The sequence below is a fragment of the Lithobates pipiens genome, unplaced genomic scaffold (assembly GCF_037356315.1).
Source record: "Lithobates pipiens isolate NorthernLeopardFrog02 unplaced genomic scaffold, aLitPip1_a1.2 Scaffold_30, whole genome shotgun sequence".
Lineage (NCBI taxonomy): Eukaryota > Metazoa > Chordata > Amphibia > Anura > Ranidae > Lithobates > Lithobates pipiens.
Genome location: NW_027507791.1, coordinates 40987288 through 41131466, shown reverse-complemented (window position 1 = coordinate 41131466; position 144179 = coordinate 40987288). Strand labels below are relative to the sequence as shown.

The window sequence follows — 144179 nt, the reverse complement described above, 5'->3', positions numbered from 1 at the left end:
ACCAGTGACATTTATACAGTGATTATAGCTAAAAAATAGCCACTGATTACTGTATAAATGTCACTGATGGGGAAAGGGTTAACACTAGGGGGCGATCAAGGGGTTAAAGCATTTGTTAACTCCCCCCCCCCCGAAAAAATACTGATCCTGTTCCCTTAAAAGCCTGTTATACAGCACAGTGCTTGTGCTGTGTCATTTGGACCCCCCGTATCACCTGAAATACCTGGCTGATCCTGCTTAGCTATGCCCTCCTCTCTGCAAACAGACCAAGATATTCATGGCTGCTGAGCCCTGACATCATGGTCAGTTTGCGTGCCTCAACTATGAGAGACAAAATGTGGAAACAAATCCAGACAATCACATTGTCTGATTTTTGAAAGAATTTATTTGCAAATTATGGTGGAAAATAAGTATTTGGTTACCTACAAACAAGCAAGATTTCTGGCTCTCACAGACCTGTGAGAGCCAGAAACATGCTGTGCCGCGGCCGACAAACACTTATGGAGATTCACGCAGCCCTGCCAACCTGCCACAGTATAATGATGGTGGCTGGATTAATTTATTGATAAGATATTTATTTATGTTTCATTTTTTTTGGCACTGATCTTTCAAAATTGAAGATACCCTATTTAAATATCATGTTTTTTTTTACCTTGTATTCTATTGTCAATATTTGTTGGGATTTTTCACAGGAATGATTGTTTTTGATTGTAATTGCTGATTACTCTGAAATGTATCAAAATTGGTCTTGGTGGTTCTCCAGTACATGATTTTTTGTATATCAAACTAAATCCTGCTCCGAATGGATGGAGACACTGATATCAAATACACAGTATTATCACACAGTGTCTGGAATGTAAAAGTGAATATTACTGTCTCAGTCAGTCCTGTTATACTCACTGTAATTCCTCTATCCGGCTTGTTGTCAGAGCTTCCATCAGATCCCTGAAATGAGGACCCTCCAGATTGTTCACAGACAGGTCCAGTGTCCTCAATGTCTGATTATTTCTTATTCCAAATGCCAGGTGGGGGCAGGAACTGTCTGTCAGGTGAGTATTCTTCAACCTATAGAAGAGAAGAATGTTACCAGAAGAAAATTAATTTCTCCTCCGAGGATGAATGTAACTATTCTCTACATGAATGGAACTCTTTTCTCTTTATTGGAATCATTTATATTAGAAACTGACAAGAAATTATTTAATATTGTGGTTGTAAACCTCAGATATGAAACATTAACAAAGCATATGACCCTCTTTACTGTGTACTTGTCTTAAATAAGAGCACTGTCATTTCTGTCTTCTGCTTTGTTCCTTTTCTAGCAGCAAGAAACAATCTCTGACAATTTTTCACCAAGAGAAAAATGGTGATGGGGAGGGAGCTCCAGCTGACTGACAGCATCAGGGGATGTGCCCCTTCCCTCCAATCAGCTCTCAGACTACTCTTTACTGAGCTGTGCAGAGTGTAACTTCAGTTCTCTGTCTCCACTTCTCGAAATGTTCAGACAAGCTTTATAATGGAGCATGGACGCAGAGAAGAGAGGGCTGCAGATAATCAGATACAACTTATGTAGGAGAATTTGTTTAATCCTTGAGTATCAGCTGATGCCCGTTACTTCACTGGGTATATGTGATAATTTACAACCACTATAAACACTAATAGGAGAGCAACACATGGTAAAAAGATGTTCGGGGCAGCCAGCTAGGAGACAGCCTAAATCCTCCAAAAGCAGCAAAAGTCAATCACTATAAATTACTGCTGGAGCACTCCCACACAAATCCTTAGTGCAAAGATAAACATAAGAGGAATAAATTACATTTGTGAAAATAATACAAGACACTAACTCTATAACAGGGGTTCGCAACACGGGGCACACGTGCCAGATATGGCACGCAGCCATATTTACAATGGCATGCCTGTGACATCCCTCTCCCATGCATCAGCAAAGCCAGCTAGTAGTTGTGGCAGGCTAGCTGTGGCTGACTGTTCCTGACCTCGTTTACCTGCCCACCTCCATTCCTGCCCACCTCTCTCTGCTTGCCTGTACTTAGCCGACACTGAAGCGGTGTTGATCAGGGCTGGATCCCCACCCCATCCACAATGATTAGAAATGCTGCTGTGCCCGGATCGGTAAGCTCCTCCTCCCATTCTCGGACTGCACTTAGCCTATTTACAGGACATGTATAAAAGCTACTCATACTATGAGGACTCATTCACGCTAGTGTGGTGACTGGCATTTTTCCACACAAGAAGACTTCCAGTCACTGCTAGGGCAGGTAGATTACAATTGTTTTCTATGTGCCCTGTTTACACTGCAAAGCAAAGGTGCAGTGCAGTAAGCTGCTATAAAATGCAGCCATGCTACATTTTATCAGTGCACTGGATGGCACTGCATATCACTGCACAGCAGCCACGAATAGTGCCATTTTGTTAACTTAAAATAAAGTTGAGAAAAGAGAACCGTGTAATGTGCTGAAATGTGCATCACAACACTTCCTCACTGCCAGCTTACTGCCAGCTAAAATGGACATCTGCCCGCACACTAACCTGCTCTGGTTTTGTGTGTGGGCATTGTGAACAAGCCCTTACTACTCCATCCCACCACCCAAGCTTTTCACTCTCTTATCCCTACCTGATTTCACATTTTTTTTCTCTAATTTACATTTTATCACCCACATCACACAGACCAGCTGCACTTACATGGGTCACATTTATCAGGCGGTACTGACTACTGATCACAAGTGGGATCATTTTTTGTGGATGCAAAGCATAGTGGCAGCAGCATACTCCCATATGGCTGCCTTTGCAGCTTCAGGGGTAGTAAAACCTGGGTCCAATCACCTTCTTTTTTATCACCCCTTCACCCCAACTGAAAGTTTAAATGGGGTCTCAGGGCTCATTCACACAATGAGGTGGGGGCAGTAAAAGCAGGCAGTTGTGTTGCAGTTTACTGTCCCCAGTCACCCACCTGAACAAGGAGATGGGGCTTCTCAGGGCTGTACACATGGTAAAAATAAAATGGCATTTCACCACAAATGTGGCTGCGCCCCAATTTGTGCAATTTGTGACTTGCAACCACATGCAATTCACATGGTTGCAGTGCAGTGGGCCAGCATTTTCAAAGTTAAAACAGGCAACGAGGAGGTGAAATATCATCCCTCACCACCTGTCAAACACCAGCAATGATAGCCATACATCTGAACTAGTCTTCCAGCCCCCTTCCTCACTCAGAGCCTCCCTAGAGCCTTTTAGGTTCATGTACCTTCAGGGCACAGCTCCTCCTCCTCATCCCACAGGCACAGTTGCCAATCAGTCCTCCTCAAACTGACAGGGCTCCAGCAGCATTTATTTTCCTTCCAGTGACACCACAGCCCATGTCACAAACATTATTCCACTGTTGTTTGCCATTGCCCTGGGCACAAATGACCTTGGCCAGGCACTGGGTGTAGGAATTGGGGTGATGTGAGGTGCAATGATGCAGGAATTGGGGTGATCTGAGGTGTGATGGTGCAGGAATTGGGGCAGATCTAAGATGTGAAGGTGCAAGATTGGGGTTATCTGAGTTCTGATGATGTAGGAATTGGGATGATCTCAGGTGTGAAGGTGCAGGAATTGGGGTGATCTGAGGTTTGAAGGTGGAAGATTCAGGTGATCTGAGGTGTGAAGGTGCAGGAAATTGAGTTTATTTGAGATCTGAGGTTGCTGAAATTGGGTTTGATCTGAGGTTCAATGGTGCAAGAATTGGGGCTGATTTGAGATGTGAAGGTGCAGGAATTGGAACTGATCTGAGGTTTGATGGTGCAGGATTGGGGTGATCTGAGGTGGTAAGGTGTAGGAATTGGGGTGCTCTGAGGTATGAAGGTGCAGGAATTATGGTGATCTGAGGTGTGAAGGTGCAAGAATTGGGGTGTTCTGAGGTATGAAGGTGCAGGAATTGGGGTGATCTGAGGTGTGAAGGTGCAGGAATTAGGCTGATCTGAAGTTACAAAGCTCAATATTAATTTCTTACTATTATTGTAACTTGTTTACAGCATTTCCTTTATTCAAAGAGTGTGAAGTTTTTTATGTAGCTGGCACGCTAAATTTTATTGAAAACAATTTACGGTACACTGTGCTCAAAAGGTTGCCTACCCCAGGGGCGGATCCATGGGGAGCAAGGGGCCAATTGCCCCCCCTGAGAAATTAGTTGCGGGTGAGTGTCTGGGCGGCTCGGTGGGTGGGCAGCTCGGCAGACGGGTGATGCTGATTCTGCATTATGGTATATATATATATATATATAACAATGTAATAATAGAAATAATGCGCTTAAATCATCCTGACACTATAACAACCATGGTGCCAGGATGATTGAAGCGCCAACACCAGCCATTTCCCTGATAAATTGCTTGCAAAAAAACATTTTCTGGCAGTGCCCCTCCCGAGACTAGACTCTGGATCTGCCCCTGGCCTACCCCTGCTCTATATTGTCAGCTATATGTTGCTTGTCAGCTGTGTTGCTTCAATGTTGCTAATGTAGTGCAAGCACGTGTGTGCCTGATTTTAAGTTCAATAAGAGCAGAGCAAGGAAGGGAAGCATTAATCAACTTTACACAAAAAGACTGGGTCCTGGCCGCTGACACCCAACCTGCAAAATACTCTAATAGCACCTACTTCCCTGCTTTTTTTTCCCTCAACCCCTTCGCAGCCCACTTTCTTCTAATGTACAAACCCTCCCTCCTCCCCAGAGAGACAGAGCAGCAGTTGTGTTTGAATATAGTGCATGGGGGTCCCCTTTAGTCTGCCTGTAAATTGTGGCATCTCTACCGTGTATAGAACCTGCAGCAAAATTGACACTTATAAAGCCAAAAGAATGACATTTTCCAATCAAGCTTGCTTTATTTAAAAAATCGATGGCTTGGGAAACCAGTCTGTATGAGGCCACAATTTAGTGCACTTGGAACAAGATTAGAGATTTTTTTGATAAGTTCTGGTGTCTCTTTCACAGACTTTGGTTATAAGTAACAGGTGCAGAAAAATTGGGCTTTGGGTGTTGGTGGTTCATTCATAAGATAACTCTACAGAGATACTCTTGGTGAAAGCAAGAATTGGTCTTGCTTTCAAAAATTGCAATGATATGCTCTTGTCAAACAGGTGTGGAAAGCTTGGTCCTTGGGTGTTAATAGTGCCCATGAACCCTTCACTAGGCATGTGCATTTCATTTCGTTCCAAATCGAAAGTCTGACAAATTTTTCATTATTCGGAAATTTGTATACATCCAAATTACAAAGGTAACAAATTTAAACGAATCCGAAATAACGATTCAAATCGTAAAAAAAATTGAATTTGAATTTCGGAAAGTGGGTTTATATATATATATATATGTGTATATATATATATATATATATATATATATATATATATATATATATATATATATATATATATATTTTACGAAATTATAATTTCATATAGAATGAAATCACATTAGAATAGAATAGAAAATAATAGAACAAAAAGGCAGGTATCATGGAGTAGAGAGCATTCACCCTATTCCATTGTATTGTGGAGCTGCTATCTTCTGGCCCACTTTCCACAAGTCAGCTATTTGGGTCTTTTTTTAGTACATGTGCAGCAAAGCGCACTATTGCAATTTGCAAACTTTGCCTCAAGCACATCAAGCGTGGCAAAAACACCAGCCATTAGGGAACCACATGCTTGACAAGACATTTAACCTCCCACCACTCAGTCCTTTGGCAAGAGCACCTGAAAGCCACACAAAAGGGGGGCAATTATGCTCCTCCTCATTCATCGCCTTTCCGGTGCACACCCGCTATACCTCATGACTGCTCAATGCCCTTTTTGGGGCTGTGCCTCACCCTCACTTTCCTCCTCTGCTCTATCCAGCACCCAAGTTGAGTCAGTGACCTCATCATTATTATCCCCTCCATTCTCATTATCACTGGAGACAACTTGGCAATACGCTGTGGCTGGGGGAACATGACTGTCAATGTGTCGTTTACCAGTGTTCTCCCCTCTCTGTAGGGTCATGTTCCTACCTTCCCCAACCTCAGAACTAACATCTGAATCAAGTAATGGCTGTGCTACGTCAAGGAGCAAGTGCCTGACATTGTGTTTAAATAACTTAGCTGACTCCACAATGCCTGATGCTGCTCACTGCCCTTTTTGGGGCTGTGCCTCACCCTCACTTTCCTCCTCTGCTCTATCCAGCACCCAAGTTGAGTCAGTGACCTCATCATTATTATCCCCTCCATTCTCATTATCACTGGAGACAACTTGGCAATAAGCTGTGGCTGGGGGAACATGACTGTCAATTTGTTGTTTACCAGTGTTCTCCCCTCTCTGTAGGCTCATGTTCCTACCTTCCTCAACCTCAGAACTAACATCTGAATCAAGTAATGGCTGTGCAACGTCAAGGAGCAAGTGCCTGACACTGTGTTTAAATAACTCAGCTGACTCCACGATGCCTCATGCTGGGGCTATGGCAGGAGTAGCTGTAGACTAGGAGGCAAAATAAACTGCTCTGACAGCTGCGGTGGACTGCATACTAGTCTCTGCTTGGGTGACGGAGGATGAGGATGGTTTAGTAAGCCAGTCCACCACCTCCTCTGCATACTGTGGCTGGATAGCACGGGCAACATCACTAAACAGAGGAAATTATTCCCTGCCTGAAGACAGACCACGTTCACCTTTGCCTGTGAACACATATGCTGCTGGCCCCCTCACAGTGCCATGGAAATGTTTGCCTCTCCTTGTCTCATAGACATGTTGAGGGGGGGCGCTTATTAACAAACTGTAATAAAAATGTGGCAATGTGTAGGTGGATGCACTTTAATCAATGAAAAGTGGTGTTTGGTGCACTTTAACTTGAGTATTTACCACACACTCCATTGACACACTACAAAATACTGTAGTGAAACTGTACTGACGCACTGAAATATACTGCATTAAACAAGCCATAAAGCACAGAAATGTACTGCATTAAACGTGCAGTAATTCACTAATATACACTGCGTTAAATGTGCAGTAACGCACTGAAATATACTGCAGGAAATCTGCCCTGACAAATTAAACTGTCAAAATAAAAATGAGTAGCCAAACTATACTCACAATGAACTATCATTAGAGTCACACTAAACTGATGCTAAAGTAAAAATGAATGGTCAAAATACACTCACGCTGCACTATTACTAGATTCACACTAAACTGATATTCTACATGGACAATATAATCACAATAGCACACTAATGGCGCTTACACACGATTGGAAATTCGGCCAGCAAAAACCGATGAGAGCTTTTGATCAGAAAATGCGAACGTGTGTATGAATGCTCAGAAACAATTCGACGTATGCTAAACTTAATTTTCTTGGCTCATCAAAGTGTTTTATGTCATTGCGTTCTTGACGGTTGAAAGTTCAGCGAACTTTTGTGTGACCGTGTGTATGCAAGCCAACTTGAGCAGAATTCCGTCAGAAAAACCTTCCAAGATTTTTCAAAATCCGCTCGTATGTACGCGGCATAACTTGCTAGTAGCACTGAACAGAGCCCTGTTCTATCTCTCTCAATGCCAATATCACACTGCAAATGGCCACTATGGGAAGAATATTTTTATAGTGTGGGTTGGGACTAAGAGCAATGAGCCATGATTGGATAGGATGGGAGTCATCATTACTTCTCAGGTCATGGCTCTGACAGAGCTCTGTGCTCTGACTGGGCAATGCTTTCATTGCTTCAGCCAATCAGGGCTTCCAATACACTGTGCAGTGGCACAGTGCATTGTGGTCATTCGGCGGGCCAAACAAGCAGTTGAATGCTCCAATAATTCACGCATTTGAACGGGTGAACAGTCAATGTTCAGCCCAAACTCATGCTCGGCCCGAACCAGTCGCCCAACTCTAGTCATGATGTATGTGTCTCTGTACCCTTGGAACTAATATCTTGTCTGTATTGTTCATTAACCATCAGATGTCAAAATACTGAAATATGTGGATCCTGAAGAAGCCCTGATCTTGGCAAAATGCTTCAATCCATAAACTATTTGCTGTTTATTGATGTTCAGTTGTTTGTATCCCATGTCTATGTTATGAAATTTGATTTTTTTTAATCAGTTTTTTACTCCTTGTTTTTAACTTTATTGAATAAAATAATTGTGAAACTTTATATGTTTTGTTATATTGGGTAATTATTTTTGGCACTTCAAAATCCCCATTCCCCAGGGTTCCTCCACGTGGATAGACTCTAGGGATTTTATTTTTACATATTTTGCTCTTTTGTAGGGGATTGTGTCAGATTTGTTCTATACAAGCTCTCTCACCTACATACCCATATAGGGAAAAAAATAACAATTTCCAGGCGGAGTGTGATCAGATCCAAGAATTGGACAAGTCTAGAATTAACTATTTACAAAGAAAAGGGAGATCAGATATCACATTATTAGCATTTGATTTATGGATTTTAGATGTCCTACTTTTGCAGAATATTATTGTCAGTCCTGTTACACTCACTGTAATTCCTCTATCCGGCTTGTTGTCAGAGCTTCCATCAGATCCCTGAAATGAGGACCCTCCAGATTGTTCACAGACAGGTCCAGTCTCCTCAGTGTCTGGTTATTTCTTATTTCAGATGCCAGGTGGGGGCAGGAACTGTCTGTCAGGTGATTATTCCATATTCTATAGAAGAAGAGAAGAATGTTTCCAGAAAAAAAATCAATTTCTCCCTAAGAACAAATGCAAATCATTTTATAAAACTTCAGTAAATCCTATATCCTACTCTATCCTCTTCTGTTCTAGTATTATCCTTAGGATCCTATTCATTTTATCATATCCTGTATAGCCTGTCCTGCCCTATTCTTCCTATGCTATCCTATGCTTTCTATACATAATCAAAATAACAATAAAGAAGTTTAGGGGGCGGTGTTATATTTCAAATGAAAAACTTTCCTTGAAAGTAAAATAAAATAAATTTGGATGTTGGACATCCAGAATATGTCTGCCACATTGGAAGGGCTGCATAGTAATGGAGGTGATGGGCAGGTTCAGTGTTTGGCTTCCCTCTGTCCCTTAGCCCTGGAGTGTGCACTTTCTTTCCCCAGGAACCTAGAAACACAAAAAAGACTGACCCTACAGGCTGCACTGGGAAAGAGGTGATGGGATCAGATGGATAAAGTGGATGGAGTCAAAAAGTGTGGGAAGGGAGCCCTAACACCCAAGGCTCAGCTTCTCCTTCTTTCTGCATATTCTTGCAGAGGTGACAAGAAGAAGCAGAGATAAGAGGAACCGTGGTGAAGTATGAATCGGCAGAGTTGCTAGCTGGCAGAAAGGTGCAGTATCTGGAGTGTTGGGCAGGGGTGCTGGGAGGCAGGAAAGTTCCGATTTAGAGGTTCAACGGTAGGGGTCCTGAGTGACAGAAGAATGTAATCAGGTTTTTGGAAAATAAAAATGTTCACAAAGTTGTCACTGAATAGGATATTTCACACACACAGCACATGCAATCTTATAATTATTGTAGAAAAGAAAAACCTCCCAGAGGGGATGGGTCTTTAAGGGCAACAATGTATAATGGTAAAATGCACGTCAAAGCACACATTTTCTGTTTGGAAACACGCAGATGTGAATAGAGCCTCATTGTTCTTGTGTAAATGCACACATTTCACATTCAAGCCTCACTCACACCTACCATAGTGGGAGCACACTTTTTTTTTCCACGACACGCATAGGGCAGCCCATTGATTTCAATGGGCTGCCCCCCACATGGCAAAGTCAGTATGTTGTTAAGGAGAGGGGCCAAAAAGCTGGCCGCCGCATAGTTAACAATGGATGAGTCATCAGCTGCCAGCGGGCTTCTCCGCTAAAAGCTGAAAGACCAAAAAATGCCAGTTAAAAAGGGGAACTCCACACCAAAAAAAAAAAAATGAGGGCCCCCGAATCCCTTGGGGCTCTGTCCCCTCCACTCCAAAGTATCTTGTGCCCATGTTTTTGACAAGTCCTTTATCAAAAATGGAAAAAAATAAAAATAACTAAGTCCCCCTACGTCAGTGTTTCTCAATTCCAGTCCTCATGGCCCACTAACAGGTCATGTTTTCAGGATTTCCATCAGATGAAACAGCTGGGGTAATTACTAAGGCAGTGAAACTGATCAAATCACCTGTGCAAAATAATGGAAAGCCTGAAAACATGACCTGTTAGTGGGCCATGAGGACTGGAATTGAGAAACACTGCCCTACGTAGACCTATTGTCAATCATGACGCCCCGCTGCACAGCCAGACCCAGAAAAAAACAACTCCACCCATGACATAGACTGTGTAGCGCCAGCATGCACGGAATCCAGGAAGAAGGACACTGCGGCTTCAGATGCCCACACTGGAGATGGCTGCGTTGTGCAGGGACTTTACAAATTAAGAAAAAGATGCTGCACAAATAGAAAACTGCCCATAGTTTATAGCATACCTTTATTACATCGCACCAGGCATGAGTATTCTAGGAGTATTTTTATGTTAAATTCACATTTCGGCCAGAACACCGCTTTAATTTAATTGTTCATTGTTATACAGCCCCCTATGCTCACTGGCAGCTTTTATTGCACTAATTTTTTCTGTAAAATTCCCTCTCGTATGATGTAATTTCCTCCTGCATCATTGTAAGTTCCTGCTATTGTTCCTGCAACACACACACTGAGCCGAAGAAGAAAATATTAATTTATACCACTTCAAATACCAAAATCTTCCACATCATATAGTTTGCCTGAGCCTTCTGTGTGCAATAAAATCACTAATAGACACAAAGTGTTTGGTGAGTTCAATTCGATTCAACAAGGTTGTCTGCAGTGAGATTGCCTCTGCTTCACTCAGACGAGAACTCAGGAAAAGATAAGTCAATATCACAACACCTGGAGTCTGGATTTTTACACGTTTTGGATAAAAAACTGTCCCAGAATATTATTGTCTTAGTTAGTCCTGTTATACTTACTGTAATTCCTCTATCCGGCTTGTTGTCAGAGCTTCCATCAGATCCCTGAAATGAGGACCCTCCAGATTGTTTACAGACAGGTCTAGTTTCCTCAGTGTCTGGTTATTTCTTATTCCAGATGCCAGGTGGGGGCAGGAATGGTCTGTCAGGTTAGTATAGGACAATCTGTAGAAGAGAAAAATGTTACCAGAAGAAAATACATTTTTCTCCCAGGAATAAATGTAACTATTCTTTATATTAATGGAACTCATTTTTGAAAATGTTATGATGGAGTAGACCCCCCAATATTGTCAGCTGTGTACAGAGATGGCGATCTCTCCATACACAGGATGACCACAGCCTACCAATGCCATGAATCAGATTGTGCTATAATCTCTTTGTGTATGGAATCAGCATTGCTAGTGATTGGACCAGACCATTCAAGGGTATACCTTTTATCTCAGGGATAGAGAGGGTAAAAAAGGGGGAGGAGTATTCCTAAATATCAAGAATAATGTACAAGTGAATGTGAGAGATGACATCACCAACGGAGCAAGGGATGAGGTGCAATCCTTATGGGTAGAGCTCCAAAGGGATGAAGCTAAGGGGAAAATAATACTAGGGGTATGCTATAAACAAAATTGAAGTCTTTTTTTCCCACAAATAGAGCTTTCTTTTGGTGGTATTTGATCACCTCTGCATTTTTTATTTTTTGTGCTATAAACAAAAAAAAGAGTGACAATTTTGAAAAAAAGGCAATATTTTTTACTTTTTGCTATAATAAATATCCCCCCAAAAAATATATAACACAGTTTAGGCCGATATGTATTCTTCTACATATTTTTAGTAAAAAAAAATTAGATTTATGGCATTTTTATTATTATTATTTACCTTTCGACACTATTTTGGGACCATTGTCCTTTATACAGCGATCAGAGCTACAAATAGAAACTTATTACTGTATAAATGACACTGGAAGGGAAGGGGTTAAACACTAGGAGGGCGATCATGGGATTAAGTGTGTCCTAGGGGGAGATTCTAACTGTGGGGGTTCACTACAACATGACAGATCACTGCTCCCGATGACAGGGAGCAGTAGATCCCCTATCATGTTTCTAGGCAGAACAGGGAAATCTCCCCGTTCTGCCTCCCCTCGCCGCAATTACGGGCTGGATCTTCTAATTACCAACAATACAGACCTGATCATGGATGTGGAAATACGGGGCAATTTAGGAAACAGCAATCACAGGTCAATTAGCTTCAGTGTAAATCACACAAATAGGAAAAACAAGGGCAATACAAAGACACTGAATTTCAAAAGAGCCAACTTCCTCAAACTACGAACCTTCTTAGAAGGCATAAACTGGGATAACATCTTAGGAACAAAAAACACGGAGGAGAAATGGGTTTGCTTTAAGAGCATATTAAATAAGGGCATTAGCCAATGCATCCCATTGGGTAAATACATTTGTTTTGTTATATTTGTTATATTTTTCTTTGAGGATAGTAAAGGTATTGTTAGATATATTCATAGGTAGGGCAAAGCTTTTCCTATTGTTAATTTTGTAATAAGATACTTTACTAAATGAGTTAAGTAGCACATGTAGGGATTTGATGGGATTAGTTAAAGATAGAATGATGTCACTGGAAAATAGCCCAATATTATGTAATCTATTACCTATCTTTATTCCTGAAATATTTTCATTGGAACTACCTGCCCCAGTATATCCAATCAGGCCCTACCCTGTCCACCTTTAGGAGATCCCTGAAAATTAATTTATTCATGGAAGCCTATCCCACACCCACCTAACTGTCCCGAGCCACGCCCATCAAATCATTCTCTGCAGCTATTACCTTTTGTACCACCACCCCCTCCCTTTAGAATGTAAGCTCTATGAGCAGGGCCCTCCCGTACCTTTTGTATTGAACTGTACTGTAATTATGTTGTCCCCCTATACATTGTAAAGCACTGCATAAAATGCTGGCGCTATATAAATCATGTATAATAATAATAATAATAATTTCTAACAAACGATTGACCAATATTTTGGCATAAATTTTAATGTCCGAATTGAGGAACGACATTGGTCGATAGTTTAACCACTTGAGATCCGCGCTATAGCCAAATGACGGCTACAGCGCGGATCTCCTTTTCCGGGACGACGTCAATAGACGTAGTCCCGTGTACGAGCGGCCTGCGCGCCCCCTGAGGGGCGCGCGCAGCGCGCTCTGTGATCGGCGAGTCCATGAGACTCGCCTGATCACCGATCCGTGCAAGGGGTCGATCCCGACCCCTTATCACGTGATCAGCTGTCAGCCAATGACAGCTGATCATGTGATAAAACGGAGCCGGTAATCGGCTAGTATTCCTAGCCGATCACCGGCGGCCGTGATCGGGACATCAGTCCCGATCACGGCCAGCAATTCAAGCGACCACCTGCCCCCTGCCAGTGCCCAACTGCCCCCCGCAGTGCCATCCTGAATAAAATTAAGTGCCCCCCATCAGTGCCACCCAGCAGTGGTCATAGTGCCACCCAGCAGTGCCCACAGTGCCACCCAGCAGTGCCCACAGTGCCACCCACAGTGCCACCCAGCAGTGCCACCCACAGTGCCACCCAGCAGTGCCACCCACAGTGCCACCCACAGTGCCCACAATCTGCCTCAAAGGTGCTGCACCCCAGTGCCGCCCATCAGTGCCCAGCAGTGCCGCCCATCAGTGCCCAGCAGTGCCGCCCATCAGTGCCCAGCAGTGCCACCTATCAGAGCCACCTATCAGTGCCACCTATCAGTGCCCATCAGTCCCATCTATCAGTGGTACCTATCAGTGCCCATCCGTGCCACCCATCCGTGCCACTTATCCGTGCGACCCATCCGTGCCATCTTATCTGTGCCCATCTTTGCCCTTCAGTGCCGCCTTATCTGTGCCCATCGGTGCCGCCTTATCTGTGCCTATTAGTGCCGCCTTAACTATGCCTATGAGTGCCCACCAGTGCAGCCTATCAGTGCCCACCAATGCAGCCTATCAGTGCCCACCAATGCAGCCCATCAGTGCCCACCAATGCAGCCTATCAGTGCCGCCTAATCAGCGCACTTCAATGAAGGAGAAAAATGACCCGTTTGCAAAATTTTATAACAAACTATTAAAACATGATTTTTTTTTTGCATCTTTTTTTGTTTGTTTAGCAAAAAATAAAACTCCGAGCTGTAACTAAATACCACCAAAAGAAAGCTCTATTTGTGGGAAAAAAATTATAAAAATTTCATTTGGGTACAGTGTTGTATGCCCGCGCAATTGTCATTCAAAGTGCATCAGCGCTGAAAGCTGAAAATTGGTCTGGGACTGAGGGGGGTTTAAGTGCCCAGTAAGCAAGTGGTTAAAGGAGATGTCAAGTCTTTGTCAGATTTCGGGAGAGTAATTATTAATGCTTCTAACAGTTCTTCCAGGCAACATTTGGCTGTAGCTATGCAATTAAACAGATTTGTTAAGTGTGGAGCTAAAATATTAATGAACATTTTGTAATATTCATTGGATAGACCGTCATTACCTGGCGATTTATGCAGCAGAAGGTCTTTTATAACTTTTTGGTTTTCCATTAACGATATGGGTTGATTTAGTACGTGTATTAGGGTCAATTTTGGGTAAGTTCACTTTGTCTAAGAATATTGTAATGTCTTTTAATGTTGGTTGGATAGTATCCTTGTCATTTTTTTAGTTGTATAAATCTCCATAAAAATCAGAGAAAGCATCTGTTATTTGGCGGTGACGTAGTACAGAGGCCATCAATTTGCCTGCCCTATTATTTTGGCAGTAATCATAAAATTTCAGCTGTTTGAGGTATTTGTCATGGTTGGTTAATAAAGTTGACCTAAGTTTATTCCATTTATTGTTGAGTTTTTGTAATAGCTTAGAATTATCTGGGGATTGTTTATGTTTGTTTTCAAGACTAGATGTGTCTTTTAAAAGGGTATTAACACATTTTAGCCTCTTTTATCCCTAGATGCCACCTGAATAAGGATACCCCTAATAAAGGCTTTGTGAGTACACCATAGATTTGTAGTGAATGTAGAGAAATTATCATTCAAATCAAAGAATTCTGTCAATTTGTTCTTCATTGCAGACACGTATGTCTCTTGAGAGAATAAAAATGTATTATTCTTCCAAAGGGTTGAGGTTAGGCCTTGTGGGCCTCTCGTAATAGAAAGTGATCGGTGAATGATCCGACCAAGTGATGTTCTGAATTTGTGCATCTAAGCATTTTGTCTGTAATGGAGAAATTAATTCTGAAATACGTTTTATGTACATTAGAGAAAAACGTGTAGTCTTTTTCAGTATTATGCAAACACCTCCATGGATCGTAGAAATTTTCCTCAGTGAAAATATCACCAAGACTCAATCTATTTGTGCGGTCTCTTTTAGTAGTATCTACATTAGGATCCATCGGGGGGGTTAAAATCTCTGCATATGATAATATTCCCTCTCTGTATTTTTCGTACCTTTCTCAACAGCTTAAGGATGAATTTTTGTTGATGCTTGTTAGGAGCGTAAAAGTTGCCTATTGTGTAAGTAACATTGTCTATATTAGCAACTAGAATTATATACTAACCATGGTCTTCTATTACTGAATCCAAAAGGTGGAATGAGACATGGTCTTCTATTACTGAATCCAAAAGGTGGAATGAGTCTCTTTGATTGCCACTATAACACCTTTCTTCTTTTGAGGTTGTTAGAACAGAAGATATGTGGGAAAAAATTATGCAAAGATTTAGGTGCTTTATCCTTCGTAAAATGCGACTCTTATACACATATGATGTCACTCTGACGTTTGATGGCATCAGTCCAGAGAGCCTTTCTTTTATGAGGACTGTTGGTATTCAGAGATTTTTTTTTACGTTGCAACATTTTTTAAGGTGTTGATGATAAGTAGCAGTGACATCCTATTGTGGATAAGCTAATATATATATCGCAGCTGAAATCGAGACTTAACAGACCCGGCAATGGTTTTTCCAATCTTGTGTTTATTTTGGTGAGCCTGTGCGAATTATAGTCTCAGTTTCCTGTTCTTAGATGACAGAAGTGGCACCCCAGTGTGTTTTCTGCGGCAGTAGCTCACCTGAATCAAGGTTCAATGTTATGTGCATTCAGAAATGGTATTCTGCATACCTTGGTTGTAACGCGTGGTTATTTAAGTTACTGTTGCCTTTCTATCATCTCAAACCAGTCTACACATTCTTATCTGACATCAACAAGGCATTTTTGTCTACACAGCTGCCGCTCACTAGATATTTTCTCTTTTTTGGACCATTCTCTGTAAACCCTAGAGATGGTTGTTATTAAACTACTCTGACCCTCCCTTCTGGCACCAACATACAAGATACAATTTTCCTGCTTCCAACCTCAGAGGTGACATACACCAATCCAGTGACCGCAGAACACTGGAATGCAGACAAACTGGAGAATCCAGACAGAGATCTCCTGTCCCATTAGGACATGATATTCTGCTGTATAGGGCTGGAATTAAATTGCTCAAAAGGGACTGCCTCAAATCCGGAAACCATCTTTTCCAACACCTTCATTGAAGTGTAGGTTGAAAAATTCTTCAGATAAAATTCTCTGGAGGAAGAATAACATTTGCCTGGATGATTTCTCACAGCAGATCAAAAGACTCCAATCTCTAGGTTGGTAGTTAGACCAACCTTTGAAGGTTGTCCCAGCCAAATCTTTCCAATGTCTGAGTCAAATTTCTGATTTCAGTGAGGCCTCCACTGCTTGCACCAATTCCATCCCAAAACCTACCTGAAAAACCTATTTACAGTAGATTGTTCAGGTTCAAAAATGTCCTCCCAACTGAGAGAGGGTGTGACCCTTTATAGCGGGGTTGACTTAGAGTACAACTTCATTGACTTAAGGGCCCAGTTTTTCTTGCAAAATTGACCTTAAGGTTTCCTCCTAGAGGTCGAGACTTGTAAGCGGTGAAAAGTCTGCAGAGAAGAAGCATATCTTGATGTAAAAGCAGCAGATGTCCTATGAGGATGCTTACCCTTCTTCCTAAGGATGAGAAGGGAACATTTTCTGCCTGAGATCTTCTGAATATAGGAGTCTAAATCCACTCCAAAAAAGCATTCCCCATGGAACAGGAAGCCTGCCGGTAGCTTCTTAGCAGATCAGCTCTCAAAGAACTCCACATATGAATGGCTAAAAGAAGTAGGTGTGCGATCTGCTGGATAGAATCTTTTAATGCATCTACTGAAAAACAGGGCTGAAGGAAAATCCTCAATTAGACCCACCTCAGCACCTGCAGAGTCTTTCTTAACCAGGTGCTTTACTCGACCCTTAGGACTTTGACAGACACAAATGGTTGCCACTGCTGGCTGCTTAGCATCCCCCACCAAAGCAAACAATGCCTTCAGCAAGGTCTATAATCTTTTAACTGCTGGATTCTTAAAGACCTGAACGTTCTCAACCAGACAAGACAGTTTCTTGTTAAGAAGAAATTGCAGAAAATTAAGAAATTGCAGTATCCACAGAGGGCATACATCATCTTTTAGTAAATGTTTCTTCCTTTGGAGGGATAAATCTCTACAGGAACCACTGAGAATCTGGCAATGCTTGTCCAGAGTGCTGCACATAAGTGACCATCACCTTCTGACACTGGTGAAAAACTGATGCATTCCTTGGGAGGCAGCATTCTAGAGGATGAGTCCTCCTGTCTTTTTTTGCCAGTGCCATTTTCCTATAGGTGGAGCATAACCCAGATTGTCATGTTTATTAAAGTGTTTGTTAACCTAAAAAATAAAAATAAAGATCCTGTTCCTTTAAAGTATGTTATACAGCACAGTGCTTGTGCTGTGTCATTTGGCCCCCTGTATCACCTGAAATACTTGGCTATACCCTCCCATGTAAACTGACCACGGTGTACCATGGCTGCTGAGCACTGAGGCCATAGTCAGTTTACGTGCCTCTGGCATCTGCTTTCTCCTCTGTCCTCCTCTGTGCTCTCCTCCGTCCCCTCCCCCCTCCCTTCCCTGTCCGTCAGCTCCATGTCTGTACCCACCCCCTCTGCTTCTGCTGCTCAAATTATTTTCTTACAGTATCCTTTCTATTTATGTATATAATGTGCTCCTGTGTGTGTGCCTTATAAAAATAATGCAGTATATACCAGTTTACAGAGCACCGATCAGTGCTCATGTGACCCACTGCCTCTCTCCTATTCTACTCCTCCCCTCTTGACTGACATCAGCTGGGGATCCTCAGCCCAGTCCGTTGCAGCTGTCAGGCTGAGTGAGGTGGCGGGTCACGTGAGTGTCGATCAGTGCTCTGTAAACAGGCATATACTGCATTATTTTTATAAAGCACAGACACAGGAGCACATTACATGCATAAACAGAGCGTATACTGTAATTTTAGATTGGTGGGTTAACAACCACTTTAATCCTGCTCGGTGTCTTGTGATTTACATAAAAGAAAGAATTAACAGATTACTCCATCCACACAAAACAAGATAGATGGAGGAATGCCCCTGTTGGGACATTGTATTCTGATAGCTGGATCCAGCGCTGTAAGAATACACTGATCAGAGGCTGCAGCCACTGACTGCCAAAAAATTTCCAAGTTGTTTGACAGAAGTCAATCTAACAATCAACTTCTTTTGAACAAGTGCAGCCAAACACTAATCAAAATTTGTCTGGTCCCCGGTGAACCACGCGAAAACTGATCAATCTATGGCCAGTCAGAAAATGTGATCAATTTTGTTTACAATATCAGATTTTTAAACTGTCCCAGAATATTGTTGTTTCAGTCAGTCCTGTTATACTCACTGTAATGCCTCTATTCGGCTTCTTGTCAAGGCTTCCATCAGATCCCTGAAATGAGGACCCTCCAGACTGTTATTAGACAGGTCCAGTTTCCTCAGTGTCTGGTTATTTCTTATTGCAGATGCCATGTGGGAGCAGGAACTCTCTTTCAGGAGATTGCTATCCAAACTGTAGAAGAAGAGAAGAATGTTACCAGAAGAAAATTAATTTCTCCCCTGGAATGAATGTGATTATTCTCTACATCAGGAGTCTCCAAACTATGGCCCTCCAGTTGGCATGAAGGGAATTCTAGTTCCTGAACTAGTCATGTCTGTGAATGTCAAAGTTTTACAATGACCAACATGTGGTCCTCCAGCTGTTGCAAAACGACAAGTTCCATGAGGCATTGCATGCCGCTGACAGTTACCAGCATGACTCCCAAAGGCAGAGGCATGATGAGACGTGTAGTTCTACAACAGCTGGAGGGCCATAGGTTGAGCACCCATGCTCTATGTGAATTGAACAAATTTCTCTTTATTGAAATCATTTATATTAGATCTCTTTATAAAACGCCAGGAAATAGAATTTTTTAAGAAACATTTTATAATGAATTAGACCCCCCAATATTGTCCTCCATATGTAGAGACGGTGATATCTTCATACACAGGATGAGCACAGAACAGGGGCAGCCCGTGCATTGTGGGCACCGCCCCCCATCCTTGTGCCCGACCCTTTCAGGACGCCAGATACATGGATTTCAATGGCGGGGCGGGAGGTGATGGTACTTTTGAAGCACCTGATTAGAGCCAGAGGCTCTAATAAGCTTCAAAATAGAGTGTGCCCTGATCCCACCCAATTGTGTGATGATAGTGAATTAATTTTAGCTATTTTAACACCAATGCTCCTCCCCACCAATCAGGGAGGCAGGTCGTCAGACCTGTCTGCTGATTGGCCAAAGCACTAGGGCATCCTATTGGATGCCTGGCGCTTAAGAGTTGGGGCACAGAGGAGACACAAGGACAAACATCCCCGCCGCCACAGCTGCTCTGGTGGTCTCAGGACTGGCGGTAAGTGCCACGAGCAGGGGCCATCAGAGCCACAAGTGGGTGTCTGTCAGAGCCGCGAGCGGGGTCATGGGCACAGTGGCTGCATATGATGGGCACAAGTGGCTGCATATACTGGGCACATGTGGCTGCATTTGACAGGCACAAGTGGCTGCATATTACGAGCACAAGTGGCTGCGTTTGATGGGCACAAGTGGCTGCATATGATGGGCACAATGGATGGCTGCATATGATGGGCACAATGAGGATACAATTGATGGGCACAGTGAGGATAGAATTGATGGGGGGGTTAAGTTTTTCAGTTTGTTTGCTCCCCCCAAAAATTTTGAGCACCAGCCGCCACTGGCACAGAATATCACTGACATGACTCATATTGTACTATAATCGCCTTGTGCATGGAGCATGAATGGTATCTGCAGACAGTGTGAGGCCGGAATCAGCATTGCAAGTGATTGGACGGGATGATTTTTATCCGATATTCTATTCTTCTTGGCTGATAAGAGCTGTATACTCACACAGAAAATGCATGCTTTTTCTTGAAGGTTGCCCTGCGTTTGGAAACGCGCAGAAGCAAATGAATGGCGATCCAAGCAGGATGCACATTGTTGCATGCTTTTGAAATGCACAGCATAGCACACATTTTTTGTGCACGTTGCTGCTCATTGGCAAGTGCGCAGAAGTGAATGCCGCATTTCCGCATGTTTTTGAAAAGCGCAGCAAGGTGTGCGTTTTCTTCTGGGTTGTCATGCATTTGGAAACACGCAGTTGCAAATGAGTAAACACAAGCATGATGTGTGTTGCCACATGTTTGCTAAACTAATGACAAAGTGCATGTTTTTTTGTGCGGACTGCCACATTTTTGGAAATGCGCAGATGCAAACAAATGGTAAAACAAGTGCACCGAATGTTGCCTTGCGTTTTCTTGTGGGTTGCTGTGAGTTCAGAAACAAACACAAGCGAAAAAATGATACGGGTTGCCACGTGTTTTTGAAGCACATGGAAAAGCAAAGCACATGTTTTTTTTTGTGAAGGTGGCAGCGCTCTTGGAAACATGCAGATGTAAATGAATGGTAAAAATGCACGTTGGCCTGCATTTTTGGAACAAATAGCAAAGCACATGTTTTTTGTGCAGGTTGCCACACATTTGGAAATGAGCAAATGCAAACATATGGAAACACAAGCACGTCGTGCATTTTCAAAACACACGGCAAAGCGTGAGTGTGCATGTGGGGTGCCATGCATTGGAAAATGTGCAGATGTGAATAAATGGTAATGCAAGCGTGACATGTGTTGCTATGTGTTTTCAAAACGCATGCCAAAGCATATGTTTTATTCTGAATTACCATGCATTTGGTAATATGAAGATGCAAATGAATGGTAATTCAAGTGTAGAGCTACCCCCGAAGGACCAGCTTGAGTATGTTTGGTTCTGTACTCTGGCTCTCAACCCCGGTATGAACAATAACACGCCAATAAAATAGTCACCAGCCCTACTTAAGTTGGGTTCTATGAGTCCAGGCAGGAGGAGGGCACAGGAATGACCCTTTTTTATGTCAGCTCTCTCCCTTCTGTACCTCAACACCACAGTCCCAAAGAACCATTCAAACACAATATCTGGTTTGGTGCACTGACTTAACAATATGGTCCTTTACTATCTAGACTCAATCCTAAAACAAGTCCTGAGTGTAGGTGCGGGTACCACAAAGTACTAACAGGACCAATCATTTGAGGGGAAAGGGGTTGTAGTTTTTCAGAAAGAAGAAAAGGCCTTTTGTCTTCAGCTAGCTCTGAGCTGGTGCATTTGGTGTCCTGTTTGGAAAAAGTGGTGTGTAGTGTACTGGTGATACCCAGGTAAGCAGGGTAGGTACTGTAACTGCCCAGCAGAGTGTAAATGTGGCACAAATCCTCCAGGAAGGTGAACTAAAGAAACACAGGTGTTTGCGTGCAGTGCTCTCTCACCAATCCTGTGACCAAGGCTTCAAAGGAGATGTCCTGGCAGACGGGCTCTTTGGGCTGCCAGACTGGCTACCCCAAAATCAAAACACTTCACACAGCCTGTACTAGGATCCCCCCTCAGGCAGAATGTCCCTGACCGGCCGTGGAAGGAAGCGGTGACCCCTGCCTTGTGGTCTCACCCCAACTCCCAGGCAGCCTCCTGTTGGACAGTATAGTTCTGCCTCCATAGGATTACGGGGGGGAGAGCTTGTGCTGGGGATTACATGTCCCACAGTTCCTTGCTCCTGAAATCCTGTTTGACGATTGACTCCTTTCCTCCTGCCAACGGAGGAAGGAGTGGGAGGGCACATAGAACAACATGCTAAGGCATTTTAACCTGTAAAAAAAAATGCCTGACACTGCTAAAAGCTACAGGGAAAAACACCCTGTGTGCATGAAGCCTTAAGCCTTGTACACACGGTCGGAGAATCCGTCGGAATGTGTCCTATCGGACCGTGTCGTCGGATAATCCGACTGTGTGTGGTATGCATCGGACTGATTCTGTCCGAATCTCCGTCGGACCCAATTTTCCAACATGTTGGAATTATTTCCCGACCAACTGGGCCGGTCGGACCTAATCCGATCATGTGTAGTGCATTTTGATCGGACCAAGTGCCATGCATGCTCAGATCAAATTCCTACATCAAAGCTATTGGCTACAAGCCTGAATGTAGTCCCATCGTAACGAAATCACGTCATCACGTTCTGAAAGATCGGATTTTCCGCCAACTTTGTCCGACCGTGTGTGTGCAACAGTTTCGGACAAGATCCGACGGACAAAATCCGACGGATTTGGTTGGCAAAATCTTCGACCGTGTGTACAGGGGCTTAGAGAAACTCAATTTTAGAACTGATAACAGGGTGTGATAAGAGTCTAAGATTTAGACAACTGTTATTGACAACTGTTAGACAACTGATAATCTGTCCCAAAATATTATTGTCTCAGTCAGTCCTATTATACTCACTGTAATTCCTCTATCCGGCTTGTTGGCAGAGCTTCCATCAGATCCCTAACATATGGGCCATCCAGATTGTTCCTAGACAGGTCCAGTGTCTTCAGTGTCTGGTTATTTCGTATTCCAGATGCCAGGTGGGGGCAGGAACTGTCTGTCAGGTGATTTCTATTCAATCTGTGGAAGAGAAGAGTATTACCAGAAGAAAATGAATGTAACTATTCTCTACATGTAAATGGCAGATCATTTGAGAAGATGCTTTTGTACGAAACGCATCGGAAAGGGCCAACACACTGACACCATTACTGCCGAGCCCCTGTGCACAGGGGTGGCGGCCACCTTTTTTGTAAGTTCTTTGGCATTCTCACTTTTTTTTTTTGCTCCAGCAAGATTTCTAATAAATACAACACCATATAAGCTTAATTTGGGCACCTTCGTGTGAGCTTTTTTACATAGTACTCGCCTCCTGAAATGTTATCCCTAAGGCCGCGTAGACACGGGCGGACTGTTCGCTCAACTTTGTCCGCTGAACAGTGTTTCAGCGGACAGTCCGCTCGTGTTTGGGCTTCAGCGGACAATTTCAGCGGACAGTCTGACGAACAAAGTTTTTTGGAATTTCCGTAAAACTGTTCGCTGAAACTTGGTTTGAGCGGACAGTCCGCTCGTGTGTAGGCTTGTTCGTCAAACTAAGTTCCGCGCATGCTCAGAAAGGATTTGCACGCCGAAGGTTGTATTGCAGTGTATAGGACGTCGTATTTTTCGTCCCGTCGTATGTGCCGTTCACGTCATCGCGCAAGTTTCAGCGGACTGTTCGTTCGTCGTGTGTGGTCAAGTCCGTCCATGCTAATTTTGAGCGGACTGTCCGCTCAAACTGTTTGACGAACAAAGTTGAGCGAACAGTCCGCCCGTGTGTACGCGGCCTTACTGCCCACCACTTCGAATGAGACAATGCCAAGCTTCAGGATATGGTTTCAAAAGTTTTATCTCCGATGAGTTCATAGACTGGGGAAGGGTTACCATCACTAAAGGTGCACTGTGTATTATTTTAGAATTTCAAGCATATTTATTGTCACTGCACTGTCACAATGTAATTCTGGAAGTCCAGTACAGTTTTTCTTCGTATTCTTGATTCACCTGGGACTTTATATATTTTTGGTCTTTTATTTATTGTTTAGATTGTTCAATAGAAGGTTGTATGTTCACCTTTAATTGACAGCTGCATATTTACAATTAACACTCACTTATTTTATTGTTGTTTTGAACTATTCTCTACATCAGGAGTCTCCAAACTATGGCCCTCCAGTTGTTCGGGATCTATAATTCCCATCATGCCTGGTCTTGTCTGTGAATGTTAGCCCCCGTACACACGGTCGGAAATTCTGACGGAAAAAGTCAGATCGGATTATATTGTTGGAAAATCCGATCGTGTGTGGGCTCTAGTGGACATGTTCCATCGGAATTTCTGACGGACAAAATTTGAGAGCAGGACCTCAAATTTTTCCGACAACAAAATCAGATCTGACATTTTCCGATCGTTTTTAGAGAATTCTGATCAAAGTGCCACGCATGCTCAGATCAAATTACAAGACTAAAGCTATTGGCTACTAGCCACAATGTAGTCCCGTTGTATGCAACAAATGTCATCACGTTCTGAACGATCAAATTTTCCGACAACTTTGTCAGACTGTGTGTATGCAACACTCGTTTCAGCCAAAATCCATCTGAAAAAATCTGACAGATTTTGTTGTCGGAATGTCCGACCATGTGTATGGGGGCTTAGAGTTTTATAATGCCTCATGGGATGTGTAGTTCCACAACAGCTGGAGGGCCATAGTTTGGAGATACCTGCTCTACATGAATGGAACTCATTTCTCTTTACTGGAATCATTTCTGATGTATACTTATGATAGGGAGCATTAGATCATGGGACAGCTGTGACAGGCCATCACAGCGGTCATATGATCAATTAGCCCCGTGGGTTTTCTGTGTGTCTCTGCAGCCCACTCATCATATCCCCCCCACTGTACTGCCAATGAGAGAGCAGACTGTGGATATGGATGCTGGCCTTCCTCTCAACTGTGTGGATGGCTGTGGGCTGAGCACCTGTCTGCGTGTTTTGCTTTCCACCCTAACCCCCATGTCAGGATCTGTGTACAGTGGGCTCTGCATATTTTTCCGCTAGCTCCCCACTCCCTCCCTTTCTGGCCTCAGGAGTGAGCCAATGAAAGGATTCAAAAGTGAAGGGAAGAGAGCAACGAGGACAGTCTGTGCCTCACATCATAGAGAACCTGGGGGTCTTTTGCCAGAGGAAGACAAGCTGACAGTACCTGCTGTGGGACATGCCACCACTGAAGTGCTGCACAGAAAGGTCTTGCTGCTGGTGCCTAATTGCCTACATCAGAGAGAGTATGGACCTTCTACTGAGGCGGCTTGTGTTTAATCCAGCATTGAGAGACTGAGCTTTGGGGACCTGATGATTGAAACCACTAACTTCCCAGGATGTGGAACTGCGCATGGCAAGAATGGTGAGAGGAGACACAGCTTTAACCCTTGGGCTACACTCCATTCACACGCCCCTTACTTAGTAGCCCTGCAGCTATACATCAATTACTTTTAAAGTAACAGGATAGTATGTGACAAAGACAGAAGGGCCCCACTGCAAGCTGGCCAATGTTAGCATTAATGCGCCAGGCACCTTGGCACCTCCTTTAATATGTACCCCACTTAGGAACACTTATGGATAACTGAAGAAAAATACTGTTAAGTTATTTTGGGTCTGATTTTGGTTAATAATAGTTACCTCAGATAAAGTTTAAACCTATATTAATGCACATTGGGTATTTTCTCCTGTGTTAGGCCACAGTTTTCTTTATTAGTTCTGCAACTTTGAATTGTTTATTGCTTTATTTCAAGTTTTGCATTGTGTACCTGCTTCAATGCATTGTCTGGCAGTCTTTGGCCTAATTTCCATGCATTATTATACAACTGTGACTTACTAACGCTTAAGTTATCCAGGTGTAAATGGTCCTCCACCTCCAACTGGGTGTGTCAGTTTGGGACTGAGCAAGTTTAAAAGGCATGGTGGAACAGAAGACCCTTCATCACCAGCGGCTCCTTTGGGGGTAAGCGCCTAATCAGGATACCCCGACTTCCGGCTTTTTGATCCACTAAAAGGGCTTGGAAGTGGTGGCAAGAAGGGACTAATAAATACCAGAGTAAAAGTAATTTTCTAATTTGTCAAGCTTTTAGAAAAAGTATTTTTGTATAGCTAATAACAGTGTGATAAGAGTCTAAGATTTAGATACCAGTCTGGGATTGACTAATTTGAGCGAATACTTTTTACATTCTACAGCTGAATACACACATATTTTTTTCATTCAGAAAGTGGGCTGAATGGAAACAATTATTAATACATTCCTGCATCCACACATGTGAGGTAGATGCAGAAATCCTTCCTCTAGGACATTGTATGCTGACAGGAAAGACTTGGTGCTGTCAGACTGCACTAATTAAAGCTGATAGGCTGCAAGCTGTTAATAGAAGAAGGTTTTTCAGCAGGACCGTTCCACAAAAGCTGATCTAAAGATCAGTCTCTGAGGACTAGACCCAGAGAGAAATTCAGCTGATTCTTGCTGAAGTGACAAAATTTTGTCCAATTTAAAGTTAGATAGATAGTTAAATAATTTGTATCATGGTTGTAATGTTAATTTATCCCAGAATATTATTATCCCAGTCAGTCCTGTTATACTTACTGTAATTCCTCTATATGGCTTGTTGTCAGAGCTTCCATCAGATCCCTGAAATGAGGACCCTCCAGATTGTTCCCAGACAGGTCCAGTGTCCTCAGTGTCTGGTTATTTCTTATTCCAGATGCCAGGTGAGGGCAGGAACTGTCTGTCAGGTGATTATTATCCAATCTGTAGAAGAGAAGAATGTTACCAGAAGAAAATTAATTTCTCCCCCCAGGAATGAATGTAACTATTCTCTACATGAATGAAACCCATTTCTCTTTATTGGAATCCTTTATATTTGATCACTTTATAAAACTCCAGGAAATAGAATTTTATAAGAAAAATGTTATAAAGCGTAACGTCCTCACCAGGCACAGGTAAAGCTGAATTGTATGGCACAGACAGGCTGCATTGTATGGAACAGGTCAGGCTGCATTGTATGGAACAGGTCAGGCTGCATTGTATGGCACAGGTCAGGCTGCATTGTATGGCATAGGTCAGGCTTGGATGAGAGGGTTTTGATGAGCATGTTGTAGTAGGTTTGTTTAGCAGTGTGGAGGCAGGAGTTGTATTTGAGAAGGGCAGATTTGTAGAGGGTAAAGTCTTGCAGGGATTTTGATCTATACCATGCTCGCTCAACAGCACGTCTGTCTCCTGAGACTTCTGGTATCGTCTGTTTGTCAGGGTTGTGGCAGATGGGGCCTGGTTCTGCATTTAGAAAGAGGAGCAAGTACAGTAGGTGCTGCCGATATTGTGTTTCCAGCGCGATACTGTCGCGCTGGTTCCAGGCGACAGGCTTCTCTAACCAGCGCGATCCTGTTGCGCTGGTTCTCGCGCTGGCTGCAATAGGAAAATGTAATTTTCCTATAGTAGCGAGAGTGAGAGAGCGGCGACAATGTCGCCTCACTCATGAAGCCTGCATGCCTTCTCGGGGGCATACCAGGCCCTGAGGTCTGGTAGGGATTTTAAGGGGAATTCCCTACGCTGAAAAAAAACGGCGTGGGGTCCCCCCCAAAATCCATACCAGACCCCTATCCGAGCACGCAGCCCGGCCGGCCAGGAAAGGGGGTGGGGACAAGCGAGCGCCCCCTCCCCTCCTGAGCCGTACCAGGCCGCGTGCCCTCAACATGGAGGGTGCCTTGGGGAAGGGGGGTCGCTGTCGCTGCCACCACCGCCTTCCGTTCTTCTTCTTCTGGAGATGTTGACTCGATGCTCTCTCTCCGGCCGCAGTGCCAGGGATGCGGTGCACGGCGACTTATATAGGGACAAGGGGTCACCGGTTGATGTCACATGGTGACCCAGCCCCCTTACGATGTCACAGTCCCGGAGGATGCTATTTCACTGAAAAATGATATGAGGATTGCTCAGAGCTGGATTAACTCTTTGTGGCAAGACTGGGCACAGCTGATCTGAAATCCCATACTCTATATTGTGCCAGACAAAAAATAAATAAAAATATAATTTTTATAGAGTATATATATATTTTTAAAGAGTATAATTTTATTTTTAGTGCAGCCCACAGGAATAGCAACAGCTAAAGGATTTACATTTAAATCATATCTCTCCTTCAATATTATATATGCATTCACTCTGTTGTTATAACAAAAACCAAGCATCTCAAATAACTCCTCCTCTAAGTTGATCTCTCAGTGATTCCATCAGTAAATAAATGATATAGTTAATCTGGCTAAAAAGACACCAAAAAAAAAAAAAAAACAACCCCTCAGAGGATGGCAAAAAAAAATGGGAAACATGATCCAATTTAATCCAGTAGTAGAGGACAAAAGTCCTTCTTGAGGCAATTGAATGTTCCCTGGATCAACTTTACCTATAAATGTTAGTATCCAGTTATATTATGTATATGTAGGAAAGAATTTCCCTCTGGGGTCACACATAAAGCTAGCCATAGATGGATCGAAATTTGGCTGGTTGAGCAGGAACTGGCCGAATTTCAATCCATCTATGGGGAGGCTGGTTGTACCGAAGTCAATCTATAGATCAGCTTCAGTACAACCAGCCTTAAGGTTTGTTTTTTTGGGGGTTTTTTTTTACGATCACTGCCAGTGACTATAGCCACCTGAGGTTGAAGGAAATAAAACTGCATATGTAGTCAGTGTTGAGCTCTTGTAACACTGAGGTCAAAGCAGAGACCCCACAGACACTGGGCCAATTGTATCACTTCTATGTGACTCCCATAGATGGGATTTTGCTGCCTCTACGCATCTGCTCAGTCTGTGCAGTTATCTAAATACATCACATAAATTATCACATAAATGCATGCAAGCTTTACATACATGACCCCTTTCACACGATAAGCCTGCTCAGATCCGCTTGTCCGTTTTTCATGCGGACCCGAGCGGGTCACCCATTGCCTCCTATGGGCAGGCGGTTGTCAGCGAAGATGTGTCCACTGACATCTGTCTGCCATACGATCCGCTCAAAACAGAGGTATGGCGATACGTTCAGCCCTTCGTCTGGCGGATCAGATTGGATGAGATCAGCGGGGCCTCTGACCGGTCCATCGCTGCTCAGTGAGTGGAGACAAACCTGCCATCTGCCGGCTCAGCGGAGATCAACGGGTCGATCCCCCCCACTGAGCTGGCAGACTCCGCTGAGCAGATCCACCCCCTGTGAAAGGGGCCTAATAGAAAATAACACCAATATTTAGTCATTCCTGTAAATATTTTGCAGAGCATTCCAATTTAACACAGAAATTTGGTTATTCTTTACCTCAAACTCTTGATGTTGTGTAGAGCTGTTATCAATTTTGTCAATCCTTCACTTGGAATATTACATGAACTTAAATTTACTTCTTTTGTCTCTCTGCAGGATTGAAGGATAAAAGACAGCACAGAGCAGTCCAGAGGGCTGAGGGGGACACCAGAAAAGTCAACTTTGTTTGATCCAATACATTGTGACACCAGAGCCTTATTCCTGCTCTCATAGAGATAGTAGAATACATTAAGAAGATCTCTTTTGCCTTCTATTTGTTTGTCAGGTATTTGGTCTGGTATTTTCTTCTGGATCCAGGTGATGACATGTCTGGCAGTCTGAGTAGACAATTCTCCCACATGAGACTTTAACATGGATCTAGTAGAAGAGTCTGAGAGACCACAGAGGAAACGGAGGAATATTTCAGCACGGCCGTCTTTGTAAGATTCAGCATCATCAAGTGTTTCCTGTAATCTGTCAGGATTATAGTTAATAAAATGGACTAAAGCAGCAAAAAACTCCTGAAGAGTGAGATGTAAGAAGGTGTAATCCACATCAGGAGGCTGACCAGATTCCATCATGAAAGATGAAAAGAGATGATTATCATTTCTCACTCTGAATGACTCCAGATGACGATCATCAAATACAATTATGTGATTCATGACTCCATGTTCTGCCATCCGCCCAATAGATGTCAGCAGTTCCCGGGCAGTGTGACCACCATCTTTATTCTGGCTGTGATTGGCCAGAATGTTGGAGACAAAAGTCACAAAGAGTTGTGTCACTGTTTTGGGTAATGATGTCATCAGCTGATCAGTGATTGTTGGTTGGGATCTGAAGCACATTGATAACACTGTACAGATGATCCAGCAGTATGATGGGATATAACAGAAAGTGTACAGCGTGTCATTCTCCTGTACATAATGAAAGGCCTTTCCTGATAATTCCTCATTTCCAAAGAAATTTTTGAAGAAGATCAGTCTGTCTCCATAGAGAAATCCCATGATCTCAGCTATTCTTTGGAAAACACTGGTATCCACCGATGCCAGTCTGGTTGGACGGCTGGTTATCAGTACAGAGCAATCCTTAAGAAGACTCTGCCTCACCAAACTGACCACAATCTCACCAAAATGTCTTCTCTGTTCTTGATAGGAGAATTTACTTGATGTGAAATCTATTTGGTGAATACTTTCATCTAAACTATCAAATATAAACAGAAGTCTCTCCGGATCTTGTAAAATGTCTCCAATCTGACTCTCCAGATACGGATATTGATGAAGAATCATCTCCTCCAAGCTGACCTCTCCCAGTCTATTAAGGTCCCGGAATCTGAAGAAGAAGACAAAGGCAAATCTCTGGTAGTGTTTTCCGGTCACCCAGTCATAGACAAACTTCTGCATCAGTGTGGTTTTCCCTATTCCTGGCACTCCGCTCACCATTACTGCATGTGGTACACATTGGGACTGGTGGTTCCATCGGAACAGTCTGTTTGGTGTAATGTGTTCCAGTCTAGTTTGTGTTTTCTTCAAGCATTCCTCATGTTTTATCCCAGTCTGTATTATCTCATTCATGGGGCGCTGCCTGAACTGATCAGTGGAGACCACAATCAGGTTCACATAACGCTCATTGATGAGGAATCTTTGTGGTTCCAGTGTAGTTCCTGGGGGACTATGCTCCACTAGAGTCTCAGTCTTCACCATCAGATGTTGTTTGTGCTTTTCCTGAATATCTGGGAATGTAATAAAATAATTTTATGACTCAAGTTAAAACAGAAATGGACAATGTAATGTTTAGTCTAAGGAAAACTTTGTGTTGTATTATACACATAGATCTTTGGGAATGTACTACTAATACATGTAGTTTTAACACACTGATAAAAGTAATATATAAGGATGGGCTGAACACCCCCCCAGTTTGGTTCGCACCAGAACATCCGAACAGGCAAAAAATTTGGAAGACAACACGAACACGGATAAATATTACTGTCTCATTTTAAGTAATCCAAGCCACATTTTCTCAGTAATCCTGTGCCCCTAATGGACACAGGATGACTTAGACATAGGGGTTGCATGGGGAGCTGAAACAAGGGTTTCCCAACCTCTCTAAGGGATTCTGGGTTCCACAGCCCTCTCGTCATACCCCCCAACTACTTACCTGATCCCCATCTCCAGCGATGTCCACGAGTGTCTTGCACATGATTGGATGATGGAAGTCAGCAGACCTTCTGCTCATTTACTAAGATCTGGACCAAATGCCATTGCAGATTGCAACTTTAGTAAATCAACCCCTATGTACAAGCTACATGCTAATAAATCAGCCTACCTTTCTGCTCTTTGTCTGCAGTTCTGCAACCCCCTCAGTAACTGCTCCCATGACCTTCCCTGTGCTTCGTCCATGGCTGTTAACAGCTGTCATTTTCAGTACTATCCTGGCAGTGTTTATCCTTCTTCTCCTGTCTGCTCTGTTCCATGCTTCTCTACCCTGACCTGCTCGTTTGCACACTGCTTATTGCCCTCAGTCCTGACTCCCCATGTTCCTGATCTCAGTGAGGGGCTAGATCAGGGATCCTCAAACGATGACCCTCCAGCTGTTACGGAACTACACATCCCATGAGGCATTGTAAAACTCTGACATTCACAGGCATGACTAGGCATGGTAGGAATTGCAGTTCCTGAACAACTGGAGGGCCGTAGTTTGAAGACCCCTGGGCTAGATCTAAGATGTGCATAGACCAGTCCATCACTCTGCCCTCTGATCAGTGTTTCATTGGAGTCATTTGCTGTTGCTGGGTGTCAGGCTACAATCAGCACTCTGGGACCAAGCTCCTCTGAGATCAAGAATGGAGCAGGCTTTCAGGAGATCAGGCTGGGGGGGGGGAGATAAGCAAACAGGGAAGCAGATAGACAGAGGGGAGAGGAGGGAGCCAAGAATCGAGCTGGGTGCAGAAGAGAAGAGGGCAGGATAGGGGCACACTATGAGAACAGGCAATGTGTAAACAAGCAGGATGGGGCAGAGGAGTTGAGAACAAAACAGACAGGGGAAAAAGGATGAATACTGCTGGGATCGCCATGAAAATGACCGCTGCACTGTTTTAGGGATGACAACTTAACATCCAGGCATAAGAAATTTTGCAAATCTCTCTCACATGCCGAAAACTCTTCAGGCTGCACATGTGCAATGAAGATCGCTGTGCATATATTTGAGGATTTCACAGCTTTGAAGGGGGTATGAGGAGCCTAAAGAACACTCATTATACTGCAATGTGGTGAGCTTTACTTTTTAGTATGTGTGTAACGTTCCACTTTCCACTGATGACCTATGAGGCTTTTAAGTTGCCACTTGTGGAAAATACAGAATACTGAAATGTCATAGGTGCACACATGTTCGGTATCTGTTTACTCGGTACAACCTCATCTGACATCAACAATTTGTTGTGTTTATAAGCCCTAAATTTAACATGTTGCACTCTCTAAAACTGTTGCGCTAATATGGGGGACTATTACTATTTTATTCTCTGGGGTGTCTAAATTCAGAAAATACATACTGTCTAGGGGTTAATGCAATCTTCAGGCCCAAAATTATTTTTTTAAACATGTGTGCAAAAAAAAAAAACTCCAGCAAAAACAACTCTGGCAACGAAAGGGTTAAACTCATTTCATATGTAAAATGTATGAGCAAAGTCTGAATTTAGGGAAAACATAATATCAACTCTGTATTGCGATCGCAATACAAACTCACGTTGATGAGTTTTTTTAATCTTGTTTATCTTTGCTAGCATTTCTGTTCTTGTGTACTTGTGTATTCTTTTTATGACTCGGTGGAGTCGTTTTAAGCGCTTGAGTATTCGGCTTAAATACATTTTGTTGAAACCATATCCCACAATTTGGCGCATTTTTTTTTTTTTATGGTGATACGTCATTTGGAGGCGTGCTGAGAGTAACCACGTGAATCCGAAGATTACGGGACATCCGAGAGATCGGGACAATCTCCGGCATCTGGGTATAGGGACTATGTGATCTGTGATCGAATTCGCGCAGTTCGACCTCCCCTAACAGGGGGGTCACTGGGGATCTGGTAAGCCTGCATCTATTAGTGGTGTTTAGAGGTGACGGGTCCACGTGGTCAAGTACAATTTCATTGAACAATCAAGTTTTAGTTATTTCTGCAATTACTTTTACATATACACTGGACATTATTTATATTTTTGTATTAATTTACATATGGACATTTGAATTTACAATTTGTTTTTTTATATTTTTGGACACTTGTGTTTATAATTTTTTCACAGTATTTTTGTATTCGGTGTCACAGTTTTTTTTATATATTTTTTTTGGATCACATTCACATTGAGTGGCCAAGCGCTGCACTTTTTTTCTTTTATTTTATTTTATAACATCAACTCTGCACTTTGGAGGAAATTTGTGATGGTAATAATTACTGGAACTTACCTCTCTGCTCCGGAGACAGTGAGTGTCCAAATTCATCCAGCAGAATCTGATCCAGCAGACCCTCACCTATAGAAAAAAAAAGAAATAAAAGCTATATCCTGATCATTGGAGGCAGAACCATGAAATTATGAAAAGATGTCATTGTCTAAACAGACTGCATATTATAAAGCAAGCTACTTTTTTTTAGCGTAGTGAGTAAAAAAAAAAAAATTGTTGACAAATGGGGAACATGAAAATGACATATTATCCAGGTAAACAACACCATCAAATGTGCTTTGATAAATAGAACCCAAAGCTATAAAAATATTAAAATCAAATGAAGCCCATGAAAAAGATGAATACTTACCCGTTTTTCACTTCAATAGCTGTGTATCCAGCAGAATCTTCAGCATCTGAGATTCCCTTGTTTTAGATATCCACACATCCCTGATTCATGAGATGATTCCTCCCTCCAGTCATAATCCCACCATTTTATCCCTTCGATTGTCACAATTTTTATTGCACACAAATTTTTATTACCTGTTCGGCTGATTTCTTCCAGAATGGCCAATATATTAGGATGAGGATGATCTTCCTGTAGTGCATAGAGACATTCCCAGAGTCCAATCACAGCTTCTCTTCCCCGATCCCGAATATCTTGTAATAATGCATGAGAGAAGGCAGCCCTGCTCATGTGTTTTTTCCTTGCCAGGTAGGTCTGAAATACATATACAGGTTTCTTTAAAAATAACTTTTGAACTGAAAAAAAACCGTTACAGGCTGATTCTGGGCTCTCCAAAAGACTATTCTACAAAAACTAAAAGGACTGTGGAAAGAAATGCAATGCAGGTATGAGGCCAGCATGTACTACCTATTTTTGCATTTCCATACTTCTCCTTTAAGGGAAAACCATGCCAAAATTAAAAAAAGGTTGGGACAACCTGGTGACGTTTATTTTTTATTTTTTAACTCCTTTGCATCTGTGCTATAGACAAATGACGGCTGCACAGCGGACCTGCTTTGCCGGGTGTCGGGGCTGGCTTAGCCCTTCCTCCTCTGGGCTGACCGCTTAGCTGTCGGCTAATTGCCAGCTCTCTTCTCTTTCCACAGTTACCAGCTGTTCCCGATGATGCTCGTCTGACCTGCCTATTTAAAGCCTTCCTGCTCACTTTTTCATTTGCCTTCCTGTTGGTCACATAACAGGGAACAATCTCCTGCTGTTTGTTTCAAGACTGGCTTGCTGACATCCCACCTGGCTTCTTATCCTGCTTGCAGTTGCTCTCCTTGGATCCCTGATTTCCGGCCTGGCTGATTACCCGATCTGGTTAATGAACTTTGGACTGGCTGACTACCACATCTGTCTACAGGACTCTGGCTATGCTTGACTACGCTTTTTTCTATTTACCTTTTTATTTTTATTGATAAACAAGTGTGATTTGATTGTACTTCTGTCTCAGTCTGTTTAATTGTTTCTGACACCGGGGTGGCGTCATATGATGTCCGTCCCTTTGCATGCTCCCCACACTACCCGCAGGGGGCACGCTCTGTGATAATGAGTCAATGAGACTCGGTGGATCATAGGTCAGAGTGAGGAAACAATGCCTTTTCCAGCATGATGGAGCACCTTGCCGTAAGGCAAAATTGATAACTAAGTGGCTTGGGGAACATTAAGATTTTTGGTCCATGGCCAGCAAACTCCACAGACCTAAATCCCATTGAGAACTTGTGTTCAATCTTCAAGAGGTGGGTGAACAAAAAAACCCCCACACATTCTGACAGACTCCAAGCATTGATTATGCAAGAATGGGCTGCCATCAGTCAGGATGTGGCCCAGAAGTTGATTGACAGCATGCTAGGGCGAATTGCAGAGGTCTTCAAAAAGAAGGGTCAACACTGCAAGTATTGACTCTTTTCATAAACTTTAAGTGGTTGTAAACCCTTTGCAACCACTTTTTGCTACAGGTAACCCTAAAATAAGGCTTACCTGTAGCTACGCTGCATATCTCCTAAACCTCCTGTTTAGGAGATATCCCCTGTATTTGCATGTGCCAACGTCATCGTCACATGTGCACTGAAGCAACAGCACGTACGTGTTGTTGCTTAGGTGAGACCATTCCGCCATCATGGCTCTGGCCAATCACAACGCTGGAGCCCGTGATATCCGGAAGTAACTTCGGGAGCGTTGTCGGCGTACGAGGACGGCTGCAGGGGCTTCAATCTCAGGTAACTAATTCATAATGAGATAGCATGCTATGCATACTAGCTCATTATGCCTTTGTCTTGCAGGTTTTTTTGGTTGTTTGTTTTGATTTTCAAGGGTTTACAAACACTTTAATGTCAATTAAAGATTTTGGCTCTCATGAAATGCTTGTAATTATAATTCATTATACCATAGTAACATCTGACAAAAAGATCTACAAACACTGAAGCAATGGATTTTGTGAAAATGAATATGTGTCATTCTCAAAACTTTTGACCACGGCTGTACACAATCCTGTGTTAAGAAGAGAAACGGTGGAGGAGGAGGATGTTGCAGTTATAAAGTTCAGAGGCCTGCCTGTAGTTGCCTCACAAACCTCCCAGTCATGGCCGAATCCCGAGCTGAACTGACTGCAACATTTCCAGGCAGTGTCGACGCTTCACCATAGGCCCCTCCCCCCACATATTCCTATTGGTCATCAAGATTTGCACATACTGTAAATTCGGCAACAAATACGAGTATTCGCATGTGTTTTTCACTGACACAGTGCATACATTGTTGCAAAGGGAGAACGAAGATTCGCATGGCATGCCCTACCCACTAACATCCGCATGGAAGAAAACCATCGGGCCTTCAGAAAAAAACCTCAAGACCCCCCTCTTCTAAGGAAAAGGAGGCACAGGACGGATTAAGCTCCTTGAGGCAATTCAGTTTGCAGTTGTAGCGCTATACAAGTCATTCATTCAGTTTATTTAAAAACTTTTTTGTCTTACATCTGTGCTTAAGAGATTCCGAGATTTTAGCTCTTTCAGGAGGACCCCGATGTCCATGTTCTCCAGGATGTAGATCAGATCATCTCTATAATACTCATACATCCTCCTCAGTGATGGATCATCATATGAAGACAGCTGATGGTGGAACCTCTTGATGTCCTCTACAGAAACACAGACAATACATTTACTGAATTGTGGCTTTACCTCTGAACCCCAAAATATCGTTGAAGAAATCTATATATTTGTGTCTCGTCCTTTGCTTTGTGCTTCCTTTATAATAATAAGGTCTTGTTTTTATTGGTATATTTTGAGCTATTTAGACACCAATGTCTGTACCTAGTTAGCATGAATTGGCATGCTCGGCGCTGATGTTCACTAGAAAATAAAGCGGCTTATCTGTTGCTCGTTTTTGTGATTCTGTAATGTGATGGTACAGTTTTAAAAAAATTAATAAATAAAAAATTGTTTTTTATTAATCCATAATTGTGTTCCAGCACCAGTCCAAAAGTCTATGCCACATGATAAAGATAATGACCACTGCCCTGTGTGTAAATACTGCAGTCTGACCCACCCCCAGCACAGTCACAACAAATTCTCTGCAATCAGAAAGAAGTTCTCTTGGATTGGAGAGAAGTAGTGGTGACTGTGCAAGGGATGGGTTAGACCAGTAATGGCGAACGTTGGCACCCCAGATGTTTTGGAACTACATTTCCCATGATGCTCAGCTACACTGCAGAGTGCATGAGCATCATGGGAAATGTAGTTCCAAAACATCTGGGGTGCCGAGGTTCGCCATCACTGGGTTAGACCATTGAAGATAGACCTACAACACTGCAATCAGCAAAGTGCATGCTTCTCGTTGGTTGGAAAGCTCTAGCTCAGCAAGGGGTGTGTTAGACCTCTGCAGAGAGACCACTACTTCCACACAGAGAGAGAGCATGGGTTATTCTCTACTGAGTTTAGGACTTGCTTCATAAAGAAATCATACCGTAATGCCCTGTACACGCGGTTGTACTTTGCGATGGAAAATGTGCGATCGGATCGCGTTGTCGGAAAATCGTGTATATATATATATATATATATAAATATATATACACATATACACATATATATATATATATATATATATATATATATACATATACACACACACACACACACACACACACACACACACACACACATATATATATATATATATATATATATATATATATATATATATATATATATATATATATATATATATATATATATATAAATATATATCTTTTCTGTTATTCTGGAGTGGATTAGATATTTTGTTCCTCAACCATATGGCTGGTTATTTATGGTTTACCACGACATAGAGCCAATCGAGAATTAACTTTTTTTTTTAATTATTAAATTAGACACCACACTTTTTTTGAAGTTTTTTTATCGGATTAATTGATTAAACGAAAAAATAACTGGCCAACTAATCGATTAGGAAAATGAAAAAAATAATTAGTTCCAGCCCTCCTTTTAACTCTCATATTGCCAGAAGATATCTGGTGGCTATGAAAGAGGATTTTTACATCTGCCTGCAGGTAGATGGGATACAGATAATTTTAGATACAGTGTAACTAATGTGTTTGGTTTTCTTCTCCCCCCCCCCCCCAAAAAAAAAAAAAAAAAAAATAATAAATACATTTGTTGCATTTCTCTGTAAAAATGATATAAATAAAAAGATAATTAGTTGACACTTACCCGGTAATTTCGGCATGTAGGATTTTTTCATTTTCTTATTTGCGATCAGTTTGTTTGGAGCAGAAAACTGTTTATCGTATACACCGACACCCATGTCACATGCTTCGCATTTCAAAGAATCTGCAAGGTTAATAAAGTTCAACAAATGTTCATACATTGATAACAAAAAAGAACGCATCATCAGTAAAAGAGCCTGCAACAGTTCTCTAATGCCCTGTACACACGGTCAGACATTCCGATGGAAAATCCGACCGTGTGTGGGCTCCATCAGACTTTTTCCGTCGGAATTTGAGAACTGGACCTAAGATTTTTCCAACAACAAAATCCGATCGTTTGAATTCCGATCGTGTGTGTTATATTGTTATAACAACTAAGTTTTTACATCTCTTGCACCGGTCACTTTATTACACATCACTGGTAGTTTATATAAATAACATTTAATGATCAGCGTTGTGGAGATTAGCTTGATTTCATTTTTCTATGCTCTATTATATAGGATTGGCTTAGGATCACTTTTTACATTAGTTTTCATGAGTACTATAAAATTCACATACACACACTCTCCACTTTTGGCTTCAGATATATATATTTATTATTATGGTCTTTTTGTAAGAAATAATTTATATACCTTTATATATCTCTTCATATATATTTTTGATATTATTATTTATTATTTTTACTAATCAAGACCATTTGTATTCAAATACTCCTTTTCATGCACACTTTATTTTTCATATACATATTCAGATAATTGATTTAGATCTGAGGTGGTTTCTTTCCTTGGTTTTATTTTTCTTTTTCCTCCTTTTTCCACTTTACTTTTGTCTACCCTTTAATCACTTACTGATTGAGTGTAGGAATCACATGTGTGGAGATTCCAGAATGATGAGCCACCGGCTGTCACTGTTATTTACTCCCTAATTACACCATCACATGATGACACTCGTATAGTATTTATTTTTTTCTCACTTAGAACAATAATCAGCTATGAGTAAGCGCTAATTACAGCTTGAAACGCATTAGAAATTTTGTTCTATATTTTTCCCTCTGCTGCTGGGATTTGTGTGATGTGAGGTTTTTCATTTGAGAAAATAAAGGCACAGTTTACTTTATTCGATTCGGAGTGCGGCTGTCCAGAGTTTCTCCATTCTCCATCTGTAAGTGGTTAATGGTCATGGTATCACTGTGCTTGCTTGGCCAGCAAACTGGCCTTACATAAACCCCATAGAGAATCTGTGGGGTATTGTCAAGAGGAAGGTGAGAGACACCAGATTGAGTTTGAAGAAGTGGTGTGACATCCATACTGATATGTCATTCAGTAAGTTGGAGATCTGTGACGAGATCGAGGGGGTGAGTTGAGGAGTGGAGAGATAGATCTGGGTGTCGTCGGCATGGAGGTGGTATTGGAAACCATGGGAGGTTATCAACTGGCCCAGGGAAGAGGTATAGAGTGAGAATAGGAGGGGCCCAAGGACGGAACCTTGGGGTACCCCAACAGAAAGAGGAAGGAGAGCGGAGGAGATGGAGTTGTAAGTGACACTGAAAGTGCGCTGAGATAGGTAGGAGGAGAACCAGGATAAAGCAGAATCACGGAGGCCAAGGGAGTGTAATTTGCTGAGGAGGAGCAGGTGGTCAACTGTGTCAAAGGCAGCAGAGAGGTCTTAAAGTATGAGTATGGAGTAGTGGCTGTTGGTTTTAGCAGTTAGTAGGTCATTGGTGAGTTTTAGTAGGGCAGTTTCAGTAGAATGTTGTGGGCAGAAGCCAGACTGTAGGGGGTCGAGAAGGTTGTTGTCCATGAGGTAGCGACTCATTTGTCATGGACAAGAGCAGGGAGATGGGTCTTAAGTTTTTCAAATAGGTGGGGTCTAGTGAGGGTTTTTTGAGTATGGGGGTAACCAGTGCATGTTTGAGCTGGGAAGGAAAGGTGCCGGAGGAGAGGGAGAGGTTGAAGATGTGGGTTAGGGAGTTGAGGATAGAGTGGGAAGGTGGTAGCAGTAATTGTGAAGGGACAGGGTCCAGGGAATGGGTAGTGAGGTGGGCCATGGAGAGGAGTTTATCAACTTCATCTGTGGTAACTGGGCAAAAATAGGAGAGTATTGAGTGTGGTGTTGGACCTGTTGTGTTGGGTAGGGGAGGAGGTTGACTGCTAGATATCTCTGTGCAAATTGTGTCGATTTTGCTATTGAAATGATTGGCAATCTGTTGAGCGGTAAGCAAGTTGATGGGTGGGGGCAGTGGGGGGTGAAGTGAGGAATTAAGAGTAGAAAAGAGTTGACGAGGTTTGGATCAGAGGGTTTTGATGAGAGTGTTGTAATAAGTTTGTTTAGCAGTGTGGAGGCAGGAATTGTATTTGAGAAGGTCAGATTTGTAGAGTGTAAAGTCTTGCAGGGACTTAGATTTACGCCATGCTCGCTCAAGAGCAGGGCTGTGTCTCTTGAGACTTCTGGTGTCGTCTGTTTGCCAGGATTGTGGCAGACGGGGCCTGGTTCTGCGTGTAGAAAGAGGAGCATGTACGTCTAGGGAGGATGACAGCGTGTTGTTGTAGATGGAATTGGTTAGGTCTGGGCAGGACAGGGGTGTGATTTTGTCATGAAGGCCATCAGTAGGAGAGTGAAGAAGGGAAGGGTTGAGGTTGCGACAGTTTCTCTGGGTAGTAGTTTGTGGGTTGGCAGCATAGGATGTAGGAGACAAGGAGAGAGTGAAACGGATAAGGTTGTGATCAGAGAGAGGAAAGGGGATGTTAGAGAGGTTGCAGGGAGTGCAGCGATGGGAGAATACGAGGTTGAGCATGTTGCCGTTGGAGTGAGTGGGGGTTTGTATCCATTGTGTTAGGTTAAAAGAAGAGGTTAGGTTGAGTAGTTTAGAAGTGGTAGCAGTATTAGCATTGATTGGAATGTTAAAGTCACCTAGGATGATGGCAGGTACTTCAGATGAGAGAAAATAGGGTAGCCATGCAGAGAAGTCATCCAGAAAGCGTGACACTGGTCCAAGAGTTCGATAAATAACTGCGACCCTCAGACAAACCGGAGAGAAAAGACGAATGTAGTGCATTTCGAAAGAGCAGGGGGAAAGAGAGGGAGGTGTGGGAAGTACCTGGAAGGTGCATTGTGGGGAGAGGAGAAGTCCGACACCACCTCCTTTTCGTCCACTGGCTCTGGTGGAGTGAGTCCAAAGGAGGCCACTGTGGGACAGGGCAGCTGGAGAGGTAGTGTCAGATTCCTGGAGTCAGGTTTCGGTTATAGCAAATAGATTAAGGGATTTGGAGAGGAAAAGGTCATTGACAGAGGCTAGTTTGTTGAAGACTGAGCGGGCATTCCAGAGGGCACATGAAAGAGGGGGGCCGACTTGTGGAATCAGGGGAATTGGGATGAGAAGGTGGGAGTTACGACTGTTTGAGGAGGTAGACAGCCAACTTTAGGGGGTGGGAATTGGGTGTGGGAGGGCCGGGGTTTGATGCAATGTCCCCAGACATTAGGAATAGTAGGAGGGTGAGGGTGGTGAGGCGGGAATGGGATTAATAGGGGGGAAGATGCTGTGGTGGAATGGACGTGGTGATACTGTGTGGGCTTAGAATGAGCAGGAGGTGGTAAGTGGAGTAATATTGAGTGGGCAGAAGGGAGATATGTACAGATTGGGGACTGGAGAGGAGGAATAAAGAAATGAGAGTTTGAGGAGAGAGCAAGATCACTTTTATTGGCGGCGGCAGAGCCCCCCCCCCACCACGCTCCGGTGCCCTCCGCCGCTCACCGGAGCCGTCCACAGCAGCGGAGGTGATCAGATGTTTTACCCTTGTGTGACATGGAGAAGAGTGAGGGGAAGATGGCCCCCACCCATCTCTATATCATTGCAGGGCAGAAGCCACGTCAAAGCGTCACTTCCGCCTATAGCTCTTAAAGGGCCATTTTTTTTTTTTAAATTACAAAATGTATTTATTTATTTTTTATTGCATTTTAGTGTAAATATGAGATGTGAGGTCTTTTTGACCCCCCAGATTTCATATTTAAGAGGTCCTGTCATTTTTTTTATACTAAAAGGTATGTTTACATTAAATAAAAGTGACACAATTTATTTTAATTTTTTTTAAAGAACAGTGTAAAAATAAAAAATAAAAGCTAAAAAAAAAAAAAAATAAATAAAAAATTGACACGTCCCGCTGAGCTTGCGTGCAGAAGCGAACACATACCTGAGTAGCGCCCGCATATGAAAACGGTGTTAAAATCACACATGTGAGGTATCGCCGCGATCGGTAGAGCGAGAGCAATAATTCTAGCCCTAGAACTCCTCTGTAAGGCAAAACATGCAACCTGTCGAATTTATTAAATGTCACCTATGGAGATAGGGTAAAAGTTTGTCGCCATTCCACGAGCGGGCGCAATTTTGGAGCGTGACATGTTGGGTACCAATTTACTCGGCGGAAAATGATCTTTCACAATATAAAAAAAAAAGTTTGGGCTAACTTTACTGTTGTCTCATTTTTTACTTCCATAAAAAGTGAGCTTGTAAGACCGCTGCGCAAATACGGTGTGACAGAAAAGTACTGCAACAACCGCCATTTTATTCTCTAAGGTGTTAGAAAAAAAATGTATAATGTTTGGGGGGGTTCTAAGTAATTTTCTAGCAAAAAAAAAATAAAAAATTTTAACTTGCAAACAACAAATCTGAGAAAGAGGCTCAGTCCTTAAGTGGTTAAAACCTATATTAGATAAGCACCTGAACGACCGCAACATACAGCGATATACAATGTAATACTGACATATAATCACACACATAGGTTGGACTTGATGGACTTGTGTCCTTTTCCAACCTCACCTGCTATGTAAATTAGTCTGTTTCCCCGAAAAAAAAGCCCTACCCTGAAAATAAGACCTTCAAGGACTTTAACTAGGGCTTATTTGGGGGGGGGGGGGTAGGGCTTATATTGCAGCCATCATGACAATTACGCTAAGTCTTATTTTCGGGGGGAAACAGGATATGTAAATGCCACACAGCAAACACGTTTACAATCCACAGAATAAGGCAACTCCTAACCACAGATTCTAATCAGTTTCCCCAACATAAGGTAATAGACACCACCCCCAGGTCACAGGAGGGGATCCAGCAAGACACAGATGTATCAAAAAAAAAAATACTGTATATTTTATTTTGGTTTCACCATTCCTTTTTCAGCAAATATAAGAATATTAGCCACTTATTTTATTTATTTATTCATTTATTTTACCAAAAACATGTATCAGAATACATACTGGGCTAAATTGAATTTTTTCTTTTTTTTTTACATTTTTTATTGGATGTTTTATAGCAGAAAGTAAAAAATGTGTTTTAATTTTTTTTTTTTTAATTGTCGCTCCTTTTTAATTGGATATGTTTTATAGCAGAAAGTAAAAAATATGTTTTAGATTTTTTTTTTTTTTAATTGTTGCCCCCTCTTTGTTTATAGTGCAAAAAAATTGAATCCACAGAGGGGGATCAAACACCACCAAAAAAAAAAGCCACTGAGCTGATTGGCTCCTGCTGTGTCCAATCACAGCGAGAGCTTGTCGCCGGCAGCCCCAGACCCCAGAAGTGTCAGATCACGTACTAGGTACATGATCCGGTGCAGAGCGACTACCCTACCAAGTAAAAAATATGTTTTTACATTTTTTTTTTTTTAATTGACACTGTTTTTTTTGTTTATAGTGCAAAAAAATTGAATCCACAGAGGGGGATCAAACACCACCAAAAAAAAAAGCCACTGAGCTGATTGGTTCCTGCTGTGTTCAATCACAGCGGGAGCTGGTTGCCGGCAGCCCCAGACCCCAGAAGTGTCAGATCACGTACTAGGTACATGATCTGGTGCAGAGCGACTACCCTACGAAGTAAAAAATATGTTTTTACATTTTTTTTTAAATTGTCGCCCTTCTTTTGTTTATAGCGCAAAAAATTTGAAGAGGGGGATCAAACACCACTACCCTGCCACAGTAAATGTCAACGTCACAACGTCAGCAGAATACATATTGGCCTAAATTGATGAAGAAATTCAAATTTTTTTTACATTATTTTATTGGATATATTTTATAGCAGAAAGTTAAAAAACATTTTTTTTTTTTTTTTTTAATTGTCACCCTTTTTTTGTTTATAGCGCAAAAAATTTGAAACCGCGGAGGAGGATCAAACACCACCAACAAAAATAAATAAAAAAAGCCACATACTGAGCTGATTGGTTCCTGCTGTGTCCAATCACAGCTGGTCGCCGGCAGCCCCAGACCCCAGAAGTGTCAGATCACGTACTAGGTACATGATCCGGTGCAGAACTACTACCCTGCAAAGTAAAAAATATGTTTTTAAATGAAATTTTTTTTTTTAAATCGTCGCCCTTTTTTTGTTTATAGCGCAAAAAATGTGAAACCGCAGAGGGGGATCAAACACCACTACCCTGCCACAGTAAATGTATGTGGGGGAGGGGGGGAGGACAAAAATTGGATTTGGGTACAACGTCACAATGTCAGCAGAATACATATTGGCCTAAATTGATGAAGAAATTAAATTTTTTTTTTTACATTATTTTATTGGATATATTTTATAGCAGAAAGTAAAAAATGTTTTTTAATTCTATTTTTTTAAATTGATGCCCTTTTTTTGTTTATAGCGCAAAAGATTTTAAACCACAGAGGGGGATCAAACACCACCAAAAAAAAAAGAAAAAAAAGCCACATGCTCAGCTGATGTGTCCAATCACAGCGGGAGCTGGTTGCCGGCAGCCCCAGACCCCAGAAGTGTCAGATCACGTACTAGGTACATGATCCGGTGCAGAGCTACTACCCTGTCAAGTAAAAAATATGTTTTTAATTTTTTTTTTTTTTTAAATTGTTGCCCTTCTTTTGTTTATAGCACAAAAAATTTGAAGACGGGGAACAAACACCACTACCCTGCCACAGTAAATGTCAACGTCACAATGTCAGCAAAATACATATTGGCCTAAATTGATGAAGAAATTAAATTTTTTTTTTCCATTATTTTATTGGATATATTTTATAGCGGAAAGTAAAAAAAAATATATATTTTTTTTAATTGTCGCCCTTTTTTTGTTTATAGCGCAACAAATTAGAAACTGCAGAGGGGGATCAAACACCACCAAAAAGATTAAAAAAAGCCACATACTGAGCTGATTGGCTCCTTCTATGTCCAATCACAGCGGGAGCTGGTCGCCGGCAGCCCCAGACCCCAGAAGTGTCAGATCACGTACTAGGTACATGATCCGGTGCAGAGCGACTACCCTGCCAAGTAAAAAATATGTTTTTTAATTTTAAATTTTTTTTTTTAAATCGTCGCCCTTTTTTTCTTTATAGCGCAAAAAAATTGAAACCGCAGAGGGGGATCAAAGACCACTACCCTGCCACAGTAAATGTATGTGGGGGGGGAGGACAAAAATGTTATTTGGGTACAACGTCACAATGTCAGCAGAATACATATTGGCCTAAATTGATGAAGAAATTCAATTTTTTTTTTTTTACATTATTTTATTGGATATATTTTATAGCAGAAAGTAAAAAATGTTTTTTCATTTTATTTTTTTTAAATTTTTGCCCTTTTTTTCTTTATAGCGAAAAAATTTGAAACCGCAGAGGGGGATCAAACACCACCAAAAAAAAAAAAAAAAGCCACATACTGAGCTGATTGGCTCCTGCTGCATCCAATCACAGCGGGAGCTGGTCGCCGGCAACCCCAGACCCCGTAAGTGTCAGATCACATACCAGGTACATGATCCGGTGCAGAGGGACTACCCTGCCAAGTAAAAAATATGTTTTTTATTTATTTTTTAATTGTCGCCCTTTTTTTTGTTTATACCGCAAAAAATGTGAAAACGCAGAGGGTGATCAAACACCACTACCCTGCCACAGTAAATGTATGTGGGGGGAGGGGGAGGACAAAAATGTTATTTGGGTACAATGTCACAACGTCAGCAGAATACATATTGGCCTAAATTGATGAAGAAATTCTATGTTTTTTTACATTATTTTATTGGATATATTTTATAGCAGAAAGTAAAAAATATGTTTTTTATTTATTTTTTAATTGTCGCCCTTTTTTTGTTTATATCACAAAAAATTTTAAACCGCAGAGGGGGATCAAACACCACCAAAAAAAAAAAAACCCACATAGTGAGCTGATTGGCTCCTGCTGCGTCCAATCACAGCGGGAGCTGGTCGCCGGCAACCCCAGACCCCATAAGTGTCAGATCACGTACTAGGTACATGATCCGGTGCAGAGCGACTACCCTGCCAAGTAAAAAATATGTTTTTTATTTATTTTTTAATTGTCGCCCTTTTTTTGTTTATAGCGCAAAAAATTTGAAACCGCAGAGGGGGATCAAACACCACCAAAAAAAAAATAAAAAAGCCCCATAGTGAGCTGATTGGCTCCTGCTGCGTCCAATCACGGTGGGAGCTGGTCACCAGGCAGCCCCAGACCCCGTAAGTGTCAGATCACGTACCAGGTACATGATCCGGTGCAGAGCGACTATCCTGCCAAGTAAAAAATATGTTTTTTATTTATTTATTTATTTTTTAATTGTCGCCCTTTTTTTGTTTATAGCGCAAAAAATTTGAAGCCGCAGAGGGGAATCAAACACCACTACCCTGCCACAGTAAATGTATTTGGGGGGAGACAAAAAATGTATTTGGGTACAATGTCACAATGTCAGCAGAATACATATTGGCCTAAATAGATGAAGAAATTAAATTTTTTTTTTACATTATTTTATTGGATATATTTTATAGCAGAAAGTAAAAAATGTTTTTTAATTCTATTTAATTTAATTTAATTAAATTTAATTTAATTCTATTTTTTTAAATTGTTGCCCTTTTTTTGTTTATAGAGCAAAAAATTTGAAACCGCAGAGGGGGATCAACCACCACCAAAAAAAAAAAAAAAAAAAGCCACATACTGAGCTGATTGGCTCCTGCTGCGTCCAATCACGGCAGAGGTGGTCACCAGGCAGCCCCAGACCCCGTAAGTGTCAGATCAAGTACTAGCTACATGATCCGGTGCAGAGCTAGTATGTATGTGGGGGGGGGGGGACAAAAATGTTATTTGGGTACAACATCGCACAAATGCGCAGTTGTCAGCTAGAATAACACATTGCAAAAAAAAATAAAAAATGTCCTTGTCATAAAGGGGAGGGTAGGGGGTAAATCGCCTGGAGGTCAAATGGTTAAAACATTAAACATTTGCTTCGCGCGTGAAGTTTGGATTTCAAAGAAACTCACGGCGGCAAAAGCTGCTCCTGATGGGGCTGCTCACTCTTTTCACTGCTGGACAGTTTACATATAAAAAACATTTGTATTATTGGTTAAACATGGGAATTAAAAAAAACAAAAACAAACAAAAAACACACAATAATAAATAAAAAAACACAGAGATAATATAATAAAATAAATGATTTGATCGCTATATGTAAAAAAAAAAAAACTAGAAATCCCACATAAGAGTATGTAATGCAGCAGTGTGAAGATTCTCTAAATCATTTGACTTCCTACTATACAAAATTTCCCGGATTTTTTTATTCAGTACAAAAACAATAATTATAGTAAAAAAAAATAAAGATTTAACAATCTTAACGTGTCTTATATGTGGCTTCAAATTCAAAAGTTGTTACATATGTAAAAAAAAAAAAAAAAAGAACAAACAAAAGACAGTTCTGTCTGCAGAGACAAATACAGAGAGAGAGATTCACCTACAATTCACTCTTAATACACACTGAATGAATCCCCTCCCAAGTACTACTCCTTCTGTTATATTATATAGGGTTAAATGTTTACTTACCGTAAAGATCACAGATGATGACGTGGGAGTTCTGAACGAGGAACAACAAAATGGAGAATATTGGGTGGGGGGAGGAGATCGCAATGTGCTTTTCTACTTTCAGTTTCGCAGGAAACAGATCTCATGGAGATTGAATGACACAAAGCTTTAATAAAGTACACAACAAAGAGAAAAGGTCTGGTGCCATCGCCGGTGACACTCCTCCATCCCTAATAATAAATAGTAAATATATACAAGAAGTCGCCCTGGGACTTTAAATGAGGTGAGCGCAGTTTAGCCACTAAGTAACAAGAGTAAATGCAGTAAAAATATCTATTCAAAGATAGTATACATCAGCCTTTCTCAACCTTTTCAACACAGAGGAAGCCTTGAAATAGTTCTCCGGTCTCGGGGGAACCCCTTCTAAAAATTAGAAATCTACAACTCCTGATACAATAGTGTGATGATCAGTGGGAAGATTGGTCCTTACACTTGTGGTCATTGGGAAGAATTACCCCCCCTTACAAATAGCTAAAAAGATCAATGGTGTCGGTGGGAACTTATCTAAGAGGCAGAAATGGCCGAATGCTGAAGGAACCCCTACAACCTCTGGAGGAGCTCTGGTTGAGAATCACTGGTGTACATGTATGAGCGATGGAAACAATTGGCGAGCCAACAGGATTGCACATGATAAAAATGAACATTAATACATGAATGTCATACAATATGCACAGGCATTCATCCTGCAAAGGTACACACATCACCCTTACCCCAGCACTTATTCAGCTGAGTTGGGTAGACGATATAGTAATTATATAGTAATTCACAAATTTAACCCCCACCCCCCCCACCCTCGGTAAGGCAAGATGAAAAATTAAAGAGGCATGAATAGCAGATGTAATAGTGGGACGGGCATAGGTGTGCGCACAGGGTGTGCCAGGTGTGCTTGGGCAGGGGCGGACTGACAACTCATGGGGCCCCCGGGCAATAGAAGATTATGGGGCCACACATTATACACACACACACAGTATACAATCACACAATATACACAGAGAAGGTACTGGAGAGGTGGGGCACTTATAATCTATGGATTTTTAGACCAAAAGGATGTCGGTAAGGCACATTTCAGAGACAGGTGTAAAAAAAAACACAGATTTTTACATAATGTCCTTGGTTTTACTGAGGCTGGCAACCCTGATGGGGCCCCCTAGTGGCCCAGTGCCCTCTGCTCTACTGATACCGCCCTCTGCTCTACTGACACCACCCACTACCCTACTGACACCGCCCTCTACTCTACTGACACCACCCTCTGCTCTACTGACACCGCCCTCTGCCCTACTGACACCGCCCTCTGCCCTAGTGACACCACCCTCTGCTCTACTGACACTGCCCTCTGCTCTACTGACACCACACTCTGCCCTAGTAACGCCACCCTCTGCTCTACTGACACCTCCCTCTGCTCTACTGACACCGCTCACTACCCTACTGACACCACCCTCTGCTCTACTGACACCGCCCTCTGCTCTACTGACACCTCCCTCTGCTCTACTGACACCGCCCACTACCCTACTGACGCCTCCCTCTGCTCTACTGACACCGCCCTCTGCTCTACTGACACCTCCCTCTGCTCTACTGACACCGCCCACTACCCTACTGACACCTCCCTCTGCTCTACTGACACCTCCCTCTGCTCTACTGACACCGCCCTCTGCTCTACTGACACCTCCCTCTGCTCTACTGACACCACCCACTACCAGTGGCGGAATTATAGGGGTCGCCAAGATCACCATGGCGACCGGGCCCCTTGCTGCAGGGGGCCCTCTGGCCCCCTGTACTCTTCCGTAGGAGGGGAGGCTGAGAGGAGCTCCTCGATCATCAGCTGAACTGAAATCGGCTCTGTGCGGGAGCTCCTCACATTAGGCTTAGTGAAAGCAGTGCTGTGCTCTTTGTCTCCCCCTACAGTGCAGTACCCGGCAGGAAGAGCCAAGGTACTGTAAATGTCTGCCGTTTTTTTTTTTTTATAAGACTAGCTACTGCATTTGTGTGTGAGCATGCTTGTATGTGTGTGTGTGTGTGTGAGCATGCTTGTATGTGTGTGTGTGTGTGTGTGTGTGAGCATGCTTGTATGTGTGTGTGTGTGTGTGAGCATGCTTGTATGTGTGTGTGAGAGCATGCTTGTATGTGCGTGTGTGAGCATGCTTGTATGTGCGTGTGCGAGCATGCTTGTATGTGCGTGTGCGAGCATGCTTGTATGTGCGTGTGAGCATGCTTGTATGTGCGTGAGCATGCTTGTATGTATGTGCGTGAGCATGCTTGTATGTATGTGCGTGTGAGCATGCTTGCATGTATGTGCGTGTGAGCATGCTTGTATGTATGTGTGTGAGCATGCTTGTATGTGTGTGTGTGTGAGCATGCTTGTATGTGCGTGTGTGAGCATGCTTGTATGTGCGTGTGTGAGCATGCTTGTATGTGTGTGTGTGTGAGCATGCTTGTATGTGCGTGTGTGAGCATGCTTGTATGTGTGTGTGTGTGAGCATGCGTGTGTGTGAGCATGCATGTATGTGTGTGTGTGAGCATGCTTGTATGTGCGTGTGTGAGCATGCTTATATGTGTGTGTGTGTGTGTGAGCATGCGTGTGTGTGAGCATGCATGTATGTGTGTGTGTGTGAGCATGCATGTGTGTGTGTGTGTGAGCATCCATGTATGTGTGTGTGAGCATGCATGTGTGTGTGTGTGTGAGCATGCATGTGTGTGAGCATGTATGTGTGTGTGTTCATATATGTATGTGTATGTATGCATGTGTGTGTGCGCATGTATGTGAGTGTGCATGTATGCATATGAATGTATGTGAATCTGCATGTGTTTATCAGTGGCGGTGCATCCAAAAGGGTGCACAGGTGCCATCCCCTCTCTCCAGCCACCCCCTCTATGACCAATGGATAGATTCATGCATAGCATAGCATGAATATATCCATAGCCACCGCTGGCACCCCCATATTTAGGTGTCTGGTCCCTTTTGGGGTGTCGGGCGCCTGAATTACAGCAGCGGGGGGTGTTTTTGCAGCACCTGATTAGAGCCATGGGCTCTAATATGTTTCAAAATAGGTGAACTGCGAGCACCATGCTTGACGCTCACAGTCTACCCAGGTGTGTAAAAAAAGTGAATTAATATTCACTTTCCTAACACTGAACCGCCTCTCCACCAATCTGGTGTGCGGGTCTGTTACCCATCACCGATTGGCTGAAACGATAGGCGCAGCTATTGGACACTTATCAGGAGGAGAGGACAGGAGATGAGGATGGCAGGAGATGCATGGAGGACCCCGCTCATGGCCGTTACCCGCTGCCCCACCAAGACAGGGTAAGTGACGGGCAGACAGCGAGCGGGTGGTGGGGATTCACAGTGGCAGCATTTGATGGGCACACCAACAGCATTTGATGTGCACAGTGGCGGCATTTGATGGGCACAGTGGCAGCATTTGATGGGCACAGCGGTGGCATTTGATGATGGGCACAGCGGCAGAGTTTGATGGGCACAGCGGCAGAGTTTGATGGGCACAGCGGTGACATTTGATGGTACAGTGGTGGCGCTTGATGGTACAGTGGTGGCGTTTGATGGGCACAGTGGCTTTAATTGATGTTTTTTAATTCGGTTCCTTTATATGCGGCCACCCACTTGGGACTGGGCCCTGGTGTTCCACCATCGGGCTCGGAGAAAAGAGCCCTGTCCGGAGGTCGGGGGAGGGGGGCCCTCCAAGGTTTCCTGCATTGGGGCCCTGAAGGTTCTAGTTACGCCACTGCCCACTACCCTACTGACACCGCCCTCTGCTCTACTGATACCGCCCTCTGTCCTAGTGACACTGCCCTCTGCTCTACTGACACCTCCCTCTGCTCTACTGAAACCGCCCTCTGCCCTAGTGACACTGCCCTCTGCTCTACTGACACCTCCCTCTGCTCTACTGACACCTCCCTCTGCTCTACTGACACCGCCCTCTGCTCTACTGACACCTCCCTCTGCTCTACTGACACCTCCCTCTGCTCTACTGACACCGCCCTCTGCTCTACTGACACCTCCCTCTGCTCTACTGACACCACCCTCTGCCCTACTGACACCACCCTCTGCTCTACTGACACTGCCCTCTGCTCTACTGACACCGCCCTCTGCTCTACTGACACCGCCCTCTGCTCTACTGACACCGTCCTCTGCTCTACTGACACCGTCCTCTGCTCTTCTGACACTGCCCACTACCCTACTGACACCGCCCTCTGCTCCACTGACACCGCGCACTACCCTACTGACACCGCACTCTGCTCTACTGATACCGCCCTCTGCTCTACTGACACCACCCACTACCCTACTGACACCGCCCTCTGCTCTACTGACACCGCCCTCTGCTCTACTGACACCGCCCTCTGCTCTACTGACACCACCCTCTGCCCTACTGACACCACCCTCTGCCCTAGTAACACCTCCCTCTGCTCTACTGACACCGCTCACTACCCTACTGACACCACCCTCTGCTCTACTGACACCGCCGCCTACCCTACTGACACCTCCCTCTGCTCTACTGACACCGCCCTCTGCTCTACTGACACCGCCCTCTGCTCTACTGACACCGCCCACTACCCTACTGACACCGCCCTCTGCTCTACTGACACCGCCCTTTGTCCTAGTGACACTGCCCTCTGCTCTACTGACACCTCCCTCTGCTCTACTGACACCACCCACTACCCTACTGACACCACCCTCTGCTCTACTGACACCGCCCTCTGCTCTACTGACACCTCCCTCTGCTCTACTGACACTGCCCTCTGCTCTACTGACACCGCCCTCTGCTCTACTGACACCGTCCACTGCCCTACTGACACCTCCCTCTGCTCTACTGACACCGTCCTCTGCTCTACTGACACCGCCCTCTGCTCTACTGACACCGCCCTTTGTCCTAGTGACACTGCCCTCTGCTCTACTGACACCTCCCTCTGCTCTACTGACACCACCCACTACCCTACTGGCACCACCCTCTGCTCTACTGACACCGCCCTCTGCTCTACTGACACCTCCCTCTGCTCTACTGACACTGCCCTCTTCTCTACTGACACCGCCCTCTTCTCTACTGACACCGTCCACTGCCCTACTGACACCTCCCTCTGCTCTACTGACACCGTCCTCTGCTCTACTGACACTGCCCTCTGCTCTACTGACACCACCCACTACCCTACTGACACTGCCCTCTGCTCTACTGACACCACCCACTACCCTACTGACACCGCCCTCTGCTCTACTGACACCGCCCTCTGCTCTACTGACACCACCCACTACCCTACTGACACCGTCCTCTACTCTACTGACACTGCCCTCTGCTCTACTGACACCTCCCTCTGCTCTACTGACACCGCCCTCTGCTCTACTGACACCGCCCTCTGCTCTACTGACACCACCCACTACCCTACTGACACTGCCCTCTGCTCTACTGACACCACCCACTACCCTACTGACACCGCCCTCTGCTCTACTGACACCGCCCTCTGCTCTACTGACACCACCCACTACCCTACTGACACTGTCCTCTACTCTACTGACACTGCCCTCTGCTCTACTGACACCTCCCTCTGCTCTACTGACACCTCCCTCTGCTCTACTGACACCGCCCTCTGCTCTACTGACACTGCCCTCTGCTCTACTGACACCGCCCACTACCCTACTGACACCGCCCTCTGCTCTACTGACACTGCCCTCTGCTCTACTGACACCTCCCTCTGCTCTACTGACACCGCCCTCTGCTCTACTGACACTGCCCTCTGCTCTACTGACACCGCCCACTACCCTACTGACACCGCCCTCTGCTCTACTGACACCGCCTTCTGTCCTAGTGACACCGCCCTCTGCTCTACTGACACCTCCCTCTGCTCTACTGACACCGCCATCTGCCCTAGTGACACTGCCCTCTGCTCTACTGACACCGCCCTCTGCTCTACTGACACCTCCCTCTGCTCTACTGACACCACCCACTACCCTACTGACACCGCTCTCTGCTTTACTGACACTGCCCTCTGCTCTACTGACACTGCCCTCTGCTCTACTGACACCACCCACTACCCTACTGACACCGCCCTCTGCTCTACTTACACCGCCCTCTGCTCTACTGACACCGCACTCTGCTCTACTGACACCGCCCACTACCCTAATGACACCCCCCTCTGCTCTATTGACACCTCCCTCTGCTCTACTGACACCACCCACTATCCTACTGACACCACCCTCTGCTCTACCAATACCACCCTCTGCTCTACTGACACCGCCCTCTGCTCTACTGACACCGCCCACTGCTCTACTGACACCGCCCTCTGCTCTACTGACACCGCCCTCTGCCTTAGTGACACCGCCCTCAACTCTACTGACACCGCCCTCTCCTCTGCTGATATACACACGTGTGTTTGTACTCTGGGGTGCGCACACTAATGTAATAGGCTGAGCACACCAATGCGGACAGGAATTCCTAATAGTATAAATTGAGCGTGCATGGACACGGCTCGCTAGTGGTTGAAGAGTGGTAAAACCCTGCAGATGAGCCACGTTTTTAGCTGTAGAGGCAGTGGCCAGGAATGTACACATGCTGTGGCTGTGATGTTTCGCGGACATGGCAGGAATTATACCCCCCCCCTGTTGCTTTCGGGGGTCAGACCTCCGAATGTGACCCATTCAAGTAAACGGAATAACTTTGCAAGCACTCTACAGCCACATGCACTGTCCATGGTTGTGGCATGCAAGTGATGGTTCAAAGTTTTGAATCAGGAGGCGAGGAAGCGATACAATGCAACCCCCTCTCCTGTAAAATGCTCTCTGAAGAGCGACTGGACTGTGGATTACTCTTCAGAAAACTAGGTTGGTGTGAAAAAGCCCATACAGCAACAATATTTTTTCCTTTTGGAAGAAGGATTTTACATAAATAATAATAGCATTGCAGCACACGAAATAGTGTAACATGCAATCTTCTGCATAGCATGCAGAAATGCGGGTGGGATCGCACGCAGTCCTGCATTGTGGCAATCTGAAAGGAACCTTAAAGTGGTTGTAAACCTCAGACATGAAATATGAACAAAGCATATCCCTCTATAGTGTGTACTTGTCTCCATCCAGAGCACTAAGTATAATTTATGTAGATTACCTTCTTCCTCTGCTATCAGCACGAGTCACTTCTGACAAGGTTTCATGACACCAAGAGATAAATGGTGACAGGGGAGGGGCACAGTCTGTAATTGACAGCCTTGTCTCTATTCCTGTGTTCTGTGTGAATGGGGTGTGTCTTGGGCCCCCCTCATCAATTCTGAGACATACAAACAAATAGCAGGTAGACTCGAAATCTGTTAACTGCAGCAGATCAGGCAGTTATTGCAACTGGTTGCCAGAGGTTACAGCCTATCATTACCACCAACTGATTGGCTGCTGGAGGTTATAGCACATAATTACTGCTTGGTTGCTAGGGGTTACAGCAGTGGCGTCACTAGGGCTGGTGTCACCAGGTGCGGTAAAACATGGTGTCACCCCGCTCCAACTATAGTTGCCCCTCAATACAGACCCCCCTCCTTCAGTACAGACCCCCTTCCAAGTATAGTCCCCCCCTCCGTACAGACCCTCCCACCACAAAGTATAGTCCCCCCTCAGTCTAGACCGCCCACTTAGTACAGACCCCCCCGCCTCAGTATAAATCCCCCCACTAAGTATAAACCCCCTCCATCAGTACAGACCCCCCTCAGTGCAAACCAACCCCCTCCTCCATCAGTAAATCCCCCCAGGACAAACCACCCCCTCCATCAGTACAGCCCCCCCAGGACAAAATAACCCCCTCCACCAGTACAGCCCTCCTAGCACAAGCTACCTCCCTTCATCAGTAGAGCCCCCCCCAGGGAAAACTACCCCCTTCATCAGTACAGCTCCCCAAGGACAAACCCTGTCACAACACCAGGGAGGATAGTCCCATCATCTCAATCCGACACCCCCTGCCTGTTACCGCACCAGCTCAGGTGGCTCAGATACATGGAACCGCCGGGCGGGAGCTGGAGAGGAGAAGACAGTGTGCAGCCATGCACCGCCCAGGTGGAGAATGGATCATGACAGGCAGCAGTGTCGTAGAGACAGAGGAGGAGGAGAATACACGTGGCACTGGAGGTGGGTTTCCAGCTGAAAGAAAAAAACTTCCAGAGTCAGCAAGGGCTTTCCTCACCCGTGGGATGGTGTCACCCCTGTTGTGGGTGGCACCCGGGTGCCGGCCGCACCCCCCGCACCCCCCTAGCAACGCCACTGGGTTACAGCACATCATTACAACTCACTGATTTGTTGCTAAAGATTTCAGCAGATCACTACTGTTCACTGATTGGTTACAGTGCCCTTCAACCTCCAACAGTGTCACACAGTGCTCTCCAACCTCCTACAGTGCCCCTGACCTCCAACATTGTCACACAGTGCCCTCCAACAGTGCCCCCGACCTCCAACAGTGTCATACAGTGCTCTCCAATCTCCTACAGTGCACCCAACCTCCAACAGTGTCACACAGTGCCCTCCAACCTCCTACAGTTCCCCCAGCCTCCAACAGTGTCACACAGTGCCCCCAACCTTCTACAGTGCCCCTGACCCCCAACAGTGTCACACAGTGCCCTCCAACTTCCTACAGTGCCTCCAACCTCCAACAGTGTCACACAGTGCCCTCCAACCTCCTACAGTGCCCCCGACCTCCAGCAGTGTCGCACAGTGCCCTCCAACCTCCTACAGTGTCCCTGACCTCCAACAGTGTCACGCAGTGTCCTCCAACCTCCTGCAGTGCCCTCCAACCTCTGTAGGCAGTTGTAGGATACTGTAGGAGGTTAGGGGCATGGTAGTAGAGTGGAAGACACTGTTGGAGGTTGGGGGACATTATGGAGGGCTGGAGGCTCTGCAGCAGGCTGAAGGAACTGCAGGAGGTTGAAGGACATTGTAGGGGGTTGGAGAGGGGGGCACTGTAGGAGGTTGGCATGGTGTCAACCACCTCTCAGCCTGCCCCTGCAGAGCTGACAAAATATCTGCCCCAGTGTGGCTCCTGTGCCCCAAACAAGCCAGGGCAAGCACGGCATGGCATCATTTTACCTGCATACTTACATAGCCCCTTGAACGCCTACGGAGCACCGCTGGTTCTGAGGACAGAGCACTGGAAGAGGCCATGGAGGAAGAAGAAGAGGAGGGGGTGGAGGAGAGAGGTGTGTCACAACCAGTAGTAGCATTTTGGAGGCGTGGTGGCGGAACAACCTCCAACACTACTGCACCTTGTCCTGCATCCTTCCCAGCTGCCAGAAGAGTGACCCAATGGGCCGTGAAATACAGGTAACATCCCTGTCCATGCCTGCTGGACCATGAGTCAGAGGTAATATGCACCTTACCGCTGACCACCCTGTACAGCGAGGCAAGGACATTGCCTTCCACATGCCGATAGAGAGCTGAAATAGCCTTCCGTGAGAAAAAGTGGCGTTTGGGGAACTGCCACTGAGGAATCACACATTGCACAAACTCACGGAAGGGGGCCGAGTCTACCAACTGAAAAGGCAGCAGTTGAAGTGCTAGCAATTTAGCCAAGCTAGCATTCAACCGCTGGGCATGTGGATGGCTGGGAGTGAACTTCTTTCGACGGTCCGGCAGCTGGGGCAGGGAAATTTGCCTGCTATAATCGGACATGGGTGTACTGCTAGCAGAGTGCCCGGAAGCACTTGGCTGTGACACACCTAATTCTACACCTTCATTCCTCTCAGCGCAGGTTTCAGAGAGGACTGAAGGTCTAGTGGGGTTGGAGATCCCAGCTGATGAGGAGCAAGGAGAGGTCCGCTTTGTTCTTTGGTGTGGGTCTTTGAGGTACGCTTGCCAACGAGCTGCATGGCAGGTCAACATATGTCTGGTCAAGCATGTGGTGCCCAAGCGGCTGATGTTTTGGCCACGCGAAATACGCTTGAGACATATGTTGCAAATAGCAGCGGTGTGATCTGATGCACTCATCTCAAAAAAGGCCCACACCAAAGAACTTTTAGAATAACGCGCAGAGGCAGCGCCGTGCACAGGCGGAGCTCTGCGGTGTGATTCAGTCAGTGTGCTGCCCCTAAGCTGGCCCCCGGAGGGCATCCTGCCTCGTTGGAGATGTGCCACCTCCTCCTCCTCCTCTCTCCTACCAGGCACCCACGTGGAGTCAGTGCCCTCATCATCCCCTCCCTCTTCATCGCTGGAGCAAACCTGGCAGTATGCTGCAGCTTGTGGAACATGACTGCCAGATTTCTGTCCTTCTTGAGCATCCCCTCTCTCTGCGCTCCCGCTACTGCCTTCCTCTAGCTGAGTATCATCATCAGAGCCTACAAAACACTGGGTATCCTCCTGGAACATGTACCCAACACTGTGCTCAAAGAGTTCAGGGGACTCCTCAGAAGGACGTGGTGGGTCTAGGGAAGGAGTCACTGATGATGACATTGAGACGAGGGAAGACGATGCGTTGGCAGCTGCTTTGCTAGTACCCTGAGCCTGGGTGAGAGAGGATGAGGACAATGAAAAGGGCTTGGTCATCCACTCTACCAAGTCTTCGGCATGATGTGGCTCAATACATCCAGCTACCAAAAATAAGGACAAGCATGTCCCATGGCCACGTGCTGATGACAATGCACCGCGTTCACGACCAGCACTGTTGTCTTTAGACACAGAGCTTGCTTGCTCTCTTTTATCGGCTCGTGCCTGTCTGCCTCTCCTTGTTGGCCTTCCAGACATGGTAATGGCCTGAAGGGAGATGGGAAAACCAGCAATTGGGTAGTGTATATTGTGCTGGAGGCACTCAACACCGACTAACTCCTGCAGATGCCTTTATTATAGAACAACAGGAATTAAAGGGTAGACACCGGTGTATACTGTGCTGTGCTGGAAGCACACAACACCAACTAACCCCTGCAGATGGCAGACGGCTCAATTAGAGAAGAGCAAAATAGGTGGATAATGGTGTATACTGCAGTCAGGGCCACAGACAACACCCACAAACTCCTGCAGATGGCTGAAAGCTCAATTACAGAAGAGCAAGAATGCTAAATCGGTCGATAACGAACGGTGTATACTGCGTTGAAGGTACACAGAAAACACCCACTAACTCCTACAGACGCCAACACACTACAGAAGGCCGCCATGCTGGCGGCCTTATATAGTGTGGGTCGTGTACTACACAGCCTGAGCTATGATTGGCCACAGGCATCCTGCCTGTGGCCAATAATGGCTCTCCTCGCTGCCTGCGCTGTGCTTGGCCAAGCATGCGGGGTCAGAGTGCATGCTTGGCCAATCATGAGCCATCAATGCACTGTGATGGCGCAGTGCATTGTGTGCTGTGGGAGCCACACAAATTTGGCGCGAACAGCCCATAACGTTCAATATTCGCCGAACGTGTGAACAGCCGATGTTCGAGTCGAACGTACGTTCAACTCAAACACCAAGCTCATTCCTAATAGCGAGTACGTGAGTAGCACTCACATATGAAAACGCTGTTCAAACCGCACAAGCGAGGTATCATATACACACACACCCTGACCCCTCCGCTCCTCATATACACACACCCCTCCCCCTCCTCATATACACACACCATGACCCCTCCCCTCCTCATATACACACCTTGACCCCTTCCCCCTTCATATAAATACAACCCAACCCCTCCCCCTTCCTCATATACACACACCTTGACCCCTCCCCCTCCTCATATACACACACCCTGACCCCTCCCCTTCCTCATATACACACACCCTGACCCCTCCCCCTCCTCATATAAAGACACCCTGACCCCTCCCTCTCCTCATATACACTCACACCCCTGAGCCCCCCTGCTGGGAGGGCGTTTCCCTTGCGACTAAGTGCATAGCGCCCCCAGAAAGTGGCACAGGGAGAGATATACTCAAAGCGGCAGGGGTTGCTGGCTGCGGCAAGCTGAGGTGGAGAAGAGAAGTCCATTGGTAGGCAGCTGATGAGCAGGGTAGACTGCTAGGCAGGGGTACCTCGGAAGTACCTGATGAGATTGTGCAGAAGGGAGAACCTCCCCCCAATACTTACCTGAGCCCCCTAATACTTACCTTAGCCCTTTCCCCTAATACTTTCCTGAGCCCCCTCCCCCCCTAATAATTGAGCCCCCCTCCCCCTAATACTTACCTGAGTCAGAGCACCCTCCCCTAATACTTGAGCCCCCATCTCCCCCTAGTACTTACCTGAGCTCCCAATACCTGAGCCCCCCCCTAATACCTGAGCCCCCCCAATACCTTAGCCCCCCTCCGCCCTAATACTTACCTGAGCCCCCTCCCCCCTAATTCTTGAGCCCCCCTCCGCCCTAATACTTACCTGAGCCCCCCTGCTGGGAGGGCTTCCCTTGCGACTAAGTGCAGAGCACCCCCTGAAGGTGGCACAGGGAGAGGTATACTCAAAGCGGCAGGGGTTACTGGCTGCAGCAAGCTGAGGTGGAGAAGAGAAGTCCACTGGTATGCAGCTGGTGAGCAAGGTAGACTGCTAGGCAGGGGTACCTCGGAAGTACCAGATGAGATCATGCAACAGGGAAAACCAGAAGCAGTGTCAGGAGCCAGGCCGGAGTTAATGCACAGGACAGCAAGCAGCAGCAAAGTCAATGGAACAAGCCAGGGTCATACACAGGGCAGCAGGTCAAGCGGGTAAACAGGAACAAGCCAAGGGTCAGGAACACACAAGAAGCTGAAGATCATGCAGCAGTTGGTCACTGCGGCAGCAGGCTTTAAATAGGACATTGGCGCCTGGAGTCTCTCACGTATTGCGCGTGCTTTGGCGCGCGCGTGCACACTGGCGAATATGCTGTCCTAGCCGTTCTTGCCTGTGCGTGCATTAGCATTGTAGAATTTGTATTTGTTGATCTGCGATTCTGCTGGCCATTGATGCCAGTTCTCCTGCGGGACAGTCATTTCTCCAGGGTCCTGGATGCTGGACAGAGCAAGTTGGCTTTCCTAACCCCTTCCCTGATATATAGCACAAGACCTCCCAATGTGGTCTTGAGTATCTCCAGCTCCATAGTGTTTTAAGGTACCCAGTGCCCCACCTCCAGCTCCAGTGGCAGTCTCAATTAAGCCTCTCTTTATCCAAAGTATGGGAAATAGTCAGAATACCCAGACTGAAAAACACCTGCCAACAGGTACACTCATTTCTTTATACAGGCTACACAACTTTTCCCTCCTTTATCGATTTGGTAATCAGAACATGTTATCCTTCACCCATACAAAATAAACTACCTACACTCTTCAGATAGGACTCACATGAATGACAGGGGCATAGTGCAACACTGAGGCACTGGTTTTCCTGACATGCAGGACACAGACAACTAGTTAAGGTACACAAGGAGTCTAGGACAGGAAGGACACCTATTAACTGAGGAGAATACAGCATGCCCACACATATAACCAAAGTAAGGGTGCTTGGAATAGCCAGGAACTGGCAACACCCCACACAATCTTCCTGCACAACTTTTCTCCAGACTTACCCAAAACTATACAATACGAAGCCAGGCCTATACACTTTCAACTCGTATACCATCAGGCAGGCCCTTGTACTACACATCTGAAGGTAAATCTAAAGGAAACCGAACAAAACAAAATTGCATAATGTGTATCCAGCTCGAGGAACTGCTGCTACCAGACACAACTGGCCAACAGGCAAAGAAAAATCCCTTGCAGCACTGAAGGATCACTGACCAGTAGGGGGTAGATGGTACAATTTCAAGCCGACCGGTGTGCCTTGAAACACACAGATATTAATGACAGATACGCCACAGACATATTAGACAATTGGTAACAAGCCATGTAAAAACAGACAAACAGGAAACTCTAGGAGCAAATAGAGTGGCATGGTGACCCTGGGCAGGAAGCGGGCTTGAAATACACTTGGGGGCACACAGATTGCTAGAGACATTAACATACCTAAGCCTAAGGCAAAGAGCCTCGCTTGAAAAGAAAGCACTGGCTGGGTGTGTAACTAATTACAATAACAGCAGGGGGAGCAGTCTTAAACACAAGTCTACCCAAAGTAACATCAGACCTTTACCCTTTAAAGCCACGAAACCCAATTATCGAATCTGAGGACTAAAACACCAATATTACACATGCTATCAAGAGATTAATAATATGTTAAGGCAAAATCCTATGACAGAAAAGGTTAGGAAAAAAGTAATGAGAGATAAGAGAATACTTTACACAGACATTCTTATGTATGGCCATGCTGTGTCCAGTCCATGAGGTTAAGAGATCTTTAGCATCTCTAAGCTTTGGTTTTTATTTTGTTAGAATAACCCATTCCTACCAATTAAAACTTAGGATCACCTCATTGGTGCAGAAGTGGCAGTGGTGATTGGCTGAAATTTTCAAGTCCAGTTGGCCATCATGCTTAAAGCGGGATTCCACCCTAAAGTGGAACCTCCGCTGATCGGATCCCTCCCCCCCTCCGGTGTCACAATTGACACCTTTCAGGGGGGAGGGGGGTGGAGATACCTGTCAAAGACAGGTATTTTCACCCACTTCCGGGCATAGACTCCCACGGGAGTCTACGCAGCTTCCTGCCCTGCCGAGCTGTCTGCTGGGACACACACGGGTCCCAGTGACAGCGCGGAGATTTTCTATTGCGCGCCGCGGCTCGCGCATGCGCAGTAGGGAACCGGGAAGTGAAGCCGATTCGTTTCACTTCCTGATTCCCTCACCTGGAATGGTGGCGGCAGCAGCCGAGGGCCGAGCGATCGATCGGCCTCGGCTGCCGGCATCGCTGGAACCCGGGACAGGTGAGTGTCCATTTATTAAAAGTCAGCAGCTGTAGTATTTATAGCTGCTGGCTTTTAATATTTTTTTTTTTGGTGGAATCCCTCTTTAAACTCTCTTTGGTGCCTCTGTGTCTGCCTTAAAACAGTTAACCCTCTTTGATCTTTATATAACTAGTTCCGAAATTAGCATATCAAGCCTCCAAGACCAAGTGGAGACACAACGTCTGATAGGGCCACCTCTTAAAACAATAGGATAACTTGGTTATCAACTGACCATTGAAGACATCAAACAGCTTTTGAGAGGCAGTGAAAAGAAGTAAGCTGGGCCATAAAATATTAAGTACACATGTTCCTATAAAATATGTATATATATGTATATATATATTTCCTTGACCTCCCCATGTCAGCCTACTATGGGTCAGCTCCGCCCCCTCTGACCCCTCCACGACCACCTTTTTTCTAGCCCATAAAGGGCGGCTGTCTACCCCCACCAGTGTTCTTTTTTCATCCTCAGTCCGGACGCCTTTTAAAGTTTATTTATTTTTATTTTATTTATTTATTATTATTATTATATTTTTTTTTTCTCCATCCACCATCCATCCTGTTCGGGTTCAGCCTCTCCCATATCAGAAGACCCCCCCCCATAGAGGCAGTAAATCTCCTGAGGAGTGTGGGTTCCCTTAGTGCTGGGATAAAAAGGTGCAGTATAAATGACTGTGTATTACTGGCAAAGGTCACTGGCAGTATAAATGACTGTATATACCTTTGTTAGGCAGGTGCTGGCACTCTCTCCTTCCATGTTTGGTGTGGAGATCCAGTCTTAGTCAAAAGCAGTGATAGCAAGGTCTTCGATGATGGTGAAGGAATGCATGCAGTATCTGGGGGTTCTATCAGCCACATTTCCAGTAGTCCATGGGTCAGGTGGCACAGAAGGAGGTTTCAATGCAACTTTCTTCTTCAGTGGGATCGTCACTCCTTCTACCAGAAATTCTATCTGCCAATTCGGATAATCTGGTCCCTGGTTTGGTGGTCAGTAGCTTGCAATCTTTCCCACGGAGTTCCGTTGAAGGCCTCAGAACCAATAGTGGTGACGACCAATGCCAGTCTGGCAGGCTGCAGGCCACACTGCCTGGGACAGCAGGTTTAAGGCCAATGGAACTTTTGTGAATTTCCTAGGATTGGATGCTGTCAGACGCACTCTCTTAGCGTTCCAACCTATGTTGCAAGGTCGATCTGTCTAGATTCTTGTGTCTCAAGGGGGCACAATAATTCGCACTCTCCTTCAGGTGACATGTCAATCTTCCTATGCGCAGAGAAGAATCTCGGCTCTTACAGCATCTTATCTCCCAGGGCCTGGGAATGGTTTTAACAGATCACTTGAATCGAGGCTTTGAGGATCACAATGAATGGGGCCTTAATCGATAGATCTTATGGCATTGGAGGAGAATTGTCAACTGCCTTGCTTCTTCTCCCGGACCTGGCATCCACAGGCGTTGGGTCAGGGCGTTCTGTCCAGGTCTTGGAACTTCCCTTTGGTTTATGTGTTCTTGCTGCTTCCATTGGCTCTCAAAATCCTGCTGAAGATTCAGCGAGAAGGATCACAGCGATAGTAGTCTTACCTTACTGGCTCAGGGAGCCGTGGTTTCCTCAGGCTTGGAGGATAAAGTTGGGCTCGCCAATCCCACTGCCTCCTTGTCAAAATCTTCTTCTGCGAAGTGGGGCCTGACACCCGAACTGCAGGAGGATGAAGTTAATAACTTGAAAGTGAGAGGGAGGCTTTAACTGGCTTGGGTCTTTCAGGTGGTATAGTGGAGACATTATTACAGGCTCGTAAGAGGTCCACAAATGTAACATTTTGGAGTTTCTGCAGAGTGGTCTCTAAAGCCCCATACACACTATCAGTTTTTCTGCTGAGTTTTTCCTTCAGATTTACCAAAACCATATAATATGAGGTCAAACCTGAGGAGTTTCCAATTGTATGCAATCAGGCAGGCCCTTCTACTACATGGTTTTGGTAAACCTGATGGAAAAACTCAGCAGAAAAACTGATAGTGTGTACGGGGCATAAGGGTTAGCTTATAATTCCCTGAAGAGTCAAATCCCCACTTTGTTGGCTATGTCGCGTACAAGATATTCTCTACATCCGTTGGTGATCTGATTTTTAGGGGCAGCCATATAAATCATACCTCCATTGAAATCGTTTTTTCAAAAAGAGGACTTAACACTAGTCTTGGGAACATTGCTGGTTCCTCCATTTGATCAAGCTTTCATTATTTCTTTTAAAAGTTTTTTGTTTTTTTACTAGCTGTTGCCTCGACCAGAAGGGTCTTTGTTTGGTGCTCCCAGACATGATAGTCCTTAGGCCAATTCCAAGCTTACTACCTAAGGTTGCCATATGATTTCCTATGAATTGGGAGGTCATTCTACCAGCCTTTCTGGTAGATACAGCTGATGATGAGTAGGTTAGACATGGACTCTGCGGTTTCAGCCTACCTGAAATGGTCTAAAAGCAGATCAGCTGTAGTTTTTTTTTCCCAATGGGGTCTAAAAGGGTATGCAGGCAACATCAAGAGTTTTTTTCTTCCAGATTTGTGAAAGACCATGCATATTGCATACAAAACTCTGTGCCTTCCTCCTCCTTCAGAGATCAAAGCACATTCGATGAAGGGTATGGCAGCATCCTGGGCAGCATACGCAAAGGTCGCCCCTGAGGTAGTTTGCAGAGCAGCAAACTGGAGCGTGCCCACCACCTTTCATTAGGCATTACAGGCTTAATTGGCTGGCCCGCCTGAGGAGACATTTGGCTCTATGGTTATCATGGCGGCTGTCGCCCATTAAAAATTTGAGTAGCATTAAGGGTTCGGCTTATTTTTTGTCTTCCCTCCCTTTTTAGAAAGCTTGCTACATCCCATAGTAGGCTGACATGGGGAGGTCCAGGAATAAGGAAAATTGTTGCCCATACTTACCGTAATTTTCCTTTCCTGGATCCTCCCCATGTCAGCCGGAGGATTCACACCCAGTTTATCCGTCGCGAGGCGTGTATTTTGTGAACACTGGTGTGGGCAGACAGCCTCCCTTTATGGGCTAGGAAAAAGGTGGTCCTGGAGGGGTCAGAGGGGGTGGAGCTGACCCATAGTAGGCTGACATGGGGAGGATCCAGGAAAGGAAAATTACGGTAAATATGGGCAACAATTTTCCTTATTTATCCTTACACTTTTTCTAGAAACCCTTAAGGCATTTTTAATCACATACATAATGATTCCTAGGGACCACCATGCTTTGGAGTTATGTCCGCCCCGTGTGTTGTCATGTGGGGGTTTTGCATGTGCTGGACGCCAGCACAGCTCCCGGAAAAGATGCCCCTTGGGGAGCCTCCAGCTATCACTATTGCACTCTCACTGCACGCTAGCTGTGAGTATTTTTATAACCAGGGTTAATTCCCAGGTTATATACTTTGTATATTTTATTTTTTTTTTTTTATTTTTTTAAAGCATTGACCTGAAACATATTATGCTTCGTTTCAGATAACACACTTTGTTGCTCCTGAAGAGTGGATATAAATACTCCACAAAACGCATAGAGCCTCTGTATATGCAATGTGTAATACTAATACAATATAGATATATGTAATATAGATGAACTATGAGCCTTTGTATATGCAATGTGTAATACCAATATAATGTAATGTAAATATATGTAATATAGATTTTTGTTGACCCATGTACCTATTTGTATGGAATTTTTCATCATGTTTTATAATAAATATACAATTTCTTGACCCCTCATTATTGACTGTGCCTTTTTTTCCTTTTTTCATATTGACAGGGATGGAGGCATTTGACCCTACCAGGTCTCTGCCTCATATAAAGTCCCAACTTCTCCCCGTTCAGAGCTACTATTTGATGCCATTTGGCAAGTATGTGAGTGTGGCGGGCATGATTGAGTTCCTGCACCTATTCTCTGGGAAAAAAAGCCCCGGATGACAGTATTGGAAGATTGCACAGCAGAGATAAGCGAGTTCATAGGCAGCAAGATGAGATATTGTTGCAAAAACTTGTATAGATTGTATCACTTGACTACATTTTGATGATTTCTTATTCAGCTGATCTCTTATCCTTGCCCTTTCCCTTTCCTCTGCTTCTTTCTTTAGGTTTCTTCTACCCCCCCCCCCCCCCCCAGTTACCAAGTTGTTGGAAGGTGTTCTTCTATATATTTTTATCCAATTTGAGGGTTTTTTACTCTTCAATAAAGTTTTGTGTATTTTACTAAGCCTATTCTTCAAGGGTGTGATTATTAGGTACTTTTTCTAAGCTTGTTCTTTACAGCTAATACCTTATTCTCTTATTATGTAGGGAAGCCCCTTGGCCAAGTAGAGAAACCCTTAGAATTGGCAGAAGAGTAACCAAGAGAAATATCCTACCTTGGCAAAACCAGTGAAATCCTCGTTGTGTATCCCGGGCACCTCCACGCCGTCAGAGTGCCTGTTCCCTGCTGCAGGCAAGTTTGTAAAATACAGAGCCTGCCTAGACCTGAGAAGGTGGAATTATTAACATTCTCACATTACGATGAAAAGTTTCTCGAACAATTTTTTTTTTGTTCTGCTTTTGAATATAATGTACAGTTGTGTAATGTTAACCACTTGCCGACCAGCTCACGCTGATATACGACGGCAGAGTGGCAGCGTTGTGTGAATCGCCCTACCCATACGATGCTCACACCCGCGGGTAAGGGGTGCGCGCCCCTGCCGTGTCCACAGCGATCGGATTCATTACAGAACCGATCCTGTCTTCAAGTACAGGCCAATGATTTCTGGCCTGGACCTGCTGATCGGTTCTAGGGAATGAAGGAAAGACATCCTGTCTGTGTATAGCCCCAGGGGGGAGGAGCCAGCTGGCGATGTTAAAGTTAGCAGGTATAGCAAACATTGGCTGGAATATATCAAGTATTGGCAAGAAGGAAGGTGCAAAATATGATGAAGGGCAGGGGGAACCAAAGGGTCCTTCAGATCTAAAGAGCTTATAGTTGCATTGTAGTGTGACAACCCAAGTGGTGATGACACAGTTGCTGGTGAACGTGGGGATAAGCAGTCTTGCAGTAGTCAGCATCCAAGTAATAAGAAAGTTGAGTGCTCTGTGCTGTGCACTTAAGCTGAAGGTCCAATTCCTCTGGTGGACATATCTCCCACGGCCATGATTATAGTGTTGAGCCTGGAGGAGCTAAAGCGCCATCTACACTGTGAACTCACACTGTGATGATGATCACATGGAAGAATATCCCAGCTGGACAATGACAGATGTAGTACATGTACATATGAGAACATTAAGCCCTCAATATTGCATGTTGTGTGCATATGCAAAACAGCACAATGAACATCCGGTCATTCATGACTGTGTGACTGAATGTGAGGGATACTTTACCATTCCCATGTACAGACAGGGCCGTTTTTAAGGCAGGGCAAAAGGGGCAGCTGCCCTGGGCCTTGGCATTGTTGTGGGGCCCAAAGCAGCTGCCTCATACTTGCCAACTATCCTGGTTTAAATTCCCTCGTCCCTTGAGGTTTTAGTCCTGTGCTGTGTCCTGATATCTCAGTGTGAAGTGCTGCTACTAATGCTGCCCATCTCTGCCCTATTGTTGTGTACAGATGACTCACCTCCAGACCCTGTGTTTACATGTAAATTACCGGCATTCATATGTAAATAGCGGCAGCCAGTGGAATTCATATGTATATCATGTCCCCCTGAGGTCATATCCACAGTAATCTCTAGCAACCAATCAGCAAGCAAAAATCATGTGCTGTAACCTCTAGCAACTAGCCAGTGAGCTGTAATGTGTGCTGTAACCTCTAGCAACCAGTCAGTAAGCAGTCATGATACACTGTAACCTCTGGCAAACAATCGCAATAGCCGCCCAATCTGATTCAATAAATTGATTTTGAGTTTAGCTGCTATTTATTGTATGTCTCAGAGCAGGTGGAGAGCAAAACTGCATGGGGGGGGGGGGGGCAAGAAAAGTTTTGCCCAGGGTCCAATCAATATTAAAGATGGCCCTGTGTACGGACATGCATGCACACGATTCTCTCTGTTTACTGCTTGCTGTTCCCTGAATTGCAAGTAGCGGTATCACCAGATATCCGCAGATTAAAAAGTTACATAGTTACATAGTAGGCGAGGTTGAAAAAAGACACAAGTCCATCAAGTCCAACCTATGTGTGTGATCATATGTCAGTATTACATTGCATATCCCTGTATGTTGTGGCCGTTCAGGTGCTTATCTAATAGTTTTTTAAAGTTATCGATGCCCCCCCCCATTGAAACCACTACCTGTGGGAGAGAATTCCACATCCTTACCGCTCTTATGGGCCATACACACAATAGAATTTTCCGACAACAAATGTTGGATGTGAGCTTGTTGTCGAAAAGTCCGACCGTGTGTATGCTCCGTAGAACATTTGTTGTCGGGATTTCCGCCAACAAATGTTTGAGAGCAGGTTCTCAAATTTTCCGACAACACTTGTACACCATTTTAAAGAATGTCATGTTTGGTATATTTACTTGGTGTAAGATCGTCTCTTATATTTTACCAAACAATTGGGCAAAATATTGTGTTCGTGTGCAAAAAAATTCAAAAAAGTTTTCCAAAAAAAAAAAGCGCGCAATTGAAACACCATTTTATTCTGTAGGGCCTCTGCTTTAAAAATATATATATAACGATTGGGGGTTCAAAGCAATTTTTTAGCAAAAAAATATGAATTTTTTCATGTAAACAAATGCAGCGTACACACGACCGGACTTTTCGACAGACTAGGTCCGACGGTCTTCCCGACGGACTTTCAGCGGAGGTCCGACAGACTTCCTGAATGCGCTCTGAAGTAACGCCATACCCCTTGCCATTCCTTCAGAACCCTGTGCTGTGAACAATGACGTCATCGCGGTGCATCCAAACAAACGGCCGGAGCCTGCCAAGCCATAAGGAAGACCGAAGTCAGTGGCGAAGTCACTTAAAGAGGAAGTAAAGGCAAAACATTTTAAAAAAAATAAATACACCCTGTAAGCCAAAGGCATAATGAGCTAGTATGCATAGCATACTAGCTCATTATGAATAACTTACCTGAGAACGAAGCCCCCGAAAGCGGTCCTCCGTCTTCATCTTCGCCGCTGCCATGTATCCCGGAACGACTTCTGGGTTTCGCGGCTCCAGGGCTGTCATTCGCTGGAGCCACGATGACGTCACTCCCGTGCATGCACACGGGAGCCGACACTTGCGGCATATCGCCGCAATCTATGGCCTGCCCAGTGCGCCTGCGCACCTCTGTCTATGGCGCATGCGCCGTAGACAGTGGTGGCTGTCTTTGGGTAAATATCTCCTAAACTGTATAGGTTTAGGAGATATTTCTTGGACCTACAGGTAAGCCTTAATCTAGTCTTACCTGTAGGTCAAAGTTGGTTGTAAGGGTTTACAACCACTTTAAACCCCCTTTCTTTTTCTGATGCTCGGTTTGAATGTCTACAAGTCGTCTTCGCCAGATACCTAAATGCATTGAGTTGCTGCCATGTGATTGGCTGATTAGCAATTTGTGTTACCAAACAATTGAACAGGTGTACCTAATAAAGTGACGATGAGTGTATATAGGAGTGTATGTGAGACACAGAATGTGTTCACGCGTGTGCGTGTGCATCAGAAACAGGTTTAATCACTAAAAGCTAAATTGCAGCAGATTTTTAGCCCAGGTTCACATTGCTGTGTGTTAGAAATCGTGCAAGTTCAATCCAGTGATGCAGTCTGACTTCAGCGGTGATTTGGCAGTTTCTACAAATCGCGCTCCCGAAAGTCACCGCAAAGTTGGCGCCGCACCAATCCGGAAGGTGCCATTGCCGGTGTCCTATCAAATATGGTCCCCCATCGGATAGTGTCCGCTGTGTACTGCGCATGCGCAGTACACAGCACACACAGATTCCGAAAATAGCCGAGGATGAACGGCGCCTGCGCTGTGAGTCCAGGTTCTATCCCCACTATCCAAGTGGACATAGAGCTAGAATAAAAAGAGCCGAGCGGAAGCGAGGCCGAGCGAAGCTCACCCGCGAGGGTCCCTCTAATTTTCACAACCCTGTGTCCGCTTGGATGGGGGGGGCTAACACCTCAACTCACGGCGCAGGCGCCGTTCAACTTCGGAGATTTTCCGAAGCTTCGTCTGCCCCGTACTGCACATGCGCAGTACGGGGCGGACACTATACGATGGCAGGACAATATCTGCCAGAACACCGGCAATAGCCGCTGATTTGGCATGTGATTTGACATGTCAAATCTCATGCTAAATCATACCAATGTAAACTTAGGCTAAAAATCTAGGTCAACATAGCCAAATCAGAAAAATTCTCCAATTCTGCTCATTTTCCTAAACAGAAAACACACCCGTTTGGGTTACCAGACTTAATAACATTAGCCTAACAAAACATTTACGTGTGCTTACCTTTTGTGTAGATTTCAGGATGACTCGTCTGCAAAAGACACTTCAAGTTTTTTTTTTGTTTTTTTACCAGTGATTGTCACTCCACATGGTTTGCAAAGGGCCTTGTTCTCCTTAACATCAAATGTAAAACGCATCCATACATCTTCTCTTCTCTTTTATCCAGACAATGGCATTTCTGTACAGTTTGTGCAGCAAGTGGGGATGGGGAAGTAAATGGGAGCGAGCATAGGAGTGCGCACACGGTGTGCCGGTGGTGACTGGGCACACCCTAATCACCCAGTGCGCATTAGCATTATTCTGTGTTGCAGCAAAGAGATCAATGTGCCAAGGCCATATAAATTATCTCACAAAAATGAGTACACCCCTCACTTTTTTGTAAATATTTTATTCTATCTTTTCATGTGACAACACTGAAGAAATGACACTTGTCTACAATGTAAAGTAGTGAGTGTACAGCTTGTATAACAGTGTAAATTTGCTGTCCCCTCAAAATAACTCAACACACAGCCATTAATGTCAAAACCGCTGGCAACAAAAGTTAGTACACTCCTAATTGAAAATGTCCAAACTGGGCCAATTAGCCATTTTTCCCTCCCCGGTGTCATGTCTCTTGTTAGTGTTACAAGGTCTAAGGTTATGAATGGGGAGCAGGTGTGTTAAATTTGGTGTTATCACTCTCACTCTTTCATACTGGTCACTGGAAGTTCAACATGGCACCTCATGGCAAAGAACTCTCTGAGGACCCCGTCAACTCTTTGCAAACCTATTCTTTCCATATTGACCCCATCAACCCTCCACACTCCTCTTCTTCCCATATTGACCCCGTCCACTTTCCGCACTCCTCTTCCCATACTGACCCCGTCAACCCTCTGCACTCCTCTTCTTCCCATATTGAGCTTGTTAACCCTTCGCACTTCTGTCCTTTTCCAATACTGATCTTGTCCACTTTCCACACTCCTCTTCCCATACTGACCCTGTCAACCCTCCGCACTCCTCTTCTTCCCATATTGAGCTTGTTAACCCTTCGCACTTCTCTCCTTTTCCAATACTGACCTTGTCCACTTTCCGCACTCCTCTTCCCATACTGACCTCGTCAACCCTCCGCACTCCTCTTCTTCCCTTATTGAGTTTGTTAACCCTTCGCACGTCTCTCCTTTTCCGATACTGACCTTGACCACTTTCCGCACTCCTCTTTTGCACATACTGACTCCATCAACCCTCTGCACTCCTCTCCTGCACATACTGAACACTAATGCCACGTACACACGACTTGTACTTGCTTAGGAGCATGCGTCGTTTTTGGTCCGTTGGAACAGCATACAGACGTGCGGTTTTATTTAAAAAATGTTCTATTTCTACGTCCGTCAGAATAAAAAAAATAAATAAAAAAAAAGTCAGATGAGGCCCACACACAAACTAAATATCCGATGCTGCCGTAAAGTCCGACCATGAGTACGCGGCATAAGACTCTTCTGTAGCCTTGTTTGAAATATCCCTAAACTTCCCTCTTTGAGAACATGCACCCTTTTTTGAATTATAAATAAGTAACATAATCCAAACAATGTCCTGGTTTTCTGCAATCATTCCACAAAGACCTGCAGTATAGGCAAGCCTTTCAACTTTTTCAGGCTTCTTCTTGCTTCCTTTGACATGGGATTGCCCTTGATCCTGTTAGATATAAACAGTCATCAGATCCCAGCAGAAAACTTTTAAGGCCCGTATACACGTTAAGAAAATTGGAAGTAACATTTTGTACGATGAACGATCGGCCAATTATCTGATTGTTAGTATAGTGCTTTTGACAGCCGATTCTGACTTTTCGGATGACAAAACCTGAAGGCCCACGCTATAAAATTTTTTTATCATGAACACAACATCCGATTTTTGTTTCATTAGTACAGTTTCCATCCAAAAAATAATAAAATAAGAGTAAGATGGAGACCATATAGTTACATAGTTACCTAGTTAGTAATGTTGTTGAATAAAGACACCAGTCCAACCTGAGTCAGTGTCTACAATTGTCCCTCATCTACATTGTGCCTCATTAAGATGCTTATCTATTATATCATTATTTATTTAAAGGTACTTATATAGCGCCGTCAATTAACTCAGCGCTCCACACATACACCACACACTCACATCGGTCCCTACCCTTAAGGAGCCCACCATCCAAGGTCCCCAACTTACATTCATATACTAGGGACAATATTGGACAGAAGCCAATTGACCTACCAGCATGTCTTTGGAAATGAAAGAATACATTACAAAACAATTCAACACATTACATAACTTCCGAAGTTGTATTCTGTTGTATAAGAATATTCGTAAGTTGAGTAACCTCTTCTCTTTTGATATGAGACTAGCATGCAACAAAAAATAATAATCGTCTGATAATCTGATCATGTGTATCCAGGCTTAACATGATTTCCCAGCATCCTATTACGCCAACTTGTCACCTTCTTGTAGGACTTCAATAACTAAGTGGTGAGACTGTACTACAGAGGCGAATGGGGTGATATCAGGCTATGAAACAGGGAATATTTGTCCTGTGAGATCTGTTCTGTTACCTCCCACAGCCACCAATCCTATTCAGACTTCACTTTTCCATCAGTCATTCTGAAGGCAGGACCCGTTTGACCAAGTCCTGCCCAGGACATAACGCGTACAGGGGAAGGAGCCACGCATAACGCCACCCGTGGCCAGTTTACTGGAGAGTGCTAGTTTGCGCACTTGTGACAAGTGCCAGAATTGTAAGTGGTGTTGCATTTATTGAATACATAATTACATAACAGAGAGCAGTAGATTCTTTCTAATTGCTTATATATTGATATCAACGATCCTACGGAGGAATTGGCTGTCTCTGATCCATCAGACCATTGTGGAAACTATTAAATCCCTTTGTGGAATGCTTGTTTGACCATCCTGTTGGTTCAAGGGGTCATGTTCCTAAGGTGAATGGCCATCTGTGTGTATGGTGAACATTATATGACACCTGCATGTTCAATCTAGAGAGACCTCTATGCACCATCTGGGATCTTTTTTATGGACTTTTTATGGAAATTTATTTGGACATATATTTTATAAGATTTATATTTTTTTAATATATGAATATTTCTTGCACTGCAACATTTTCCTTTATTAGCTTATTTGAAGGTGCTGTGTAATTAGCCTTGAAAATTCAACTGCAATTAGTAGTATTTAATCAGGATTGTTTTTCGCTGATTACTGTATTTATTGGTGTATAACATTAACTTTTTCACCCTGTAAATTGGGTGCAAATAGTGTGTGCGTGTTATATGCCGATACTGCAATTTGGAGGGAACCGGGAGGGGGGCAGAACGAGAGCCGTCAGATTATATACAGCAAGAATCTCCTGTTTACTCAGCGTCCTCTGTAATACAAAGTCCCGTCTCCTGGGCCGGCATTGGACCACTACTCTGTCTTTCATAGAAGCTGATCCAGGAGGCGGGACATTGTATTAAAGAGGCCGCTGAGTAAACAGGACATTCACGCTGTATGTAATCTGACGGTGCCTGTCCCGCCCCCTCTCTGTCCTCTCTGAGGCAGCAGTAACCTGAGGTGAGGCTGCAGATGGGCATTGATCAGGCTGCATTCATGGCAATGGTGAGGCTGCATATGGGCATTGACCAGCCTGCAGATGGGCATTGATCAGGCTACATTGATGGGCAATTGTGAGGCTACAGATGGGCATTGATCAAGCTGCATTGATATGTAATTGTGAGGCTACAGATGGGCATTGATCAAGCTGCATTGATGGGCAATTGTGAGGCTGTAGGTGCATTGATCAAGCTGCATTGATTGGGCAATTGTGAGGCTGCAGATAGGCATTGATCAAGCTGCATTGATGGGCAATTGTGAGGCTACAAATGGACATAGATCAAGCTGCACTGATGGGCAATTGTGAGGCTGCAGATGGTATTGATCCAGCTGCAGATGGGCAATGTTGAGGCTGCATTGATGGGCACTGACCCTTATTTTGCTTTAAAGTTCTTTATTTAAAATTTGAGGCTTTTTTCCTGAAACTTCCCTCCTAAAATGAAGGTGTTTGTTAGATGCTTGTGCGTGTTATATGCCGATAAATACAGTATTTTTAGCTTATATTTAGGGATTACTCTGATTGGTGGCTGAATGAACAAAGCAAAGTTTTATGTTGGTATAAAATAAGGGATGGCAGTATAAACCTCTAATGCCGCATACACACGGTTGGACTTTCCAACGGCAAACGTGCGATCGGAGCTTGTTGTGTGTAGAGATTTTGGGAGATGGAAATGCCGATGGAAACTGTCTGATGGAGCATCAGACAGTTTCCATCGGAATTTCCATCTCACAAAATCTAAGATCTTGTTCTCAAATTTGCCAACAACAAAATCCGTTTCCGTAAATTCCGATCGTGTGTAGACAATTCCGACACACAAAGTGCCACGTATGCTCAGAATCAAGCAGAAGAGCCACACTGGCTATTGAACTTAATTTTTCTTGGCTACTGTGAATAGTGATGAGTAAATAATAGGAAACATGCTGTATCAGGTGAATATGTGCAATTTGCCTGGTGCATTACTAAACAGTCAAAGTGATCCAAAATGATTACTAACCATTAAATAAACAGCCAAAATTGCAGCGGGCCCTTTTAAAGAGGAATACCTTGCTCGAAGAAAGCTTGGAAGACCTATGATTATACATTAGAAGCCAATGGGATTATCACAATACAGTCCATTGGGGCATAGCACCCTTCACACCAGTCAGGTCCACTGCGCTGTGTTTAACCCCAATGCATCAACACATTATGTCCCATGTTAACATGCTCACATGTAAAAAGTATAGCCACTCAAACACCTCTCATTCATCCTTCCAAAGGTTCTCCTCTCATAGTGAGTGCACCTCTACAACCAATAAAGGTGAGACACATTAGAGCAGGCTTTCTCAACCTTTTAACCATAGAGGAACCCCAAAAATATTTTTCATGTCTCGAGGAACCCAACAGGAAGAATGTCCCCCTTAAAGTGGTGTTTTTCGAATGCCACCCTTAAAGACAGCTAAAAAGATATTTGGTGTCATGCTGCTGGCTTTGCTAAGTGGTGCTGAACCTTGAACTTTGTAGGCATCATCATCAAAAAGGTGGTTCATCAGCCACAGCTCAAGGAACCCCAGGGTTGAGAATGGCTGCATTAAAGGGCCATGGCCAAGATGTACGAAAAACATAGCTGAAGCCTCTGTTAGCTTACCAAGTTGTTGTGGTTGATCTATGTGGGTTGGGCCCCCAAATTTTCTTTCATGAAGACATGTTAACACACGTTGCATTGACGCGGACCATTTTTTTGAATCGGCTGTCTAATGCAGTACATCAGACCAAAAATCAGGCCTGTATTATACCACGTTACAGTGTGTGGCACATTGTGAAAGTGTTTTGAAGCCATTCACAATCAATGTCACCACAGTGACCCAACACATTACCAGGTCCACATTGGTGTGAATGGGCCTTTAAAGCCCAGCTCTGTTTCTTAAAAAAGAAAAAGAAAGGATTGCTCAGCAGATTTGAAAATTTGTGTTGCAATATTTGCCATTTCTCCAACACTGTAACTCCACAGACTCACAATTCTCTGATCCAGTGCAGCTCCTCTTCTGCCCAGTTTTACCCAACTCACTTCCTGTGGGCCAAGGTTGTCATGGACACACCCCCTGGAGGCATGTCATAACACAAGTTGGGCTCCCAGTATTTCAAGGGGAGCAAGACAGCTGTCATTACACAATGGCTGTGCCGTCCTGGAGTACATATCGACCACTGGCACTGCTGGAGAAGAAGAAAAAGGGGCACCGGCGCGCAGGAGGATGGAGCTCTGAGCTGAACTTTACCGTTTTAAAAGATGTTTCAGGTCTTTGGAATAAATGTTGATCATTCCAAGCGTAGAGTTTTCCAAAAGTTTTCATTTTTGCTGGGCAGCTTGGCCTTTGAAGGCCTATGAAATAAGTATGTTTCTCCACCCCAAACTCACTCATCCATGTCTTTATGGACCTTACTTTGTGCACTGGTCCAAATCATTTGGTGGAGGGGGGATTATGGTGTGGAGTTGTTTTTCAGGGGTTGGATTTAGCCCCTTAGTTCCAGTAAAGGGAAGTCTTAATGCATCAGAATACCAAGACATTTTGGACAATTTCATTCTCCCAACTTTGTGGGAACAGTTTGGGGATGGCCCTTTCTGTTCCCCCATGACCGCACATAAGTGTACAAAGCAAGGTCCATAAAGAGATAGATGAGGGGTGCGCATGCGCGAGGCTTCCAAGATGGCCGCGATCATCTAAAGCTCCGCTGCCTCGCGGAACAACGGAACCCCTACCGCACGGCACGGCTACCCTTCCGCTTCCCGAGTTATAGGGGCGGAATCCCGAAGTGTTGGGGCACATTTCTGAATGACCGGTGGACTGGCTAAACGCAATCTCGGCCCGCTGTTCGCTTCATTGGACGTGAGGGAGAAATCCAAGATGGCCACCGCAGCACAGCTCCTGTCTCAGGATCACAGATCCGCAGGCACAGTGGATTTCAGGTCAGATACAGACTTTCCTCCTCTCCACGCCACCCCAGGCAACCCCAGGGGTCTCCCCAAGGAAGCCACACCGTCCCCGGCCTCCACGGTCTCTCTGCTGGAACGCACCATCCAGGAGTTCTCTCCCTCCCCAGCGGGGACCTACAGAGTTACCCAGACCGCCATGGCCCCCCACGAGGCTGCTCATACAGACCCAGTCTCCCACATGGATGCCCTGTTTGGCAAATTCTCTGAATTATTAGAGAGGGGCCTCTCCCAAACTGCCTTGCAAATCACGGGGGAATTGAAAGCCGATTTTATTAACCTAGGCTCCCGGATCGAAACGATCGAACATAAAATGGAGGATACCATAGCCAGATCCATCCAAAACTCCAGACACATCTACTCAGTACAGGAGCAATTGGACATAGCCATGGCCCGTATAGATGACCTCGAAAATAGGTCACGCAGATATAACGTCAGAATTCGCGGGCTTCCAGAATCAATAACTGATGTGTCCAGGGCGGTGCAAGACCTCATCCAACAGCTAATCCCAGACATCCCAGCTACCAAGCTTGAACTTGACCGGGTCCATAGAACCCTCGGCCCCCCTAGGAAGGATGGCACCCCGCGAGATGTTCTGGCCAAGCCACATCACTTCTCGGTGAAAGAAGAATTCATGAAGAGAGCCAGATCCCTGCAACACGTCAATTACCAGGGACACCAGGTTCAGATCTTTGCGGACCTCTCCCCCTCCACGATACAGAGACGAAGAGCTCTAAAACCCCTCTTGCTTGCAATGTCCCACAAAGACATAAAATACAAATGGGCATTCCCTTTTGCGGTCAGGTTCACGGACAAAGGGAAGTCTTTTGCCTTCTCCACTTTTCCCGAGGGGGAAAAGCTCCTCACCAAGCTGAAAATCATCTCTCAAGAAGCTGACATGGACACTTCTAACCCTAGCCAGGGATCTAACAAACGACCCACTCCTAACAGCCCACAATCCCCGTTATGGACCTCCGGAAGAGCCAAGAAGGTCAAGGATAATGCACCCACCTGAGCAACTTTCAGTCCCATTATCATTCTCTCCATTTTGTGACTGACCGTCCGAGGACCTGGAGAGGGCCGGAGGACTGCTCCCCAAACTTGGAAAGTTTGGCCCTCCAACCCTTTTTGCCCTCCCCTTGCCTAGGACTTGTGCTACCCTTGTTCTACCCTTATCCCCATTGCCTCCAATAATCCGGGACGCTATGCAGTACTTTGTCCATCTACTGGACTGCCCGTAACCCCGCATATATTTTTTTTTTTTTTTTTTTTTTTTTTTTTTTTGTTTTGTTTTTGTTTACATACCCTCGAAATGGGCCCTAAGGTTGCTTTGAGGATTTCCCAGGGGGCTGCATTCCTCAGCACCCCCCCAGGATGTACCATCCTTCCTTATGCCTTAAGAACAGCGTTCATTTCTTAGCCCCAGTGTCTTCTAGGCATTATGTTTAGCCGTGCCTCAAAAGAAAAGTTCCTTTTTATGTATATTGCTGCTTTTATGTTATTGCTATTTAAAGTTGTTTTCACAGTTCGGGTAGTTACCCGACTAGGGGTCCCCAGTTCCGCGAGGGACCACATGTGTAACTCTCCCTCCCTCGGCCTTTCCCAGGCGTCTGAGGGTCGGGACTCCTGACCTTATGGGTCGGTTGTCTTCATTGTGTTTGCTTGGGATTTCGGGGGGTGTCTCCTGCCCTGATCTCCTCTTTCTCTTCTCAGGAACCCTTTCTTTCCTTGCCCTTTCTCCCCTTCTCTTCCCCCTTGATGGTAAGCTTCCCCCGTTGAATGTTTGCATGACACTATTTTTTTTCTCCTCAGGTTGGGCTGAGCCAACCCAGTCGACATGGTATCCTGGGAGACATCCTCGGGCCACCGATCTCAATGCCCTTACCAAGAACCCAGCTATAGATTGGGTAAGTGAGGTCGCTTTCAGATGCTGGGCTCCCCCTCTGCTCCATGGCTGATCCACAGGCTGCTAGGCTTAAGATAGCCTCCCACAACATTCAGGGTCTTAATTCCCCCATCAAACGGAGAAAAGCCCTCGATTACTACAAATCCCTGAAACTAGATATAATTCTGCTTCAGGAAACCCACTTTCCTATCCGGTATAGTCCCAAGTACCTACATGCCCATTTCCCTCAGTTCTTCTTAGCCAACGCGGAATCCAAGACCAAGGGGGTGGCCATTTTGATGGCCAAAACATGCAAATTCAATAAGAGTTTTGAAAAAGCGGATCCGGAGGGCAGATTTTTACTTGTAAAGGGCACTGTGGGGGACCAACTTTACTCCTTGGTCTCCTACTATGCCCCAAACACGGGTCAGGCCAAATTCTTCGAATCCATGCTACGTACCTTAGCACCTCTTTTAGAGGGGACGGTTATTGTCGGAGGAGACTCTAACGTCGCCTTTGATCAAGGACTTGATAAATCCTCCCCCTCACGTCCCCGCTTAACCAGGCCCACAAAGGCAAGCTTACGGATTGCCAAATTGCTACACGCTCATGGGCTATCCGATGTCTGGCGGGAATTAAACCCCACAAAGAGAGACTACACTCACTTCTCAGCGCCTCACCAATCATATGCACGCATAGACCACATACTTGTCCCCTCCTCGCTCCTTCCCAGGATGCTCAAAGCCTCCATCACTGACACAGTGATCTCAGATCACTCACTTGTAATTGTGACGGCCCTGGGGGGCTCGAGTGGGAGACATCCTAGGCATTGGAGGTTAAATGAATCCCTCCTTTCGGAGCCATCACGAGTTATAGATCTCGACAAAGCATTGAAGGAATATTTTTCTATTAATGCGACTCCTGATGTCTCCCCCGAGACCCTGTGGGCGGCGCACAAAGCTTACATTAGGGGAAAATTCATGCAATTGGGTTCTCAAATAAAACGGGAAAGGCAATCAACCATCCTGAAGCTAGAAGAGGAATACTCTAAACTCAGAGCTCTTCACAAAAAGGACCCCCTCCGTACCCCCACGGCCATACTAGACAGGACTCGCCTAGAACTAAATCTCGCCCTCACCACGAAAGCTGAAAAATCAGTTAGGTGGGCTGGCCACAAATTTTACTCACAGGCGGATAAAATAGGCACTCTCCTGGCCAATAGACTCTCCCCTAGAACCAAGCTGAGCACCCTCCCTCGGATCAGAAGCGCGGGACTCCCGCCCACGTCTAATCCGGTCACAGTTCTGAATGCCTTTCAGAAATTCTACACCTCTCTCTACAGTAGCTCCCCACCCCCCAAAGATAACCTCCTCCCAAAGTTTTTGGAGGGTCTACCCATCCCGGCCTTATCGGACGTTCACAAACAAGTTATGGAAGCCCCCTTCCAGACAGAGGAGATACTGGAAGTCATCAAGACTCTTAAAAAAAGCTCCGCCCCTGGTCCCGACGGCCTTTCGATCCCTTACTATAAAGCCTTTGCCAACACACTAGCTCCCCACCTGGCCAATCTCGGTAACCATAAAGCTAATGGAGACCCCCTGGATCCCCACCTTAACACGGCGTATATCACGGTCATCCCCAAACCTGGCAAGAACTTGGAAGATGTCAGCAACTACAGACCGATTTCCCTTATTAATAATGATCTCAAAATTCTTACGAAAGTTATGGCCAATAGGTTAGCCTCCTTTATTGGACGCTATGTCCACAAGGATCAAGTTGGTTTTATTCCCGGCAGACAGGGACCTGATCAAATTCGGAGGGCGATCGATATTATCTCCATTTTGCAGTCTAATTGGGAAGGGGGATCCGAACAATCTGGCTTCCTCCTTTCCTTAGATATTCAAAAGGCTTTCGACTCGGTCTCATGGCAGTACATCTTCCAGCTCTTTGACAGGTGGGGATTTGGGGCTCGCTTCCTTGGCTTATTACAGGCCTTATACTCCCAGCCGAGGGCCCAAATTCGAATGCAGGGATACCTTTCCGAGCCAATTCCCATCACCAGGGGGACCAGACAGGGGTGCCCCCTATCCCCCCTCATATTTGCAATAGCCATTGAAACACTGGCGATCGCAGTCCGCCACAATATAGACATCAGAGGTGTCCAATGCGGTAGTCAAACGCACAAATGTGGACTCTTTGCGGACGACATACTGTTGTTCCTCACTTCCCCCCTCACAACCCTACCCAACTTATCCCGGGTATTGGACGACTTTGCCAAGGTCTCAGGCTTGAGGGTTAATTACTCCAAGTCTGTGGCGTTGAATGTTTCTCTCCCCACTCACCAAGTCCTCTCACTCAAACAATCCTTTCCGTTCCAATGGAGTGAAACTGCCATCCAATACTTGGGTATCTCCCTCACACCTAAAATAGAGATGCTATATGCCCACAATTACCCCAAATTATACAGACAGCTGGAAACTGACCTCTCCTCATGGTCTAAACATGAATTATCCTGGCTTGGCCGGATTAACTCCATAAAAATGACCCTTCTCCCCAAAATCCTTTACTACTTTCGAGCCCTGCCAATACCAGTTCGGAAGGACCACCTTTGCTCTCTGCAAAGCAAAATACTGAAATATATTTGGGGTAATAAGGGATACCGTCTACCGCAAAACACGCTCTTCCTGCATAGACGCAGAGGGGGGCTGGGTCTGCCTAACCTCCACAAATACTACCTTGCAGCTCGCCTAGCCCAACTCTCCTCGATCTACTCCAAATATGAGAAACCGGACTGGCAGTCCATAGAACGCTGTGCGGTACCCTCCTATACACTAGATTTTTTATTATGGTGCCCGCCCAAAGCCAGGCCGCCCATCATGTCCCCATCCCTCTCTCACTCCTGTGCCCTATGGGACGGCCTTCGCAAAGAGCCTTCCCTAGTCTCCACTATAAGACCCCTTGCTCACATGTTCCGTAATCATGACTTTCCCCCCGGTCTGAACATTGAGGCCTTCAGATGGTGGTTGGACAAGGGACTATACCGGATAGGTCACTTTTTTAATTCCAGGGGTCCGATTTCCCTAGCTTATTGTATCGAACACTTAGAGCTACCAAACACAGAGAGGTTCCGCTTCCAACAAATATCTCACTTCTTGAACTCACTTTGGAAAAACAAACCCCTTCCTCCTCCCTTTACTGAATATGAAGCCTGGTGTGGTGGAGTCGGGGAGCAGAGGGGTGGTATTTCAGTGATCTACACGGCTCTCACTTCCCCAACGGGTAAATCCCCCTATATGACGGCTTGGGAATCTGATCTCCAGACCTCTGGTAGTCTCGAATCCTGGCAGCTGGCCTTAGCCAGATCCTTTCGTGGGATCCAGAACACCTCACTAATGGAGGCTAGCATCAAATTGATAACCAGGTGGTACCTCACTCCAGTAAGGCTAGCCAGAATATATCCCACGGCTAATCCCTTATGTTTCAGGGGGTGCCAACTTCGTGGCTCCATGATCCACATCTGGTGGGAATGCCCTAGACTCCGTTCGTTCTGGACTAAAATCTTCAACTTGATTTACTTAGTCACAGGCTGCCGGGTTTCGAGAACTCCAGAGGTTGCGTTACTCAACACCCCGATTCCTTTGATATCTGGTAACATTCAGAAACTAACTTATTTTATTCTATTAGGAGCCAAAATTGCGATTGCCTCCGCATGGAAGCAACCCAAACCCTCCTTCCTCGCAGTTAAGAGGAAGATATCGTGGATAATGTCCCAAGAAAAACTATCAGGTATTCTGTCAGACACCACACCTAAATTCCGAAAGGTGTGGGACCCTTGGGCCCGTTACATGGGAATCTCTCTGCTGCCGGGGGTACCCCCAGGCCCTCCCCTAGGAACCAGACCTCACCCCTAAAGCACCCATTCTTACATTGAATGCGAAACATTCCCTCGCTATATCCTTCCACCCTTTCAGGACATAGCTTACCTTCCCCGACCCCTCTGTTCTCCTCTTCTCCTTCTTTCTTCTCTTCTCTGTCCTTCTAGTCGTTCTAAGATTTTGGTTTGCTCAACAGAGCTGTAATTGACAGGTTCACCATACAGTCCAATTTAATGTTGCGGTACCCACTGCAGACGATCCTCCGACTGTTTCTCCCCTCTGCGAGGGAGGGGCCTGGGAGGACACTCCCTCATCCTGGCACAGCAAGTTCCCTATTAGGGGTGTCGGGATGGGGGCTCCTGGGAGTTACCCTAATAGTTCGACCTGGTGGGCTCTCCCGGGGGGGACACCCTCCGTTTACCTCTTATTAATGTAGCCCCTCGATAAGGAAGGGCTTGCCGACTGTACACTCCTGATATTGTCTGTTTTTCACTAATGTCTCATGTTTTCTTTACTTACATTGTGACAGCAGGCCCTCCCTGCTGCTGCTAGATTGTGTACTGTTTTACGTATGTAAGTGCCTTTAATATAAAATAAAATATTTTGAAAGTAAGAGATAGATGAATGAGTTTTGGGTGGAGGAACTTGACTGGTCTACACAGAGTCCTGACCTCAACCCGATAGAACACCTTTGGGATGAATTAGAGAGGAGACTGTGAGCTAGTTCTTCTGATCCAACATCAGTGCCTGACCTCACAAATGTGCTTCAGGAAGAATGGTCAAAACATTCCCATAGACACATCTCCTAAACCTTGTGGACAGCCTTCTCAGAAGAGTTGAAGCTGTTATAGCTGCAAAGGGTGGGCCAACTCAGTAATCAACAGTATGGACTAAGACTGGGATGCTATTAAAGTTCATGTGCATGTAAAGGTAGGTGTACCAATACTTTTGACAATTACGTGTATTTCAGTCCAATACTTTCTTATGCTATATATGTTTTAGCAGTATTAGAAACTTTTATACTCACTGTAATTTCTCTATCCGGCTTGTTGCCACAGCTCCCATTAGTGTCCCAAAATGAGGGCCATCCAGATTGTTATGAGACAGGTTCAGTATCCTCAGTGTCTGGTTACTTTTTATTCCAATTGCCAGGTGGGGACAGGAACTGTCTGTCAGCTTATTTGCATCCAAACTGTCGAACAAAAGTAAAATAATTATTTAAGTTTGCTGTAAAGCCACTTTTTACTGTTCTATAGCACTGCAGTTTTTCTTGGGGGTGGCTGTTGCCACCCCCAAGTGCTTACTCTTAGCTGTGAGTAGGCACTCTTGGTAGTGTGAAACACGTTAGTTATTGTGCTTTGCTGTGACCCACTTTTGTGTGATTCTGCTTCACGAATAAAAGGCATTTGAATTTATCTTGGAGTGCGGACATCCAGAGTTCTTCAATTATTTGCTATAGGTTGGCATATGACGGGGCACAAGAAGTCCCCATCGCGACACCCTGTACCTGGAGGAAATGGAAACCACTGAAAATAAAATAATTGTGGTGAAGTATGAATTCCAGGACACCTGCAAGAAAGTCATTGGTCTTTCTTTCGAACCGGCTATTCTGAAAGATAATATGCCGGTTACATACGTGACACTATGCAATTATTGTAAAGCATATTATCTTTCAGAATAGCCGGTTCGAAAGAAAGACCAATGACTTTCTTATCAACCCCTTATGTGGGATGGAACTGTACAGAGCCTCCACGTCTATAGCCACCAGGACTGACATGGAGGGAATGCACAGTCCATCGTGTCACGTATGTAACTGGGTAAATTGGTTACATAGGGGCGCACGTGTCCATCTAGGAATCTACTTAACATTTCAGTGATTGAGCCATTGCCTGATATGATGGGCTTCCCCGATGGCCTGTGCATGTTGCGGACTATAACCGAAGCATGTTCCAAGCAATTTTCATCTGGATGCAAGATATTTTTGAGTGTTTACGCAATCTGCATGCTTAGTGCACACGCAATTGAGAAATTCAACATTTTGATATTTTGCTTGTTTATTTATTTTTTCAATGCATATATCCTTATATTTTCCCTTTATCAATTGTGTGTAAGGTCACCTTGAGGCGAGGTGACAGATGCACACCGTAGGGATCAGGACCCTACGGCTGACTGCTGCGGACGGGAGACAGATCCCACCGGGGTTAGAGCGTAAGATTCCCTGGGGCGCGGAGTCTAAGAGCCAGCAAGTGTTCACCAGAGCCTCTAGTGGTGAGGATGGACTTGGCAGCAACTGGCTCCAGGTCGCGACCCCCAGCTCACACCCACAGTAGGTAACAGGAGGATAGGGATAGTGAGGGACAAAGCCAAGGTCAGGGCCTCAAGCAGACAGGAATAGTCAGGGACACGCCAAAAGGTCAGGATCACAGGCAAACAGGGATTATCAAGGACACGCCAAAGTCGGTAATGGAACAACGGAAGAGCACACGGCAGGTAACAGGAAGCTAAACACACAAAGGTTGATCAGCAGGGTTGGTCTGCAGTGCACAGGTTAATATAGAGCTCCCTGATAGGAGCTAGGGTGGAGCCATGCCAGAGGATGGATTACAAAAGCAGACAGGTGAAGGTCGGCTGGTCTCTAGAGATGAACACATGGAAACAGGTAAGCAGACAAACTATTGCATAACCATGACATTGTAGACGTATTCGCGTCCTGTTGTAACTACATTTCCCTGAAGAAGAGAACCAATATTGCAGACTTGAAACGCCTTGTTGCTCCTATTTTCAACAGACTAATGCTTGTTGTCAACTTCAACTGTTGTGTTATTGCATATTTCTGTATCTCCATCCTGCATATTCTATGTATTGTACATGTTACTTTTTAACTTTAGTCTATTAAAAAACATTATATATTTTTCAATACTGTCTTAGTGATTTAGATGCACACTACCCTTCCAAAGTCCCACTTAGAGGAACATTTTCTTTAACCATTTTCTGACTAAAGATCCACTTTAAATCAATGGCTTTACTTCCACTTTAAATCAATGGCTTTACTTCCACTTTAAGTAATAACAAAGAGACTTCTGTCTTTAGAACCGGTTTAATTGCTTCCTCAATAGCATGTGAACTGTGTAGCCTTAATTTTGTTTTGAAACATAACATTTACTTAGCATTTTTCCCAGCATTGTGCATTTGAGGAAGCTATCACATACAAACCTTATGGATCCAAATATAGTGACAATTTTGGGTTGTGTAATCTTACAAAAGGTCTAATATGTCTTGCTGACTGATCCCCCAATTGTCCTTAAAGGGGTTGTAAAGGTTCATTTTTTTATTTTCTACATAGGTTCCTTTAAGCTAGTGCATTGTTGGTTCACTTATCTTTTCCTTTGATTTCCCTTCTAAATGTTTTTTTTCTTTGTCTGAATATCTCACTTCCTGTTTCTCCTCAGTAAACTTCACACTACCATCCGAGCGGTGGTTAGTCAGCCAGAACAGCTTACTGAGGAGAAACAGGAAGTGAGAAATTCAGACAAAGAAAACAAAGAAAAAAAACATTTAGAAGGGCAATCGAAGGAAAAGATAAGTGAACCAACAATGCACTAGCTTAAAGGAACCTATTAGGAAATAAAAAACAAACCTTTACAACCCCTTTAATCAGTTCATTGACATATTCTCTGGGGGAGCTTGTCAAATGCATTTTCAGATTGGCCATACCTTGCTTGCCATAACTTTTTAATCACACTGCGGCCGTGGTAATTGATGTCCAAGTGTACATGAAGCCTTAGAAAGCTATTCAATTCTTCTTGCATTAGTCTTCAAACAAGAACATTCTCTAGTACAGAGGTTGAGAGCAGAGCCTCCCAAGGACAGAATCATCCATAATTCCTTTGAATCAACAATTTTCCACATCTACTTCTGAGGGATTACATGCGATTCCACCCAAGGAAGAATGACTAAATGGCTACAAGGACCTTTAAAGTGGTTGTAAAGGCTGAAGGTTTTTTTACCTTCATGCATTCTATGCACGTAGGTAAAAAACCTTTAGTGTCCAGCTCCCCCTTAGTTTTCTCTAATACTTACCTGAGCCCAGATGAGATCCAGCGATGTGCACAAGACCAGAGGCTTTTCCAGGTCTCTCCCTCCTGATTGGCAGGGATGCAGCAGTTGGAGACAATGGCACCCGCTGCTGTCAATCACAGTCAGTAAGGCAGGGACAGGGGGCGAGGCTGAGCCATGCTCTATGTCTTATGAACACATAGCGAGCGAGCATGCACGAGTGCCCCCACAGCAAGTGGCTTGCTATGGGGGGCACTAGACAAGGGGGAGGGGGCCAGAGCACCAGCAGGGGACCCAAGAAGAGGAGGATCAGGGCTGCTCTGTGCAAAACTACTGTGCAGAGCAGGTAAATATGACATGTTTGCTGTTTTTTTTTAAACAACATTTTTTCCTTTAAAATCACTGTAAGGCCCATACACATGATCAAAAAATTGTACAAAAAATACTGCTTTTGAAGGGATCGTACAATATTCTGATTGCTAGTACACAAATTTTAAAAATTAAAGTTTTCGTTTAACCACATGCCGATCAGCGCACGACGATGTACGTCGGCACAATGGCATGGCTGGGCAAACGGGTCTACAGGTACATCCCCTTTACATCACAGTATTGTAGGTGCGCAGCATACTCTGTGATTGTGCCCGTGGGTCCCGCAGATTTGATGTCTGCCGAGTGCCCGCGATCATGTCATGAAGCAGCAGAACAGGGAGAACAAGGCATTTCCCCATTCTGCCTAGTGACATGACAGAGATCTACTGCTACCTGTCACCTGGAGCAGTGATCTCTGTCATGTTGTAGTGAGCCCACCCCCCCTACAGTTCGAATCACTCCCTAGGACACACTTAACCCCTTGACCACCCCCTAGTGCTTAACCCCTTCCCTGCCATTGACATTTATACAGTAATGAGTGCATTTTTATAGCACTGATCGCTGTATAAATGACAATGGTCTCAAAATAGTGTCAAGTGTCCGATGTGCCCGCCATAATGTTGCAGTCAAGATAATCTCCACCATTACTAATAATAATTAACCACTTCCCACCCGGCCACTGCATATAAACGGCCGGGTGGGAGCTCTCTACTCCTGACAGGACGTTCCCGAACGTCCTGTCAAAGAAGCGGGATCGCGCGGGCGCGCTCCCGCGCAGCTGCGCGATCCCGATGCGCGCGTGTCCCCCGCACACGCCGCATCTCGGATCGGCAGGAGGGCAATGTAATTTGCCCTCCTGATCCGCACGATGGCTGTGTCTAATCACAGCCATCGTAAGTAAACAAAGGGGGGATGGGCGGCAGAAAACCGGTGATCGCGCCGCCACGTGCCCGCGCAGCGGCGCAATCCCGATCTGCCTGACATCCCCGGAGACCGGAGAGAAAAATAGAACAGGAGGGCCATGTGATTGGCCCTCCTGATCACATGACGACTGTGTCCAATCACAGTCGTCATGTAATGTAAATAGAGAGCAGTTGTAACTGCTCTCATCTCTTCCTCTCCTCACACAGAACCTGTCAGTGAGGAGAGGAAGAGAAATCTTTGTTTCAGCCGGGAAGATCAGTGAGTTTTCTAGCTGTTTGTCTGCTGTTTACCCACTGATCTCCCAGCTAGTGCCCCCCAAAACACAGTGTCCCCCAAAACACAGTGTCCCCCAAAACACAGTGTCCCCCAAAACACAGTGTCCCCAAAAACACAGTGTCCCCAAAAACACCTGGCACATCAGCCCGCCATCACCAGGCGCACCTGCCCGCCATCACCAGGCGCATCTGACCCGCCATCACCAGGCGCATCTGACCCGCCATCACCAGGCGCATCTGACCCACCATCACCAGGCGCATCTGACCCGCCATCACCAGGCGCATCTGCCCGCCATCACCAGGCGCATCTGCCCCGCCATCACCAGGCGCATCTGACCCGCCATCACCAGGCACATCAGCCCGCCATCACCAGGCGCATCTGACCCGCCATCACCAGGCGCATCTGACCCGCCATCACCAGGCGCATCTGCCCGCCATCACCAGGCGCATCTGCCCCGCCATCACCAGGCGCACCTGCCCCGCCATCACCAGGCGCAGCTGCCCCGCCATCACCAGGCGCATCTGACGCCCGCCATCACCAGGCGCATCTGACCGGCCATCACCAGGCGCATCTGCCCGCCATCACCAGGCGCACCTGCCCCGCCATCACCAGGCGCATCTGCCCGCCATCACCAGGCGCATCTGCCCGCCATCACCAGGCGCATCTGCCCCGCCATCACCAGGCGCATCTGACGCCCGCCATCACCAGGCCCATCTGACGCCCGCCATCACCAGGCCCATCTGACGCCCGCCATCACCAGGCCCATTTGACGCCCGCCATCAGGCCCATCTGACGCCCGCCATCAGGCCCATCTGACGCCCACCATCAGGCACATCTGACGCCCGCCATCAGGCACATCTGACGCCCGCCATCAGGCACATCTGACGCCCGCCATCTGACATCTTCCGCCCGTCAACATGACTAAAAGGTTGTACAGCGCAGAGGAGGCTTTCCAGATGCTCCAGAGTATGTCGGACGAGAGTAGCGGGGAACTCTCTCCGTCAGACTCGGATATCGATTATGAGCCAGTGGAAAGCAGTGGCTCCGAGATGGAAACCGAGGAAGATAGAATCCTAACAAGGAGAAACGGGAGAAATGAGCAGGCGCAGACATCAAACAGCAGCGCACCACTCCAGGATGATATGCAGGCATCCACCAGCAGCGCAGCACTCCGGGATAGGCAGGCATCCACCAGCAGTTCTGCAACCTTCCTTGAAGATAGGCCAGATACTAGCAACGGAGCATCCCATCAACGAGGCAGTGCCCATACTAGCCTTCAGGATGTTCTGCTGTATCCAACATGGCTGCCCGATACGTCAGTAGAACCTGTTATTCCCCTTTTTACATCCCAGCCAGGCCCTCAGATACAGACGGAAAATGTAACACCACTTTTTTATTTTCATTTATTTTTTACCAATGATCTCCTAACCGACATTGTGGAGCAATGTAATCTATATGCCAGCCAACATATAGCCAACAATCCCAGTTCTTCCTATGCCCGTCCTTTTTTTTGGAAACCTCTCACCGTGGAAGAATTTAAAATTTTCCTTGGCCTAACCCTCAACATGGGGCTAACAAAAAAAAATGAAGTCCATTCCTACTGGTCTACCCAACCGATCCACCACATGCCGGTCTATTCATCAATTATGCCCAGAAACCGTTATGAGATGATCATGAGATTTTTACATTTCAACAACAATGCCCAATGCCTCCCTCGAAATCATCCCAGTTATGATAAATTATTCAAAATTCGGCCCCTAATCAATTTTTTTTCCGCCAGTTTGAAACAGATGTTTACCCCTGATAAAAATATTTGTGTGGATGAATCCCTATTACACTTCACTGGGCGACTTGGAATACAGCAATACATGCCCAGTAAAAGAGCCAGACGTGGGGTAAAATTTTATAAGGCGTGTGACAGGGCCACGGGTTACACATATGACTTCATAATTTATGAGGGAAAAGACCGACAGCTAAACCCCCCTGGATGCCCTACCTACATGGGAACAAGTGGCAAAATTGTCTGGCAGCTGATCCAACCATTGCTTGGGAAAGGTTACCACCTATATGTAGACAATTTCTACACAAGTCTCCCACTTTTCCGCCATCTGTACCTAAAGCAGACTGTGGCCTGTGGGACAGCACGGACCAACCGCAAAGGCTTCCCACAGATATTGGTCACCAAGAAATTGAAACAGGGTGAAATGACCAGTATGCGGACTGACGAGGTACTAGCGGTGAAGTGGAGAGATAAAAAAAGAGATGTCTACATCCTTTCCACAATACACAATGACACCTTGGTGGAACTGCAAAGAAGAAAAGGCCCCATCCAGATGCCAAAATGTATCCACGAGTATAACTTATACATGGGGGGGGTGGATATGAATGACCAGATGATGCAGCCCTACTTGGCCACCAGGAGATCACTGTTTTGGTACAAGAAAGTCGCCGTTTATTTGATGCAACTGGCCATGTTCAATTCGTTTATTATTTTTTCTAAAAGCACCCAAAGTTCCCTGACCTATCTAAGATTTCAAGAAGATGTCATCACAGCCCTTGTCTATCCCCATGGCCAACCCACTCAACTAATTCGGTCTGATGCAGTAGCCAGACTCCATGAAAGGCACTTTCCCGACATCCTCCCTCCTACCCAAATAGGTCGCAAACCCCCAAAAAAATGCCGTGTGTGTACAAGTAGAGGAATTCGCCGTGACACCCGATACTACTGTCCAGACTGTCCCTCCCAGCCAGGCCTCTGCATTGGAACTTGCTATTGAAGATATCATACTTCACTAAACTATTAGTAAAGTGAAGATGATTTCTTTCCAGTTTCCACTTTCTGCCATTTCTGTGTATGACCCGGACTGTTAAATGACTATGCCTCTGCCAAACATATTTCTGCCTTCAACGTGAATTGACCTCGGCCTGTTAAATGACCATGCTTTTTGCCTGCCTCCTGAACTGATCATTTGCCCTGCCACTGTACAGCACAGGGGTCTCACATGTGAGGGGCTCCAGAAAAAGTTTTCCGAGTGGAGAAAACCTTTTTCTCCGGGTTTTTCGTTTTCTCGGATTAGGGTCTGGAGACTCGGAGGCTTCGTAGAGATCTGGGTGGGAAGAAGCCTCTACCCCTGTCCTCGGGTCTTACCTGACCAAGGCCCAATGTACAAAGTGCCGCCTGCTGCCATCTGAACTGGCCCTGCCTTTGCCTGCCACCTGAACTGGCCCTGCCTTTGCCTGCCACCTGAACTGGCCATGCCTGTGCCTGCCACCTGAACTGGACATGCCTATGCCTGAACTGCCTGCTAAACCTTGGACTGTACTGAACCATGTTCATAATTTTCCATATCTGTCTGCTGCCTGGACAATTCCTGGACATTTCCTTTGGCTGTCTAGAAAATGCTTTGACTGCTCTGGAACGGTGTCCCTGCCTGCTAAAACCACAGGTGAGCCTTTTTTTTTACCCTTTGCTCAGCAGAATGTATTTTGGTGTGTAATTCTTGGTGTGTACATGCTATATGTTAGAAGCCTGAAGGTGGTACTTGTATGTTGGGCTTCTGTATGCGGCCAGGCTGTGGAAAAGTCTGACACATGGGGTATCGCCATACTCAGGACGAGTAGCAGAATGTATTTTGGGGTGTCATTTTGGTTATGTACATGTTATGTGTTAGAAAGATCTTCTAAATTGACAACTTTGTGAAAAAAAAAATAGGTTTTCATTTTCTTTCCACGTTTTCCAAAAACTTGTGGAAAGAAATTATATGTTCAAAAGACTCATTATGCCTCACAGAATATACATTGGGTTGTTTTCTTTCCAAAATGGGGTCACTTTGTGGGTAATTCCATTGTCCTGGTGCTCCAGGGCCTTCAAAAATGTAATAGGTACTCAGGAAATGAAATGTGTAATTTATGCCTTTAGAACGCCTGATGGTGCTATATGGATGTTGGGCCTCTGTATGTTGCTAGGCTGTGGAAAAGTCTGACACATGGGGTATCGCCATACTCAGGACGAGTAGCAGAATGTATTTTGGGGTGTCATTTTGGCTATGTACATGTTATGTGTTAGAAAGATCTTCTAAATTGACAACTTTGTGAAAAAAAAATAGGTTTTCATTTTCTTTCCACGTTTTCCAAAAACTTGTGGAAAGAAATTATATGTTCAAAAGACTCATTATGCCTCACAGAATATACATTGGGTTGTTTTCTTTCCAAAATGGGGTCACTTTGTGGGTAATTCCATTGTCTTGGTGCTCCAGGGCCTTCAAAAATGTAATAGGTACTCAGGAAATGAAATGTGTTAATTTATGCCTTTAGAACGCCTGATGGTGCTATATGGATGTTGGGCCTCTGTATGTTGCTAGGCTGTGGAAAAGTCTGACACATGGGGTATCACCATACTCAGGACGAGTAGCAGAATGTATTTTGGGGTGTCATTTTGGCTATGTACATGTTATGTGTTAGAAAGAGCTTCTAAATTGACAACTTTGTGAAAAAAAAATAGGTTTTCATTTTCTTTCCACGTTTTCCAAAAACTTGTGGAAAGAAATTATATGTTCAAAAGACTCATTATGCCTCACAGAATATACATTGGGTTGTTTTCTTTCCAAAATGGGGTCACTTTGTGGGTAATTCCATTGTCCTGGTGCTCCAGGGCCTTCAAAAATGTAATAGGTACTCAGGAAATGAAATGTGTTTCATGTGTTGAAATGTGTTAATTTATGCCTTTAGAACGCCTGATGGTGCTACATGGATGTTGGGCCTCTGTATGTGGCCAGGCTGTGGAAAAGTCTGACACATGGGGTATCTCCATACTCAGGACGAATAGCAGAATGTATTTTGGGGTGTAATTACAATTATGCCTGCACCATGTGTGAGAAATAACTTGTAAATATGATAATTTAGTGAAGAAAAAAAAAATATATATATTTCTTAATTTTCCAAAGCATTGTGGGGAAAAAATTGCAACTTCAAAAAATTCACTACGCCTCTTACCAATTACCGCAGACTGTCTTCTTTCCAAAAAGGGGTCATTTGGGGGGTTATTGTACTGTCCTGACATTTTAGGGCCTCAAGAACTGAGATAGGCCATCAGTGCATTAGGATTGATACATTTTCAATTATGCATAGCATGGCTTGTAGGCTCTATAACTTTCACACAAACCAATGATCATACACTTATCAGGATTTTTTTTACCAAAGACATGTAGTAGAATACATTTTGGCCTAAATTTTCGCCAAAATTAGATTTTTTTGGTTTCTTTTAAAAGAGAAAGTAGAAAATTTGTTTTTTTTTTCAAAAAATTCGCTCTTTTTTCGCTTATATTACAAAAAATAATAAATGAAGTGGTGAATAAATACCACCAAAAGAAAGCTCTATTTGTGTGAACAAAATGATAAAAAATTCATTTGGTTACAGTGTAGCATGACTGAGTAATTGTCATTCAAAGTGAGAGAGCACTGAAAGCTGAAAATTGGTCTGGGAAGGAAGGGGGTTTAAGTGTCCTGTATTGAGGTGGTTAAATCTATTCCCTATTTTGTAGACGCTATAAATTTTGCGTAAACCAATCAATATACGATTATTGCAATTTATTTATTTTTTTTACCAAAAATATGTAGAAGAATACATATTGGCCTAAACTGAGAAAGAAATTTGGGGTTTTTATATATTTTTTGGGGATAATTATTATAGCAAAAAGTAAAAAATATTGCTTTTTTTCAAAGTTGTCTTTCTTTTTGTTTATAGCGTAAAAAATAAAAACCGCAGAGGTGATAAAATACCACCAAAAGAAAGCTCTATTTATGGGAAAAAAAAGGACGTAAATTTTGTTTGGGTACAACTTTGCACGACTACACAATTGTCAGTTAAAGCGACGCAGTGCTGAATCGCAAAAAGTGCTCTGGTCAGGAAGGGGGGTAAATCCTTCCCAGGGCTAAAGTTGTTAATCAGTACAATTGTTGTCCAAAAATACAATACAAATACACTACAACACATTAGGTCACTTCTGAATTTTTATTCTGTTGTATGAGAATTTTTGTACTTTAGCAAGCTCTTTTGTTTCTGATATGAGACTAGCATGCAAAGGAAAAAAAATGGACGATCATTCACCTGATAATCTCATTGTGTGTACCAGGCATTAAATATCAAGCCTACAACATCAAAGATCATCCCAAACTTCATCTGATAAATGGATACTTACCTCCTCCCCAGTGCCATCCCTTGCAAAAATTACATTTTTTAGCACTCTCCCCTGATAGAGCTGTGCTTCACAGTACCTTTATTCACCATGAAAAAAAATCTATAGTCTCCTGAGTGAATGACGCTAGGGTTTCCCAAACTTACGCTGCCTTCTGTTACTGTTACTGTTTTCAGAGTTTTTTGTTGCAGAAAGAGGTGCTGAAATCACCACATCAGTGATACTCATCACTGAGGACCCAGTTCCAGTTGAAGATTCAAAGGGAATGAGGACCCTGCATGTCATATAACCAGTTAGAAGACATCTGAAAAGGTAGTTATAAAAAAAAAGCATAACATACACACAGGGGGTCTCAAATGGGTCAATGTGGGAGCCTGGAGTTGGAAACTGACTGAAAGTTACAAAATCTCCATCCAGCTATCCCAAATCTTTTCCTGAGCCAAAAAATGTAGCCTTGTTAGAGTCATCAAAACGTGGCAAAAAAAAATTAGAACAAATTTAAAGTGAAAATTCACAACAAACAATAAAACACACACAAAAAATAAAAGCACACAAATAGGAGCAACGAATGAAACAAACTACCCTACACACATCCTCGAAATAAAGAAAAACTAAATTTTGCATACACAGTTTAGAAGGCAGAATTGAAAGTCACGCTTTGGCAAAATGTATTTAGTTTCCTATTACCTAACAATCAATCTATTTTGGTAGTTGCAAGACTAAAATGATTATTGCATTTCTCTGCCAGTCCTGTTATACTCACCGTAATTCCTCTATCCGGCTTGTTGGCAGAGCTTCCATCAGATCCCTGAAATGAGGACCCTCCAGATTGTTCCCAGACAGGTTCAGTTTCCTCAGTGTCTGGTTATTTCTTATTCCAGATGCCAGATGGGGGCAGGAACTGTCTATCAGGTAATTACCATTCAAACTGTAGAAGAAAATAATGGAAAAATTTTTTGTTAAAAATATAATATAAGTTTTATAGTGTAAATGTTTGTGAAATCCAGGCTGTCAAGCCCCTATAATAAAAGAAAAAAAATAGGAACTGAAGCATTATAGGCGGCACACATCCAGATCTTAACAGTAGGGTCTTTGATCTGTGAGTTCTAATTGAAGTTTAACGTGGAGTTCCACCTAAAAGTGGAAGCTCCACTTATCTGACTCCCCCCCCCCGCTGCCACATTTGGCACCTTTTGGGGGGAGCCGGTAATTGTTTTTGAGAGGTACACATCCCCACTTCTGAGAGATATTGCTGCGCTCTCTCCTACAGGCAATGGTGGCGGCAGCACCTGAGAGCCAGTGGAAACAGGATTTCAGGACAGGTAAGTGTCCTAATATTAAGACTCATCAGCTACAGTATGTGTAGCTGCTGACTTTTAGTTTTATGCTGGGGGGTGGAATTCAGTTTTAAGGAGGGAAGTGGCAGACACTTATGGAGTCCAGAAATGTATTGTGTTCTAGGTCACATTTGAAAGATATGTATTTGTACAGTCCAGAAAATGATTATGCTTTAGGGACACATTCAGTAACAACCAACTTGTAGGTATTCAAAGGGTTCCCCTTCCCCGAGGCTTGGCAAATGTTGAAGTCAAAGTTCATACTGGACTGATGAATGTATGAGCATTGGTGAGTATTTCTGGGCCCTAACCAGCATCTAGAGCAGATGTGTTTATTGTCTGAGAATACTCTACATTCATTAGTCCAGTATACACGCTGTCATCAACATTCACCAAGCTTTGGAGAAGGGGGACCCTTTAAACACCCAAAACAAGTTGATTTTTTACTGAATGTGACCTATAACAAATTAATTTCCTGGATTGTACAAATGCATTTCTGGTCTTTTCTCTCTTATACGGTACATCCATGTGCACCCAAGGTATGTGCCAACCTATGACTGTCGCTCCTTGGAAAGCTGCCTACAAAAATCTCTTTTGGACCACCAGCAAGATAACAAACAGAACAGATGATCCAGCACCCCACACTTCTAATGGACCTCCAACATTTGAGTCAAAAGAATAAAATAAATTTGTAGACTATTAAAGTGCGACCCATTCTTAAAATGCTAGCTCTGAAAGTATAAGGGCTCATGCACACTGCCGCTAAAAGAAAAGCTGCTTTTGAGCTTTTATTTCTGCATATAAAAGCTTGAAGAAGCTTGTTCTTTTTTGTGCTCTCACATTTTTATTGAGCTCCTTCAAGCTTTTTTGAACATAAGTGTTTTTTTTTCACAAACCTGTCTAGATAGTATTTTCAAAACCACTGTATAATCGAAACAAACAGCTGGAACAAAAGTTTTTGCTTATTTTCATGCATTTTTTAGCTTTTTTGAGCTATTTGGGGCACTAGTTACTTTAAAAAAACACAAGTTTGGTGGTGTGTTTTTTTCTGCCTGCATGGTTTACAAGATATGCACCCTGCATGCATCTGCTGATGTCAGCGACACATGCACTTTGAAGGTCCAGTGGATTGTGCCAGTACGGAGAACTCCCATACGCATGCAGCTCCGGTCACTCACAGTGCTGGAGCCCATGAACCTGGAAGACATGCCAAGGGAACACGTTAGCCCCTTCAGCAGTGACTGCAGGAGCTTCAATCTCAGGTAAGTATTTCATAATGTGCTAGTATGTGATGCATGTGTGCTGTTACATAGCAAGGTTGAATAAAGTCACCAGTCCATCCAGTTCAACCTGAGAGAGTGTCTACAATTGTCCCTATCCCTGTACAGTGTACACTCACATTGGTCCCTACCCTCAAGGAGCTCACAATCCAAGGTCCCCATTCATATACTAGGGCAAATTTTGGACAGAAGCCAATTGACCTACCTGCATATCTTTGGAGTGTGGGAGGAAACCGGAGTGCCTGGAGGAAGCCCATGCAGGTACAGGGAGATCATGCAAACTCCAGGCAGGTAGTGTTGTGGTTGGGATTTGAACCAGCGACCCTTCTTACTGCTAGGTGAGAGTGTTAACCACTACACCACTGTGCTGCCCCATTCCACTGTTGTCTTGCAGGTTTTTTTTTTTTTTTCAGTGGCTTACTATCACTTTAATAGACATACGTTAACCAATGTGTTTTAGATCCAATTCAGTCATGGTAATTTTAATAACTTGTGTGTCTCAGTCCTATATGTACATCTAATACAGTCATAGTAATTCCTCTATCCTAATGCCACGTACACACATCTGGACTTTCCGGCAGACTAGGTCAAGTGGAATCAGTCCGTTGGACAATCTAATCGTGTGTAGGCTAATCCGATAGTTTTTAATTTAAAAAAATCAGACGGACCTAGAAATAGAACATGTTTCAAATCTGTCCGATGGACTCAATTCCAATCGGGAAAACCGTTCGTCTGTATGCTGGTCCGACGGACCAAATACGACACAAGGGAAGCTATCGGCTACTGGCTATTGAACCTCCTTGTTTAGTCCCTTCATACGTCATCACGTTCAAAACGAACAGACTTTCGAAGAAACTCAGTCCATTTCTGTGTGGGCAAGTCCGTTCGTTCGGAAGTCCATCGGAGCTCTGCCGAAAGTCCATCAGGAAGACCGTCGGACCTAGTCTGCCAGAAAGTCCGGTCATGTGTACAGGGCATAAGACTGAGTCTCAGTCCTCGATAGATCTGACAGTCACAGTAATTTTACTCCTGTATACAGTGGTGTGAAAAAGTGTTTGCCCCCTTCCTCATTTCCTGTTCCTTTGCATGTTTGTCACACTTAAGTGTTTCGGAACATCAAACCAATTTAAACAATAGTCAAGGACAACACAAGTAAATACAAAATGCAATTTGTAAATGAAGGTGTTTATTATTAAAGGTGAAAAAAAATCCAAACCATCATGGCCCTGTGTGAAAAAGTGATTGCCCCCCTTGTTAAAACATACTATAACTGTGGTTGTCCACACCTGAGTTCAATTTCTCTAGCCACACCCAGGCCTGATTATTGCCACACCTGTTCACAATCAAGGCATCACTTAAATAGGAGCTGCTTGACACAGTAAGGTCCACCAGAAGATCCTTAAAAGCTACACATCATGCCGAGACCCAAAGAAATTCAGGAACAATTGAGAAAGAAAGTAATTGAGATCTATCAGTCTGGAAAGGGTTATAAAGCCATTTCCAAAGCTTTGGGAATCCAGCGAACCACAGTGAGAGCCATTATCCACAAATGGCGAAGACATGGAACAGTGGTGAACCTTCCCAGGAGTGGCCGGCCGCCCAAAATTACCCCAAGAGCGCAGCGACGACTCATCCAAGAGGTCACAAAAGACCCCACAACAACGTCCAAGGAACTGCAGGCCTCACTTGCCTCAGTTAAGGTCAGCGTTCATGCCTCCACCATCAGGAAAAGACTGGGCAAAAATGGCCTGCATGGCAGAGTTCCAAGGAGAAAACCACTGCTGAGCAAAAAGAACATCAAAGCTCGTCTCAATTTCTCCACAACACATCTTGATGATCCCCAAGACTTTTGGGACAACATTCTGTGGACCGATGAGACAAAAGTGGAACTCTTTGGAAGGTGTGTGTCCAAGTATATCTGGTGTAGAAGGAACACTGCATTTCATAAAAAGATCATTATACCAACAGTAAAATATGGTGGTGGTAGTGTGATGGTCTGGGGCTGTTTTGCTGCTTCAGGACCTGGAAGACTTGCCGTGATAAAAGGAACTATGAATTCTGCTGTCTACCAAGAGATCCTGAAGGAGAATGTCCGACCATCTGTTGGTGTACTCAAGCTGAAACGAACTTGGGTTCTGCAGCAGGACAATGATCCTAAACACACCAGCAAGTCCACCACCGAATGGCTGAAGAAAAACAAAATGAAGACTTTGGAGTGGCCTAGCCAAAGTCCTGACCTGAATCCTATTGAGATGTTGTGGTATGACCTTAAAAAGGCCGTTCATGCTCGAAAACCCTCTAATGTAACTGAATTAGGACAATTCTGCAAAGAGGAGTGGGCCAAAATTCCTCCAGGACGCTGTAAAAGCCTCATTGCACGTTATCGCAAACGCTTGGTTGCAGTTGTTGCTGCTAAGGGTGGCCCAACCAGTTATTAGGTTTAGGGGGCAATCACTTTTTCACACAGGGCCATGATGGTTTGGATTTTTTTTCACCTTTAATAATAAACACCTTCATTTACAAATTGCATTTTGTGTTTACTTGTGTTGTCCTTGACTATTGTTTAAATTGGTTTGATGTTCCGAAACACTTAAGTGTGACAAACATGCAAAGGAACAGGAAATGAGGAAGGGGGCAAACACTTTTTCACACCACTGTAGATGTAATGCAGTCACAGTAATTCCACAATCCTGTGTGGCTCTGTCATATATAGATCTGATACAGTCACAATAATTCCTCTCTACTGCATTTCTCAGTCATGTATTGATTTGTTATACTCACTTTAATTCCTCTATCCTGCATGTTGGAGTAGACAGAGCTGTCATGAAGTCACCAAAGTCAGGATCTTCCAAATTGTTTAAAGACAGATCAAGTTTCCTCAAGTTCTCATTATTACATATAAGCTCCATGAGATGTTTGCAGGAACTGCCTCTTAATCCATTATCTTTTAAACTGTAAAAAGAAAAAGTACGATTATTGCCTAAATTTGTGTCAAAATAACTTTTCAAGTTGCTTGCTTTTGTATCAAATCGTTAACCCAGTGGTAATCATCAACAATCATATAGTGCTTCAAATTTGCCCCCAACACTTTTAGAGGGCTGCAAAATAGCAGCTTTTTTGCGTTGGGGTGCAGTGCTTCAAGCTGAGCAGCCCATTCATAATGAACAGGCTGCAAAGCTCCTTAATACCTGAAAATGTCGGTCCTGCTGCATTTTTTGCAACTTACTGCAATGAACACTGAAAAGAAAGTTGGTGTAAAATAAGCCCCATCATTAGTGTCCATAGCCATGACCAAAGCCCCCCGAGTTGTCTGTGGATGCAATAACAACCCCAGCATTGGTGTCAACGGCCACAATATTAATCCCAACTTGTCAGAGACTGCAATAATAAACCCCTTCTTTGGTGTCAGAGATTGCAATATTAACCCCCAGCGTTGGTATCAGTGGGTGAACATATAACTCTCAGAATTGGTGTTAGTTGACACTATAATAACCCCCAGTATTGGTGATTGGTAATGCAATAATCAGCATTGGTGTCAGTAGATGCAATAACAACCCTCAGCAATCGAGTCAGTAGATGCAATAATAACCCCCAGCACTGGTGAGGCAGAGAACAGGGATCACACCTCGGCAGATTTTCTTTCCCTTCCCTGCCCACAGCTCCTCCTCCCTACACTATACATGCCCCCGTACACACAAGCGGAATCTCTGTTGGAAAAAACTTGGATTCCACTCAAGCTTGTCTTGCATACAAACGGTCACACAAAAGTTCTCTGAACTTCCGACTGTCAAGAACGCGGTGACGTACAACACTACAACAAGCCCAGAAAATGAAGTTCATTGCTTCCGAGCGTGCATCGAATTGTTTCCGAGCATGCATAGGAATTTTGCACGTCGGAATTGGTACAGACGATTGTAAATTCCGATCGGAACTTTTTCCATCCGAAAAATAGAGAACCTGCTCTCAATCTTTTTGCTGGCTGGAATTCCGCCAACAAAAGTCCGATGGAGCATAAACACGGTAGGAATTTCCGACCAAAAGCTCACATTGGACTTTTGCGGGGGGGAATTTCTGATCGTGTGTACGGGGCATGAGATCGTATTCCTTACACACAGTCAAGATCTGGTTACTATATTGCAATTCTGACCTGTGAAATTCCCTGATCAGAAAAGCAAGTGTTGCCAGCTACACACTGAACAGATCGTGGCTCTGTGTAAGGAATGCGATCTCAGCTATGTGCGGGGAGGAGGAGCTGTGTGCAGGGAAGAAAAAGGAAAGGAGCTCAGCAGCCAGGCATGGCATTCGGGGTGGAGAGGGGTGGGCAGAGGTCTTTGTGGGGGTGCAACTGAAATCGGGGGGCGCAGCTCACCCCAGCACCCCCATAGATCTGGCCATGGGCCTAACATTGTTTTAGCACAGAAATGTAATTTAAGCATACTTAAACTTTACCTCAAGTTCTTAACAGTGTGTAGAGCTGGTAAAAGTTTTCTTAATCCTTCACTTTGAATATTACATCTTGCTATATCTAGTTCTTCTGTCATTTTGCTGGATGTAAGGATGAAAGACAGCACAGAGCAGTGCAGAGGGGTGAAGGGAACATCACAAAAGTCTACTTTTTTTAACCCAGTACATTGTGATACCAGAGCCTTATTCCTGCTCTCATTGAGATAGTAGAATACATTAAGAAATTCAATCTTGTGTTCTCTGGATTTGTCAGGTTTTCGCTCTTCTGCAATTTTCTTCTGGATCCAGGTGATGACATGTCTGGCAGCCTGAGCAGACAATTCTCCCACATGAGACTTAATCATGGATCTAGTAGAAGAGTCTGAGAGACCGCAGAGGAAACGGAGGAGTATTTCAGCACGGCTGTCTTTGTAAGATTCAGTCTTATCAAGTAATTCCTGTAATCTGTCTGGATTATAGTTAATAAAATGAACTAAAGCACCAAAAAACTCCTGAAGAATGAGATGTAAGAAGGTGTAATCCACATCAGGAGGCCGACCAGATTCCATCATGAAAGATGAAAAGACATGATTATCCTTTCTCACACTAAATGACTCCAGATGACGATCATCAAATACAATCATGTGATTCCTGACTCCATGTTCTGCCATCCACCCAATAGATGTCAGCAGTTCCCGGGCAGTGTGACCACCATCTTTATTCTGGCTGTGATTGGCCAGAATGTTGGAGACAAAAGTCACAAAGAGTTGTGTCACTGTTTTGGGTAATGATGTCATCAGCTGATCAGTGATTGTTGGTTGGGATCTGAAGCACATTGATAACACTGTACAGATGATCCAGCAGTATGATGGGATATAACAGAAAGTGTACAGTGTGTCATTCTCCTGCACATAATGAAAAGCCTTCTCTGACAATTCCTCATTTCCAAAGAAATTATTGAAGAAGATCAGTCTGTCTCCATGGAGAAATCCCATGATCTCAACTATTCTCTGGAAAACACCGGTATCAACTGATGTCAGTCTGGTTGGACGGCTGGTTATCAGTACAGAGCAACCCTTAAGAAGACTCTGCCTCACCAAACTGACCACAATCTCACCAAAATGTGATCTCTGTTGTGGATTAGACAGTTTGCTTGAGTAGAAATCTATTTGGTGAATACTTTCATCTAATCCATCAAATATAAACAGAAGTCTCTCTGGATCTTGTAAAATGTCTCCAATCTGGCCCTCCAGATACGAATAACGATGAAGAATCATCTCCTTCAAGCTGACCTCTCCCAGTCTATTAAGGTCCCGGAATCTGAAGAAGAAGAGAAAGGCAAATCTCTGGTAGTGTTTTCCGGTCACCCAGTCATAGACAAACTTCTGAATCAGTGTGGTCTTCCCTATTCCCGGCACTCCGCTCACCATTACTGCATGTGGTACACATTGTGACTGGGGGTTCCATCGGAACAGCCTGTTGAGGGGAATGTGTTCCAGTCCAGTTTGTGTTTCCTTCAAGAATTCCTCATGTTTTACCCCAGTCTGTATTATCTCATTCTGGGGACGCTGCCTGAACTGATTGGTGGAGACCACAATCAGGTTCACATAACGCTCATTAATGAGGAATCTTTGTGGTTCCAGGGTAGTTCCTGGCGGTCTATGCTCCACCAGAGTCTCAAACTTCTCCATCAGATGTTGTTTGTGCTTTTCCTGAATATCTAGAAAGTTGTGAAAGGTTTTTTTTTTTTATTAGATAAAAACAGAAGTTGAAATATGAAATTATTTTAAATATGTTTTCGGAATGTTTTTCAAAATTCTAGTGTTTATTATATTAAATACATATAAGCATCTGTAGTTTGCTAAGATGCCACTCAAGAGTAGGGCTTTCAGGAGATAGAAAGTAACTATAAAATGCCTATAATAATAAACTGTATTTCACTGACTGAATGACTGAACTTGAGAAATATGCAATGTTCTGGCTTTCATCCAATTTCACAAATTAATGTTGATTTTGAAGTATTAGGTCAATGGGATAGCAAACAGAATGACACCTACATACCACACCTAACCCATACAGAACACATTGGATTTAATAGTGGATTTAATAAAGGAAAATAGACTATGCTCTCATGTACCCCAGAACTTATTATGGCTAGCTTCACATCCTTGCAGGTGGTTCCTGCTGTAGGGCTTCACCTGTTCATGCAGCCTCAACCACCTGCACAGAGAAATGCAGGAGATGTGTGTGGGTGCCATTAATCCTAATGGCACGCTGCACACAGGGCCGTCTTTAAGGCAGGGCAAAAGGGGCAGCTGCCCTTGGCCCTGTCATTGTTGTGGGGCCCATAACAGCTGTCTCATACTTGCCAATTATCCCAGTTTAAATTCCCTTCTCCCTTGAAGTTTAAGCCCTTGTACACACGGACGGAGAATCCGCCGGAATGTGTCCTATCGGACCGTGTTGTTGGATAATCTGACTGTGTGTGGTATGCATTGGACTGATTCCGTCGGAATATCCGTCAGACCCAATTTTCCAACTTATTGGAAACATTTTCCGACCAACTGGTTCGATCGGACATACTCCAATCATGTGTAGAGAATTTTGATCGGACCAAGTGCCACGCATGCTCAGATCAAATTCCTACATCAAAGCTATTGGCCACTAGCCTGAATGTAGTCCCATCGTAACAAAATTACGTCATCACGTTCTAAATGATCGGATTTTTCGACAACTTAGTCCGACTGTGTGTATGCAACAGTTTCGGACAAGATCCGAAGGACAAAATCCGATGGATTTGGTTGGCAGAATGTCCGACCGTATGTACAGGGGCTTAGTCCTGTGCTGTGTCCCGATATCTCAGTGTGAAGTGCTGGTACTAATGCTGCCCAGCTCTGCCCTGTTGTTGTGTACAGATCACTCACCTGCAGATCCTGTGTTTACATGTAAATAACCAGAATTCATATGTAAATAACTGTGGCTGGCAGCTTTGATATGTAAATAAATGCAGCATTCATATGTATAGCATGCTCCACTGCAGTGAGGAGATGATGTGCTGTAACCTCTAGCAACTAATCAGTGAACCGTAATGTGTGCTGTAACCTCTAGCAACCAGTCAATAAGCAGTAATGATATGCTTTAAGTGCTGGCAACCAATCACAATTTCTGCCTGATCTGATACAGTAAACTGATTTTAAGTCTAGCTGCTATTTATTATATGCCTGAGAGCAGTTGGAGAGTGAAACTGCATGGGGGGGGGGGGGGCCAAGAAATTTTTTGCCCATGGTCCAATCAATATTAAAGACGGCCTTGGCCGCACGTACTGGTAAATGTTCAGTCACTGCACTTGTGGTTCTCTTGTAGGCTGTGATTCCAAAAATGGGCTGCCGTGCCCATGCCTAATGTGGCTCTCAGAGCCATATCAGTGTGAACCAGGCCATAATGTCATCCAATCATGTGCAAACAAATATTATTATTTTTTTTCCTTGCACCTGATTGGGTATTCTTTACAAAGTGAAGCTTTACCACATTGGCGTTAAATTTTTAGGAAAATTAGTGCAACTGCGCAGTTTATTTGCCTTTAGTAAATCAACCCCATTGAGTTTGTTCCCTTGACAGAGGCACAAATTAGTACTATCAGGACTATTATTTATTTCAGGTACTTATATAGCCCTGCCAATTTATGCAGCGCTTTACATATACATTGTACAATCACATTAGTCCCTACCCTCAAGGAGCTTACACGCTAAGGTCCCTAACTCACAATCATACATACTAGGGACAATTTAGACAGGATCCAATTAACCTACCAGCATGTTCTTTGGAGTGTGGGAGGAAACCAGAGTACCTGGAGGAAACCCATGCAGGCACAGTGAGAACCTGCAAACTCCAGGCAGGTAGTGTCGTGGTTGGGATTCAAACCAGTGACCCTTTTTATGCCTTGTACACATGGCCGTAAATTCAGACGGAAAAGGTCCAATCGGATTATATTGTCGGAAAATCCAATCGTTTGTGGGCTCTATCGAAAATTTGAGAGTAGGATCTCAAATTTTCCGACCAAAAAATCCGATCGGACTTTTTTCCGGTCGTTTGTAGAGAATTCCGATTGGACAAAGTGCCACGCAGGTTCAGATCAAATTATGAGACCAAAGCTATTGGCTACTAGCCTCAATGTAGTCCCGTCGCAATGAACGAACGCCATCACGTTCTGAATGATCGGATTTTCCGCCAACTTTGTCCGACCATGTGTATGCAACACAAGTTTAGGACAAAATCCATCTGAAAAAATCTGACGGATTTTGTGGTCGGAATGTCCAACCGTGTGTACAAGGCATTACTGCTAGGTGAAAGTGCTACCCACTACACCACTGAGCTGCCCACTAATACAGTCATTGATCGTGCAACCAATTGTAAACAGCCCCCTCTGCCTACTTTCTGATGATACCGAAAATAACCCTGACTGGGGATTCTTCTGTGTGACATTACAACAAATTGTCATACCCCTACTTCACAAAATGGTGACCCTTTATGGCTCCCCAGCTGCAGGAATCCATGTCAATGGATTGTTCTTTGAACTGGTACTTATTCATAATGTTATTCACCAGGGCTGTCCACTTTCCCTCTACCTTTATACTTGATCAATAGAACATATGAGTTATTTGAGTGAACTTCACCATCACGGGCATACCAACAGGCCAACAACATCAAAAAATGGGTCTATACAGGGATTACTTTCTCCTATATGTTTTGAATCTAACCCTTGCCTTTCTTGTCATTCTTTAGGAATTGACCAGTTTTAGATTATTTAGTCATTTTGAGGTTAATATTTATAAATTGTTCATGTTTGACATTTGCCTTTCCAGGGCTAATTAACAACTTCTCATAGGCAGCTTCTCTTTTCCATGGAAGTCTTGGGTGATTGAGTGTTTATTGGTACAGATCCCTAAAAAACAAAAAAAACCTTGCCCATGTATGAAGTCAACGACCTTTCCTAGTTGCCATGACTTTCGACTGACTTAAGGCTTTTTCTAACCATTTGTGTTGGAGGGAGGAGGGGGCTGGCAAAAAAGTGGATTTCCCCTTTGCCGTGGAATATCAGCAGCAGGCACACACCGATTTTGTCGTGTATACATTTTATGACTCTCAGTAAAAGAAAAGCCCCTAATGAGTGAAAAAGTATTCATACCCCTTGAAATTTACCACAATTTTTCATGTTGCAACCAAAAGCAGAATGTATTTTATTAGGATTTCATGTCATAGACCAACACAAATTGTCACATAATTGTGAAGTGGAAGGAAAATGATAAATGATACAAATAAATATGTGAAAAGTGTGGGGGGGCATTTTTATTCACCCCCCCCCCCGTGTCACTACTTTGTAGAACCACTTTTATTACTATTACAGCTGCAAGTCTTTTTGGGGATGTCTCTACCAGCTTTGCCCATCTAGAGAGGACATTTCTGCCCATTCTTCTTTCCAAATTAGCTTAAGCTCTGTCAGATTGGATGGAGAGCGTCTGTGAACAGCATTTTTCAAGTCTTGCCACAGATTCTCAGTTGGATTTCAGTCTGGACTTTGACTGGGCCATTCTAACACATGAATATGCTTTGATGTAAACCATTCCATTGTAGCTCTGGCTGTATGTTTCGGGTCGTTGTCCTGCTGAAAGGTGAATCTCCTCCCCGGTCTCAAGTCTTTTGCAGACTCTAACATGTTGTCTTCTAAGATTGTCCTGTATTTGGCTCCATCCATCTTCCCACCACCTCTGACCAGCTTCCCTTTCCCTGCTGATGAAAAGCATCCCCACAAAATTATGTTGCCACCATCATGTTTCACAGTGGGGATGGTGTGCTCAGAGTGATGCGCAGTGTTAGTTTTCCACCACACATAGCGTTTTGCTTTTAGGCCAAAAAGTTAAATGTTGTTCTCATCTGACCAGAGCACCTTCTTCCACATATTTGCTGTGTCCCCCACATGCCTTCTCGCAAACTGCAAACAGGACTTCTTATGGCTTTCCTTCCACAATTTCTTTCTTCTTGTCACTCTTCCATAAAGGTCAACTTATAGTTGTCCTGAGGACAGATTTTCCCACCTGAGCTGTAGATCTCTGCAGCTCCTCCAGAGTTACCATGGGCCTCTTGGCTGCTTCCCTGATGAATGCTCTCTTTGCCCGGCCGGTCAGTTTAGGTGGACGGCCATGTCTTGGTAGGTTTGCAGTTGTGCCATACTCTTTCCATTTTTGGGTGATGGATTGAACAGAGCTTTATGAGATGTTCAAAGCTTGGGAGATTTTTTATAACCTAACCCTGCTTTAAACTTCTCCACAACTTCATCCCTGACCTGCCTGGTGTGTTCCTTGGCCTTCATGATGCTGGCTTCACAGAACAGCTTTATTTATACTGAGATTAATTTACGCATAGGTGGACTTTACTTACTAATTAGGTGACTTCTGAAGGCAATTGGTTCCACTAGATTTTAGTTAGGGGTATCAGAGTAAAGAGGGCTGAATAAAAATGCACGCTACACTTTTCACATATTTATTTGTAAAAAAATGTAAAAAAAAACATTTCCTTTCACTTCACAATTATGTGCCACTTTGTGTTGGTCTATAACATAAAATCTCAATAAAATACATGTGGAAAATTTTAAAGGGTATCTATATTTTGCAAGGCACTGTATTTGAATAAAATACAATATTTGCTGTATGTACCTTTCAGTTCTGGAGTCAGTGAGCAACCATGTTCATCCAACAGACTCTGATGCAGCAGATAGTCACCTTAAAAAAATAAATTATTACTACATATATATATATATATATATATATATATATATATATATATATATATATATATATAATATTAATCTAGAGGACATTGGATTAGAGGTGCTGGATTAAATATTTCTCCTAATCAGAGCTCACAAATTAGAATGATTGCAGCTACGGTTCTCATTGAGGGTTCTGAGCAGTCTACTAGCCCTTTATCCACTGGCTACCATACAAAGTCCCATGAATCGCCTGCCCTTCTGGCCTACTTTTGTCTTTCATTATCCCTTGACTTGTTTCCAAGGGTGCCCTAAAGTGAGCAGACTGTTGATGGGGGTCTACACATTCCTCCTCACACTATTACACTCCGATATCAAGAGAAACCCCGTGATCAATAGAAACTCTTCAGGGACACAACTATATACATCCAGTACTGTATATACCCACTCCTCTTCTAGCACAGACTTTCTTGTAGAATTACAACTTCCAGGACCAGCTAGTACTGATGAGGAAGCAAATGCCCTTTGCAGGCAGGGACCGCAGGCCCTTTTTGGTGTAGCAAAAATAGAGGTCTTTGGTGCTAACTTCTACTGTGGCTACAGCTCCCAGTACCACCTCTTCAGGCACTGCCAGCCCTCCTGGCTGCAGCTGCACCTTTCTCTAGCCCTCCTGGCTACTTCTCCACAGTCCTCCCAGACTGACTCTGCATCCATTCCAAACTGTTTACACCCAGTCCATTCAGGCATGACTTTCAGTCCTCTGATGGTAACACTCACCAGTCCTCATGGCTGTTTTTTCCTATGTGATGTTAGTACAACGATCTCCCTGCTGAGCTATTATGGTCTGACCTGGGGACTGCCTGGCTGCCAGCGATGATCGGGTGTCGATCGGCTGCTGGTTTTTCAGTATGCCCATTCAACAAAAGCTGGCTGTTTGGACAGCCTCTGTCAGACAGGCCGATATTGGCCTTTTGGTACCAGACTTTACTGTATACAACCCCGGGGCCACATGCAGCCCTTTGATGTTTGAAGTATGACCCTTTGGCCCCAGCAGTGATTAGAGGGAGCATTGATTTGTAAAGGGGCCCATAACAGTAGTAAAATGCAGTGGTATCAAGCAACATGCCCCTATTCTCTGACTTTATTCTATAGCATGAGTTCAGTCTCCAACCACTCCTGTACAATGATCTATGACCATTTCCTCTAGCAAGTCTACCATCTGTGGCAGTTTTAGTTAGCATTACATGCAATAAATACTATATGTGATCTTTTGGAGACATTGGGGGCCGCATTTGAGGCTCCCTTTACCTTGAAAGTTGACAACCACTGGTATACACAGTATCCAGGGCTGGATTACTCACATAGCCAATAGGCCATGGCTTAGGGTGCCATGGCTGCCAGGGGTGACACATTACATTTTTGCTCATTGTAAAGGTATAAGGTATTCTTGCAAAAGCTATGGTTGCAGCAAAACACCGGTAGGGGTGATAACCCTCCCCAAAATAAGTGATGATAGGTAGTAGTTGGTGTTGCGCTCCAAATGAACAAAGAAAAATAACAATGTAGCTAAATAAACTAGCTGTAGTGCCTAGGTGTTGATGAAGTCCCATGACTGGTGACGATACGCGTAGGAACGCTATTGGAGAGTGAGGACACCGGAAGTGACGTCCGGAGTACGAGCGCAGCGCTCGTTCGTGTTTTAAACTGTACATTTTATGGCTTTTAAATGTGAGTACCCAGGACTTTGCTTATTGAATAAATAGAAACTTTGAATACTTACTTCACCATTGGAGTGTTCCCCTTTCTTCCCTTTATGATAACTACATATGCATGGTGACTGAGTGTCCAGAGTAAACTACTTACTGAACCCATACCAGCGGATAGCGAGTGTTTATTGGAATGCTGTTTACCTTACAGCAGTAAGGTAAGGTAGTTATTGCACCTAGCGTGTGAACACAAGATTCACAGGAGCACCGGTGGAATCAGTCCCTTTTTGTTTGGTCACGCAGCTTATTGATTTATCTACCACTGGATGGACTCACATTTTGCATGACTATAGATAACCATTACTTGATGTGATATTTTAGAGCACATTCTGGGTGCTTATACTTTAGAGCACATTCTGGATGTGCGTTTGGATTTTGATTATTATTTTCAGCACTGTATGCACTTTGATTAAGATATACTGGATGTTATTGCACTGTACCAAGTTGCACTATTAAGTTTTTACAAGTCTTATCCTTCTGTATATTCTGAGTATTAATTTTTTTATTTTTAATATTTTTTATTTTTATTTTTTTATTTTTTATTTTTTAATTTTCATTTATTTTTTATTTTTTATTTTTTTCTTTATTTATTTACATTCTGTGTATATTTCTTTATTTTATTTTATTGTTTATTATATTTTTTTTACATTTTTATTTTAATACGACAGCTTTTATTTTCTTGTTTAAAATAATTTTTTTCTACTTTTATCTACTCATTTTTTGGATTTCACTTTAGTCTGCTACCTATATATTATTTTTTATTTTAAATTTTTATTTTTGCTACACGCTGTTTTACTTCTATTGAATTTTTTTGATTATTGATTTTGTACATAGCACTTGATTGGATACTGTTAGCACTGGGTTAGGTGCACAGTTTGATGTATTGCACCTGAGTGGATATACACACTGTCTGAGTCTATTAAAGAGGAAGTAAACCCTGATGGGTTTACTTCCTCTTTTTTTCCCTGCAAAGGTAAAGCATAATGGACTACTATGCATCGCATAGTAGCTCATTATGTGTCACTTACCTGACACAGGAGCCAGCGAAGTCGCCGCTGTCCCCTGTAGTCCGCCGCATCCATGTTGCTTGTGGCGTCTCGCAGCTCCGACGAATCACAGCGGCGCAACCGCGATGACGTCACTCCCGCGCATGCGCACGGGAGTCGCGTCTCGCAGCTCCGTCGCTGCCATACGGCGAAGCCGCGATGACGTCACTCCCGCGCATGCGCACGGGAGTCGACAAATTTGGCAAATCCATTCTTGGATTTGCCGCATTTAGTGCGCCTGCGCGCCGCTGTCTACGGCGCATGCGCCGTAGACAGCGGTGCCCATTTTCGGGCAAATATCTCCTAAACCATATAGGTTTAGGAGATATTGCTTGGACCTACAGGTAAGCCTTAATCTAGGCTTACCTATAGGTCCAAGTTGTTTGGAAGGGTTTACTTCCTCTTTAAGGCACGTAGTTTATTTTTATACTATTTACTGACACCTAGGCACTACAGCTAGTTTATTTAGCTACATTGTTATTTTTCTCTGTTCATTTGGAGCGCAACACCAACTACTACCTATCAACATTTTTGCTCATTACTGCTATAATATTTATAGGTCAGGCTAATCCATGCCAGGCAAACCCAATACCCACTTCCTCCTGTGTATGGATTTAAACAAAAACAAATCTAAATGCAGTGTTACCTCTCAGGATGAGCTCATCTAGAACCGCCAATAAATTAGGATGAGGATAATCTTTCTGTAGCACATAGAGACATTCCCAGAGTCCAATCACAGCTTCTCTTCCCAGATCCTGAATATCTTGTAACAAGGTGTGAGAGAAACAAGCAACCCCAGATCCTTCTTTTATTGACCTGTATTTCTAAGACACAGACATATTCTTCTTGTATATGTTAAGCAACTCATACGTTCAGAGAAAATCAGATGGGCCTAATGTGAGACATGTCTATGAAGCTCGACTTAACCAAAGCTTAAAGCTGAACTTCAAGTAGATATAAAGGAAAAAGAATTGTGAAGTAGTTTTGTATTTATTAAAATAAAAATCAATAAATTATTTTTATCAGCTTCAGGTACAGCCCACACCAAAAAAAATAAAAACAATAATAAGCGTAGGGCTAGCATAATATTGTGCATAGGGTAATCCGGGAAACCAGGGGTTAACATGCACAGGGATTTAGTGTGATCATTGATTGTACGGTGTGGTGGGGGGGGGGGGTGTCGGCAGGGGTCAATCAGTCTCAGGCAGCTGCCATGCAGGGAGCCTCCTCTTCAGCGTGGGAGTAGTCATCATGCAGGTGCTGGCCAGTGGGGCAGAACCGCCGGTGAACCCCTCACCGACAGATCCTGGCAGGATCGGCAGAGTGCGGGAGCTGGTCTACATAGCAGGGCCCCTCATACCAGTGGAGGGGTGAAGAGGAGCCATGCTGCAACAGCCAGGCACGCAAATTCTGGCGGGGCTGAGGCGCATAAGTGACAGTGGACAGCCTGAGAATTCTCGGTTGGCACATCCGTGCCAGACTAATGGCTGCCCGATAATCCCCTGGATTCCTCACGATCCGAGGGCGAGCTTTCCAGCTCTGAAGACGGGGTCATTCCGCTACAATCGGCGAAGGGGGTTTCTGGATCTACAGCTGTGGGATCGGGTCCTGGTCAGCCTGGTAAGTCCATGTCTAATTCCATATCTTCTTTACAGCTTCCTTTGTCTTCTATGTGGGGGGTTAGGGTGGATGAGGTCCCCGACGTTAGTACAGGTACCCTTATGGTTACAGTGGGCAGGGCTCCTCCCCCCCCCCCCCCCATTCCCATGGCCAATGGGCTCTGGGCCCGCCATGCTGGGTGATTCTGCTGTCCATGATCTTGTGGCCGGGCTGTGTTCATTAGTACAGCGTTTTGATGCATGCTCAGCTTCCGGCTCAACACCGTTGTTGGCGTGGGCTTCGGATCCATTGCAAGGTTTATGTCTGTTTTGAGGGTCCTTTGGGCGCGCATCTCAAACCTGAGGTGTGGGATAAAATTTGGCGGAGGGGATTATGTGGAAATTTTTATGTTGTTGCCTCTGGAGAAGTTTAACCTGGATAGGATTAAACCGGAAGAATCCAAACACACGGTCAGAGATTCCGACAACCAAATCCGTCGGATTTTGTCCGACGGATTTTGTCCGAAACTGTTGTATACACACGGTTGGACAAAGTTGTCAGAAAATCCGATGTGATGGCGTTATTTCGTTACAACAGGACTACGTTCACGCTAGTAGCCAATAGCTTTGATGTAGGAATTTGATCTGAGCATGCGTGGCACTTTGTCCGATCGGACCAGTTTGTCAAGTTGGAAAACTTGGTCCGTCGGATACTCCAATGGAAACAGTCCGATGTAGACCCCACACAGTCGGAATATCCGACAAAACAGTCCGATCGGACACATTCCGTCGGAATCTCCGACCGTGTGTACAAGGGCTAAGACTTGTGCTGCAGTGCATATACAATTACAAGTTACTTAATGACTGAAGGCAAGAGAGGACTGACCAGAGAAATTAGATCATCAGCGAGCTGATGCTCATCCATTGTCCAATCACAAGTAAGGGGTGGGGTGGTGACCAAATTTGCTTAACTGCAAAAGGAAATGTCGGGTCACCAGTCTGGCTCTGCTGTCTAGATGTTCTGTGCAAATCTCCGGACTTGCCGGACAAAATTATAATTCATTTGACAGGTAAAGCAGGTTTCACACAATGTATGTATTTTCAACTATAAATTTAGCTGTTTGTCTGGGAGTTAAGCTTTAAAAAGAAATAAGTGACAATGAGACACACAAAGGAGATGGAGAAGAGAAGGAAGTCAACCTTATGTCCCGGAAGTTGGTCAGACCAAGAATTTTAAGAAGATCTTCACCCCTTGTTCCACAGAGAAAATCAGGTTTTATATATGTAATGGGAATTTTGTTAACACGTTGTAGGACTTTGTTAACTTACATTTGTGTTTAAGACATTCAGAGATTTTAGTTCTCTGAGAAGAGCTGTAGTGTCCATGTTCTCTAGAATGTAGATAAGGTCATCTCTGTAATATTCGTATATTTTCCTCAGTGATAAATGGGGATACAGAGATAACTGATGGTGGAACTTCCTGATGTCCTCTACAGAAACAAACAGAAAATATGTTTACAGGATTATTGATTTACCTCAGATCCCAAATTATCTTTGAGAAAATCTATACACCGACGGCCACTTTTTAAGGTGCGTACACCTTGCTAGTAACAGGAAATAAATAACCAAAGCACCAAAGATAATTAATAACAATTTACCAATTACCAGCTGCAATGAAAAAAACTTGTTGTGCAAATGTACTAGTGGAAAACTTTTTGTGGTTGAACTGGATGGACTTGTGTCTTTTTTCAACCTGACTATGTAACTATGTACGTAAAACAATACACCACGCTCAATAGTCATTTTGGATAGATTAAATAAACAAACAGATAACCTAATATGCTACAGCCGCATAAATTACAGTCCCAATTGTGATAAAAAGTGCATATGCTCAGAAGTATTAATCCGTGCTGTTTGGTGATCAGACAAGGCGCCCCGACATGAATGTACACTCACCCCTCCGTATAGACCAACTGACTCTAGTCTGTGGAATAGGGATTTTGATGGTGCATATAATGACTAAATGGTAGGCATTGTTCGATAGAATACAAAGTTGAATTACAATTATTTATTAGATTTAAAGTTAAAATTCATTAACAATAATCCTTAATGAGATATAAAAACACAGGACAATACAATGCAGTGGTTGTTCTCATTAAACACACATAATCTCAACATGTTTCGCAGTGAATTGCTTCTTCAGGGGATGTGTGAATTTTTCAAAAGGATCTAGATCAAAGTACAATAAAATATGGGCGGTGTGACACGCTATGTTTTTGCCTCATTAGAACAACAGCAGAACTGGGATACGCCTTAGGTGTTGAGATCGGCCGACGCTTCCTGTCGGTGATATGCCTGTATTCATTTTTAATTCTGTAAGTGCAATTTTTTCCTTTACTTTATCTTAATAAATGGTTTTACACTATATGGAGTGTTTTTCCTTTCTATGGTGAACCATTTTGCCTTCCCGTTGAAATACATCCGAGCCTTGCCTCAAAGCCGAATTGGGTTTGGACGATTCAATCGTGATGCATAGTTTGACCTGATCTTTGAATAAGTCTACCTTACTAGAGCATCTGGTAAGGAGCCAATTTTATTCTTTTGGTGGTGGTGCACTTTGGTTTATTCTACGTTGACACAAGATTCAGAATTTTTGCACTTCTTCTATGGACACGTGAAAGTTTTTTGGTGTAGAGTGCAACGACATTTATATTTTGCTTCTTTGTTCCCACAAGGACTATTACAATGAGGACATATTAATTATTTATGCACGTCCTTTTTTCTTTTGTGTTTATTCTGAGCATTATTATCATCGAAATTCACTGTTTATGCATTTAATAATATCATTTTAGTGTCAATGTTATAGATTTATCACTATAAGGGGTGTGTTAAGTATCACACATAATAGGTTTGATGTGTATGGTATTCTCATGTAATATTGCACATGTTTACTCTTCACTTTATTTAGGGGAGATTTTCAAATCTTAGTATGAGATACTAGGGATTGCGCAGTTTTTTTTCTTTTTTCCAAGCATGTGGGGAGACCCCTGGAGATATCCTTGTACTAACGATTCCTGAAGTGGATAAGCCTCATGCAAGTAGATATGAAGAAAAGGACCTCATTGTGCGATATTGTTTAAATGATTTATTTAAATAGTTAAAACCAATATAGTTACTCTCACATGTATGGGCGCCTGTGGCCTGGCACCCGGTGTGAATAGCAGGTGATTTTTAGAGGCTTGATCGCGTCACACTTTTGCCCGCAAATCACTTCTGGGAATCAAGCAGAACCATGGCCAGCAGTCTACCATCAGATGTTGGCCGATTTCCCCTAAAAATCACCTGCTATTCACACCGGGCGCCATAGCTGTTGCCAAAATGACTATTGAGCTCAGTGTATTGTTTTCCACTTTTCTACACCTTGCTAGTAGCGGGTTGGACACGCTTTTTCCTTCAGAATGGCTTTCATTCTTTGTGGCATAGATTCAACAAGGTATTGGAAACATTCCCCAGAGATTTTGCCCCACAGTGACATGATAGCATCACGCAGTTGCAAATCTCCCATTTCACCAAATCACAAAGGTGCTGTATTGGAAGACATCTGGTGACTGTGGAGGCCATTGGAGTACAGTGACGTCATTGTCATCTTCAAGAAACCAGTGGTGAGATGATCGGAGCTTTGTGACATTATCCTGCTGGAAGGAGCCATCAGAAGATGGGTAAATTGTAGTTCTAAAGGGATGGACATGGTCAGCAACAATACTCAGGTAGGCTGTGGTGTTTAAACGATGCTTAATTGGTACTAAGTGACCCAAAGTGTGCCAAGAAAATATCCCCCTACACCATTACACCACCACCACCAGCCTGAACCGTTGATACAAGGCAGGATGGATCCATGATTTCGTGTTGTTTATGCCAAATTCTGACCCTACCATCTGAATGCCGCAGCTGAAATCCAGACTCATCAGACCAAGCAATGTTTTTCCAATCTTATATTGTCCGATTTTGGTGATCCAGTGCCAATTGTAGCCTCAGTTTCCTGTTCTTAGCTGACAGGAGTGGCACCCGGTGTGGTCTTCTACTGCTGTAGCCCATATGTTTCAAGGTTGGATGTGTTGTGCATTCTGAGATGGTATTCTGCATACCTTGGGTGTAACGAGAGGTTATTTGAGGTACATATCATACTTACCTCCAATGTGCAGCTCGTTTTGCACAGAGTGGCCCTGAACATCCTCATCTAGGTTCCCTCTGCAGGTCTCATGGCTCCTCCCCACATTAGATAACCCCCTGGGAGAAGTGCTCTCCTGGCGGGTTACCTTGAGGGCGTGCTCCTGAGTCCAGCATTTGGCATCCATAGACACCGAGTGCAGGACTTGACACCGCCCCCGGCTTCCGCATCATTGGATTTGATTGACAGCAGTGGGAGCCAATGGCTGCGTGGTTATCAATCTATCCAATCAACAGCTGAGAACCCCCTAGCCGAGAGATGGCTGGTCAAATTTTGAGGGTTCAGGTAGGTAAAACTGGGGGGGGGGGGGAACTGCCAGGTGTTTTTTCACCTTAATGCATAGGATGCATTAAGGTGAAAAAACACCTTTACAAACCCTTTAAAACTCCTTTCTTCCCCATTCTGATGCTCGGTTTGAATTTCAGCGAGTCATCTTCACCATGTCTAGATGCCTAAATGCATTGAGTTGCTGCCATGTGATTGGCTGATTAGCAATTTGTGTTCAGGGAATGTATATTTATATCGGTTCTTCCTTGTTTTGTGCTTCCTTTAGGCCCCTTTAACACATAAGGACCGTTTGTCCGTTTTTTCATCCTTCCGTTGACGGAAGAAAAACGGGAATCAATGCATTCCTATGGAAAAAAATGGATAACAACACACGATCATCCATTTACATCCGTTTTCATCGGCTTACGTCAACATCCCTTTTTTTGAATGGATGAAAGCCCTATTTTTCATCAGATAAACGGGTCAGATAAAAAATGGATGTAATCTGACAAATCGTTTTTCATCCGTTTTTGCATTGGTAGTGGATGCAAAAAAATAAAACTTATGAAAAACAGATGAGCTGAACTGATGAAATGAATGGTCCGCATGTGTGAAAGGACCCTTAACCACTTCCCACCTGGCCAATGTACATATACGGCTGGGTGGGCGCTCTCTCCTGAGTGGACGTTCAGGAACGTCCTTCTGAAGGAGGGGGATCACGCGCGTGCGTGCCCGATCCCAATGCGCTCCAGTCTCCCGGGAAATGGTGCATCTCCGATCGGCAGGAGGGCTCTGTGATTGGCCCTCCTGATCACATGATGGCTGTGTCCAATCACATACGGCCGGGTGGGCGCTCTCTCCTGAGTGGACATTCAGGAACGTCCTTCTGAAGGAGGGGGATCACGTGCGTGCGTGCCCGATCCCAATGCGCTCGTGTCACCCTGGAAACGGTGCATCTCCGATCGGCAGGAGGGCCCTGTGATTGACCCTCCTCATCACATGATGGCTGTGTCCAATCACAGCTTGTTTTTTCTAATGCCCAGTTTGCATGAGGCCTAATAATAGATGGCATAAAAAAGGGGGGCAGTGTGAAATAATTGAAACAAGCAATTAAACTAGGATAATCCAGTAGGGACCAAGGCAAGAAAAACTGATTTCTGGCTGTGTCTGCGGGGGGCCCCAACAGCTGCACAATAGGTGTTGAAGGGCTGCATGCTTCCCCCCCCCCTCCAGCCAGAGGTTGGTCACTAATGATATAAGAGAATAAAAGATAAGCAGCAACTGATCTCCATTTACCAGCACTGGTGGCTCCTCTCCAGCTCCTCTCCATCTTTTCACTCACTGTGTGGTCTTATACATCAGAAGTTAGGCCATCATAAGGTACACCTAAAGTAATAATAATAATATTGTCATTATTTAAAGACGTTCTTGGACTGCAACATTTCACTTTTAAAGATAAGATATTTCCTTTGAACCAGTTAAGAGTCACGATTTACAAAGTAACATTAACTTTACAAGGACTTGCAAAAAAATCTGTGTTTTAAAAAATGTTGTACACTTTTTTGGTGAATGGGTAGGGGTACTATGTACCCCTACCCATTTACATAGGTGGGGGTTTGGATCTGGGTGCCCCCTTGTCAAAGGGGGCTTCCAGATTCTGATAAGCCCCCCACCCACAGACCCAGACAATCACCGGTCATGGTTGTCGGGAAGAGGCCCTAAGTGCTCTGGGGTGCTGGGGCAAAGCCCCCCTGTCCCAGAGTACCCTCCATGTTGAGGGCATGTGGCCTGATATGGTTCAGGAGGGGGGGGCACTCGCTTGTTCCTCCCCCTTTTCTGACCTGCAAGACTGCTTGCTTGGATAAGGGTCTGGTATTGATTGTGGGTGACCCTACGCGTTTTTTTTTATGTTTTCAATTGTCTGATTTGTTTTCTACAGTCAGTTGTCAATGGGGAACCCGTTGACAGCTGATGAGTCCTCTGTCATTAAGGACGCAGCAGCCTGCTTCCCGGGCCCCTCCTTGGCAACCAGCATTGTCAAAAAACCACCCGGGGGGTCCCCAACCCCAAGGCTATTTTTGGACAAATCCCGGTCAATACATTAAATTACTGCATTAAATATTGCAGTAATTACCGCTAAATCGAAGAAATACCGCATTCGGTATTTAACAGTAAATTATTAGTTAATTGAACTTTCACAACTGGATTACCGCATGCAGTATTTTACCACATTTCTTTGGTCGTTTTTTAACCCTTAGTGAATCAACCCCATAGTTCAGCAGGCGTTGCTGGTGGTAGGTTGCCTTCATCCATGGGCCTAAAGAGGTGTGAACAGCCACAAAACTGTTGTGTGAACAGCTGGGTGAGATACTGTATGTAAGAAAAGCTGCAAAGCACAGAATAGGTAGATCTGCTAAAGAGTAGGGGTGCAATGGATCAAAAAACTCACGGATCGGATCGTTCCTCGGATCAGAGTCACGGATCGGATAATTTTTTTTAAAAGCAGCAGCAAACCTGCTGACCTGACATGGTTGCTAATGTGACAGAACCAGGGGTGGACTGACAACTCATGGGGCCCCCGGGCAATAGGAGATTATGGGGCCCCCAGGCAATCAGACATTATGGGGCCACACAGTATACACAAACACACACACACACACACAGTATACACAGACATGTTTCTATTGGCTGAGAAGGTACTGGAGAGGTGGGGCAGCTATAATCTCAGGATTTTTAGACCAAAAGGATGTCGGTAAGGGACTTTTCAGAGACAGATGTAAAAAAAAAAACACACAGATTTTTACATACTTCCCTGGTTTTGCTGAGGCTGGCAACCCTGATGGGGCCCCCTAGTGGCTAGGGGCCCTCGGGCAGTGCCCAGAGTGGCCCAATGGTCAGTCTGCCCCTGGACAGAACACCTCTGATTTTCACATTTAACTAAATGTTAAATGTGAAAACGATTGCGCAACATGGCCGTTCAGAAACAAACTGGAAAGTGCGAAAATGAAAAGCACGAATCAACACTCCCCAAACTTCTACTAACACAAAATTAGCTGAAGAGCTGAAAAACAACGTAGTACGTCACTACGTTTGTAATTGTTGGCCAACAATTGTGGGGCCTTGTGTATGCAAGACAAGTTTGGGCCAACGCCCTTTGGAGAAAATTCTCGCGGTTTTGTTGGCTCAAAGTCCGATCGCGTGTATGAGGCTTTTACGATCTGATTTTAGGCCAACAGTGTGTCTTCAGACAATCCCCTGCCAACAATTTGATCGTGTGTACGAGGCTTAAAGCTAAAATTAAACCGAAATTTGCTGCCAAAATTAACACTGACTCTCATTAATTTTTCTTTGCACAATTTTGAAAATAAAGAATTCACACAAATAATGTTGAGTGAGAAAAACAAACAAAAAAAAAACAAAAAAAGGGGAGCCGTGTCATGCGCTGAATTGGCACACGTTGGCCAAGTAGTCGGCAGGTAAAGCGCTCTGGCAGATGTCCCTTCCTGTGTGAATCGGTCGTTTTAAATAAAAACACAGTGTCTCATCTTGTAAAGGGAGTCATTAAAGAATTTTATGATGTACACTGCTGTTTATTAGCATGTCAGGATAATATATCCTGTATTACATTGCTTATTGCAAAATATAAAAAGTTAAAGTATAAATAACAAAAAAATTTCCACAGTTGATTGGAAAAAGTAATTATTCCTAACTTTTAAATCTAGTCTCTCAACATGTATACAATAAAAGAATTACAAATTTTTAACTAGGTGTTATACAGAATCCATAGAATATCCCCAAACTATTCCGAAAAGTGCTGGTGCAGCTGGGGGGGGGGGGGGGGGGGGTGCATAAAGGCACGATGATCCACATATGGTGAACATGCCCCCGGATTACAACATTTTGGGAGAATGTTTTCCAAATTTGCTCCTTAGTTACCGACACCCCATATCAGTAATCTCCTGAGATAGCTTTATTGTCTATATACCGTATTTATCGGCTTATAACACGCACTTTTCTCCCCTTAAAATCAGGGGAAAATCGCGGGTGTGTGTTATATGCCGATCCTCTGCGATTTTGAGCCTCTGGGCGGCTTTCAGCCGCCTTCGGCTATTCTCGCAGCTTTCGGCCGCCTTCGGCCCTTCTCGGTGGCTTTCGGCCACCTTCGGCCCTTCTCAGGAAACCCGCCGATAATGGCCGAGAGCGGCCCAAAGCCGCCGAGAACGGCCGAAGGCGGCCGAGAACTACCGGGCGCCGCCGAGATACGCAGGACATCTCGGCGGCGCCATTTTTAAAAATAAAATCTGCAATTAACACTGACAAGGGGACAATGCACAAAGCTGCAATGATAGACAGGCTGCAATGATGGACAGGCTGCAGGACAAGGCTGGAATGATGGACAGGCTGCAGGACAAGGCTGCAATGATAGACAGGCTGCAATGATGGACAGGCTGCAGGACAAGGCTGCAATGATAGGCAGGCTGCAAGGATGGACAGGCTGCAGGACAAGGCTGCAATGATGGACAGGCTGCAGGACAAGGCTGCAATGATAGACAGGCTGCAATGATGGACAGGCTGCAGGACAAGGCTGCAATGATGGACAGGCTGCAGGACAAGGCTGCAATTATAGACAGGCTGCAATGATGGACAGGCTGCAGGACAAGGCTGCAATTATAGACAGGCTGCAATGATGGACAGGCTGCAGGACAAGGCTGCAGTGATGGACAGGCTGAAGGACAAGGCTGCAATGATGGACAGGCTGCAATGATGGACAGACTGCAGGACAAGGCTGCAATGATGGACAGGCTGCAGGACAAGGCTGCAATGATAGACATGCTGCAATGATGGACAGGCTGCAGGACAAGGCTGCAATGATGGACAGGCTGCAGGACAAGGCTGCAATGATGGACAGGCTGCAGGACAAGGCTGCAATGATGGACAGGCTGCAGGACAAGGCTGCAATGATGGACAGGCTGCAATGATGGACAGGCTGCAGGACAAGGCTGCAATGATGGACAGGCTGCAGGACAAGGCTGCAATGATGGACAGGCTGCAATGATGGACAGGCTGCAGGACAAGGCTGCAATGATAGATAGGCTGCAGGACAAGGCTGCAATGATGGACAGGCTGCAGGACAAGGCTGCAATGATGGACAAGGCTGCAATGATAGACAGGCTGCAGGACAAGGCTGCAATGATGGACAGGCTGGAATGATGGACAGGCTGCAGGACAAGGCTGCAATGATAGACAGGCTGCAATGATGGACAGGCTGCAATGATGGACAGGCTGCAGGACAAGGCTGCAATGATAGACAGGCTGCAATGATGGACAGGCTGCAATGATGGACAGGCTGCAGGACAAGGCTGCAATGATAGACAGACTGCAGGACAAGGCTGCAATGATGGACAGGCTGCAGGACAAGGCTGCAATGATGGACAGGCTGCATGACAAGGCTGCAAATGACACTGACAAGGCTTCAGATGGACACTGACAAGGCTGCATTGATGGGCATTTAAATGTAAGGTTTTTTTTCCTTAAATTTCCCTCCTAAAAGTTTTTTTCCTTAAAATTCCCTCCTAAACTTGGGGTGCGTGCTATACGCCGGCGCGTGTTATACACCGATAAATACGGTAACCTGCCTCTAAGGGAGAGACTAAAAAGGGGTTGCTTCGCTTTCTCCTTCCTGTATCGCGACTGCTTATACCTAGACACTGGAATACTGACGCTTCTCCTACAATTAAAGAATGGATAGTTGAGCCGAATCACTTAAAGAGAATGGAGGAATTAACGGCAAGCATTCATGAATGCCATTCTAAGCACATGGCGGAATGGTCTCCTTGGATGGACCACTTTATGCCGTGTACACACGACCGGACTTTTCGACGGACTAGGTCCGGCGGAATGAATCTGTCTGATATCGCGTGTGTGGACTTTTTTTCCCCAAAAGTCAGACGGACCTAGAAATAAAACATGTTTCAAATCTTTCCGGTCAAAAAATCTGCTCGCCTGTATGCTAGTCTAAAAGGACGAAAACGGACACTAGGGCAGCTATTGGCTACTGGCTATGAACTTCCTTATTCTAGTCCGGTTGTGTGTCATCACGTTCAAATCTGTCGGACTTTTGTGTAATAGTGTGTGGCCAAGTCCGTTAGTTCGGAAAGTCAGTCGGAACTCCGCAGAAAGTCCGTCGGGAAGACCGTCGGACCGAGTCCGTCGAAAAGTCCGGTCGTGTGTACGCAGCATTAGGCTCCGGCATGGTGGGAACTTTCATGTAGTCTTTACTTTGTGATGCGGCTTTGGTGGGGGGTGGTGGCTCCCCTGGTGGACTGTTGGGGAGATGGACGGATGTGTGTGTGAAAATTGTCTTTTTCTTCCTCTTTATTTTTATATTTTTTTTATATTCTATTTTTTTCTCCTTTTTTTTTTTTGCTCTTTGTTTATTTTTCCTCTGTTATGAACATTTGAGAAGATTCTTGCCTAAATTAAGCAAGGGTCATTTAAAGGGGTTGTAAAGGTTTGTTTTTTATTTTCTAAATAGGTTCCTTTAAGCTAGTGCATTGCTGGTTCACTTACTTTTTCCTTCGATTTCCCTTTTATAAATGTTTTTTTTCTTTGTTTACTTTGTCTGAATTTCTCACTTCCTGTTCCTCCTCAGTAAGCTGTTCTGGCTGACTAACCACCAGCTCGGATGATGGTGAGAAGTTTACTGAGGAGAAACAGGAAGTGAGATATTCAGACAAAGAAAAAAAAACATTTAGAAGGGAAATCGAAGGAAAAGGTAAGTGAACCAACAATGCACTAGCTTAAAGGAACCTATTTAGAAAATAAAAAACGAACCTTTACAACCCCTTTAAGTATAGATGTGTCTTCAGAATGGTTGGCAAGATATTGATATTGGCTTTCAAAATGTTGAAAAGAATATTCTTTTTTTTTGTTTCATAAAAATATATTTTTTAAGCTTTAATATTGCTTTGATATATGTGATCTCAATAATCCAGATTACGTTTTTTTTTTCCCTTTCTTTTGTATGTAATTCTGCAAACTACTAATTAAAAAAAGAAAAAAAATACATAATAAAAATAATATATAATTAATATAATATAATAATAATATATAACAATGTAATAATAACAAATAATTAAAAAAATATATATTTTTTTTGTTCTAGCTTTGCAATTTAGGCAGGACATATATGATCTATTTTTTTTTTTTTTTCGTTCAATCAGGGGGGGTGAAAAAAATTTGTTGATTCCCCCATCCACACACTTGATGTGAATGGGGGAATCATTTCCGCTGAGCTATTGTATTCTGCCAGCAAGAAGCCTAATGCCACGTACACCCGATCGAATTGTCCGGCGGACTAGGACTAGCAGCGCATGCACGACCTTTTGTGGAATCCAGTGCGATTTCGGTTCATTCAAATGACTGGGCTGAGAATCCCACCGCACTGGGGGGCGGGAACTGCGCAGGAACATGGTCAGTTGTGAACTGGCTCTAAAACTATAAAAAAAAAAAAAAAAGAAGCTTTACCTTTTTAGTCTGTAGTGTGCAGATCTCCGATCCTGTGTCTCTGCATCTCTCCTCTCTATCTCTTCTTCTGAATCCTTCCAGGTTTCTCGGTGCGGGTAAAATACACCCTTTCCTGTCTGGATGGGGGTTTTTTTTCAGTCCACTTGGAATTCTCAACACTCCTCCAGACTCTCTCTGTAAGTGCAGAAAAAAAATGAAAATAAAATAATGGCTTCTCCTTCTGCAATATAAAAAAAAAAGTTACATCCAACAGGGGCAGGCTATGCCGGGGGGGCAGAGATGCAATTGCCCCCTGGGCTGCTCTAATGTCCTGCACAAAGGCCGAGTGCAGCAGCTCCGGTGGCGGGCACGCCTGGATTCAGTACTGCAAGGCAGCGATGAGCTGAGCTCTGTCACAGAGCTGACAGTCTGCGTTAGTTTAGCCCAGCCCCTCCTTCCTCCACACCAAGCTCTATCAGAGGCTGGATGGAATCTGCTCTCTCCTTCCCCGCCCACACTGCGGGGCAGCCCGTGTGTTGTCTGTGAAGAGGATGCGTGGGGCGGGAAAGTTAAAACTGAGCAGTCAGGTTGAGCTCAGCTGCTGCATGTTCTGAAAGAGCACTAAAAAGTCCTGCATGCTGCATCTTTGATGCAATTCCAGAAAAAATGCAGCAAAAACGCACAACCTAATTATAAGTCTGAGGGACTGCGGCTATGGAAAACCGCCGGCACAGTGGCGGCCTGTCCATTAAGGGCGCACAGGCACTGCCCCCCTCCATTATGCCATTCCCTATATGTAAAATGGACATGGCTACTGTGGCTACCCCCTGTTCAGGCGTCTGGCCCCTTTTTCAAACACCGGCAACAGTGGCGGCCTGTCCATTAAGGGCGCACGGGCACTGCCCCCCTCCATTATGCCACTCCCTATATGTAAAATGAATAGATTCATGCAATGCACGAATCTATCCATGGCTACTGTGGCTACCCCCTGTTCAGGCGTCTGGCCCCTTTTCAAATGCCGGGAGCCTGAATTACAGCGGTGGGGGGTGTTTTTTTTTTTAAGCACCTGATTAGTGCCATAGGCTCTAATAGGCTTCAAAAAAAGGTGGACTCAGAGTGCTGCGCCATGAGCCCACCCAGGTGTGTTAGAAAAGCAAATTAATATTCTCTTTTCTAACACTGAACCGCCTCTCCGCCAGTCAGGAAGCGCGGGCCTAATACCCGTCACCTGATCGGCTGGCTGAAGGAGCAGGCGTTCCTATTGGACACCTAGCAGACCAGAAGAAGAGATGCATGGGAGCCATGGAGGACATAGGACAGGAGCCGTCACCTGACCCACTGCATGTCCCACAGCTCGCCGCCATCACCCACGGCCTGACCCGCCACCAGGGGTGGACTGACAACTCATGGGGCCCCCGGGCAATAGGAGATTATGGGGCCCCCCCAGGCAATAGGAGATTATGGGGCCCCCAGGCAATAGAAGATTGACAGGCCCCCAGGAAATCAGAGATTATGGGGCCAGACAGTATACCCAAACACACACAGTATACAACCACACAGTATACATAGACATGTTTCTATTGGCTGAGAAGGTATTGGAGAGGTGTAAGGGACATTTCAGAGACAGAGGTAAAAAAAAAAAACACAGATTTTTACATACTGTCCCTGGTTTTACTGAGGCTGGCAACCCTGATGGGGCCCCCTAGTGGCCCCGGGGCCCTCGGGCAGTGCCCGAGTGGCGAAATAGTCAGTCCGCCACCAACCTGGGGTAAGTGTCAGTCAGACAGAGAGTGGGCGGAGAGGGGTGTCACAGTGGCTGCATTTGATAGGGCACAGTGGCTGCATTCAAATTTTTTTTTCAGTTTGCTTGCCCCCCCCCCAAAAAAAATTGTGAGCCCAAAGGCTTTCACTCTTAGCAGGCACTGCCACTCCACTGAAAAGTGATCAATGCTCAGGTCACTTTTCAGAGGCATTTGACCGGCAGTGAGGAGGTGATATCTCATTTCCTCCTTGTCTGTTTTAACCTCCTAAATGGCAGTCCCTCCAGGTAAGTCACTTTGTGCTGCACCTTATTTCCATTACTCTCTGTAGGTATTCAATGTTCTCTCACCTTATTCTTTGCACATCTAATACATAATGAGAGTTCTGGAAATAAGGTGGAGCTAAAAATGAATTTCTACACTTAAGTGGAGCCCTCCCTTTCAGAAGATTTGAGGATATTATTAAAACCAGAGACTGGTGGACTTGGGCCACCATAGCTGCCGGCAGTGACTACTGTATTCTGATGGCTGGGAAACCTGCACCTAAGAGCACACACCGACACGCGCCTCTTACGGAAGCTTGGTAAATCAAGTGCCAGGCTTCCCTAGCATTACACCTGTGTGGCTGCAATCAAGTCTTGGCACCAGCCAGCACAGGCTCCTGGACATGCATGAGGGTGGCCAGTAAGAGGAGAGCGGGGATAGGACATTACTTACACCATATCCCTGCCGCTCCTAAACCTGCTCCACTGCCACACCAGGCCCACGGTGCCCTTGATCTGGTCCCAGGGGCCAGAGCACAGGCCTGAGAGAGTGATCACTTCACTTTGCCCGCACAGAGAGACTGCGCAACATTGCTTCCAGAGAGAAACTGCAATGTGGAGCAGTCTATCTCTCACTCTCTCTCTCTCCCTCTCTCTCTCTCTGTGCAGGCAATTTGGAGCAGTCTCTCTCTCTCTCTCTCTCTCTCTCTCTCTGTGCAGGCAATATGGAGCAGTCTCTCTGTGCAGGCAATGTGGAGCAGTCTATCTCTCTCTGTGCAGGCAATTTGGAGCAGTCTCTCTCTCTCTCTCTCTCTCTCTCTGTGCAGGCAATGTGGAACAGTCTCTCTCTGTGCAGGCAATGTGGAGCAGTCTATCTCTCTCTCTCTCTCTGTGCAGGCAATGTGGAACAGTCTCTCTCTGTGCAGGCAATGTGGAGCAGTCTATCTCTCTCTCTCTCTCTGTGCAGGCAATGTGGAACAGTCTCTCTCTGTGCAGGCAATGTGGAACAGTCTCTCTCTCTCTCTCTGTGCAGGCAATGTGGAACAGTCCTTCTGTGCAGGCATTGTGGAACAGTCTCTCTCTCTCTCTGTGCAGACAATGCGGAACAGACTCTCTCTCTCTGTGCAGGCAATGTGCAACAGTCTCTCTCTCTCTCTCTCTCTCTCTCTCGCTGTGCAGGAAATGTGGAACAGCCTTTCTGTGCAGGCAATGTGGAACAGTCTCTCTCTCTCTCTCTCTGTGCAGGCAATGCGGTGCAGTCTCTCTCTCTCTGTGCAGGCAATGTGCAACAGTCTCTCTCTCTCTCTCTCTCTCTCTCTCTCTCGCTGTGCAGGAAATGTGGAACAGTCTTTCTGTGCAGGCAATGTGGAACAGTCTCTCTCTCTCTGTGCAGGAAATGTGAAGCAGTCTTTCTGTGCAGACATTGTGGAACATTCTCTCTCTCTCTGTGCAGGCAATGCGAAGCAGTCTCTCTGTGCAGGCAATGTAGAGCAGTCTCTGTGTGTAGGCAATGTGGAGCAGTCTCTCTCTCTCTCTGTGCAGGCAGTTCAGAGCAGTCTCTCTCTCTCTCTCTCTCTCTGTGCAGGCAATGTGGAACAGTCTCTCTCTCTCTCTCTGTGCAGGCAATGCGGAGCAGTCTCTCTCTCTCTGTGCAGGCAATGTGCAACAGTCTCTCTCTCTCTCGCCGTGCAGGAAATGTGGAACAGCCTTTCTGTGCAGGCAATATGGAACAGTCTCTCTCTCTCTCTCTGTGCAGGCAATGTGGAGCAGTCTCTCTCTCTCTGTGCAGGCAATGTGCAACAGTCTCTCTCTCTCTCGCCATGCAGGAAATGTGGAACAGTCTTTCTGTGCAGGCAATGTGGAACAGTCTCTCTCTCTCTGTGCAGGAAATGTGAAGCAGTCTTTCTGTGCAGGCATTGTGGAACATTCTCTCTCTCTCTGTGCAGGCAATGCGAAGCAGTCTCTCTGTGCAGGCAATGTAGGGCAGTCTCTGTGTGTAGGCAATGTGGAGCAGTCTCTCTCTCTCTGTGCAGGCAGTTCAGAGCAGTCTCTCTCTCTCTCTCTGTGCAGGCAATGTGGAACAGTCTCTCTCTCTCTCTCTGTGCAGGCAATGCGGAGCAGTCTCTCTCTCTCTCTGTGCAGGCAATGTGCAACAGTCTCTCTCTCTCTCTCTCTCTCTCTCTCGCTCTCGCTGTGCAGGAAATGTGGAACAGTCTTTCTGTGCAGGCAATGTGGAACAGTCTCTCTCTCTCTGTGCAGGAAATGTGAAGCAGTCTTTCTGTGCAGGCATTGTGGAACATTCTCTCTCTCTCTGTGCAGGCAATGCAAAGCAGTCTCTCTGTGCAGGCAATGTAGAGCAGTCTCTGTGTGTAGACAATGTGGAGCAGTCTCTCTCTCTCTCTGTGCAGGCAGTTCAGAGCAGTCTCTCTCTCTCTCTCTCTCTCTGTGCAGGCAATGTGGAACAGTCTCTCTCTCTCTCTCTCTCTGTGCAGGCAATGTGGAGCAGTCTCTCTCTCTCTCTGAGGGCAATGTGGAGCAGTCTCTCTCTCTCTGTACAGGCAATGTGGAGCAGTCTCTCTCTCTCTCTCTCTCTCTCTGTGAGGACAATGTGGAGCAGTCTCTCTCTCTCTCTCTGTGAGGGCAATGTGGAGCAGTCTCTCAGTCTCTCTGTGCAGGCAATGTGAAGCAGTCTCTCTCTCTGTACAGGCAATGTGGAACAGTCTCTCTCTCTCTCTGTGAGGGTAATGTGGAGCAGTCTCTCTGTGAGGGCAATGTGGAGCAGTATCTCTCTCTCTCTACAGGCAATGTGGAGTAGTCTCTCTCTCTCTCTCTCTCTCTGTACAGGCAATGTGGAGTAGTCTCTCTCTCTCTGTACAGGCAATGTGGAGTAGTCTCTCTCTCTCTCTCTCTCTCTCTCTCTCTGTACAGGCAATGTGGAGTAGTCTCTCTCTCTCTGTACAGGCAATGTGGAGTAGTCTCTCTCTCTCTGTACAGGCAATGTGGAGTAGTCTCTCTCTCTCTCTCTCTGTACAGGCAATGTGGAGTAGTCTCTCTCTCTCTCTCTCTCTCTCTCTCTGTACAGGCAATGTTGAGTAGTCTCTCTCTCTCTCTCTGTACAGGCAATGTGGAGTAGTCTCTCTCTCTCTCTCTCTCTCTCTCTCTCTGTACAGGCAATGTTGAGTAGTCTCTCTCTCTCTCTGTACAGGCAATGTTGAGTAGTCTCTCTCTCTCTCTCTGTACAGGCAATGTTGAGTAGTCTCTCTCTCTCTCTCTGTACAGGCAATGTTGAGTAGTCTCTCTCTCTCTCTGTACAGGCAATGTTGAGTAGTCTCTCTCTCTCTCTGTACAGGCAATGTGGAACAGTATCTCTCTCTCTCTGTACAGGCAATGTGGAGTAGTCTCTCTCTCTCTCTGTACAGGCAATGTGGAGTAGTCTCTCTCTCTCTCTCTCTGTACAGGCAATGTGGAGCAGTCTCTCTCTCTCTGTGAGGGCAATGTGGAGCAGTCTTTCTGTGAGAGCAATGTGGAGCAGCCTCTCTCTCTCTGTGAGGGCAATGTGGAGCAGCCTCTCTCTCTCTCTCTCTCTCTGTGAGGGCAATGTGGAGCAGCCTCTCTCTCTCTCTCTCTCTCTCTGTGAGGGCAATGTGGAGCAGTCTCTCTCTCTCTCTCTGTACAGGCAATGTGGAGCAGTCTCTCTCTCTCTCTGTGAGGGCAATGTGGAGCAGTCTCTCTGTGAGAGCAATGTGGAGCAGTCCCTCTCTCTCTCTCTCTCTGTGAGGGCAATGTGGAGCAGTCTCTCTCTCTCTCTCTGTGAGGGCAATGTGGAACAGTCTCTCTGTGAGGGCAATGTGGAGCAGTCTCTCTGTGAGGGCAATGTGGAACAGATGGATGGTGAGCTGACTTGGTGGTTCAATGGGCCACTTGACTAGACTTGCCCCCCAGGCTTAAGGCTGCCGGCCCTCCCCTGACATCCAACATTTATAATAATGCACTCACAGGATGTTTTCTTCTTTTCTTTCATTCACATATCAACCTGCCACACTGGGTGAAGACCTTATCCAATTCAGACCCCCTGCTGCCCGCTACCACCATGCCACCTTAGACCCTGCATTTGTTTCCAGAAGATCTTACACTATATAGTTTCAAGAGCCAATCCACCGAGTTGAATAAAACACTTTGTCATAAAAATAGCCATAAAAAAATAAAAACCTGGCTAAAAGCCCCTGAAAGCACATGATGTGGTTTTTACCCAAGGAAGTGCCTGTTTTCGTTTCCTCTGAAGCTATAGAGAGAGCCGGGGGAGGGGGGGGGGAGGGGCTAGATATACAGAAGTAGACAGAAAAAAGATCCTGAGAGGAAAGGTGGGCTGGACCTACATGGAAGATTAACCTGCACAGAGGACAAAACATCACCTGAGTGCATTTCTAGATAAAGCTGATGTCGTTTTTATACATTACAGAAGAAGCATGTCCAGAATCTGGTACAGCAAATGCTAATTCCCTTGCAGGCAGCAGGTGTTCACTTCTATGCAGATGGTGCAGGTCGACTCGTGAGCATAGAATCTATACAAGATATGCAAGGACAAGAACGCACATGAGCACCAACAGGCATGAACTGGCCATTGGGACTATCGGGAGTTTCCCGGTGGGCCGATGGCTCAGTGGGACACTCTGATGTAAGGGGGCTGCTGATGGGACACTCTGATGTAAGGGGGTGCTGATGGGACACTCTGATGTAAGGGGGCTGGTAATGGGACACTCTGATGTAAGGGGGTGCTGATGGGACAATCTGATGTAAGGGGGCTGGTAATGGGACACTCTGATGTAAGGGGGTGCTGATGGGACAATCTGATGTAAGGGGGCTGCTGATGGGACACTCTGATGTAAGGGGGCTGGTAATGGGACACTCTGATGTAAGGGGGTGCTGATGGGACAATCTGATGTAAGGGGGCTGGTGATGGGACACTCTGATGTAAGGGGGCTACTGATGGGACACTCTGATGTAAGGGGCTGCTGATGGGACACTCTGATGTGAGGGGGCTGCTGATGGGACACTCTGAAGTAAGGGGGGGTGCTGATGGGGCACTCTGATGTAAGGGGGCTGCTGATGGGACACTCTGATGTAAGGGGGCTGCTGATGGGACACTCTGATGTAAGGGGGCTACTGATGGGACACTCTGATGTAAGGGGCTGCTGATGGGACACTCTGATGTGAGGGGGCTGCTGATGGGACACTGTGAAGTAAGGGGGGTGCTGATGGGGCACTCTGATGTAAGGGGGCTGGTAATGGGAGACTCTGATGTAAGGAGGCTGGTGATGGGCCACTTGATGTAAGGGGGCTGGTGATGGGACACTCTGATGTAAGGGGCTGCTGATGGGACACTCTGATGTGAGGGGGCTGCTGATGGGACACTCTGAAGTAAGGGGGGTGCTGATGGGACACTCTGATGTAAGGGGGCTGGTGATGGGAGACTCTGATGTAAGGAGGCTGGTGATGGGCCACTTGATGTAAGGGGGCTGGTGATGGGACACTCTGATGTAAGGGGGCTGGTGATGGGACACTCTGATGTAAGGGGGCTGGTGATGGGACACTCTGATGTAAGGGGGCTGCTGATGGGACATGCTGATGTAAGGGGGCTGGTGATGGGGCACTCCGATGTAAGGGGGGTGCTGATGGGACACTCTGATGTAAGGGGGGTGCTGATGGGGCACTCTGATGTAAGGGGGGTGCTGATGGGGCACTCTGATGTAAGGGGGGTGCTGATGGGACACTCTGATGTAAGGCGGGTGCTGATGGGACACTCTGATGTAAGGCGGGTGCTGATGGGACACTCTGATGTAAGGGGGTGCTGATGGGACACTCCGATGTAAGGGGGGTGCTAATGGGACATTCTGATGTAAGGGGGTGCTGATGGGACACTCTGATGTAAGGGGTGCTGATGGGGCACTCTGATGTAAGGGGGGTGCTGATGGGACATTCTGATGTAAGGGAGTGCTGATGGGACACTCAAAATGTAAGTGGGCCGGTCTGGATGAAATCCAGGGCCAAATTTCTTTCCCAGTCCAGCCCTGAGCACCAATGGGCCTCAGCGCACACGTGTGTGCACGGCCGCGCCTACAGATTCCGGTGCCCAGTGGGCGATTTAAACCTATGATCTGCCTAGCTTCACTGTTGGATTGTCTTTAGGCCTAAATCCTGGATTCTGAGTCCCTGAATGGCTGCTGACCTTGTCGCTGACCCGACTGTGCCTGGCACCTCCCTTTGGATTGCCCCTGCCTGTTAGCTCTGTTATTAACCCCAGTTTTGGACTTCCGACCGCATTTCTGCCTCTTGACTTGGAACCTCGCTGTCAGCACATTGCTGACGCCTGCCTATTCCCAGCCTTGTATTTGATTGCGATTCTGCACCTGTCCATCTGGTTGCTGCCATGCATACCTTGTAACCTGACTCCATACCGCCACTGGGAGGTTCCCGACTGCGCATGTACCGTTTGAAATATGAATATTGCACCTTCTTCCTCGTTTTTCAGATTTCCACTGGGACATCTCCAAGTGTTCCCAAGCTCAAGTTCACTGCTCCAGCTTCCTGGCACCTGGGCCCTTCCGCTGTCCTCATAGTCCATCCCCACTACCAAGGGTGTTTGGATGGGAAATTGCACAAAGGCCACCCTCATCATCTTGGGCTCCACAGGCTGGTACATAGGGTTGCCACCTCATCATTTTAAACCCAAAAACATATGACTTACACGGGTTCTGAGGCTAATTTAATGCAGATGAGGCACCAAGTGAGTTTCATTAACACCTTAAAGTGGTTGTAAACCCTTACAAACCACTTTGACCTACAGGTAAGCCTAGATTAAGGCTTACCTGTAGGTCCAAGAAATATCTCCTAAACCTACACGGTTTAGGAGATATTTGTCGAAAGACAGGCACTGCTGTCTACGGCGCATGCTTGTGGCGGCTCCCGTGCGCATGCGCGGGAGTGACGTCATCGCGGCTTTGCCGAATGACAGCGGCGGAGCAGCAAGACCCACCGAGCAGATGGAGGCTCCGGACTACAGGGGACAGCGGTGACTTTGCTGGCTCCTGTGTCAGGTAAGTGATACATAATGGACTACTATGCGATGCGATGCTATGCATAGTAGTCCATTATGCTAACCAGTTCCCGACCGGCGCACGCCGATGTACGTCGGCAGAATGGCACAGGCAGGCATATAGGCGTACAGGTACGTCCAATCTTTAATGCCGCCCTGCCATCGCGAGCCCGTGAGTCCGGTCACGGGTCCCGCGGACTCGATCGCCGCGGGCATACCCGCGATCGTCTCACGGGGCGGCTGAACGAGGGGATGCCATTGTAAACAGCATCTCCCCGTTCTGCCTAGAAACAAGTGACGCTGATCTTTGCTCTATGTGATTGGAGCAGAGATCAGTGTTCACTAAAAGAAAGCCCAGCCCCTCAACAGTTAGTAACACGCCCCTAGGAACACATAACCCCTACACTGCCACCCCCTGGTTAACCCCTTCACTGCCAGTGTCATTTCCACAGGAATCACTGCATTTGTATAGCAGTGATTGCTGTATAAATGACAATGGTCCCAAAAATGTGTCAAAAAATGTCTGATGTGTCCGCCATAATGTCGCAGTCACAATAAAAATCACTGATCGCCGCCATTACTAGTAAAAAAATAAATTATTAATAAAAATGCCATAAATGGTTCCCCTATTTTGTAAACTCTATAACTTTTGCACAAACCAATCAATAATCGGTTATTGCAATTTTTTTTACCAAAAATATGTAGAATAATATGTATCGGCCTAAACCGAGGGAAAACATATTTTTTTAATATATTTTTGGGGGATATTTATTATAACAAAAAGTAAAAAAGAATGCGGTTTTTTTTCAAAATTGTCACTCTATTTTTGTTTATAGCGCAAAAAATAAAAACCGCAGGGGTGATCATATACCACCAAAAGAAAGCTCTATTTGTGAAAAAAAAAAGGACGTCAATTTTGTTTGGGGGCCACGTCGCACGACCGTGAAATTGTCAGCGACGCAGTGCCGAATCGCAAAAAGTGGTCTGGTCTTTGACCTGCAAAAATGGTCCGGGGCTGAAGTGGTTAAACTGAGAGGAACTATATTCATGGTTTCATGTTTGAAGAGTGAGTTCATATTTGTGCAACTGAAAGACAGCAGCCATTCATATTGAAACTTAGATTACATATCGTATATAAGGAAAAGAAAGGGGTAGTTACTTTTTGCATCTAAGCATAAAGCCAGGGCCTGTTCTTGTATTTGAATACAGAAATTACAGTGAACAGTGCTGTGTGCAAAATAAGAGAGCCGACTGCAAAAGATATACAGTAGGTGGTATTATTGTTTGCAAAGATAGTGGTTACTTTGTGTATATGAGACGAATGCCCCGTTCACACGATTGGACTTTCCGGCGGACCTGGTCCGGCAGACATTCCGATCGTGCGTGGGCTCCAGCGGAAGTTTTCTTCCCAAAAGTCCGCTGGACCTAGATTTAAGACATGTTTTAAATCTTCCCGCCGAAAGTCTGCCGGACCCAGTTCCTGGTCGGGAAGTCCTCTCGTCTGTACGCTGGTCTGACGGACTTTCCAAATGAACGGACTTGCCCACACACAGACTAAAGTCCGTTCATTTTGAACGTGACTCCAGGTACGACGGGACAAGAGAAGGAAGTCAATCTCGCCGAGCCCCGTCACCTGGTATGGATTTTGAGGGTAACCCCTGACAAGTTAACTTATTTTGTTTTTGTAAACTGGCACTTTACAATAAATGTTGCACTGTATTTTCTGTGAAATATGTATGCATATGAGCGTATCATATTTTTTTTTTTTGGTGGGGGAGTGGATCTTGGGTGGGAGTTCCCACACTTTTTCCCCCAGGACTTGACCCCTGCTTGTATGGATTTGTAGGGTAACCTGCTACGCCGAAAAAATGGTGTGGGGGTCCCTCCAAAGTCCATACCAGACCCTTATCCGAGCACACAGCCTGGCTGGTCAGGAAAGGGGGGGGGGACGAGCGAGCGCCCCCCCCTCCTGAGTCCTACCAGGCCGCAGTAACCCTCAACATGGGGGTGGGTGCATGCGGCCTGGTACGGCTCAGGAGGGGTGGGGGCGCTCGCTCTTCCCCGCCCCCTTTCTTGACTGGCCGGGCTGCGTGCTCGGATAAGGGTCTGCTGGTTTGGACTTTGGACAAACAGCTGTGTTAGGCTGGGTTCACACTTGTGCGATGGGGGAACCCTGCGATTCCACTACGGGTTCCTGCATCGCACGGGAGTGTCATACAATGTTAATGACACCCCCATTTCAGCTCGCATGTCGCACTGCAAAGTGTCAGTATGGACATGAATCGGATCGCATGGGTGCCATGCGATCTGATTCTGGTGCGGACCAAAAAAAAGGGTCCTGTGCGAGTTTAGTCCGAATGCGATACGATTTCAGACATACTATCTGTATTGCTGAAATCGCATTGCACGGACATCGCCTGTGATTTGCACTGTCATTCAAATCGCATGCGATTTTGCACTATGCAGCAGTGTGAGCCTTGGTTTCTGCAAATTTGATGGATAGCAATGTTAGCTGTGAAGTTGGCCCAGAATGCAGTTCACATGCACACAAACCCCGCTTTTCATTTAGGTTCTGTTTCCACTTGTGCAACTTGTCCTGCGACGTGGGACTGCAAAGTTGCATGACAAGAAGTACCCGATTTCCAATGAGTGCCATTCATATCTGTGCGACTTCAAGTCACAGCGACTTCAAAGTAGTCCCTGCACTACTTTGGTCCCATTTTAATGTGACTTGAGGTCCATAAACCTCCAGAATACACAGGCATTGCTTCAAGTCGTGGCAGAATCGTGCAACTTTCAGGCTTTTCAGGCTAACGCAGCCTGAAAGTTGCACAATTCTGCCGCAATTTTGATGCGATTTTAAAGCAATGCCTGTGTATTCCGGAGGTCTATGGATCTCAAGTTGCATCAAAGTGGGACCAAAGTAGCGCAGGGATTACTTTGAAGTCGCACAGATACGAATAATACTCATTGGAAATCATAGAGTACAAAGTCGCAGGACAAGTTGCACAAGTGGAAATGGAGCCTAAATGAAAAGTGGGTTTTTGTGCATGTGAACTGCATTCTGATGGGGCAACTTCCCAGTTAACATTGCTAGCCATCAGATTTGCCCATAGTCTTTACAGCGCATGTGCAGGAATGATGATCAGATTTTACTACCACTACCATGGGCGAAGTACCCCTGGTAGTAAAATCCAATCGCTAAGGCTATTTTCACACTTGTGCGACTTGAAAGTCAAGTGCTTTTGCCACGACTTGAAGCAATGTTTGTGTAATCTTGAGGTCTCTGCCACAAGTCGCATCAAAGTCGGACAAAAGTAGTACAAAAACTACTTTGAAGTCGCACAGATATGAACTGAACTGGTTGGAAATCACGGGGTGTGACTTGTCATGTGACTTTGCAGTCTCAAGTCACAGGACAAGTCGTGTGAAAGGGCCTCAGGCTGTCCGTACCGCCTGATCACTGCTGCTACCTCATTGGTTTAGTGTATTGTTTTACTGGTGGTGACTCGCGGTTCTTTCAGTGTACTGGGTTCTAAAAACTGATATGATTTTTTAACTCTGTAACTTGTATGATTCTTTAAAGAGGAAGTAAACCCTCATGGGCTTACTTCCTCTTTCATTCCCTGCAAAAGCAAAGCATAAGGCTCGGTTCACACAGGGGCGACTTGTCCAGGCGACTTAGTCGCCTGACAAGTCGCGCTCCATTCTGTACAATGGAACCGTTCTAATAGGAGCGACTCAAGTCGCTTCGACTTAGAAAAAAGGTTCCTGTACTACCTCAGGCGACTTGCATTGACTTCTATACAGAAGTCGTTGCAAGTCGCCGCTGATCGTGTACGGGTCACGGCGCTGCAAGTCGTGCGGCCCCTGTGTGAACCGAGCCTAATGGACTACTATGCATCGCATCGCATAGTAGTCCATTATGTGCCACTTACCTGACACAGGAGTCAGCGAAGTCACCGCAGTCTCCTGTAGTCCGCCGCATTCCAACTTCTCGGTGGGGTCTCGCTGCTCCGCCGCTGTCATTCGGGGAAGCCGCGATGACGTCACTCCCGCGCATGCGCACGGAAGCCGAGATGTGGCTTCCGTTATCGAGGATGCCACGCTCAGTGCGCCTGCGCGCCGCTGTCTATGGCGCATGCGCCGTAGACAGCGGTGCCCGTCTTCGGGCAAATATCTCCTAAACCGTATAGGTTTGGGAGATATTTCTTGGACATACAGGTAAGCCTTAATCTTGGCTTACCTGTAGGTCAAAGTGGTTTGTAAGGGTTTACAACCACTTTAACTCGGTGTCACTGTGTACTCCTGACTCCTGAGTGTCGCTGTGCTTTGAGTCAGCTGATTGGTTGCAGGGAGGGGCCGAGCTCTCTCACTCTAGGATCATATTACCAGGCCGTGCAGAGTGAACTGTTTCAAACGAATCAGTTCACTAATGCCACGTACACACAATCGAATTGTCCGGCGTACTTAGTCCGACATACAATCCGGCGGATAGTCCGGCGGACTTTCTACCGAACGGACTTGGCGACACACGGACACACAGAAAGTCCGGTGTTTGCTAGCGCGATGACGTACAGCACTTACCACTGGACTAGAAAAAGGAAGTTCAATAGCCAGTAGCTAATAGCTTCCTTTTTCGTACTTGCTTCTGAGCATGCGTCATTCTTAGTCCGCCGTACTAGCACACTGAGGAACGTATTGTCTGCTGAAACCCAAGTCCAGAGGGAAGATTGGAGTGCAAAAATACTTTCTTAGCCCCTGTACACACGGTCGGACATTCTGCCAACCAAATCCGTCGGATTTTGTCTGTCGGATTTTGCCCGTCGGATCTTGTCCGAAACTGTTGCATACACACGGTCGGACTAAGTTGTCGAAAAATCCGATCATTCAGATCGTGATGACGTAATTTCGTTACGACGGGACTAGTAGCCAATAGCTTTGATGTAGGAATTTGATCTGAGCATGCGTGGCACTTTGTCCGATCAAAATTCCCTACACATGATTGGAGTATGTGCGATCAAACCAGTTGGTCGGAAAATATTTCCAACATGTTGGAAAATTGGGTCCGACGGAGATTCGGATGGAATCAGTCTGATGCATACCACACACAGTCGGATTATCCAACAACATGGTCCGATAGGACACATTCCGATGGATTCTCCGAGCGGAAAAGTCCGCTGAAGCCCACACATGATCGGATTGTCCGCTGAAATGCGTTTCAGCGGACTAAGGCCGCGTACACACGGGCGGATTGTCCGTGTTTCAGCGGACAATCCGCTCGTGTGTGGGCTTCAGCTGACTTTTTCAGCGGACTGTCTGACGAACAAAGTCTAACGGAATTTCCGTAATTTTGTCCGTTCAAACTTGGTTTTGTCCGTCCAAACTTGGTTTCAGCGGACAGTCCGCTCGTGTGTAGGCAAGTTGGACGGACTAAGTATGGCGCATGCTCAGAAAGGATTTACACGGCGAAGGTTGCATTGCAGTGTATAGGACGTTGTTTTTCTAGTCCCGTCGTACGTGCTGTACACGTCATCGCGCACGCTTTCAGCGGACTGTCTGCTCATCGTGTGTGGTCAAGTCCGTTCATTCAAATTTTGAACGGACTGTCTGTCGAATTGTCTGACGAACTTAGTTGGGCAGACAATCCGCCCGTGTGTACGCGGCCTAAGTACGCCGGACAATCTGATCGTGTGTACACGGCATTAGATGAATCGATTCATCCAGTTCACTGAAAAGAATTGATTCAAAAGAACGATTCATTCATGAACTGGACATCACTAGTGTACTCTGTACAGTTCTCTGCACAGAACAGGAAAATGTGTTGTTTCAAAAGATTTCAAGGTAAAGCTGTGCTGTATTCCTCAGTGATGAAGAGTGGAAGAAAAGGTTGGAAACATGCAAAGAGAAGGAAGGGGAGATTGTCCCTGAATATGAGCTCCTGGAAACGAGAGCCATTCTCCCTAGGACAGCTACACTTCCCGAGCCGTCACCTGCACTCTCCGCATACAGGGACTGACAGAGAGCAGAGGACGGAGGACGGGAGGGGGAAGAGAGGAGAAGGTGGATGGGTTTTCCGGGGACGGAAACGAATTCTTGTATCACTTACTTCTCCCGCTGGCTTTTCGCTTTTACCAGATCCTTCCCCACCTCCTCCCGCACTGGGGCTGCGCCCTAGGCGACTGGCAGTGCCTAGTCCGCCTAGTGGTAGCACCGGCCATGGGAGGAGGACAGAGGGAGGGGAGGACGCCGTCCATCACTATGCAGCGATGCTTAGTGAAGGATCGGCTCAGGCGGCTCTAGTCCTGCAAAGAGAACGGCGTTCCTGCTGTGACAAAAGTGCAGGGACGCCGTTCCCGCAGTACTCGAGCCCTGCATACGAGGTGACGGGGCTCGAAAGGTGTCAATCTCGCCGATGAAAGCGGCGAGATTGACTTCCTTCTCTAGTCCCGTCGTACCTGGAGTCACACAGGGAACACAGTTAATACCCTTGATCTCCCCCTAGCGTTAACCTCCTTCCCTGCCAGTGACATTTATACAGTAATCAGTGAAATTTTATAGCACTGATCGCTGTATAATTGTCAACCATCCCAAAAGTGTCCGATCTGTCCTCCAGAATGTCGCAGTCATGATAAAAATCGCCGCCATTACTTGGAAAAATAAAAAATGATAAAAATGGCATAAATCTATCCCCTATTTTGTAGACCAAAATCTGAATTTTGGTCGGAAAAAGCTCTGATGGTTTTTCCCGACGGAATTTCCAACGGAATTCCGCTCAAGCTTGCCTTGCATACACACGGTCACACAAAAGTTCTCTGAACTTTCGGTCGCGAAGAACGCGGTGACGTACAACACTACGACAAGCCGAGAAAATTAAGTTCAATGCTTCTGAGAATGCGTCAAATTTGTTTCCGAGTATGCGTCAAATTTGTTTCCGAGCATGCGTCAAATTGTTTCCGAGCATGTGTCAAATTTGTTTCCGAGTATGCGTCAAATTTGTTTCCGAGCATGCGTCAAATTTGTTTCCGAGTATGCGTCAAATTTGTTTCCGAGTATGCGTCAAATTGTTTCCGAGCATGCGTCAAATTGTTTCCGAGCATGCGTAGGAATTTTGCACGTCGTAATTTGCACAGACGATCTCATTTCCGATTGGAACTTTTTCTGATGGAAATATAGAGAACCTGCTCTCAATTGTTTGCTGGCAGAAATTCTGTCAACAAAAGTCGGAATTTTGCTGGCGGAATTTCCGATCGTGTGTACGGGGCATTAGAGCGCGACAACTTTGAGGCTGGCGGGCCACACAATAACACAATCGGAACTTTTTCTGACGGAAAAATAGAGAACCTGCTCTCAATCTTTTGCTGCCTGAAATTCCGCCAAACGTCCGATGGAGCGTACACACGGTTGCATTTTCCGACCAAAGGCTCTCATTGGACTTTTGCTGGTGGAATTTCCGATTGTGTGTACGGGGCATTATTGCAATTTTTATTAACAAAAATATGTAGAAGAATACATATTCTAGCCTAAACTGAGAAAAAAAATGAGCTTTTAAAAAAAAAAAAAAAAAATGGGGATATTTATTACATTATTATTTATTTAAGTACAAAATATTGTGTTTTTTGTCAAAACTCTTTTTTTTGTTTATAGCGCAAAAAATAAAAACCGCAGAGGCGATCAAATACCACCAAAAGAAAGCTCTATTTGCGTGAAAAAAAAGGACGTCAATTTTGTTTGTGTACAACGTCGCACGACTGCGCAATTGTCAGTTAAAAGAACGCAGTGCCGAATCGCAAAAAAATGGCCCGTTCATTGAGCAGCCAAATTTTCCAGGGCTGAAGTGGTCAACCACTTGCCGACCGCGGCACGCCGATGTACGTCCCTACTTTGGGGACGAATATCGTTGTTATGGCAGCAGCTAGCTGCCATAACCCCGGTATCGCCGCGTTCGGCCGGCGGTCGGCTACAAGATAAAAGTGGTCTCTGCGGCAGATTTGCCGCGAGATCACTTTTATCGGTGGCGGGAGGGGGTCCCCTTTCCTGCACGATCTGGTGCCCTACGCCGCTTACCGTAGCCGTCAGCAGTGGCGGAGGCGATCGCGTCTGTCTCCTTGCTAGGTATGGAGATGACCCATCTCCATACCATAGCAGAGTGGAAGCGACGTCAAAATGTCAGCCCCACCCATAGTTCTTAAAGGCACTTTTTTATTGTCATTTTTTCAAAATGACAAAATTATTATTATTTTTTATAAAAAAATGTTTGCATTTTAGTGTAAATATGAGATGTGAGGTCTTTTTGACCCCCCAGATCTCATATTTAAAAGGTCCTGTCATGCTTTTTTCTATTAGAAGGGATGTTTACATTCTTTGTAATAGGAATAAAAGTGACACAATTCTTTTTTTTTAAAACAGTGTAAAAATAAAAAATAAAAAGGTAAAATAAATAAGAAAAATATATATATAATTTTTAAACGTGGGGGGCGCCATTGTCGGATGTTTTTTCACCTTAATGAATAAAATGCATTAAGGTGAAAAAAAATTTACCTTAACAATCCCTTTAAGTGGTTAAAACACATCTTTCTTTTCTGTTAGTCACACTTACTTGAAATAAGTCCGGTCCTTGAAATTTGTTTCAGTCACTTTAATGGCAACGAGAAGATGGATCACCAAAATCCATTCCAGGACTCGTGCTGCTTCTTCTGCTGAGGGACGCAGGGTGGGTCTCAAGAACTCTCTCGGGGTGACATTCCACTCTACGCACTCACAGGACAATTCCTCATTTCAAATCATTGCACCATATCCTTCCCCCCGCCCCACCCCCACTATACTTTTTTCAGTTTCTTTTACATTTTCATTTTTACATTTTTACAAAACTGTACCCAAATTAATTTTCTTTGATCATTTTTCACAGAAATAGAGCTTTTTTTTTTGGTGGTATTTAACCACTTAAAATAATTGTAAAGGTAAAATAAAAAAAATAAATAACAAACCTGTCATACTTGCCTCCACTGTGCAGCTAGTTTTGCACAGAGTGGCCCCGAACCTGGTCTTCTGGGGTCCTCCGGTGGCTCTTATGGCTACTCCCCGCATCAGATAACTCCCTAGGAGAAGCGCTTCCCCGAAAAGGGTTAGCTTGCGGGCGCGCTGCACGAGGGAGGTTACCTTGCGGGCGCGCTCAACGAGGGGGGTTAACTTGCGGGTGCGCTCCACGAGGGGGGTTAGCTTGCGGGCACACTCCCTGAGGGGGTTAGCTTGCGGGCACACTCCCCAAGGGGGTTACCTTACAAGCACGTTCCACGAGGGGGGTTACCTTGCAGGC

General features: G+C 44.9%; 2 protein-coding genes across 2 annotated transcripts in view; both read right to left on the bottom strand.

Annotated features, from left to right (window-relative positions):
• LOC143942696 (NACHT, LRR and PYD domains-containing protein 12-like) overlaps positions 1-48422 on the bottom strand; it is a 155630-nt gene extending 107208 nt beyond the window's left edge. The window contains exons 1-12 of the mRNA XM_077464075.1: positions 48116-48422; positions 38315-38434; positions 36587-36747; positions 34154-34331; positions 33635-33700; positions 29205-30915; positions 26496-26660; positions 22756-22920; positions 18756-18920; positions 10962-11126; positions 8501-8665; positions 901-1065 (exon numbers count right to left, since the gene is read on the bottom strand). Coding sequence (XP_077320201.1) covers positions 901-1065; positions 8501-8665; positions 10962-11126; positions 18756-18920; positions 22756-22920; positions 26496-26660; positions 29205-30915; positions 33635-33700; positions 34154-34331; positions 36587-36747; positions 38315-38408 — 3200 coding nt within the window. The 5' untranslated portion in view covers positions 38409-38434; positions 48116-48422. The remainder of the gene's footprint in view (positions 1-900; positions 1066-8500; positions 8666-10961; positions 11127-18755; positions 18921-22755; positions 22921-26495; positions 26661-29204; positions 30916-33634; positions 33701-34153; positions 34332-36586; positions 36748-38314; positions 38435-48115) is intronic.
• Positions 48423-72780: 24358 nt separating this feature from the next.
• On the bottom strand, positions 72781-143607 carry LOC143942694 (NACHT, LRR and PYD domains-containing protein 3-like). Its single transcript, XM_077464074.1, has 11 exons — positions 143463-143607; positions 125769-125942; positions 119538-119627; positions 115076-115236; positions 112795-112972; positions 109284-109349; positions 102580-104293; positions 100912-101082; positions 96277-96441; positions 84722-84886; positions 72781-73018 (listed from the first exon to the last, which is right to left on the bottom strand). Exons 3-11 carry the CDS (start codon positions 119569-119571, stop codon positions 72931-72933), a joined length of 2742 nt encoding a protein of 913 aa, XP_077320200.1. The 5' UTR covers positions 119572-119627; positions 125769-125942; positions 143463-143607; the 3' UTR covers positions 72781-72930.
• Positions 143608-144179: the final 572 nt, after the last annotated feature.

Bases quoted from the DNA above. Each gene is read 5' to 3' on its own strand.
- LOC143942694 (XM_077464074.1), bottom strand. From the start codon at position 119,571: ATGGAGAGGAGCTGGAGAGGAGCCACCAGTGCTG. The intron at 115,237-119,537 runs GTAAATGGAGAT...TTGTTTCTGTAG, and splicing joins GAGAGGAGCCACCAGTGCTG to AGGACATCAGGAAGTTCCAC. The intron at 109,350-112,794 runs GTAACACTGCAT...TATTTTTTTAAG, and splicing joins AGATGAGCTCATCCTGAGAG to GTGACTATCTGCTGCATCAG.